Below are 144,179 nucleotides of genomic sequence, written 5' to 3' on the forward strand. Positions count from 1 at the left end.
TGTCACCATGAAGCGCACTTTCAGGCGGCGCCTTCGTGCTGCTTTTGTCACGCTCCCGACGAGTAAGCCTTTGCGAGAAATTCCTGTCTTGTTATATATATATTTCACCACCAGTGAAATCGTTGGTGTCGCCAGGCTTAAATCCTGCAACTTTCTGCTTGCCAAAATATCTGAAGTCACCACCGGTACGGCGCTTTTGCCGGCGGGGGGGAGGGGGGGGGGGTTGTATTGAGATACAACAGACGGTTACGAGACATGGCGCAAAGGAAGACGAAGACGGGCATCTGGGCTTGGCACGAGCTGGTTTTCCATCTTGGTCTTTGTCTCCGCTGCTTTTCTAAATACGAGTATACTGTAATTATATCCTTTGTTTGTTTCTCACCGCACGTAAAAATATACTTCATCTTGCCATCGTCGAGCATCGACGTGATCACACATTTCGACGATTTGCGAGGTCCTCATTAAATAAAATCGTAAAACACCAACTGACCTGCTGGGACCGAGAACGCAATCATCGCTACATGGGAAGCATCGATACTGATGGGCGGCCAATAGCTTAGACAAATCTAACAATAAAACAGTGCCATATGGCAAGGCTGCATACTCGGTTACGAAACCATAGCCTACATTCGTAAGAGCAGATCCCATCCTAAACATTATTGACATATTTGCCAGTTTTGTCTCCGTAAACATCTTTCTTACTTGTCACTGTCGTGGCTAGTATAGTGCCTGTAGATGTTTACAACGTAATCTCTTTAATGTCAGGATTCAAGTGTTGGCCGAAGTAATTTTGATCCTGCAAAACTAGAGAATGGCTTACGAATCAACAGGACAAAGCAGAATATTTTATCGGGCAACATATCGCGTGTAGAACCACACCACAAGCAAACAGGCCGCAATATGCAACTTTCCCCGCCATTGGTGGTTCGTAAAAGATGTAAACAGGCAGATTTATAATACAGCTGCGAGCAAAATAAATGAACTTTTTTTGAGATCGTGGTGAACTGCATGACTGTATTACCAAGCGCTACAACGCACGCTCACCTTGCATTTGTTGCCAGGCTCGAAGTGAAATTGTACCCAGAAGTACGTTCCAATAGCGGGTATCAGATCGCTTCGTTTCACGTTACCGGAGACGTGGTTCACTCTGCTCCTCACGTAGTGTTTTTTACCCTCCTCGTAGTCTCCTATTTCTACGTAATGGGACTTGTTGTAATGGTTGATGCAAAATCGGAACCTGAAAATTTAGAACACTGCTGAGTGCGGTTGATTTTCATGCTACGGTAAGCATAAAAAAAGTAGGAAAGGGGAAAAAGGCCTGGCAACAATATTAGTCAGCAAGCCAGAACAAAAGCACAGTATTCTGAAAGTTGTATCGGGACATTCCCATAGCCACCAGCACCGCTACAGGCAGAGCTTGTTTAGCAGTTCTAAACATCGGAAAACCATCTGATTCCTTCAAGAAGTCCACTTTGTTTTTCATACAGCTGCGACAGTTCGGTCCATTTACTACTGCAGTTAGACCGGACCCTAGGGCCAGTGCTAGTGGGCCACATACAACGTGTATGGAGTCCATTTCGGTAGAATTCACAGCAACTGCAAAGAGCCTAATAGAATTTTAATGCTACTTCCGATGTAGGGGGTCATTTATAATTGCTTCATTGATCTTTAAGGCGGCGTGACGGAGCTTACGTACCAAAAATGGGCGACGGTGCAAAGAGTTAAAAAACGCCATAAAATACTCGTAACTTCGTCAAATTTTTCACGGACGCTCCTGTAAATATTATAAATAATGGATTTAAAAAAGAAACTTCGTAGATTTGGGCCTGGGGTGTAATCGAATCCGCGCCTCCAGGGTGCGTTCATAACCTCGCTGACCTGTTGGTTAGAGAAATTGGGCCGTGCCGCACAGTAGTGTGCCAACAGCACTCATCGGTATACTTTGCACTAATCAATTTACGTGGTGTTCGATTTATTTACCACCAGCATGATTTATGAATATAGTGCCAAATAAAGTTTACCCCCACAGATCCATCTTATTTTTCAAATATGGCTGCGACATTTTTATTGATTAGAATCATTAACCTTTGATTTTCATCTTCACTAGCGAAAGATTCCTGGATAGATTTTGGGGGGTTTTCGGATCGGGCATCGTACGAAGCCTGATAATAAAGAGCAGATTTGATAAGTGTCCTCACATTCGCAGACCGTGCAATTCTGATTTAGTCGTGTTTCTGATATGAGCCATACCACTAAGTAAACGGCTACGCATAAGCGACGTTAGTGCAAAAGAGGTTTGACTTTAATTAGTTCCTAAAGCGCACACGATCATAAGCACAAGGGTGAAGTATACAATTTAAATTTCTGTTGCTGCTGCATGTTATTGTTGAATGTAGCGGCGTTATTACGAAAGTATAAACACATAAAATTGTAATTTGAAGAAGAAAAAGAAGGGAGCGGATGCACCTGACGTCGGATCCGTGTTCTTCATATGATTTCGCAGCGCAAATCATCAAGGATCACCCAAATTTTCGCACCAATCGACTCAGCTGCTCACCCTGGATCTGTGGATACGTGATTCGGAGGTGGGAGACCAGTTTTGTAGATTTTACGGCTGAAACCCACGCCAAGCGGCGTGCGGCTAAGCCTACCGCCAGCCCTATATACCCGCCGTTGTTTCGCGCCGCCTCGGCGGCCGAGCGTGATTCAGGCCTCGGCTTTCTTGAGCGTAGACGGCGATATGTTATCGCGAATGGAGGTTGTTGACAGAAGCGACAACGATATTCGACAGGAGATGGAGGACGATAACGGCTGGACAGTCGTTAGATATAAAAAACGGGCCAAGGAAGAAGCGAAACGTGCCATGCCAAGCGCTAGCCCTAACCGACTTCCCAAGGCCGAGTGGAGCCAAGATCATCTCGCAAGTTAATAGAGCCAGCAAGGTGCCTAAACTACCTATGGGAGACAACAAGATTGTGATCAGACCAAGAGGAGGGCTGCAGCTATCCCAGCTAAGCCTACTACAACCACGACAAGCTTTCTACGAGGCGGCCGGGATCCGTTACGATGAACGGGAGGCGGATACCATCTGCCCCTACAATTTCCAGAACATTCTAGTCGTCAGTAGTCCGAATCAGGACCCTGCGGAGAAGTATCAGTGCATCAAGACAATCAAGTTCAAGGGCAAGGAATATGAAGTTCGAAGCCTACGAAACGGCCCCGGACGTTAAAGCTAAAGGAGTCATTCGAGGTGAGCCTGTCGAAGTTTTCCCGAGATACAATACGGCAGCCATTATTACACCAAGAAATCCGACGGCAATCGCAGCCAAACGACTGGGAAACACCACAACTGTGATCATTTTATTCGACGGTTACGAGGTTCTCTCGTACGTGAATTACGGAGGAGTGCTCACGAGATGCTCGTTATACAGGAAACAAGTGGACTTTTGCAAACAGTGTAATAGACTCGAACACAGAAGTGACGTGTGTCTGAAGCCTGAGGATAAGCTATGTGCGGGATGCGGCAAGACCAACCCGGATCAAGATCACACATGTCAGCCCAGGTGCCAGCTGTGCGGGATGGACAACCCCACGGCCAACAAAACCTATAAAGCCAAGTTCAAGAAACCCTATATAGTCAAGCACGAACTATGGCTTCGCCAAGAACAAGCAATCAAACAACAGGAAGAACAGCAACAGCAGCTTCGCTTCGCGGACGGGCCTACCGAGCGAGGCACATCCAGGTCCAGAGAGAGAGCAACACCTTGTCGGGAACCGAGGGGTCGCAGCGGAGCGCCAGAACAAGAAGACCAGCTCGGCAGGCTTTTAGAACCGACTGGCGCGTGCCGTACTTGCGCCGTTAACACGCGCCGCCCAACTTTATTGTCGTCGTCATTCGCAGCCTGCCCCAAAGTGCTGGCCAAGAGCGCCGACCTAAGCGTCCCCGCTTAGCAGCATCGGTGGGCGCTACAGGGCCCCCGCCCAGACGGGACGGCGAAATGTACTCGTCGACGAGCCAGAGAAGAGGCTGTCGTAGTTGCAAGCATATCGACGGATGCGCCGGCGACGTCCAGGAGGAGCTCCATGGGGGCGTCTCGACGTAGGCCGGTTTGAGGCGGTCTAATGAAACGACCTCTTCGCGACCATTCAAAATGATGGTGGCGGACTTCTGCGTCTTGTGGAGGACACGGTACGGTCCGTCGTAGGATGGTGTAAGAGGCGCCTTTACAGCGTCTCGTCTGAGGAACAGGTGGGACGAAGACGCAAGGTCCGGGTGCACAAAGATGCTGTGGTCTGATGATCGAGGCGGAACGGGGCGCAGTTGCTGAATGCAGTCCTGCAGGCGTTGGAGGTACTGTAGCGGCTGGGGCGAGGGGGTCAAAGGAACGAACAAGTCTCCAGGAAGCCGCAGGGGTGCGCCGTAGACGAGTTCGGCCGCTGAACAGCCAAGCTCACGACGAAGGACGGCACGTAAGCCGAGAAGCACCATAGGAAGGTGGTCGACCCAGTGGTTGCGATCAAGGCGCGCAGTGTGGGCAGCCTTGAGCTGGCGATGGAGCCGCTCAACCATGCCGTTGGCACAGGGATGGTATGCAGTGGTACGGCAGTGCTTAGTGCCAAGCAGGCGGCTGAGCGAAGTGAAGAGTGTGCAGTCAAATTGGCGGTCGCGATCAGCTGTCACAATATTGGGGCAGCCGAAGCGGGAAACCCATGCTGAAACGAAGGCTTTGGCGACCGTTTCCGCAGTGATGTCCGGAATGGGCACGGCTTCGGGCCAACGTGTGAAGCGATCGATCATTGTTAGAATGTAGCGGCAGTCGTGAGAGTGAGGAAGTGGTCCAACCAAATCGAGATGGACGTGGTCAAAGCGGCAGCCAGGTGGCAAGAACGACTGCGTGGGAGTCTTCGTGTGGCGGGTCACTTTGGTGGTCTGCCATGCGAGGCACGAGCGTGCCCACTGGCGAACATCGGTGTTAATGCTTGGCCAGACATACCGCTGTGTAACGAGGCGCTGCGTGGCTCGGATGCTGGGATGACATATGTCATGAAGTGATTGGAACACCGCACGACGGAAGGCAGCCGGAACGAAGGGTCGAGGTGCCGCCGCTGACATGTCGCACCAGAGGGAACCAGGCACAAACGGGTGAGGAACGAGTTGTAGACGGAGGGTACGGGGATGGTCACGCAGCGCTTGAAACTCAGGGTCTGCCATCTGCGCACGAGCTAGACCTTCCCAAACCACAGTCGATGTAGAAGTGCCAAGGGAGGTGATGCGTGAAAGTGCATCAGCTGCCTCGTTGTCGGTGCCTTTGACGTGCCGGATATCCGTTGTGAACTCCGATATATAAGCCAGTTGACGAAGTTCACGTGCGACGTACTTGGAAGAGTTTGTACGGAAGACATACACGAGAGGCTTATGATCCGTGGGAACATAAAATGGCTGGCCCTCCAAGAAGTGTCGGAAGTGCTGGATGGTGGTGTAGATGGCGAGCAGCTCGCGGCCAAAAACGCTGTAGCGAGTCTCGGCAGGTTGGAGCTTTCGAGAGAAAAAAACCCAGTGGGCGCCACTCGGAGTTGATTTTCTGCTGGAGAACAGCGCCGATGGCCACACTGGGAGCATCCACCATGATGCGGGTTGGCACGTTAGTTCTCGGGTGGATGAGAAGTACTGCATCGACGACGGCTTGTTTAGCAGCCCTGAAAGCAGCTTCAGCTTCGGGAGACCAGGAAATTGCGGATGAGGAGCCCTTGGTCGTGCGAAGGTCAGTCAGTGGCTGTAGAAGCTCAGCGCAATGCGGAATAAAACGCCAGGTGAAATTCACTAGGCCGAGAAACTTACGCAGCTGGCGTAGGGTAGTGGGTGCGGGGAAGTCTTTCACGGCCTGGACGTGAGGGCAAAGGACGAATTCCCAGCGCCGAGATGTGGTGTCCAGGAACTCGAGCTCGGAAGACCCAAATACGCATTTCTGGGGGTTTACAACCAGGCCAAATTGTTAAAGGCGTTGAAAGTGTAGCGCCCACCAACGCCGCAGCGCGGAGCGCTATGGTCGGCGCTGTAAAGAAAGAAAAATAAAGAAGCGCAGCGCGTGCTCGGGGCGCAAGCTCGGCACGCGCAGGGTAGTTCCAAAAGCCAGCCACGCTGGTCGTCGCAGCCCCGTCGCTCGGCTCGCCGCCTTCGCCTTCTGAGTAGGGACGACGGCACGGCTCGTACAGCCGCCGTCACGTCCCTTCTACATTGGTGACCCGGGAGAACGCGCGTTCCACCGAGCGACACGCTGCCATGGCTCAATGGCCGGAGCCGCAGTTCGACCCACCACTGCCGCCGTTCTCGTCCAGCTACGTCGGCGCATGGTTCGCTCAGTTTGAGGCGGCTCTGGAGCTTAACCACATCTGGATCCAGGAGTTCAAGCACGCGGTACTCCTCGACGTCATGCCGCTTGCTCTCCAGCTCCACCTTGGCGTTCCATCGCCTGGCCCGCGCCCGTACGACGTACTGCGGCAGCGCGTGCTCGACTTCTTCGGTGCTGTCTACCACCCTCTTCCAGAGGTAGACCGCGCGGTGCGCGAGTCATCTCTGCCGGCGCCCTCACCGCCAGCACCAGACGCGTCTGCTCCTGCGCCCGTTAGCCACCATCAGGCAAACCTTCCTCCCTCGACTTGCCCCGATACCCTCTCGGTGACCACCCGATGCGCTACCGCACAGTCCCCGGCCTCCAGCTCTCTCCAGGGGTCTCTTACGTTCGAGTACGCGCATAATGGCGTCACCGAGGGTATCGACACGGCCGCGATACCGGCCACGTCATCGCCTTGCTCAACTCCAACGATGATACGCGACAGTGGTGCCATCACTGACCCTACGCCGGCTCCTGTGCCTCACGCCATCGGGTCTGGCGCCAACGACGTCGCTCCTGCTATTCGGTCCCCGACCAACGCTTCACCCGAGTTTTCTACGCTGCCGGCTGAGCGAGCCTCCGGGTCAACGCAAGAGCCCTGCCCCGTGCCGTCTCCGCTGCCTCCGACCTTGGCAACTGTCGATACACCGCGGCACCTACAAGCCATCGAGAGCGACGCAGCAGCTGTAACCTTCGGCCCTGCCCTGCGCTGCCCGTCCTCTCATTCGACCGACTTGCCATTGGGCCCTTCTGGCGACCACGCTGCCAAGTCAGACGTTGGGGGCTGCGCACAATCGTCGCGCGACGAGGATAGGGCAGCTAGACTGACACCATCATCCCGCGACGCGAGCCGCGATGCAGTCTCGCGTCCACCGTCTCATCCTGTCCTTCGCGTCGTGCCCACGTTGGATATCTCCAGGCAACATGACACGGCTGCTTCTGCTCCGGCTGTCCCAGATTTTCGACTACCCGCACCGGTGCCATCATCGAGCGTCGTCCGACGACGCCTTCCTGGCTGTCACGAGCGCCAATCCCGTCCAAGGCCGTTGACCGTGGCAAGACTGAGACTCCGGCCCGCGCGTCCCGGACCCTCTTCTCTTGACTCGGGTGGTGTCGCGCGCAGATGTTTGCAGCTTGCGACCTCTACGATGGGTAGGGCAAACCCTGACAAGCGCGTGCTTAAGCCACACCCACCAGAGCTGACGCATCTGCGAGCGCGTGACGACCGCGCTAGCGGCTTGTCGTGCCCACCAATGACTGCGCGCGGTTCCCGTTCGTTCCGCCAGGTCTGCGTGAACTGCTGCAGAGGCGCCTGCCTTCACCCTCTCCGTGCCGGCCTTCTGTGTACCGTGCGTCCGCAACGCCACTCGCAGCCTCGTCCACCGGAAGGACTTGCCAGTTCCATTCGCCTCCAACGGACTCGCTACTTGGACTGACCCCGGACCATTTTGAAGCTTTTTGCTGGCATTTAATGTATCGCCGTTCCGTCTGGGTGGGGGGCCCTGTAGCGCCCACCAACGCCACAGCGCGGAGAGCTATGGTCGGCGCTGTAAAGAAAGAAAAATAAAGAAGCGCAGCGCGTGCTCGGGGCGCAAGCTCGGCACGCGCAGGGTAGTTCCAAAAGCCAGCCACGCTGGTCGTCGCAGCCCCGTCGCTCGGCTCGCCGCCTTCGCCTTCTGAGTAGGGACGACGGCACGGCTCGTACAGCCGCCGTCACGTCCCTTCTACAAAAGAGTTCCCGGAGATGACGCTCGTGATCTTGTGGATTGGGACTCGCAAGGAGGATGTCGTCGATGTAGGCAAATACAGCCGAGAGGCCACGCGTTACTTCGCCGATGAATCGCTGGAACGTTTGAGCGGCGTTGCGTAACCCAAAGGGCATGCGCACATACTCAAACAGGCCGAAGGGTGTAGTAATGGCTGTCTTCGGGATATCGGCAGGCTCAACGGGGATTTGGTGATAGGCCTTGACAAGGTCCACTTTACTAAAGATTTTGCAACCTTCCAAATGGCCTGTGAAATCTTGGATGTGTGGAAGGGGATAGCTATCGTGGACCGTGTGAGCGTTGAGCGCCCGGTAGTCACCGCACGGACGCCAGTCACCCGGTTCTTTCTTGGGCACCAGATGCAGTGGGGAGGCCCAACTGCTGGAGGAAGGGCGAATAATACCTAGTTGGAGCATGTGCTCGAATTCCCGTTTAGCAATGGCCAGATGCTCACCGAAGAGGCGGCGTGGACGAGCTGCGACGGGTGGACCACGCGTGACAATATGGTAGGTGACGCTGTGCTTGGGTGGCTGATTTAAATTGCAGGGCCTCGTCACTTCAGGGAAATCTTCGAGGATTCGAGCGTACGGGCATGAAGGGATCAGCGTGCGGATGCCAGTGGGAGCGACAGCCGACAGAACACCAGCGATGGAGAGGCGCGTCTTGCTGTCAATCACGCGATGGCGGCGCATGCTGACGTCGAGGTCGAAATGGGTCAGGAAGTCGGAGCCGAGGATAGGCTGATGAACGTCGATCACGATGAATACCCACCGGAACGTGCGCCGCAGGCCAAGGTCGAGAGTGAGGGACCGCAGATTATACGTGGCGATGGAGGTAGAGTTTGCCGCGCGGAGCGTAGGTCCAGGTGACTTAGAATCGCGGTCACGCTTGGAGGACGGCAGTACACTGACCTCGGCACCCGTGTCTACAAGGAACCGCAGGCCGGAAATGCGATCCGTGACTATGAAAAGGCGGCCGGGTTGTAAGACGAGGTCACATGCCGCCGTCAGTGATCTCGCGGTGCGTTTCCCGACCATTCGCATGGGGACTTGCACCGACGGGCGCGGTGCTGGAAAGTGCGATGGTACCAGCAGATAGGCGAGCGTCGAGGACTGCGCGAGCGGCGACTGGTCGGGGAAGGGGGATGGCGGCTGGGACATGAGGTAGAGCCGCGCTGGTCATGGGAGGACGTCCGAAGGGCGTCGATGGAAACGGCGAGCTGGTCGATCCGGGACTCTAAGTGGGCTATGATTGAGGACTGTGGCGTTGAAGAGAGGGTGGCGACTGAAGGAGAAGTCGCGTCGTGGACTCGATCAGCGAGCTGGGCGAGGCGGTCGAGGGTCAAGTCCTCTGTAGCAGCCAAGACAAGGCGGGTGGACTGTGGTAAGCGCTGCAAGAAGAGCTCCCTCAACAGAGCACAGTTCGAGTCGACGTTGCTTGTGCCCAGGAGCTGTCGCATGCTGTTGAGCAGCTGGGAAGGGCGGCGATCTCCAAGGTCCTCGGATGTGAGCAGGTGCTGGAGGCGCGCGCTCTCGGACGCCGTGTAGCGTTCTAAAATACTCTGCTTCAGTTGCTGGTACGGGGCATCACTCAAAGGTGCAGCGATAACGTCTGCCACTTCTGGAGCTACCTCAGGAGACAGGTTGCAAAGTAAGTGGCGAAACCGCAAAATCTCCGAGGTGATGTGTTTCAGATCGAAGATGGCTTCGACCTGGGCGAACCAAACCTGCGGGTTCTTGCGGCAGAACGTGGGCAGGTGGAGCTGTAGAGCTGCGACGTCCCGTGGGCGCGAGGTAGCGTCAGGCGGGAGGTTGCCTGAGGGCGGGAGGTTGCTGGGGTCGGTCATCTCTTAGGCCGGAGTCACCACTGTCGGGAACCGAGGGGTCGCAGCGGAGCGCCAGAACAAGGAGACCAGCTCGGCAGGCTTTTAGAACCGACTGGCGCGTGCCGTGCTTGCGCCGTTAACACGCGCCGCCCAACTTTATTGTCGTCGTCATTCGCAGCCTGCCCCAAAGCGCTGGCCAAGAGCGCCGACCTAAACGTCCCCGCTTAGCAGCGTCGGTGGGCGCTACAACCTAAAGCCAGATCCCAATCCAGGTCACTGGCGAGGTCCAGGTCCAGGTCTCGGGGAAGACAGGCAAACCCGGCTAAGACGCCTAAGGTGAGCTGATCAGATGCGGCGAAAGGGCCGCGCCCTGGGACACTAGAGGGGACTCCACATAATTATAATAATGCTAACGAAATAGCTGAGATGAAGAAAGAGAATGCGCAATTGATAGAATTAATTGCACAGGTAACCAAGAAGATTCAGTAGCTTAAGAGGGACAAAAATCAGGCAAACAAACAAACGTGATCCCCCAGCCCCGGGAGACTGGAGGCAATTCAAGAAACTAGAATGAAATACGATAATACTCGACCTCCACCCAAGGGAAGGGCGACCAGGGACACAGCCACGGTTCAAACCCAGAACTTCAACCAGGCAATTTCCGACCTGCAGAAGGCGGCTAAGGAACAGGCAGAGGATACCAGCAATCTTTCGCTGGCAATCTTGATGATCTTGAGCAGGCTAGAAAAAATGGAGGCCAATATGGCCGACATTAATAATAGGATAACAGAACTTATCCTGAGAAGAACCCCATCGCCTCCAATCAACAACACTCCTGTGATCAGTTCGGCAGGGAATCTACAAAATTTACGAGCAGCTGGGAATTTCAGCCCTTCTAACATTGTCTTAAGAGCGCCCTCCATTCTTCCGCCACCTTCCGCGCGTAACAACCCGTAAGATGAGAAAGCGTGAGAATAGACCTTATCATATGGCAGTGGGATTGCAGGACGTACGAAGCCAAAAAGGCGGTCCTGCGACAATACCTTAGAGACGAGCCTAAACCGGACGTTATGATTATTCAGGAAACACATGGACTAGCAAAACAGCCGGGGCATCAAGCTATCGGGCCCCCGAAAGGGAATAACAGAACATTAACTACGCTAGTGAGGAAAGGGCTAGTGGTGATTCGGCATGAAACCAAAATCTCGGACATTGAGCACGTACTAATAGTGCTCCTCCCCAGATGGAGGGAATCCTTAAGTACAATTATTCTGAATTTATATAGTAATCGAACCCTTAAAAGACAGCGCTTCATAACTCTCTTTAGAAAGGCTGTGGTGATGGCAGGGACTAGTCCTCTGATCATATGGGGAGACTTCAATGCCCCGCACGGTGTCGGGGGGTATTGTTTTACAAGAGTAAAAAGAAAAATGCTATGGCAAGACATTCAAGATACAGAGTTAACGCTCGTAAATGAGCCCGCCTCCCATACACGTATATGGAGCGGGATCAACAGAGATACCACACCGGATCTAACAATCGTCAACAAGGTGGCAAAGGTCAAATGGAGAAACACCTTCGAAGACATTGGGAGCGATCTTAGAATTATAGAAATCAAGATGGGAAAACCGTTGATGCCGAAAATAATAGAGCCTGTAAATGGATCGACTGGGACAAGTTTCGCAAAATAAGAGACGACAGAAAGCAAGAGCCACCTTATAGCATATACTCTGGGATTGCGAAAGGGTTCAGAGGAGAATTGCAGTCCCCCCGGATGAACTGAGGGCGCGGTGGAGAGCCGCACTGACTAGCGGTGATCTCCGGGACCAACTTTGGGCCATCCAGCAAGCCTGAGAAGCTACCGAGAGACAGGGTCTCTCTGCTGCCCCCGGCGCGGCCTAGACCCAGGCCATCAATTTACACTATATTCATTAAAGTTGTCTCACGCACAAAATTGTAACTTAAATGTCAAAAACGATTTTTATATTGTGAATGAGTGACGAATTGAGACTTATCCCACAGGTTTAGAAGGAAATTTCATAAAAGTGCGGTTATGACTGCAGCATGTGAGGTAGAAAACTTATAATGGTACGAGATGTGAAAGCCTTTTGTAAGAGGAATTCGTTGAGGTCAAAGACCAAACTTAGTCGTCATACTCCGTCGTTGTGCACGGCGGTAAACATTTGTGAGCAGTATCGGTGTGGAAACCAGTTAATATCTGTTTTTGCTTCAGGAAGACGTTAATTATTGAAATCATTTCAACATGAAGGGCACTACAGGAAGCATTTCGTTACACCGTCGCTTAGAGCACTGCACGGGCTCGGGCTTATCCGAAAGCCCGGGCCTGGTAGGGCAGTTTTTCATGGGCTCGGGCCGGGCTCGGGCATGACATGTGCTTTTTGACCTGGGCCCGGGCCGGGCTCGGGTTTATTGACGCAGGCCCGGGCCAGGCTCGGACTTTCTTGCGGTGTGCATGTAACGTGCTGCGAATTATCCTCGCGCGTCTCGACTCTGACAAGCGCGTTGCCCTTCAAGAGTCATGGGCGCACCAAAGCAACTAAAACATTTAAAAAAAATGTACTGCACAGACGTTCTGCGAGAAAAACTGGGCGTCCGCCAGCGTCCGCGTAGCAAACGCGCGCTCGCTAGCAGACTACGTGCTTGACAACGACAGCAAAATGGAAGACGTCGCGTTGTATAATCCGTGCCTCAAATGTATACGTTTGGCAAAATGGTGTAAACATCAATTTGCAGTTGAAGTAAAGCACGAGCGTACTATGTGCAATCGGCCTCAAGCGCCAGCAGCGAAAGTACGTTGAATGTGCCACGGAGCGCGTCTCCGCTCCAATCCAATTCGCTCCAGTTCGCTCAATGTCTTTTTCGGTCTCATGCCGGGTTCGGGCCGGTTTCGAGTCGGGCTCGGGCCGGGCTCGGCCCTAAGGTGAAGGGGTGTCGGGCCGGGCCGGACGGGTAACGTAGATAACGCAAAATGGCTGTATGTATATGGCGGAGTTCTAATTCTGCTTATTGATTGGCGAGTTTCATAGCAGCCATAAATATGTATTGATATAAGGATGTAGCTGGGTTCGGCGGAAGCCTGCCGCAACGATCAGCGTTCGAACGGCGCATTCACCTGGCAGACGACCATACAGGCAGCTAGGTCGCAGCAGAACAGCCGGCCCGAGCTTGCTGCCCTGCAGGCGTCTATACGCACACGACGCACAAGCAAATTGCGTTGGGGCCTCGCCGTTTTGTGAACGTACGTGCGGTTGTTTATGGAAAATCCTGCTTGGTAGGCAAGGATATTTATAACAAGTCCATCCCTTACAAGACAAGGCAGATTTCTTTCCCATTTTTTCTTGGTGCACACCTCCTGAAAAGAATTAATAAGTATCCAGTAAAGGTCTGCAAGATTATTCAGCTAGGTTACGTAGATCAACGCTAATGTGATTTGCATTGCGTGTTTCTCGACAAAGATAGTAATAGTAGAGGCTGTCTTGGCCGCATATTCTAGGGGAAAAATAATGTTTTCTTTCCGACATTCCCGCACGCGGGGAGTAAATAAGGCAACGAAACTGTTGGTTTCTTTGCATTCACAAGGACAAACGTCGCTGAGGTAACGATGCGTATTGCAAGTCGTCATATAAACAAGAAAAAGAACTTATGATGGGAATGTATATAGAGGTAGCGAAACATAGTGCCTTGATTATAATCGATCAATTTCAATGAAACAGCAATACAGCAGAGATTGATCGTGTGTCTTCCCGAGGAGATAAATATCAATATAAAAGTGGCAGTAACACAAGATATTGGAGCTCATTTTTTAGGCATGAATGTCATTTAGGAACACGATACCTGAGCAGATATATTAAGACCTCTCTACTGCCATTATTACGCGACTCGATCTAAAGAGACCTTTAGTGATTATTTGTGACAAGCGAATCTGGATCAATACAGGATTAAAAAAGAAGGCGTAAAGAAAAAGATACTTGCATCGAATACAACGTGATAGCCCTTCAATGAAAGCAGATATTTCTGGCGATTCACTATATCCATCGGGTAGTTCGCTCCAGTCAACAGCTGAAAAACAAGGAAATGCAGATGAGGTGATTTATTGAATTTGAGAATCCCATCGTAGGTCTTCTGACAATATGACGCGTAGGTATTTATGACCCTTAACTTTAGACAGGGTAGTTGAATTAATGCCATATTTAAAGCCAGACGAATTCTTTTTTCTAGTTATGGTCTTTTAGTCGTTGATATGCATTCGCCAATCTCTGCACCACATTGAAACTGCTTCTAAGACGGTATTTATGGGGATGTGGTCATCATGAGTATTGATTTGTCTGCTCAGAATGCAGTCATCTGCAAACAACCTGCATCCAACATTGACGTGTGTCCGTATATATGTATATATATATATATATATATATATATATATATATATATATATATACACGAGACAAGCACGCTTCCCTGAAGCCATGGCTTCTCCCCGTTTCTGGCTTACTAAGGGTGGGCCTAGTGCGTGCCTGATTGCACACGCCACGTGGTCAGAGCGACACACCCGTGCCACTGCGCTCGCGTTCGTCGTCGTCGTCTTCCACAGCTGGTTCCGATTCCCGCGTTCCCATCCTGCCTCTCCCTCTGCGAAGGCGCTGACGGCACTGGCTCAGTACCAGTAGGTGCGGCGATTTCGGAGAGTTCTGTCGTGTGCTCCGATGGACAGTTGCCACAGTTATTCGTGAATGTATCTTAATCGTGACAAAAAAAAAGGGGGGGGGGGGGCACCAAGTGTGCAATCAGGCATTCGCGTTAACAGTTTATAAACGTGTAGCACTTCCTTAGCTTATTTCCTACGTTTCGGCCGGGGTTCAGTCTTCGTCCCTGACGAAGGCTGGACCCCCGCCGAACCATAGGAAATAAAGCATCGTTATTTCATACATGAGTCCACAACCTTCTTCCTCTTTTTGGGGTTTTACGCGCCCAAACCAGTTCTGATTATGAGGGACGCCGTTGTGGAGGGCTCCGAATTGAGTTCCCTGAATGCGGTCTATGATGCGCCGACAGTAGGAGTCAGCGAGTTGGTGAAATATGAGCGATCCATGGTCACCCGAAGGAATCTTGTCAATAGCGGTTAAGGACAACGCATGCGAGGAAGGGCGGTCTGAAAGCTTGTCGCGGAAGGTAGGAGCGGAACCATGGCATGGCGTCGTAGGAAGCGGGCAGCGAGAAAGCGCATCTGCGTCCTGATGCTTTTTTACCACACTTGTAGATAATAGTGCAGTCGTATTCTTGCAGACGGATAATCCAGCGACCAAGGCGTCCAGACAAGTTCTTGAGGCATGGTGGTCCGTAACGATGGTAAAATGGCGTCCGTGAAGATAAGCTCGAAACTTCTGTATCGACCAAACGACAGCTAGGCACTCCTGCTCAGTGATGGTATAATTCTTTTCGGTGTGCGTCAGTACGCGGCTTGCGTAGGCGACAACCCTCTCACGTAAAGACTCGTCTCGCTGTAGGAGAATACCACCGATGCCATGACCACTAGCGTCCGTATGCAGGAGGGTGGGTGCGGTTTGATCGAAGTGGCGAAGTACTGGTTCAGATGTGAGGGCGTTTTTCAGATAGGTAAGCGCTGATTCGCATTCGGGAGACCACTCAAAGGGAACACCAGAACCGAGTAATTTGTGCAATGGTGCAGCTATTGAGGCGAAGTCACGTATGAAGCGGCGAAAATAAGAAGCGAGGCCAAGGAAACTGCGCAAATATTTGGCCCTTTCGGGACGAGGGAAGTGAAGAACCGCTGAAACCTTATCGGGATCAGGACGAATGCCGTCCTTGCTCACAATGTGACCCAAGACCTTAATTGTCTTGCGGGCAAAATGGCACTGGTTAAGATGTGAGGGCGTTTTTCAGATAGGTAAGCGCTGATTCGCATTCGGGAGACCACTCAAAGGGAACACCCGAACCAAGTAATTTGTGCAATGGTGCAGCTATTGAGGCGAAGTCACGTATGAAGCGGCGAAAATAAGAAGCGAGGCCAAGGAAACTGCGCAAATATTTGGCCCTTTCGGGATGAGGGAAATGAAGAACCGCTGAAACCGTATCGGGATCAGGACAAATGCCGTCCTTGCTCACAATGTGACCCAAGACCTTAATTGCCTTGCGGGCAAAATGGCACTGGTTCAGATGTGAGGGCGTTTTTCAGATAGGTAAGCGCTGATTCGCATTCGGGAGACCACTCAAAGGGAACACCAGAACCGAGTAATTTGTGCAATGGTGCAGCTATTGAGGCGAAGTCACGTATGAAGCGGCGAAAATAAGAAGCGAGGCCAAGGAAACTGCGCAAATATTTGGCCCTTTCGGGACGAGGGAAGTGAAGAACCGCTGAAACCTTATCGGGATCTGGACGAATGCCGTCCTTGCTCACAATGTGACCCAAGACCTTAATTGTCTTGCGGGCAAAATGGCACTTTGTCGCGTTCAGCTGTAGGCCAGCGTTGGCAAGACATGTGAGAACTTTCCACGTGCATATATATATATATATATATATATATATATATATATTGTAAGGAATATGGCGAACGTCGGCGCAAAGTCAGCGGCATCGGCAGCATCAAGAGCGCAGGAGATGCTCGAGCGAGAGGACTGTGCTCGGTTCATCCTAGGACCATCTCTCACTTCGAACCTCAATAAATCTCCTTTATAAGTGGTGGAGGTGCCGAAGAATGTCGCCAGCTGGCCCGCCAATTCACCTCCGACGACCAGAACCGTCAAACATCCGTACACGACGCCCAGAACTCGACTCCTACTTTTCTCCTGGGTGCCCTCGTCAGGTTGTTGGTGCACACCGCACACCTGGTCTCGCTTCAAAACTCCTACCGAAGTACGACGGGCCATACCGCATTCTCGAGAGAACATCACCCGTTAATTACCTGGTTAAGCCGCTCACGCCGCCGTCCGACATGCGACGTCGGAACCGCGAAGTCGTTCACAGTTCAGCGTCTCAAGCCGTATTACATTCTATCGTCCTTCCGGACAACTCAGTCGCCAGTATGGCTCCTTTATATATATATATACAGGGTGTTTCAGCGAACTTTCAGAAATTCTTAAAGGTGTCCTGTGACAGATAGCACAATTCTGGTTCATGAACTGGTCTACTCGAAGAGGCGGACATTGCTTGCACAAGACATCGGAATGCATAATCGAATAATTAACAAAAATTTAGTATTTCAGTTAACTAATTACCTTATGGCCCAAATTGCAATTTACAAATCGTAGCCATGGAGTTCGCAAGGTGGATCCACTTGGAACGAATTCTCGGGATGACACTAGTTTCGAGATATTAATTCCCGAACTTTCCGGAGAAATGCATTGGCGTTCCGGTTAGTTTCTTAACAAAACGTCGCTTTATGCACTGAAACACAAATTTAACTGGAACGCCAATGCATTTATCCGCAAAGTTCGGGAATTAATATCTCAAAACTGGTGTCATCCTGAGAATTAATTCCAAGCGGATCAGCTTTGCGAACTCCACGGCTGCAATTTGTAAATTGCAATATGGACCATCAGGTAATTAGTTAAAAACTTAATTAGTAAGCTTTGTTGATTAGTCGATTATGCGTTTCAATTCTTTGTGCAAGTACTATCCGCCTCTTCGAGTAGACCAGCTCATGCACTAGAATGGGGCTATCTGCCACAGGAAACCTTAAATAAATTTTTAAAGTGTTCACGGAAGCACCCTGTATTTATATATATATATATATATATATATATATATTGTCGCAACGTCAGAAACAGAGGTCGCACAGCCCTGATCAAGAGGAATAGCAGGAGGTCGCCTTTTTTAATACAGCGCGCTGCCGCGACTTCTTCTTCTTCACCACGCCTTGATAGAAACGCGCGTGCCTGCTCGCATATTCCTCCTCTTCATCAGAGTACAGGCGCGGCATTTGCTTCCCTCCGAAGGAAGCATCGTCCCGATGCGTAACTTAAGCATATGAGGGCGGCGTACAAATGGCACAGAGTAAGACACGCCAAAACAAAACCACAAAAAAACAACAGAAAAGAACAAACGAAACTTAGTTCGACGAGATACGGCTTCATCCGCACCACATGCGCCACTTCGGGTAAGTTCTTGCGGCGACTGGAGTTACTGTCACTGTCAGGAACGACCTCGTAGGTCACGTCGCTCAGGCGTCGAATCACTCTGTATGGCCCAAAGTACCGTCTTAGCAGTTTTTCAGAAAGTCCACGACGGCGTATGGGTATCCAAACCCATACTTTATCGCCGGGAGTGTAGATAACGGACCTGTGTCGAAGATCGTACCGTTTTGCATCTTGGCCTTGCTGATAGCAGATACGTACGCGGGCAAGCTGTCTAGCTTCTTCGGCGCGCTGAGTAAATTCGACAACGTCGGTAGGTATGTCGTCACACTCGTGAGGCAGCATGGCATCCAACGTCGTCGTGGCTTCGCGACCGTGGACCAAGCTGAAGGGCGTCATTCGAGTAGTTTCTTGTCGAGCGGTATTGTATGCGAAAGTTACGTAAGGCAAAATCTGATCCCAGTTCTTGTGTTCCACGTCGACGTACATGCATAGCATGTCTGCGAGGGTCTTATTAAGCCGCTCGGTCAGTCCGTTGGTCTGGGGATGATATGCGGTTGTTTTCCGGTGGTTTGTACCACTTAGTGTGAGAACCGAGTCAAGAAGTTCTGCAGTGAAGGCAGTTCCCCTGTCTGTGATGACTACTTTTGGGGCACCGTGCCGAAGGACGACGTTCTCGATGAAAAAATGAGCCGCTTCGGCTGCTGTGCCCCGCTGCGTAGCTTTAGTCTCCGCGTAGCGCGTCAGGTAATCGGTTGCGACAATGATCCATTTGTTGCCGGCTGTAGAAGTTGGAAATGGGCCCAGGAAATCCATTCCAACTTGGGTGAAAGGCTGTCCTGGTACCTCGACAGGATGTAAGAGACCTGCAGGCTTGCCGGGAGGTGCTTTGCGTCTGTGGCAGTCGGCGCATGTTTGTACATGATGTTTCACAGCAGCGGGTAGCTTTGGCCAATAGTACTTGCGTCGGAGTCGGGACAGTGTTCTCGTGTAGCCTAGATGACCTGAGGTGGCTTCATTGTGGCATGCTGTTAGTATTTCTTTGCGAAGTGATATCGGTACGACAAGCAGGTACGTGCTGCCGCTGGCAGAAAAGTTCTTTTTATAGAGAACATCATTTCGCAGACAAAACGACGGCAGTCCCCTGGCATAGAGTCGCGGGACGTCTGTACTTCGGCCTTCCAAGAAATTAATGAGTGGGAGCAGCTCTGGGTCGTGGCGCTGCTCCTGTGAAATGGTGACGGCGTCGACGACTCCCAAAAATGCAGCGTCAACGTCCGCGTCATCGGTACCTGCGGGCTCTACGGGTGACCGCGAAAGGCAGTCGGCGTCGGTGTGCCTTTTCCCTGATTTGTAAATTATGGTCATGTCGAACTCCTGAAGCCTAAGACTCCAGCGCGCCAAACGGCCAGATGGATCTTTCAAGTTAGTCAACCAACAAAGAGAATGATGATCGCTGACAACCTTGAATGAACGGCCGTACAAATATGGGCGAAATTTGGTAACCGCCCACACCACGGCGAGGCATTCCTTCTCGGTAGTCGAGTAGTTTTCCTCCGTACGAGAGAGTGTTCGACTGGCGTAAGCGATTACTTTTCGAAGCCGTCTTGCCACTGCACCAGTACGGCCCCCAGACCAACATTGCTCGCATCGGTGTGAAGTTCTGTAGGGGCTTCCAGGTCAAAGTGCGCAAGAACTGGAGGCGTTTGCAGGCGCTGGCGTAGTTCGTCAAATGCTATTTGCTCATTTTCACCCCACAGAAAGGGAACATCGTCTCGTGTAAGGCGTGTTAACGGGGCAGCAATACGAGAGAAGTTCGCAATGAACCGCCGGTAATAGGCGCACAGCCCCAGGAAGCGCCTCACTGCCTTCTTGTCGGGTGGTGTGGGGAACTTTGCCACAGCGTCTATTTTTTCTGGGTCCGGTCGTACACCCTCGTGACTGACGACGTGGCCGAGGAAGCACAGTTCACTGAAGCCAAAATGACACTGAGCAATGACTCACTGAAGCCAAATGACATATATATATATATATATATATATATATATATATATATATATATATATATATATATATATACACGGTTAAACCTCGGCATAACGACCTTCGATGTAACAAAATTCTCGATATACCGGAGGATTAACCTTTTCACAACCTGTTGTCCATTGCACACAATGTATTTAGAACCGCAAAATAACGGTGTGTGCTTATACGCTATTTCATTATAATGCTAGTTCACTACTGCCGTCAAGGAATACCGAGACAATAAATGGAAAATTCCGTGGACGCAGATGGTTCAAATCACTGAATTACAAGCGGCTGCTTCCGAATGCACCTCTCAAATCGCTCACCGCGCGACACGAGCGACCACCAAAGTGGAGCCACGTTATGTTTCGTGTAAAGTCCAAGTGCTATAGGATCATATCGCTCCCCGCACACTGTGTGCTTCAGGTGCGAGTGAAAGCGTACAAGGGCGAAGCAAGGAAGATGGCGGCTTCACGACTGCCGCCTTCCCGTACGAGCACGAGGAAACGGGGGCAGGGGAGCGACATCGCGGAAACGCGAAGAAGCAGGCGGGGGGGGGGGGGGGGGGGGGGGGGGTCAGTGGCGGGCATGCCTCGTTTTCTCTATGGCGCAGCCACTGGCTGTAATCGCGGCTGAGGGCATACGCAGCCGCACACCCTGCTTTCGAAGTAATCTGCCGCATGTGAAAAGAATGGGCGTGCCAAGACGGCGTGGCATCATGTAAGCTGTTCTTCCCTTGTGTCTATAATACCCAGTGTTGTACGTAACGGCGTTCCTCGCACTAGTTCCTTTTTAGAGGAACGGAGAAACGCCACCGTTCCATTACGGGTCGGTGGAACTGTCGCGGTAACTCGTTAGGTTTACCAAGGAACGGCAGAGGGAATGGCGTTCCTTCTGTAAGCGTTCCACAGCATTGAACAGACACACGCACGTACGCAGCACATCGTGCAGAGCGGATGGGCGTAAAGGTAAAGGCCACGTGAGGCGTAAAGAACTACCGCTTGCCTATCAGCGTGACCATGGTGCATTTTTTGACCAGTTGACTGCCCGCTGTCGCAGATGAAGAACTTCGATGGACTGAACCAACTTTTCCTCAAGTACAACATGGCAGTACCCTCAAGCGCTTCGGTGGAACGGCGCTTCAATACTGCCAACGAAGTGCTGACGAAAGAATGGGTTCGTCTGTCGGACACCGACATCGAGATGCAACTCTTCCTCAGTTCAAACAAGGAACGTTACTAAGTTGCTAATATGTATTCTGGACACTTTTTTTCCAACTCATACAGCGATATTGAATCATCATTCAATAACTGCTCATGTATTGTTCCTTTCGATGCGGTTTCTTGTGCAAGAAAGTTAATTATACGAGTATTGGTGCACGTTAGTACCTTTCTATTTGCGCATCTAAAGCGCAGCATCCTGACTGCGCATTTGAACACTGAATTGGAAAGTGCCATATGTGTTGCACTTGTAATATACGAGCACCAAATTTGCAGTTAGACATGTCCGGAGTATGTACGGTGCTCCCTGCACGAATCCGCCTAGGAGCATTTCTTTGGATTCTTTTTTTATCTACAGGTAATGTGCTGTCGGCGATGTTCAAATTCGTATAATATACGTAGTGCGATGCGACTTTTAAATTGCTGACTTTATTTCGCCCCAGGATTATCCGACACTCTAGTTTAATTTTTAAAACATCTAAAGTTACGGTAATGTAACGACACGTTCCAATGTTCCAAGTGTAACTGGAACGCTTTCCTTTCGCATTAAAGGAACTTGTAGCGGGAACTCGTTTCACAATTGGGAAGGAACGAGGAACGAGCTTTCGTTCCTGTTTTAGAGGAACGTGTGCAACACTGCTAGTATCCTAGGCTGCATAATCTCGAGTTTCGGGGACCCGTCGAAGCGATGGCAGACGACGCATTCGCTACCCGTTGCCGGCGCTTTTTGTGACAGCGTCGTCTACGTGTGGAAGAAGCGGGGGCGGAGTGCAGGCGAAAGCGTGGCTGGCTTCGCTTAATTCGCAACACCGATGTGCAGATATCGTCGACGTGGCATGAAACCGCATCGTTTGTCGCCGACTCCCAAATTCGACAAAATAATTGTTTGCTTAATAAAATTTGTTTTTGTTTTTCGATTGCCCGGTAGTGCGGAAAATTTTTGCTTCCTCTTTCCGCAGGAAACAAAAAAAAAAGCTATCAGCGACTGTACTTATTTTCATAAAAGGTGCTGTTCGCTGCCCCGTGGACTTCTCTCACCTTTCCTCTCGCGACAATACGATATCTGTGTTGTAAAGGTAGGGAAGAACAAATTACTATAGTGAAGCGATTCCGTCGGTGGCATTGTTGCAAGGATAGCTCACTGCACTAAATGTATCTCTCTGCAAATGAACACCGATACTAAATGTTGTGCAATTAAATCAACGCATTCAGCGCGAAGAAGACGACAACATCTGCAAACTGGTTAAATCTTACCGGCATGATGTCCTGATATTAGCGATGCTTGCGGAAGCAGCAACTGGCTGTAAAAGAAAACAAATTTGCTCTTCAGTTTCATTAAATAACGTATATGAATATTCCTATTTACATATCTCACTTCTGCACGTTCCTTAAATTGACACAATCGATTTATTTAAGCTTTCAGTGTTTTCTGTAAGCAATGTGAACGACCGGGCTATTTGGTTTTTGCAAGGCCATTGATCTCGACATTGATGTCTAAATTCCGGCACCGAAATATACGTAGACGGTCACGCAAAGGGCGTCATTCAAGCGTTGTTTTTGGAAATTCGTTTCCTTGTGAAATAAAGTTTGTTTGTCATGCTGCTTACCTAATATAAATGGTCGTTATAGTTATAGAATACAACATTCATTCTTTCTCGTACAAGGTTTAAAACTATGTAGATCAATGATCGCAATATTTGTATTCCTGACTTTTTAATACGTCGCAACTTGTATCGCAGTGTACTTTGTCACTAGCACTTACTGCATCTTTCAAGTGAATTCACTTTAAGTGAACGATAGAGGTGGTACCAAACCTTCAAGCAAACCTAAATAATTTGCTCTTCCTGTGTAATCTAGAAACAGTATTGTCAGGAACTGGTCAATCACTTTCAGTTTGACCAGCTACATTTCAATGGGACATTTCTACAATTTCGCGGTTTTATTTACAAATGTGGACAAATATTCCCGCTCGATGTCTGAAAATCAGGTTTTAAACGATGAACGCAAAAACCTGGAACCGTTTTGCTGAACAACACTTAAGTATGACAACTACGCGAAGGAAACTTTCACAAAATGTTACAAGTGAATGTAACGGATTCCACATTTTCAAAGCTGGCTGGGACGTTTCACGAATTGTGTTATGTTAGCGAACTGTTTTATACAATATAATAATTGTAATTATTAAAACTTTTGCTCATTTGAATGGTTATATCAGCTTCTCCTTGTTTAATTCTGATGCATTCTTACGGCGCCTTCTCGTGGTATTGTAAGTTTTGGGCTTTAGCTGGATTCTAAATTTTCAGCACCATCAATTTAGACAAAACTTTCCGAAAGAAAAACAAACGGAGATCGGAGCTGCGTTTGAAGGAACAAATTTTTTTTATCAATAGACGAGCTCCTTGTGGTTTCGTTTGCTGACGTTTTCGGGGCTCTGTCAACATTGGCACTGTTTCTAAAGATACAAAAGTAGTTTGCGTTCGATACTTTATTACAGCTGCGTCGTCACGGTTTTTTTTTCTCTCTCTCTCCTCTATGGTCTCTCCACTTCTCTCTTTTCCTCTTCTCATTCCATGACATTAGGAACTACCTGGCCAGCTTAACCTTCTGCTCAATTTGACCTTAATTTGGTCTTCTGACTTGGTGTTTGCCATATAATATTAGCCAACGTATAAAAATGTTCGAGTGCACTGTAGGAGGACGCAATTCAAAGCACTTTCTTCACCACTCTATCTGCCGAATTCGATAAATTTTGTACTCCATTTACCTGGCATAATTAGTAAACTTGTTGGCAAGTCGTAACATTATTTAAAAAAAGAAGCTCGCAATGACAGACAGTGGTTTCTTTTCTTTTCAGACGTCCTATTCTGGAATACTTAACTTCTTACCTAATATGAAATCACTTTCTTCGCGTCATGAAAAACAACTGCGATAGATGAAAAACTAACGTGACTCTACCATTAGCAGGCCGCTGTCCCTGTTATTGCAGTCATCGAAATACATTTTGCATTTTCACATCCCAAAATTGAGCAGTGGGTTAGGTTTCCCACCGTGGTGACGCACTCCGGCCTAATTTTGATCACCTCGGGTACTTCAACGACAACCCAAATTCACTTATTATTAGGCCGCTTGCGCGTTACGCTCTGTACAAAAAGAAGTCTTTATAAAAATTTGAAATCATTGGGTAATTATTGACGTACGAATACTTTCGTTACTCCCGCGGCATAAACTTCAGATTGCCTTCATCTTTTTGTGGTGTGATGTTTCTCTAATCAATGTTACTATAGATAGTGTGCAGGTTCCCTGCATTAATCAGCCAAGAATTGATGTTGCAACTTGACTAGGGCAAGGCGCTTCGTGCCGGTACCAATGCTCCTTGAGTGGCCGAGCACAGTAACTTCACTCGTGATTGATGGTTTAAACTTTCTCGTGTCAGAGTCCGTGTGTTGAGCAGCAGATGTTATTTCACGTTTTTGCTCAGGTTACAGTTAAAATCTTCGTTGCTTGACCCACAGGCACATTCCAGCTTTCATGTGGCGGGAGGCGTCAGCTCACATCTATTGTATATTTCATGCTTGGAGTTACGAGCGCGAAACCCTCCACAAGTGCGATCTATGATGATGAGAATGGGATGCCGAAGAAGTTAGGCCTGAAGGCTGTAGAGGCGATTCATTTGTGCAAGCAGGGCAGCGCGTGGCGACAGGCGTCGAAGAATGTCTCAAAAGTGGCATTTTGTGATCTGCCCATGGGCAGAACAAACTACGTCGCCGCTGCTCGGACAACCGAAGTTCTTCTCTGGAAGCAACGCCGCCTCAATTGAAAACAGGCATGTTTTTTTATGTGGTGTTTGTGAATCTAAACAGTGTTTATGTTTAGTTCAACTTTGTCATTCCTGATTTGGTTTGGCTCACTTGGTGGTTCGCGTGCCAAATAAGGGAGAACTCTAAGAGATAACTCTAAGGGGTACTGTCGCGTTTCAGCGCTCGCGGGAGAGAGTTGCGGGTACGGAGAAGGGTGCAACTGTGGCTCGCACGTTCGCTTAATCGTTCGGGTGGTTTGCTTACATTGACCATCATCTTCAGTGGCTTCTGCACATTTTTGACAGCGAAAATGTTTAAGCCAGCCGTAAAAAGGGCGCGTTTCGCGAAATTATCTTCATCAGCACTGACTCGAACGTCGTCGTCTTCTTCCGCAGCTGGCTCGTTGGCGGCCCCCCTCGGTTGGTGCTCGAACTCGTGCTCAGCACGCGCTCGTGCCACTGCTCCCGCGTTCGTCGGTGTCGTCTTCTTCCACAGCTGGCTTCGTGGCCGCTAATCATTCCAGCGTGCAATTTCACTTCTCTTCTGTCATCGTAATGGGGAGGCAAAGCTTACACTAGGTCGTGTAAGGGTACGGCCACGCTAGCGGTAAAAATGCGCGTTTCTGCCGCTAGCATGGCCGTAACCCTAAAGCTCGAGACACAACGAAGCTGGCCGATCTAGTGACCTCCTGGTAGTAGCTAGGTTGAACTTGGCTGTGTCGATGTTGAACTTCGTTGTATCTAGGTTGAACTTGGTAGCAGCTAGGTTCGGCCTTGGCTATGCCTGAGTTGAACTTGGTTATGCCAGGCATCTCTTAGGTTATGACGCAATCGATCGGCCAGCTTCGCTGTGTCTCGAGCTTTGCACGGCCTAGTGCAAGCTTTGCCGTTTGTCTTTTTTTTTTTTCGCTCACACCGCGAGCTCTCTATGATGGTTGCGCCGTGAAAAGTTCAATATCACTGTTTATCAGACATATCTCCCAAAAACGGCACCACTTATGGTCTGAACATTTACCCTCAAACACACGACATGAATTAAGGGTGTCCCGTTGGCGCCAAAAGACATACCAAAATGCTATTTAGCACGGTTCTAGTAACGAGAGAGCTCATGAGGAGGTTGATATGCAACTTTAGTTTGCAGGCACTCTCGAAATTGTCGTACATTACCGCATCATAAAAATGTGTATATCTAAATCCCACGTTGGGGCCAATGTAAAGTGACTAATACAACTAAATTGGCACTAATTTCTAAAAGTTATTAAAATGACCTGTCACCTCACTCAATGTTCACGCACCGGACAAGTCACAACCTCAGCGTCTTGCGATGTTTGTGTTTGTACGCTAACCCTTCACAAGCAACGTTGTAATGCAAATACCACTTCAGGCGGATGCACCCTTTGAGACGCCGATGCGGTGATGTTGCGAAGACATTAGGTATGTTTTATATTTGTTGAGGGAAGAATGGTGAGGCGACGTAATAACGACAATATTTAATATGCCTTGTGTCTCACAGTGTAGACATGTAAGTGCGCCTTATGTTACCATATGTATTATTGCTCAGGGGTATATCCATTCTGGGAGATTGGCCAGAGATGGCCGCATGCGTATAGTCGCGTGTACGCTTACACCTCAACAATGGGAGTCGGCCAAACGTGAGAATGATATACCGAAATCTTTTTCTCAGAAAATTAGGATTTCGGCACTTTTATCCCTTTAAATATGCTCCCCAATAAGTGGCGTGCCCGTATTACACCGTTTCTACCACGCATAAATAGCATAAGCCAAGGCACCATTTGGCATTTGCTTAAAAATTGCCTTCAATCTATTTGTAGTTCTGGTTCCGTATCTTGTTTTTCATTTACATTTTACAATACTCCAGATTATCATCGTACGAGGTACTTACATTGGTCCTGTTGTGAAATATCGATAGCCAGAAAAATGCCAGCACGAAAAGTACTCTTCCTCGGGCCTACAGAAACAGAACTGGCGCATCGGTAGGGGTTTATGCTTCGGAAATGGTATTGTTTCCTCTATTGACCGTTCAGTGAGTGAAATAAGGCGGGCTCTTCCAAGCAGCGCTTTCATGCAAAAAAATTATGGCCCATTTAACGGCTTTGAGAAATCACACCTGTCTACGTACCGAAGGGAGCACTATAAATCGTGTCACTCTGTTAGCTGCACTAGTTCGCAGTAAAGGCTAAATATTGAATATATTACTACGAGGCCCATAACACGATATGGCCTCCAATATTACCAGGAGCTAATAACAAGCTGAATAAAGAAAAGTAGAACCGCATAGACAACACAGATTTTATGCTAATTGAGATTGGCGTTTAAAATGCAGGTATTTGGTCCAAAATTCACTGACATCTTCACTCACACATTTCAATACCCATTCCCTTGAAATTCTGCAAACCTTCTAACAAACTTGAGAAGACGCGTACATATATAAAACAAAAAGAACATGCTAAAGATGGCCGATATCCCATCCGAGAGAGAGAGAGAGAGAAAGACGTTTCTCTTTAAAAAAATGTACGTATATTAAAAGGCAACCCTAGTGGTTTTTTCAGTGAGCCTAGATTAGGTTAATTGTTTCACTCCTCTTAAAGTAGATCAACAAGCTGTCATATAAAGCTTTGCGGTGTTCAGGGGTCCCTCTTGGAAGGATCCAGTCGTTTAGTGTGACGGCTGAGCTCTGTAGCCCAGCAAGCCAGATTCATCGCAGTGAGGATGGGCCGGGACATGTCCATAGCAGACCCCATCCGTAATCAGGCTTATTAAGAGAGCCTATAATCTTAACACATCGCAGGCTGTGCGTAGCATTTCTATTATATTTATAACAGCCTATAATATTATTATATTACAATATTAGTATATTATTTGCAGGCGCAAGTTGGAATCACCTAGCGCAAGACAGGGGTAATTGGAGATCACAGGGAGAGGCCTTCGTTCTGCAGTGGACATAAATATAGGCTGATGATGATGATGAATATTACTCTAAGCTTTGCTTACTGTTGGCCTATCCTCAGTTTATAAACTTTGTCTCTTAAAAAGATTTGTTGAAAATTTACGACATCCTGTCCTTCTTCTGCCCCATTAAGAAAGCTTAGACATTTTTATCTAGCCCCGGCTGAGCATACGTGTTTATGGAAGAGCAAAAAGTTACTGTCGTAAGCGCTACTTACTTTTGGACCTATCGTCACTCCTCCAAAGCGGGAAAAGTGGTTGCGCTAGAGACACTCCTTGGGCCTTCAAAGAAATACTGGAGCAGCTTTATGGATGTGCGTAGGGGTTATGTAAAGAGTATTGTTTCCTCTCTAGTCCGATCAGCGACTGAAATATTGCCGACTGTTTCAAGCAGCGCCTTCCTCAAGAAACCTGCGGCGCATTGAGAGCTTTGACCAATCGCACCTGCCTCCGTTTGAAATCTGTGCAACATATCATGCCACCTAGTATTCTTCGACAATGCTAGTTTATTATTAGCCGCGTCTAAATACTGAATTTTTTTATTACGGTGCCCAATAGCATGTTAGAACCTGCACATTTGGCACAAAATGAACGATATATATCGATTGAAAAATGTAGAACATTGTAAATTTCATTGAACTGAATATAGAAATTAGACACTATTTTACAAACCCAGATATCAGTACGAAAGCATGAACTTCATCACCGGTGATGTTAAAAGCCGTGATATAAGCTTTGAAACTAAAATATTGCAGTCATAATAATAATAACTTCGGTTGAGACATTGAACCTAACCCCCACTACACATGTAAAATTAAGTCACAAACTTCTTCCCAGCTTCAATCCTTTCATGTTATAACATCAAGAAGTGTGTACTATAATAATCGGAAAACGTATGTTCCTGTAAAAACGTATTGTGTACCCTGAGTTTTTTTCAGTTCTGTCACTCCAATAATTGGGGCAGTGTTCTAGTGAGTGAAAGGAGCGCCACAGGAAAAAAAAAAACAATTCAAGCGAATTTCTGGTTTCACAGCATCCAATGTCAAATGGCGCAAAAGCACTTCTTTTCCCGGTGAACGCTTATCATTTGAGCTTCCATATTTCTGCGACTACTTATCACGCCAGCTCAATAGGCAACCACCGTATCCTCTTTGCTCATGCTCACCTTTAATCGATGTTGCTTGTTGACCTATTTCCTCCTCGTCGGGCAGCAGCCACTTATTTTACCGCCATTTTACAAGTTATAGACATTATGCTATTTGGCGTATTGCCTGTCAGTGCCTCGAAATATAAGCTCCGGCGTGATCATTCTCTGAATATCCGAAACGCACTGCGCTGACAAACAAGCACCCCTGTTGCCATTTTAGCATAGCGCATACATTGCACATCCTGTAATGAGGCAGGAAGGTCATGAAATGATGAGCTCCGTCTGAGCGGTTCTCGTGCTTCCAGCAGGGCGTGGTTAAAAATACGTGCTGCACATAATTACCATGATTACCGAGTTCACTGCATAACTTATCAACAGGACTACGTGCTTTATTCACTCATTCCTTGCAAGGTTATGTGAGAGCTTTCTGTGTCGGAGACAACCGCGACTCGCTGGCTAATCTCAGGCCACTCCAGTGCTTAAAGCCATGCTCCCGGGGGGAGGGGGTTGACCCCCCTCCAATTTTTAAGGAGGCGCTCGGCCCCTCCTCGGCAGGTCAATTGTAAGTGCTAATTACTTCCAAACTAAGCTGGGCAGAACACATAATAAAGGTTGCACCAGACGCTTTGAGTTCACTGGGTTTCATCAGAAGGAATCTTTGTCACCACCCTCGTTTAGACAACTGTCCTACCAGACAAACATACGTACGCACAAAGCTTGAATATATTGCGTCTACTTGGAACCCCCCTCAAACTTACCTCATCAACACCATTGAAGCAGTCCAAAACTGCACAGCACGTTTTGTATGTCGTAATTATGACTGCAAGCACAGCATCAGCAAAAAAAACAAAAAAAAAAACATTCAGTCTCTTTTCCAGCATATCCACGCCAAATTGCCCTACTGTGGGTATGCTACACTTTTCCACATTTTCCGCTTTTCTGCGGTCAGCGTCTTTGGGGTTCTACTAACGCTTTTAACAACTAATTTTTGCTTATTGCTATAGCGACATGAAATCATCATCGTCAGCCTATATTTATATCCACTGCAGGACGAAGGCCTCTCCCTGCGATCACTAATTACCCCTGTCTTGCGTTAGCTGACTCCCATTTGTGCCTGCTAATTTCCTAACTTCATCACCCCACCTAGTTTTCTCCCGTCCTCGACTGCGCTTCACTTCTCTTGGTATCCATTCTGTAACTCTAATGGTCCACCGGTTATCCATCCTACGCATTACATGGCCTGCCCAGCTCCATTTTTTCCTCTTAATGTCAACTAGAACATCGGCTATTACCGTTTGCTGTTTGATCCACACCGTTCTCTTCCTGTCTCTGATAATGTTAGGTCAAACATTTTTCGTCCCATCGCTCTTTGTGCGGTCCTAACTTGTTCTCGAGATTCTTTGTTAACCTCCAAGTTTCTGCCCCATATGTTAGCACCGGTAGAATGCAATAAAACATGACATGAAATAAACTACCCGAATTGATCGTCCTTGAACGCCGATCATTTCATAATTAGTTATTTATTATTCACACAACTTACGTAATCTTTGTATTAGCTATACAGCTCACCTTTCTATTTGTTTGTTCAATGATGATTTGTTTTTCAAGATTACTATTTAGTACTAAGTGTTATTGAATTGAGTTTTTCGCTCCACCGTGTGTAGGCTGTGTAATTTTTTTTTTCGTGTATGTCTTTAGTGATACCTGTTTACCCATCTGTATCCAGGAGCTTGTCAGCTGATTTTATTCATTGAATGACTTCTCACGTCCTTCTTCCCACTTTTTATATTGTGTCACTGACCAATTTTATTGTATTCTGTATATGTACTCCTCTCTCCCCTTATGTGATATACCAAGCAGGGGTGTTTAAGGGAATGATGATGATGATAATAATGATGATGATGATTAGCTCAAGCAAGCTCGGGGACTATTTGTCAACGCCCCGTTTCGAAACGGTTGCCAATAAAACCCCATCATCATCATCATCGGCATCAGGTGTGAGGCTGTATGTTGCCACACCCACTGAGAGTATGCCATATGCATTTATCATCATCATCATCATCATCATCATCAACATCAGCATCAACGCTAAACTGATGCTGTGCAGCTACAAACCTACCATGACAATACAGAGCTATCATTTTGTTTAGGAATATTTTATTCAGACGTCCACGCTGCAGCATGTAAGTGCCGGGCATAAAGAAAGAGCAGTGCTGCATGGCGTCGATCAGATTGTAAGCCATTTGTGCAGGCATTCCCAATTATTTATGACGCAGCGGGAGCCCCGTTTGTGAGTTGGCCATGGTGGTCACCCCGGCTTTTTCATCCCCAGCTTCTGAAAGGAGCACCGGTACTCGTAGCACAGCCTCTCCTCGCAGCAGTCCTTGGTACTTAAGCACTGCGACAACAAACGAAAAGCAAAACGGGAGGGGTGACAATACCGCTGCACGTGTTCGCGGACTCATTACTAGCCATGCAAAACGAACTTTTCACACAAAAAAGGAAGACTAATCCTTGACTTTTAACAGCGAAGCTGTTTAAGCCGGCCGTAAGTTGTGCCGCGAGCCGCAAAACATCGCTTAGCGATGAGTCACCTGGGTTGCCTAGCAACCACCTCGCGGAGCGGCGTGTGCTTCGCCTCCTCTCCGTGCCGTGCACATGTTGCCCTGACATGGGAAGTTAAGGAGAGGGAAGGAGAGCGTGCGCATGTCACGTGCAATGCTCGGGAGAGGGAAAGAGAAAATGAGAGCGAGAGAGAGAGAGAGAGAGAAATTGTAGCAGCACCAACGAGGCAACGGGCAGAGCTGCTGCCGACGCCGCCCGCGTTTCCCCATGTCCCCGCCTTCGCGCCGAACGCGCGCGGTGTCCGTGATTGCAGCAGGCGCCTCTGGCGTCGGCTCGGCAGGTTTCGACGAGCCACGCCCCGGCAAGTGTGGAGGCGCAGCTTGGCCGTGATGTCACCGGGGAGATAAAGCTCGGAGCCGCCGCGACGGCGGCAGAACTCTTGTTGACTCTGTGGCGAGTACATGTAGCCTTAACATGGGACGACCAAAGAAGATTGGGATACCCGAAGAAGAAGCCGCTCATCTTGAAGCGCGTCGCGCGGCCAAACGAGAATCTGCGCGTCGGCGGCGAGCCGCGGGATTCGGAATACCGTGCCTAGCACCACTCAGCATTTCCTACCAAAACTTAGCGAAGCCTAGTAAAACCTGGAAGAAAAGCTAGGTCGATCACCAGCTCCACTATTCTTGCACCACTAGTGCAAGATGCCCACGTATTTTTTTTGTATTTTAGACTGACGATTCTTTTCGCGTTGGGTGTGGCAACTTCTATTATAATCATCAGTATTAGTCTATTTCATGTCCACTGCAGGACCGAGCCCTCTCCCACCGAACTCATCTCCTGTCGTGCCTCACCTTACTACCACTGCCACTGCTCGCGGTTATATTGCGGCTGAGCAGCAAAACGACAGACTTAACTAAAGGAAATCCACCAGAAGAACCACAAAGGCTGCCTTCCATTTATTTTTCTTTAATAAGCGTTTTGATCTCTATTTCTCGATCCCCTTCCTAGATTTATTTCACCACCTAGATTAAAATTAAATTCATCAAAATTAGTGTTACTTTTGTATCTTTGCACCACCAGATTCGTGGCCGATCCCCCACAGTGAGTTGCGCCAGGACACTGAGACAAAGCAACATAGTTCTCTCCTGTCCGCGACTACGGGTTTTTTTTTTTTTTTTTTTTTCGCTGGCACCGATTTTGTAACTTATTCCACAATTCTGATTTAGGCAAGGCAACCTCTAAGCATAGAGCTGTATAGTAGCGTTTCGGACAAGCTGGAGCAAATTTTTAGTTGCGAATAATTTAGTAAGCAAATTACATATGTAAGTTATTACTATATTTGTTACAGCTCAAAATAACACTTCCTTGTTTTTCTTGCAGTTGCATTCTGCAATGCTAGAAATAAAACAACTTGTTCCAATATTCCTTACGTAAAAATCTTTAGGCACTAGCGGGTTTTATATCGACGAGAAAAGCAGCTACGCCCGTATGTTATCCAACACATGCCACTGTCTTCTCGTCTCTTACATGGCGCGTTCTTAAGCTCCCAAATTCTATTATGTTCCTCTAAGAAGCGCAGATGGTGTACAGTGAAGGTTGAACACCTTCAAGCCAACAGTGTTAGCGGATGGCACTCCAAGAATAGAAGGAAAAAGGGGCGGAAACTGCGAATAAGCAACTCGCCGAATTAAAGTGCACTTCGATACGTTCGTGATCTCTAGACAATGGGACCACGAACGTGCGTGTCAACGATTAATCGGCTCCATGCAGTAGTGATCCCATAATCTCGTATAACAGATCCGTCCAATGGCTCCTGCAGCTTTCTGGTAGGTGCCTTTACTATTTTCCGCCTATGACTTTATACACCCCCTCCCCCTCAAACTTTCAGCAAACAGGGAAATGGCGGATGTTAACGCGTCCTGCCAGTCCTACTATCGCCGCTTCGTCGTCACTGTTCGGTAGTTGTGTCAGATGGCAACTTTGTAGGAATGTCATTAGTGCAGTGCAAACTAAGGACAACTTTAAAAAACGCAATGGGCGGGGCATTACTAGCGCGCTGCTCTAGTTGGGAACACACGTTCTGTTGAGGAAGAATGGGGAAAGTAAGCATTGTGTTCATTATATCTACACCGTTATAATTTGCGTCTTAACTTCCGGCCTATGATCACGTAGGCGAGCAATTATAGAAAAGATATTGGCAAGACGCCCTAAATAATTTTCTATAACAGTCTTTCTATGAACCAGTTTCGGTTTCGTTTCCCCAGAAGGCCAACGTGTCATGACGCAGAAGCTGGTCTTGCGGGTGCAGAATGTCGTGATGTTTGCTATTCTTTTGTTTTCGGGAAGCTTGCCCGGAGGCAAAGATGCTTCTTTAAGTGAAAGTGTGGAAGCTGTAGGAACGGCGCGCGAGGAAAATACGCGTAACTCGTTTTTTCTGTGTAACCAATCTGCTGGCCGTGTCGTGCACGTGCACACGCCACGAACCATGCATCTTTATTCTCTTCGCCCTCTTATGCTGGATAATTCTGAGTCGCTACAGGGCATCTCGCTTTAGGGAGCCTAAATGCAAGCACCTGCATTTAGGCTCCCTCTCCCGCTTATAGACGAGACGTAGAAACGACACGGCGGTCATGCGATGCCAAGCCGATGGTACATGCGGAGGTGACTGTGGTGACGTCAGTGTCCACGGGTAAGATGTGATGACGCGTCGAGACGTAGAAAAGGACACGGTGGCTAGGCGATGCCAAACTGATGGTACATGTGGAGGTGACTGTGGTGACGTCAGTGTCCACGGGTAAGATGTGATGATGCGTCTCTAGTTAGACCGACTTTGCGCCATTTAGACTGACGACATCACGACCATTCTAAAGAATCGTAATCGACTTGGCTATTCGTCAGATGACAAGAAACGGCCCGTCGTAGGCCGGTGTCAAATGTGGCTTGAGTGCAGCCCATCGGAGGAAGACGCGAGTCGCAGATTCTAGGTCAGGGTGCACAAATGTGGTGTGGCCTGAAATGCGAGGAAGGACAGGGCGCAGAACCTTGGCGCAGTCCTGAAGGCACCGGAAGTAGTGTTATGGTTAGGATGGTGCTTCTTTGAAAGGAAACACGTCACCAGGAAGCCGCAAAGCCGCACCGAAAACAAGGTCGGCCGCGAACAGCCTAGTTCATTGCGATATATTGTGCGCTCGCAGATCAAGCCAAACGATTGGTAAATGGTCAACGCAGTGTTTGCGATCGAGGCGTGTGGTAAGGACAGTCTTCAGCTGGTGATGTTGCCGCTTGACCACGCCGTTTGCCAGCGGCGGTAAGCCATAGTTCGTCAATTATTTGTGCCGTGAACGTGGGCGAGGAACGTAAACAAACCAAATCCAATTTATCTCGTTCGATCTGTTGTTGCAGCTCCGAGACAACCGAAGGGCGAAACCCAAACGGTGACGAAGTCGCAGGGAACAGATTCGGCAGTGATGTCTTGTAATAACAAGCCCACGACCTCAGGCCAACGCGTAAAGTGGTCCTAGATCGTCGGCAGGTACCGGAAACTCTGGGATGAGGGGGAAGCGGTTCAAGCACGTCGATTCGCACATGGTTTAATCGTCGACCGAGGGGCAGGAAACGCTGAGCCGTGGACTTGATGTGACGCGTCACTTTGGCGGGCTGACAGGGCAGGCAAATGGGGGTCCATTGACGTATGTCGGTGGTCATGTGAGGTTAGACGGAGGGCTTCGCCACGAGGCGCTGAGTAGCTCGGATACCATGGTCACAGTTATCTTTCAAAGAGTGAAACAAAGCGTAGAGGTAGGTCACGGGAGCAGAAGCACGAGGGATGGTCACTGATGTGTCACTCCAAAGCTGACGTACACGGGTCAGATAAGAGCGGCGTCGGAGAGAACGAGGGTTAAGATGTAGTCCTTGCAACTCGGGGCCTTCAAATTTAGTTGTTACAGATCTCTCCAAGCCTGTGGCTTGCGTAGGGGAGCTTTTAGCAGCTATCCATATCAGTGCGTCGGCAGTGAATGCGGTTACATAGGCCTGTTGATCAAACTGCCAAGTTGCGTACCTTGAGGAGTTGGTTGAAAACACGTAGACAAGAGAAATGTGGTTTGTGCGAACGTGGAATGTTTTACCTTGAAACAGTGTCGGAAATCTTGGGTGGTCGCGTACGTGGCGAGAAGCGCGTGACCGAAGTCGCTGTAGCATGCCTGAGCAAGCTGAACCTTGCGAGAGAAAATTGTCTGGGTCACTGCGGTAGGAAAGGCACACCCGGATAAGTCATCTGACTCGTCTGTTCTCCGAAGCCAATCTCCTAGCATTTACCTTTGTTCGCTTCTTCCTCTTAGGGTGGCGAATTCTGAACAGCTCCTCAACCGGCCGCAGGAAAATAGTGTAAGAACTTGTCATGCTGGATTTACCGTACCGCGGCTTATTGAACGTGTCGTCCATGACCCAATACCTACAGCTGCCTGACCGATAAGTTCGTTGCTTCACAGCTCTTAGCACCCTTGCTCGAGTAGCCCCCGTTCCCTGGCAAAGTCACAAGTTGCGAATGTCGCTGCAGAAGCTGGAGCAGCACACTTTGGACAGTTCGTTGTGTCTTCGGGTGTTGGACCCCAGCCGCAGGTGACGGAAAGGGATGGAAGGGCTGCTCCAACCTATGCTCTTCCAGGAGAGACTGCTTCTACCTGAGAAAGGTTATGGGGATGTGACCACATAGCCGATGGGACTAAATCACGTGCGCCCTGACGGGCAATGGGGGCTGTAGGAAAGATATCAGATGGTATTTCTGGTACAGACTTAAAGTCCTCACTCTCCTATAGAACACAGTTCTAGCAGAAAATGTTTCTGAACCTGTCCCAGCATCCCGTGTACATAGACGACCAATGGGCATAAACTTCGAAGATTGTGTACGTCTTTGCCAATACGTGTTTTCTTGTTAGCTTACCCGATTCGCCGTAAAACACTGACGATGGCATTTTATCAGTAGACCACGCTAATGGTACGCAACGTTTGGGCCTTTCTGAATACGCCATGGAGGAAGGAAACCCAGGAGAGGACCCGGCCAGCACGGGCGTATTGGAGAAAGTGTGGCGTAAGTCGCGTGCTATTTTTCGCAAAGGAGCCCTAAGACGGGTACCCAAAATTTCAACGTTGCCATAGCAGCCACGCTCCTGAAGCTTTCGCTGCTGCTCTTGGTTTCTGAATAGTGAGGAGGAGGAAACAACTTTATTAAGAGAAATTTCAGGGCGTTGTAGATGGCCGCTTGTCTGCGGCGACATCTTCCGCCCAGGCAATGATTCCTTTTTCGATAAGATTTTTCCGCCGGTGTCTTTCTCGCAGCACCATCCCTTCGCGAGAAAAGCTGACTTTGGAGTGTGGTGTGTAAGCTTGAAAGTTGTGTTTTGGGTCTGTGAGTGTGAGTGTCAGCCAGCAACAGATACACTCAAGCAATCACGGCGCGGGTCTTCGTTGTCGTCTTCAACGTGCCACGGAAAAACACAGGAGCGCGTCTGCTTCACTGAAACTGCTACAAAGTTTCGTAGGCTTTGTTCTGAAGTGCGTTGGCCGCACACACTTCCGGCGGCTCGTAACGGTGCAAATTAAGTTCAAAGCTTGCGCCCATCTGCTCCGGTGAGCTGCAGAACCCCTGATTTGTGGTGCAAAGGGAGATGGCACACCAACACGGCTGCACTTCCGGCTTGGCGCTGAGCCGTGCTCCCTCAAAGGCTGCAGAAGATAGCGCCAACCTTTCCCTTTCCACACGAACCACTTACTACTTCCGGCTTCAAAAACGTGACGTCAGGGCCTCTGCTGTTTTGTTTCTTTCCACCATTGAATACGCCATGCAAGGCCTGAAAATCAAGTGCCAAGTCGTCTGGATTTTCTCTAACTCGCTCAGGCTCGCTCGGTTGGTTGCCTGCTAAGCTGCGACATCGGACCGCGCAACGAATACCAGCACAGAACACGATGGAGCGAGTGCCAAAGCGCCGTGATGTTCCGCTGCCACGTGACCACATTCTACGTCGTCAAACATACACCTCCTGGGAAACGGAGCCGATGTGGGTTCGTAGAACATCTATTGTACTACATTATTGAAATACTTTGGTAAAACGAAATACTTTCGTCCGTGTCTTAACAGGTCGTAATGAGTACCAACTAAGTAGTCCAGCGACAAGCGGTACTACAATATTTAGGCGCTTTGAGGCTCTCTATTCTTTTTACCAGGGTTTAGAAGTCCACGGTGGTCCAATAACGCAAAAAAATGGAAGGTGTTAATTTTCCTCTCAATACTACTTATGGCGTATATCTATAGCAATTGCACTCCTTGTATTTCACAGAGAACGCCACCCGCAGCAAATGCTTCATCCACGACCATCACCTTGAACTATGTACAGCTAATATAATGTTTACCGGCTCTGAGTAATTCTTGCATGGTTTCCAAATGGCTTCCACGGCCTTGCGCCCTCTTGGTATTCGGGGCCCTGGTGTTGTCATCCATCGCTTTAGAAGTATGAGTAAATAAAAAATAAAAAAGAACACAATATGAGCGTCGATTCAAAAAGGATATCTTAGAGGTGATGATATCGGCAACGATCACAACGCAAGTTATAAATTTCAGATACCAGTGTTCACTTTCTTGTTCCTGATAATTAGTATTCTCATTACAGCTGACAGTTCTTGCTTCTTCCAGAGTGATGTGCGTTCATATATTTGTTTTTATTATCTTACTATGCCTTGCAGTAAATCCTCAGAATTTAACAGTGTGTTGAAGACAGGGTATGCGTACACAGAAAAGAAACTCTTGCAATAGAATTGTTCGCAATAAAAGGTGCTGTACGGAAATAAATACTCTATAAAAATTAGTGAACTCTGCGCCAAACGTGCACATGGTAAAAAAAAATTGTCGGTTCATACCACTTCCGCCATTGTGTTCGATGCCCACACGAATAAGAGGCTTCCGGCAACCGTCCACAGCAACGCTGTCATTTGCGGACCTTTTTTATCCTGAAGACACTCTGTGGGCACATCAAAGAGGTCGTTAAAAACGAAACTGCGTTTTACAGATATTTCTCATTTGCATACACCGAACAATTAGCTAAATGTTGACTAATTGGTCAGTTGGTGCATCATGTTGTCTCTTTGAGCGGTATAAGGGTGGAAAGAAGCGATGTTGGCAGGACAGACGCTCATGTGGACAGGACAGAAAACGATGCTGACAGGACAGACGCTCATGTGGACTTGACAGACGCTCTGTCCTGTCCAGATGAGCGTCTGTCCTGTCAGCATCGTTTCTTTCTGCCCTTATTTCGCTCGATGGCACAACAATTAGCTAATCTTTTAGATTTTCTTTTTAAATAAATGAAACACATTTCATCTTCAACTTTATTATCATCTTCAGTCGCATATTGACGTCCGTAGGCTATATACCAGATTAGTTATCTCTTCACAAATCGGCGATATCACTGCCTTGCACTCCGCTGATCAAATAGGTGAGCGTTAGAATTCATGTCTCAGAAAAGCAGCACGAAGCACCACGCGTGATAAAAACATTAACACCAGTAGAACGACAATTTGGGCGTACACATCCTTCTGTTTCTTCTTGTATGCGTGTTCTATTTAAAATTTAATTCTGGGGTTTTACGTGATTAAACCACAATTTACGTGTGAGCCAGATCGTAGTGGAGAGCTCGGAAATAATTTTTGCCACCTGGAATTCCTAAACGCACATGAAATTCACAGTTTTTCTGCATTTCACCCCCATTGGAAAGTTCGTGTCATACCTGTGTTTTTGTACGCCGCTCTTTGTGCAACTTGAATCCCTGCCAGGTGACTCAACTTTCAATTGCTCTATGCTTCGAACACATAGCATAAGGAATATCGCAAAGCCTGCTCATAATGTATGAAGGTCATTCCTTCAGTGTATGCGATAATATATACAACGTTTCTTTTTTTTTTCAAGTTCTAACATGTTATTTTCCCTCGCTTGGCACATAAGGACAATTTAGCCGGTTAAAATCACTTTCTGAAAGAGGCGCCAATTTCTTGCACGAGGAATGATACTTTTGAAGCAGATATAAACTTTCCCTAATTAACGTTTTTTTTTCAATTATTCAGTGTACGAAACAAGTTGCGAATGTGAACGTGAAGCCAATTCGTACAGAAATCATATCTGCTTAGCAAAAATCGTAAGACAAGCCAAATTTACGACATATCTTTCTCGCAAATCTGTTAACATGCATTGGCGCTCAAGTTAACAGCTTTCTTAGCACTTTCTATTCCGAATCTTTCCAATGAACTGAAAAGATTACATTACGTGCAGGGGAACGACAACAGAAAGAATAAATGAATAAATTAATTAATAAATCTAAGCCTCTTCTCAGGGCTCCACCACGACCGAGGCCTCCCGGCAGGAAGTGCCTGGGCGATATCTTGTACAATTGATGTTTTTATGTATAGATATCTCTTTCTCTCTCATTAACCGGCAAGAACTGAAATTGTTGTAAACAGCACGCCTTTCTTCAGACTATACCCAATTCACGATCATACTGGTGTGAATTGTAGCCACAGAAATTATCAAAATAGCTTGTGTAGCCACCCGAGGCAGGGTACAGGCATATTCGGAAGAAAAAAAAAAGCCTGTAAAACGATTCTGCAGGTTATCATAGTTCTTAACCAAGCGTACAATAAAACGCGTTCCATTCGTGTGTCGTATTGCTAACATCGAGAAGAACCTGCAACGTTTGCGTTGAATGAATAACGTTTGGATGCCTAAGAAACGCGTAGTCATTTTCTCGTTAGTCATGGTTCTCAATTGCTTCAAAATGATGTCAAAATGATTGCTTGGCCTACCTGATATTACGATTTAGCGAAATTGTTCGTTGAGCAGCACAATCCCAGAAGGGGTAAAACTGAGCTCGCTTCACTTCATAGTTATTCTAGTCCGAACGACACCCTTAGCAACCACTCTGTAAATGTTTAAGGAAGACAAAAGAAAGCATAAATGATTGTGCGTTACATAGAAGATGTAAAATTAAACAGTCTTAAAACGCATAAAGAAGAGGCCAACGTTTCGAGCGAACGTCGCAGTAAAAGAAAGGTCTGCGATTTTTGGTGGGCGCCTCATCTCGTGCAGCTGTTTTTCGTCTCGCTTTTCTCCGGGCAACTTTTTCAGGCAGCGCTGAACAAAGTGCATCCCAGCTGGGGTCGCCTTCTGAAAACAAGATAATAACTGTTTCCTCTGTGGTTGCGCAGGAGATCCAGCAAGTACGCCGACGCGTAGTAAAGATAACATGCTTTCGAACCAAAATACCAAGTAACGCTGAGAGCATCGTCATGGGTTCGATTTCTGGTCATGTCTTCTGCATTGCGATGGGAGCCCAATGAGAAAAAGGTCATAGAAATATATTTATGCGCTGGTAAGGAATCCGAAGTGGCTTAGAAAATATATATATATATATATATATAAAGCAATTCTTCTTTCGATTCTGTAGTGGGTAAGTTGTCTGAAGCGCAGGCTTACGTACCGTAACAGGCATTTAATTCGATGTTTTGGCCGGCGACCAGCCTTTATCAAGAGTGAGTTGACAAGCACAGAGAGTTCAATTTATATATGATCTCCTGAGGGCTGTTCTTATCGTACAATTTTCGAGCTCAAGGTAGCAGCCTCAAGAGAAAATATATAAAGTTATAACTTGGTACTTTTAATGTCACTACTGATAAAGGCCAGCCGAAAGGTCGAATTCAACGCCTATTCATTTTCTACGTTCCTCTTGTGTGTGCGTGTGTGTGTGCGTGTGTGTGTGTGTGTGTGTGTGTGTGTGTGTGTGTGTGTGTGTGTGTGTGTGTGTGTGTGTGTGTGTGGTGTGTGTGTGTGTGTGTGTGTGTGTGTGTGTGTGTGTGTGTGTGTGTGTGTGTGTGGTTGTGGTGTGGTGTGCGTGTGCGTGTGGTGTGTTCAAATACGGAGTTCATTCTGTAAAGTCGGCAGGGTTTGTGCCAGATATTGCCCTTCGACGAATGTTTACACTTTATTCGTTTATGCTTATTTTATCAGATTTACTCTACCAATCCTGTGTTTAACGAAGAGTTTTTCCTTCGTCCATCTTACATCTTATCTCGCATCCATCGCAAAATGAAGGGCGTGGTTCTCACTTATTCTCACTCTCACGGGTTATATTGCCACAAAATTCTATCACTCAAGTTGTTCATACCAGGTGTTACGTTCTTGACAAAATTCCTCAGAATTTTGAGAATGGCAGCCCACAAACATGTCATGGAACAACCCACCGACAACGCATGCTTTTAATATTAAATTTTCTCAGACCTAAATATAAAAGTGCGAAATATTAACACAGCTCAAACGTAGAAACGATGAGGACAATCAAATACCGCAGCAAATACGCTCCACAGGATGACGCATATGCGTACTTCAAAATAGCCTTGAAGCGACTCGCCAGATCGTACTGAAATACCAAAATACTGACCCTGCGAGCCCCGTCAGGAGTGTCCACCCACTATAAGCGTTGGGTTTCAAAGAAGATGAAAGGATTAACTGGTCAGCACCCGATATAAGTGCGAGACAATTCGAGTATTGGTGGATGAAAAGCATGGAAGAGAATTGATAGAACCGGAGTCATTGCAAGTGTTGGTAATGGTATAGTATAGTGACAGAGGTTTTAAATACGGCAGTTAATGTCGAGAACAGATAGGCAAAAGGCTAGATAGCGATGAATGAAATAAAACCTGATTAACATAAACCTGATTAAGCGACTATTTGTCACCACCCCGTTCCACACGGAATGACCATAAGCATCATCGTCATAAGCTCACTGGCACTAACGGGAAAACTGCAAATGAAGATGTAAAGGGTTACGGGCTAGATAAGGTTTCAATTGAAGAGAGCTCAGTATAAAATTAATTTCAAGGAACTACGCAGGAATACGGAAGAAAGTAAATTGGTTGCGAGAGTGTTCAAATATTTGTACCGTAATAATAATGACTCTCAGTGAAGGAAATTAGCTATGAAGCCTACCAGTAAGTATGCGGTCGGTATAGTAAGCAACATGGCACCAAAGAACGCTTGGCGCAGAGTCAGAATCTCGTGGGGGATGGAAATGGGGAAAAACTGGCTATGAGTAGCTACCTAAGAGATAAAAACGAAATCAGGGAAGAAACAACTTATAATAACTCAAAGGGAAGCTCTTCACTTTTCGAAGAGAGACCTGGGTTAGGGCACTGCACGGGCCGATTTTGCCAGTTCCCGGCCTGGCCCGGGCCCGTTTTAACGTTGGGCTGCCCGCCCGAGCCCAACCAAAAGTTTTATGGCGAGACCCGGGCCCGGCTCGGGCCCGGCAATAATCTACGTTACCCTCCCGGCACCCCTTTACCTTAGGCCCGATCCCGGCCCGAGCCCTGCCCGAGCCCGGCACGAAACCGGCCAGAACCCGGCCAGAATCCGGCCCGAGACCAAAAAAGACATGTTTCTCAGAGTCGATACGCGCGAGGATAACTCGCTGCACGTTACATGCACACCACCAGAAAGTCCGAGCCCGGCCCGGCCCCGCGTCAAAAAACCCGAGCCCGGCCTGGGCCGGGGTTAAAAAGCGCATGCTGTGCCCGAGCCCGGCCCGAGCCCGGCCCGAGCCCGGCCCGAGCCTGGCCCGAGCCCATGAAAAAACTGCCCTATCCGGCCGTGCCGGACCCGGGCTTTCGGGTAAGCCCGAGCCCCTGCAGTGCTCTAATCTGGGTACCTTAGAACGTGTAGCTTAAAGCGAGGTACACCAAGGAATAAGCATGTGCTTGCTGCGGTAAAGCGAAGGAAACGATGCAACATGTACTATTAGAAATGGAAGCTATACCGAGCTGTCGGTTTAGGCTCCGCTGGCCTCGTTGAAGACCTTTGGTTCAGCATAAACATGTCCGCAATAAAGATCAGTAAAAGGTGGTTGGAGGTTTGGTGGCAGAAAAGTAAGGAAACTACAAATAACGCGGCCGTACAAAAGCGAAGTTCCCAATAATGGCTCAGAAAGCTCGTTGCTGGATATTTGTCTCTAAAAAATTATAAGTTTGGTAAAGCATTCGGCGAAATAAGAAAAAAAACCTTGGTGACGCAAATCACCACCTTGTTTCAAAAGAGACACTCGTATCATCCATCCATCCATCCATCCGGTCAGACATAAGTTACAGTTACAAGATACAAGATAGACACATAAGTTATAAGGAAGACAGAAACGGTTGACAAGAGATTAAATACTAGACTGATAAATATCCATAGATTACTTGTTTAGGTCAGCCAGGCTAGGCCACTATTTGTCACCGCCCGGTTTCGAAGGCGATGCCAACAAATCATCATCATGAGTTGAAACACTGGCGCTGCTTAAGCAAGCTATGAGACTATCTGTCGCCACACCCACTCAAATAGTATGGCTTATACAATCATCATTATCACCGCTGAACCTAGGCTCGTACCATGCAAATACGAAGCTAAGACATTGGAGCCCTTAGGATTATTTTATTCAGACGTACGCACTGTACCATAAAACCATCGGTCATGAAGAAAGAGCGGTGGTGCGTGGCATCGGCAAGATTGTAAGCCATTTCCGGTGAGTTGGGAAGGTAGGCCCAATTATTCATGGCGCGGCGGGATCGCCGTTGTGAGTGGGCCTAGTTGGTTACCCCAGCTTTTTAGGTCGGAGCACCGGAACCCGTAGCATGGGTTCTCCTCACAGCAGTCCTTGTAACTAAAGCACTGCGATGAGAAACGAAACGCAAAATGGGAGCAGTGAGAATGCAGCTGCACGTGTTTGACGGGCATATATGGACATATAATTGTCACATCACTCATATAATGCTCGAAACGGTCACTCAAAATGAACTCTTCCAAAGAACTGAAAAATAAGACTCCCTGACTTTTTTAATCTTTTACTCTATTCGCCATGGACGTGGTCAACTTCTATTATCATCATCATTGATCTATTTCATGTTTACTGCAGGGCGGAGGCCTCCGCCAGCGAATCACTTTCCAGTCTTTGCTTCTTAGCCTACTGCATTCTATTCCGGCAAATTTCCCATGGCAATTTTCGTTGAGCTTGTTCCCTCAAAATTCTGATGTAGGCGGGGAATACATTACGCATACTACAGTAGCGTTTCGGACACGCTGGAGCAAATTTTCAGTTGTGAAACGTTCAGTAAACAAATGACAAATTATTAATTACCAGAAGAGTTAGGTTATAGCTCAATTAACAGTTCATTGTTTTTGTTGCAATTCCACTCATCATTGCTAGAAATAAAACGACTTGTTCTCATTTTCTTATGTGAAATTGCTTGGACATTACAGGATTACCTCAACGAGAAAAGCCGGGACGCTCAATTGGTATCCAATTGGGACCACGAATGAGGGGCCACTAATTCGTATCCAAATGGGACCACGAATGTGCGTGTCAAATATTATTCGACTCTATACAATAGCCAGCACGTAATTCCGTATAACAGAACCATCGAATGGCTCCTGCCGCTTTCTAATAGGCAACTTTGTTATGTACCGCCTATGACGTCATACATCCCACCTCCCTCTCTAAACTTTAGGCCAACAGGGAAATGGCGAATGTTAACGCGACCTGCGAGTCCCACTACCGCTGGTTCGCTGCTCTTCGGCAGGTGTGTCAGACGACGGCATTGCGTGATTGCCATTAGTACAGCGCCAACTAAGCACCATAATTTAAAGAACGCAATAAGCGAAGCAGTACTAGTTGAGAACAAATGTTCTGTCGAGGAAGAATGGCGAAAGCAACATTTGTTTTTCTTTATATCTACAACCCTATTATTCAGTTCTTTAGTCGCGCTCGTAATATATATATATATATATATACATATATACATATATACCCCGCACCTCCACCAAATGTCGCGAAGCACTTTGGAAGTAAGCGTTCGCGACTAGCACGATAGAGCAGCGAGAGGTAACGCAGGCGATCGAGCACCGAATCAAGGCTTATCTTCCTCGTCGTCGTTCTCCCTCTTTTAGCCACAGCCCCACTGCTCCTTATTTTACAGTACAATATATATATATATATATATATATATATATATATATATATATATGTGTGTGTGTGTGTGTGTGTGTGTGTGTGTGTGTGTGTGTGTGTGTGTGTGTGTGTGTTTTACGAGCGCGACTAAAGAACTGAATGATACGGTTGTAGATATAAAGAAAAACAAATGTTGCTTTCGCATATATGTATATATATATATATATATATATATATATATATATCGTTTTTGTTGCGCGGCGCCTGTAATGATGATCGTTGGTTTCGCGCCTGATGTGCCCCCTTTCTGTGTGAGCAGCTCAACGAAGCCGTGAGGATACCCCTTCATGACCCGAAAAAAAAAAAACATGCCAGAGGGACTAATGACACAATACTTCGAACTTTTACCTTTTTCACAATATTAAGAATAATATGGAGCGCGCAATTCTAGAAAAATGACAAACCTCATAGTGCCCCAAATACTTTTCAATGACAGCTTTTCTATGAATTAGTTTCCGTTTCGTTTCGCAGAACGTAAATGTGTCCTCACGCAGACATTGGGCCTGTGGGTGCCGAGCGTCGTGACGTTTGGCATTCTTTTCTTTTTCTTGAAGCTTGCCTGGAGGCATAGATGTTTCTTTACGTCAGTGTGGAGGCCATAGGAACGGCACACCGGGAAAATATGCGGATCCCACCTATTGTAGGAATCGATGTAAGCGAAGCTTTGTATGCTGTTTGCTTTGATTAACGATAATTATTGTTAAGCTTGTCACTTCTGGTCGTGATGCTCACGACGCTCGTCTTCTTTCATGGCCGCCACGCGTCGTTACCTTGCCTCACGTCTTCAAGCCAACATACATTCGCGGTCTCTACCACGTTTCGTTGCATAGCGAAGACCCTCCTGTTCCGCGCGGCGCTTCTTTCGGGCCTGGGTTTCCTCGACGCTTTGGACCCATTTTTCTGGCGCGTGTTTACGTGCTCCTTCTGGATACGTGGCCAGCCCGTTGTTGAGACGCCAGCTCCAAGCGCTCTCTTCAGGCTGTGGATGATTGTAATGTTTACACTATCACAGCCCAGCACACGACCTCCGCAGCCCAACACCTTCATTTTTGTCGCATAGGAAAGCAAGCACAGAACGTGTCATACGCATAAACTGTGAAACACCACCGCGGCGGCGCCGGCCGGGATGCGTGGAGGCGAGCGCCATCTGGGGCTGTTGCAAGAAACCGAGCCGCGCGCTCGAGCAAGAACGCAACAGCAGCAGCGCCCGGAAAAAACAGGAGACCTGTCAAAGAAAGCTTCGCTTTAAAAGACGCGTAAGTCGTTTGTTCTCTGGAACCTATCTGCTGGCCGCTTCGTGCTGGTGCTCACGCCATGAGCTATGCATCTTTATTCTCTGGCTAATTCTGAACGCTTTTTTATTCTGTCGGAGGAGGGCGCTACAGGGCCTCCCACTGTAGGAAGCCTACATGAAAGCGCCTGCATTTAGGCTCCCTCCCTCGCTTAGACGAGACGTAGAAATGGACAGGGCGGCCAGGCGATGCGAAGCCGATGCTACATGCGGAGGTGACTGTGGTGACGTCAGTGTACACGGGTAAGTTGTGATGACGCGTCTCTAGGTGGACCGGCTTTGCGCGATTCAGACTGACGACATCGCGACCAGTCTGAGGAATCAGTAGTCGACTTGGCTGTTCATCAAAGGGCACGAAACTGCCTGTCGTAGGCCGGCAGTCAAAACTGCCTGCATTCCACCGGAGGAAGAAGCGAGTGGCAGGCTCGAGGTCAGGGTGCATAAGACGTGTTGTGGCCCGAAGTGCGAGGAACGACATTGCGCAGAACCTTGACGTAGTCCTGAAGCCACCGTACATAGTGTTATGATTAGGGTGGTGCCTCCTTTGAAAGGAAGCACCTTACGAGGAAGCCGCAAAGCCCCACCGACAACGAGGTTGGTAACCAGCAGCCTAGTTCATTGGGATATACCATTCGCAGGTTGAGCAAAACGATGGGTAGATGGTCAACGCAGTGTTTGTGATCGTCGCGTGTGGTGATGTAGCCGCTCAAGCATGCCGTTGGCCCATTGGCGCTAAGCCTAAGTTGCCACAGTGGCACAGTGGCGCTAAGAAAAGGCTGGGCCGTGTGCTTCGTGTGACGCGTCATTTTGCCGTACTGACAAGGCATACAACAGCGGTTCCAGTGACGCATGTCAGTGTTCTTGTGAGGCTAGAGGTAGCACTTCACCACGGGGCACAGCTCGAACACCAGCCTGGCAGATGTCTTGCAAGGAGTGAAGCAAAGCGCAGAGGTAGGTCAAGGGAACGAAAGGAAGGACGAGGGATGGTCACTCATGTGTCACACCAAAGTTATCTTGGCATACGCGGTTAAGGTAGAGAACGAGGGTTAATACGTAGAGCTTGCCACTCAGGGCCTTCAAACTTGGCATTACAGATCTCTCCAAGTCTGAGGCTTGCGTAGGGATGGCGGCTATCCAGGGCCTGTGCACCGTATGTCGTAGTAAATTCGTTCACGTAGGCCAGCTGACGAAGCTACCGAGCGACGTATCTTGAGGAGTTGGTTCGAAACACATAGGCAAGACGGCTGTGGTTTCTGAGAACGTTGAACGCATCACCTTGAAACAGTGTCGGGAATTTTGGGTGGTGGCGTAGGTGGCGAGAAGGTCGCGACCGATGACGCTGTAGCATGTTTGAGCAGTCTGAACCTTGCGAGAGAGAATTATAACTGGGTCACCACTGTAGGAAAGGCACAGCAGGATAAGTAGTCTCAGTCGTTTCTTCTCCGAAGCCAATCTACTAGCCTTTACCTTTGTTCTCTTCTTCCTCGGAGGCTGGCTAATTCTGGACACCTCCTTAACCGGACGGATGAAGGCAGTGCAAGGCCTTCCTATGCTAAAATTGCAGTAGCGCGGCTTATTGAACAAATCTTCCACGCGCTAACACCTATAACAGTCCGACTGATAAATTCGTAGCTTGGCATCTCTTAGCACCCTTGCTCGAGTAGCCCTCGTTCCCTGGCAGATTCACAATTGTCGAATGTCGCTGCAGAAGCGGGAGCAGCACACTTTGTACAGTTCATTTTGTCTTCGGGTGTTAGACCCCAACTCCCGGGGACGGAAAGTGCTAGGGCAGCTCCAGCCTGGGTTCTTTCAGGGGAGACTGCTCCCTGCCAAGAAAGTTTACGGGGATGGGACCACACAGACGATGGGACTAAAGCACGTGCGTCCAGATGGGCCGTGGGGACTGTAGGGAGGAAATCAGATGGTATTTCTGGCACAGATTGACAGCGCTCATTCTCCTCTAGAACAGAGTTCTAGCAGACAATGTTTCTGCCCGTGTCCCAGCACCCAGTGTACAAAGACGACCAATGGGGATCAACTGCGAATATTGCGTACGTATTTCCCCATACGTGGCTTCTTGGTAACTTTCGTGATTCGCTATAAAGCACTGAGGCTGGTATAAAGTACTGAAGCACTGGTATTGTACAAGTAAACCACGCTAACGGTACACAACGCTTGGGCCCCTTTCATTGCGCCATGCAAGGCTGCAACTCTAGTACCAAGGCGTCTGGATTTTCTCTTGCTCGCTCAGGTTCGCTCGGTTGTCTGCTAAGCTGCGACATCGGACGGCGCAGTGAATAGCATAACAGAAGACGACGGAGCGAGTGCCACAGCGTCGTGATGTTCTGCTGCCACGTGACCACAATCTGCGTCATCAAACATACAGCTCCTGGGAAACGGAACCGAAGCAGACTCGTAGAAAATCTACCGTAGTACATTATTATGTGTTAGTACTTTAGTAAAATGAAATACTTTGGTCCGCGTCTTAACAGGTCGTAGTAAGTAAGAACTAACTAGTCCAGCGACAAGTCGTAGCACATTATGTAGGCGCTTTGATGCTAGCTGGTTTTATTACCAGGGTAATTGAAGGTCCAGGGCGGTCGAATAACGCAAAGAAATGGAAGGTGCTCATTTTCCTCTCAGTACTACTTCAGGCATAGCAATTGCACGCCCAGTCTTCCACGGGCAACGCCACCTGCACCAAATGCTCCAGTCACCACCATCACCTTGAACTATGCACAGATAATATAATGCCTACCCATTGTAAGTGAGTCTGGCATGGTTTCCGAGTGACTTCCGCGGCCTTGCGCTCTCTTGGTAGTCGAGACGCCGGTGTCGTCATCCGTCGCTTTAGAAAAGAACGCAATATGAGCGTCACTTCAAAAAAATATATCAGCAATGGACATAATGCAACTTAGAAATTTCAGATACTACTGTTCACCTTCTTGTTCCTACTTATTAGAATCGTCATTAGAGCTGACAGCTTCTTGCATGTTACAGAGCGAAGGGTCCTTATAATACTTTTTTTTGCGTACTACGCCTTGCAGTGACTCCTCAGAATTAAACAGTGTGTTAGAAACAGGGCATGTGTACACAGAAAAATACTCTTAGGTTAGCATTGCTCGTAAAAGGAGGGGCTATTCGGAAAGAACTACTTTACAGAAATTAAAAAATTCGGCTCCAAACGCGCCCAATATGGTGAGAAGAAAAGAAATAGCCGAGTTCATACCGCTTCCGCCATTGTATTCGATGCCCACACGAAGAAGAGGCTGCCCACAACAGTCCACAGCAACACTGTCATTTGCAGACCTTTTTTATCATATGGACACTGTGTGGGCACATCACAAAAAAAGGTCATTAAACACGAAGCAGCATTTTAAATATATTCCTCATTCGCATACACAGAACAGTTAGCTAATCGTTGACTGATTGGTCGGTTGGTGCATCATGTGTCGTTGAGCGGAATAAGGGCGGAAAGAAGCGATGTTGACAGGACGGACGCTCATGTGGACAGGACAGACGCTCTGTCCCGTCCACATGAGCGTGTGTTCTTAGCATCGTTTCTTTCCGCCCTTATTCTGCTACACGACCCAACAATTAGCTAATCTTTTAGATTTTGGTTATAAATAAGTCCACCTCATATTTCAAGTTCAACTGCATTATCACTGGCAGCGCAAAACACACTTAACAAATTTGAAGTTAAACAACGTCTAACATTAGTATGTGATGCCGTGACGTGCCCGCAAATCCCGAGGCCGCACCCCATCCCTACGCCAACTTATGCTCAGGTTGCCTCTCTGGTGCCGCCTTTGCAGCAGCCACCACAGCAGGCACCTGCAATGCACGCGTCTCTGAATTCTATCGCTGCGCGACCCCCACCTCTTGAGTCTTACAACGCATGGAACCCACCTCGACCTGTTTGCTACTATTGCGGTATCCGTGGCCACATTTCAAGGTTTTGCCGACGCCGTCTGCAAGATGAAAGACGTGGCTATGATGGTTTTGTAAGGGGTGAGTTTTCAGGCCCTGCACCACAACGTCGGCGTTCGTACTACAATTATTATCCTCGACGTTCCCCATCTCCGCAGGAATTCAACGCTGCTGGTTCATTGCGCTTCCCGCGTCGTCGCTCTCCATCACCGATGCGGCGCTCCTCTTCCCCTCTTCGACCAGCTACTTCGTGCGCCGATCACCGCGCGGAAAACTAAATAGTGCAGCTTCACGAGGGAAATCAGCATCCTTTGGACAACTTAAAACTCATCCGGGGCGCCCGTCAAATGTACTTTTGGTGTTTCTCGAAGGTTGACGGATCGATTACCTTGCCTTGGTTGACACGGGTGCATCGCTTTCCGTTATTAGTACTTACTTGTGTTATCGCTTGCGAAAATTGAAGACTCCATATAATGGCTCTCCCCTACGTTGCGCTAATGTAGTTCTTATTCAGCCCTCCGGTGTTTGCACTGAGCGTGTTTCCATTGATGGCATATCTCACCACATTAAGTTTGCCGTGATATCTTCGTGTACCTGCGCAATGATTTTGGGATGGGACTTCCTGTCCTCAGCGTCAGCGTTAATATCTTGCCGTCAGTTAACTATTCACTTGACGGACACTGAATCTTCGTCCGCTGTCGATGCTCACAGCCTGCGCTTCGTCGCGTGTACCGACTGTTTCATTCCCCCGGGCATTGAGCGTATTCTAACACTGACTTCCGACACGATTGTAAATGGTGATGTGTTCCTTGCACCGAGCGGTCGCCGCATATCTGATGGGCTTAGCATTGCTCCTAGCCTGGTGCGGTTTCAGGATGGTAGAGCAATGATCGCTGTTCGTATAACCCTACTTTTTCGCCAGTTGTGTTCTCCCAGGGCACCGCTATGACTTGCTTTACTGACACCGAACCTCTTTTGCTAGTTCCCCTTCAAACCTAATCGCCACCTTTGTCTACCACAACTGACGATCATGCGGCGACCGCTGGTTTAACGGCCGCGATAAATCCCGATCTGACTGCTGCGCAGAAAGAAGACCTTATGGCCCTACTGCAAAAACACAGCGCTTTATTTGACGTTTACTCTAAGCTTCTAGGGCGCACTTCCGTCGCTGTGCATCGCATCGAAACCGAAGGCAGTTCGATTGTGCGCTGCCGCCCCTATCGCGTGTCTTCCGCAGAACGAAAAATCATTGCGGACAACGTTGGTGACATGCTCTAAAGAGACATCATTCGGCCATCGTCCAGTTCTTGGTTGTCTCCTGTTCTGTTGGTCCTCAAGAAAGACGGCTCTGTACGATTTTGCGTCGATTATCGAGCACTTAATAAGATCACGCGCAAAGACTTATATCCGATGCCAAGAATCGACGACGCCATTGACTCCCTCCAGGGCGCTGAATATTTCTCAAGTTTAGACCTTCGATCCGGGTACTGGCAAATACCCATGCACAAAGCGGACAAGGACAAGACAGCATTTGCAACACCAGATGGACTTTACGAGTTCAACGTAATGCCCTTCGGTTTATGTAATGCTCCTGCAACATTTGAACGCATGATCGACGCAGTTTTACGCGGCCTTAAGTGGAAGGCCGGTCTGTGTCATTTAGATGACATCGGTTTTTTTTTTTTCTACAACTTTTCGTCAGCATCTCGAGCGTTTGGATTACGTTTTAACATGCATTTCTAACGCTGGACTCCAACTCAAAACAAAGAAATGCCATTTTCTCCGACAGAACATCAAAGTTTTGGGCCACCTTATCAGTAAAGATGACGTTCGACCAGATCCTGACAAGGTTGCTGTCGTGATTCGCTTCCCTCGCCCTGAAAATCAAAAACAATTAAGAAGTTTCTCGGGCCTGGCTTCCTACTTCAGCCGCTTCCTCAGTCATTTTGCTGCTATGGCGTCGCCGATGCACAAGTTGCTGACGTCGGGCACTGCTCTCACTTGGACAGACCACTGCGAACGTTCTTTCCAAGTCCTCAAGCAAGTCTTGACATCCGACCCCGTCATCTGTCACTTCGACGAGAATGCACCATCTTCTTTGCACACCGACGCTAGTGGCCATGGTATCGGTGCTGTCTTTCTACAGCATGATACCACTGCACGAGAGAGAGTTGTTGCTTATGCCAGTCGCGCATTAACGGCTGCTGAACAGAACTACTCGATAACAGAGCAGGAATGCCTCGCAGTAGTTTGAGCCATACAAAAGTTTCGACCATATCTTTATGGGCGCCACTTCACGGTCATAACCGACCATCACGCCTTATGCTGGCTGCCGTCATTGAAAAACTTGTCTGGAGAGAGAGAGAGAGAGAGAGAGAGAGAGAGAATAAACTTTATTGTACGAAGAGTGGTTGGTGTGGTTACTCTCGGGTGGAGCCCTCTTGTAGAGCCCCACTGGTCGCGGCGGCTCGCCTGGCCTGGTCCAGGGTCGCCAGTTGGCTTCCCAGTGCCAGCTCGGAAAGTCGTGCCTCCCAAGACCACGTTGTGAGTGTCTGTGATGAGCTCACCAGCCTGGATACTGCCTCGGCTGGGCGTTCCGTACACTGGTATGTAATGTGTGTCAGTGTGGCTGTGTGGTCGTTGCACCAGGGGCATACACTGGTTGTGTATACCTCTGGAAACATTGCGTGCAACCTTGATATGTGCGGGTAAGTGTTGGTTTGAAGGCGGCGCCAGTCCCTGGCTTGTTGGCTGCTTAACTTGGGATGTGGAGGAGCGTACTTTCGTCTGGTCAGGCGTTGGTCCTCCAAAATCTGCCTGCTCGTGATGGGATCTTCATGGTGGTTTGTGAGGGGCCTCGAAGAGTCTTCTCTGGCTCGGCCAGCAAGTCCGCGAGCTACACAGTCGGCCTCCTCGTTGCCTTCGAGGCCTGTGTGCCCTGGGCACCAGACGATCCCATGGTCCTCAGTCAGCGTGGGGTCCAGGATATCGGTGACGCACCTGGGAAGTGTGCCTCTAATATATAACCGACAGGCGGCCTGTGAATCCGTCAGGATATATGCGGAGCGACCTCTTCGTTCTGCTTCTTTGATTGCGAGGGCTATGGCTGCTGCCTCTGCGGTGGCGCTTGATCTGGTTCGCATAGATGCGCAGGCCACCATTTTCTTTTGGTTTTCTGGATGCCTTGGTCACTAGGTGCTCCGATTACAAGAGTGCGATTTGACATTGTGTACAAGTCTGGAAAAACATCAAGATGCGACGCTCTGTTTCGCTGCCCCTGCCACTATTATCTTCGAGCACGTCTCTTCATTCCGCGCCACTTAATGATGAGACTATGTCTCCACTTACGTTATTACCGCTAGCGGTTACTGAAACGCCATCTTCTAATCGTGGCACTCAGCATCGTATCAACGCTCTGATCCCTACTGCAGCAGCATCATCATCCAACGCCTGTACGGTACTACTTCTGCACCGAATGCCCGATTACGTCGACAACTGCGACTATTTAAGCTCGACAACGATGTGCTGCATCGCTACATTTACAACACTGACGGACACCGCTGGGTACCTTTTCTTCCACGTTCGCTGCGCACACAAATCCTTGAAGCATTTCACGACAACCCATCTGCTGGCCACTTGGGTTTCCACAAAACATACCGCCGCGTTAGAAGCCATTTGTTTTGGCCAGGCATGTCTACCTTTGTGGCCAAGTACGTCGCTTCTTGCGTTCAGTGTCAACGACGGAAACGGCCGACTTCGCCTTCTGCTGGCCTTTTACAGCCCATCCCATGACCCGAGACACCTTTTGCCATCGTTGGGATCAACCTGGTGGGACCTCTTGCCATAACGCCAGCAGGTTATCGATGGATCGTGACAGCTGTCGACTCCCTCACACGGGACGCAGGGACGCTATAGTTCGGCCTCAGACGTTGCCGACTTCTTTCTGAATGCCATTGTGCTGCGTCATGGTGCACCTCGTGTACTGTTGACTGATCGCGGCCAGACTTTCATGTCAACAATGATCGAAGAAGTACTCAGAGCTTGTGGCACAGTTCATAAGACGACATCCGCATACCACCCTCAAACAAATGGCTTAACAGAGCGATTTCATCGCACGCTAACAGATACGATATCAATGTATATCGGGCCAAGCCACGACAACTGGGACAAACTTTTACCTTTTGTGACGTTTGCTCACAACACCGCTATCCAACGAACTACAGGGTACTCACCCTTCTACCTCGTTTACGGCCGTTCGCCGATATTCACCATCGACGCCTCTTTCTTAACTGCCCCAACTAACACCTCGGCCAGTATACCCGAACAGTTTGTCTCGCGACTTGACGAATGTCGTAACCGTGCTCACTTCAACACAGAAGTCAGTCAACTAGACCGCGAGCAATGTTACTTCTCTCGTCGAGACTTCTCCTTTCGTTCTGGAGATGAAGTGCTCCTTTGGACGCCCATTCGTACACCCGGTTTGTGTGAGAAGTTTGAATCGCGCTTCCTTGGCACCTACATTATTAATGAACAAACATCCTCAGTGAACTATCGTGTTACTCCCGTCGAGGTTTCTTCGGACCATCGTTATCGTGGTTAGGGATCTAGATCGCTCACGTTTCCTGTCTCAAACGATTCTTTCGGCGTTTCCCTACTGGCTAGGGTGCCTACATGCAACGCCGTTAAACGGCGTTGCATGTAGGCTCCCTACTCCTGGCTAAGTCGCGGCCTGGCTGGACGCTCGCGCGCACGGGGAAATTAGTCTGAGCATTATTCATACACCCCCCCCCCCTTCATATTCTCATCTGTGCATATTCATCATCACCATTTTGAGCCTGGTGGTGGGGCTCTCGCTTGAGAGAATAAAGAAGAGTCTGACGGCCTAAACGTTGTCTCACACATTTTATATACACCGATTTTGGCGAATCTTGTCCTTTAGATTCGAAATATTGTTAGTCGTCAGATAATATCTGCAAATGTGTAATGCTGAAGCGTAGTTTTGTTTCACTAGAGGTTTCACTAGAAACCGCATCTGACACTAACTACAGCGGTAATATTTGTGAAACTTGTCGAAGTGTTAGAAAAGTCACATATTGACGTTGGCAGGGTATACACCAGATTATTTATCTGTTTCGCTAATCGGCGATGCCACTGCCTTGCACTCCGCTGATGATGTCGATGAGCGTTCCAATTATTGCAGAAAAGCACCACGTGTGACAAACATTTACGTCTGTGGAAGGACGACTCAGACGTACGCGTCGTTGTTTTTTTTCATGCCTGTTTGATTAGAAATTAATTTCTGGGAGTTTTAGGTGCAAAACCACTATATACGTGTTAGTCAGACCATAGTGGGGGACTCGCAAGTGATTTTTACCACCCGAGGCTCTTAAACGCACATGAAATTTTTTAGTGTTTTTTTAGTTTCACAGTTTTGCATTCCACCCACATAGGAATGTGTGTCAAGGCCGGGATCGAACCTATGGAGCTCGTGCTGAGTGTCTCCGTGTTTTTTGCACGCCGCCCTTTGTGCAACTTGAATCCCTGCTAGGTGACTTAACTTTCAGTTGTTCTATATGCTTCGAACACATTGCATAAGGAATATCGTAAATCCTGCGCATAATGTATGAAGCGCCATTGCTTCACTCTATGCATTAATAACTACAATGTTTCTTTTTTCGAGTTCTTACATGTTATTTTTCCTCGCATGGCGCATAAGGACAATTTATACCGTTAAAATCGCTTTCTGAAAGAGGCGCCAATTCTCTGCACGAGGAATCACACTTCTGAAGCAGTTATAAACATTCCCTATTCAACTTCTTTTCAATTATTCACTTTAGGAAAGAAGTTGTGAATGCGAAATTGAAGCCCACTCGTAGTCAAATCACATCTGCTTAGCAGAAATCATAAGACAAGCCCAATTTTCGACATATCCTTCTCGGAAATCTGTTAAAATGCAATGGCGCTCAAGTTAACGGCTCTCTTAACTCTTCCTGGTCCAAATTTTCCAAATGAAATGAAAATGTCATATTGCGTGTAGTGGAACGGCAACAGAAAGATAGAATAAACAAATACAAAATTCCACTGGAGTTTTTCTCAATGAATCTAAGCTTTTTCATATAGCCACAGAAATTATTAAACTAAATTTTATGTGCACCCGACGCAGGGTATATGCATATTCGGGAAGAAAAAATCCTGTAAAAGGATTCTGCAGGTTATGATAGTTCTTACCCACGCGTAGAACAAAACGCGTTCCATTGTGTGTCATATTTCGTCTAAAATCGAGAGGAACCTGCAACGTTTGCGATGAATGAATAACGTTTGGATTCCTAAGAAACGCGTGGTCATTTTCTCGTCATCCATGGTTCTCAGTTACTTCAAATTGATGTCAAAATGATTGCATGGCCTACCTGGTATTACGATTTAGCGAAATTGTCCGCTGAGCTGCACACTCCCAGTAAATGTTAAACTGGGCACGCGTCACTTCATAGTTATTCTAGTCAGAAGGCACCCCTTAAGCAACCGCACCAAAATTTAAACAATTAGGGAAGACAGAACAAAGCCTAAATGAGTGTGCGATACATAGAAGACGTAAAATTAAACAGTCTTGAAATGCATAAAGAAGAGGACAGCGTTTCAAGCGAACGTCGCAGTAAAGAAAGGTCTGCGATTTTTCGTGGGCGCCTCATCTCGCGCAGCTGTTTTTCGTCTCACTTTTCTGCTGGGCAATTTTTGCAGGCAGCACTGAACACAATGCATCCCAGCTGCGGTCGCTCTCTGAAAACAAGATAATAGCCGTGTTTCCTCTGTGGTTTTGCAGTAGATCCAGCAAGTATGCCGACACGTAGTAAAGATAACGTGCTTTCGAACCAAAATACCAGGGTAACTCTGAGGACACAGTCGTGGGATCGATTTCTGGTCGTGTCTGCTGTATTGCAAAGGGAGCCGAATGCGGAAACGCTCACAGAAATATATTTATGCGCTCGTTAGGAATTCGAAGTGGCTAACACCAGTGCCTACTTGGCGGTTAAAACACGTAGCACGGAGCCGCATATTCGACTGCGCTGCTTCTTGCAGGCATTAGGCGATTGCTTGATTGGGAGAGCAACAAATTAATCAGGGCGACCAAGAGACGAGGACAGGGAAAACGAGAGAATAGTGATTATTTTCTGTGTGCTCGTCGTCTGGTCCCGCTGTTTGTTATCATTTTATTGTCGACACTCTCAAGATCCATAGGACACTAGTGAGAGGAGTGGGTCGACATGTAGTTTTGACACACCCAAAATTAGCACCGTAGGTGATAGCAGCGATGGAGACAAAGATGTTGTACCATTCTTTACTGTGCATGGGATCGAAGGAGATTAAGTAGCACTCGACTGCTAAAGGTAACAAGTTAACTTGTTACCATGGCTCACCAACAATTCCAGAGATCAATTTGGTTTATTCGAATGTGCATGCTGTCCGATTTGAATTGGGCCCTAAAAAACTGTAGTTTCCCGTGTGGCGAGCTGTCAGTCGTTCCATGCTGTATGTGGTGGAGGTCCGGCCATGTTTCAACGTTCTCAATTCCCGTACTCATCGTTCCTCCTCGGAAGCTCCCCGAGAGGTTAGCTAAGCAGGCTTGTAGCACTTGAACCACCAATTGCAACGCAAGCCCTCGCAGCAATGTTTGTGTCTTTCGCACTGCGAAGAAAAAGAAAATTTTTTAAATAAACGTTAGTCGAACAAGTGCAGATGAACGCGATTTTTCACAGCCCACACAATGCCACGTTTACATTGTTTCTCGCGAAAGTACCGTCAAAGCGGAGACATAAATTAACGCTTTAATGCATATGTGAACCGCAGTCACCGGTACTTCGCGTTCAGTTCAAGGTCATGTGTACTCGCAAGCACTCGGATGTTTAGAAACTGCACTTATTGGATGTGCGAACTATGTCTTGTGATGTACAATGTTTCAATTTGAACTATCTTGAGAACTTGTGCGTGCGCGAGTTCAGACATTCATTTCGTTTTATTTTCTTCTTGTCTTTATTTAGTTTGTATTTTAGGCAATATTTTTAAGTGCACTGTTTCACTAAACAATAAGGATGGTCGGCTTCAATGGTGATGCCTAATAATAATAACAGTAAGAAGAACAGGAGTAACACAGTAGTATAGCAAAAATGCGAGTCATAAGCACAATCTCGTTATTGCCTGATGTTTTCTGTGTGCGTTCTCTTGTCACTGGCTCATTTGATAAACACCGCTCCGTAACGTGGAGGCGGTAGAAGTCTGCCGGCTTGGGAGGGGCTTCTCATGGCGAACACTGTGGAAGTCCGCCAGGCTGTAACGGAACCACTCCTTCCCTTCTGCGTAAGTAAACGGAGGTTTCGACCAAACGTGGTAGTACTTGGTGTAGCGAATCGATAGAAATTTAGCAATGCAATTTCAGCTTCGACCGAGTTGACACGTGCCTTAATTTATTAGACACATTTGCCTGATTGTGGTTGCGTCCAACAGGATTGTGTCATTGATGCTTTTGCGTGAGAGGACAATATTATCGTGTACGGAGGCAAGACCCCCTTTTCCGCGTCATTCTGCGCGTAGCATAAGGCAATGCACAAAATAGACGTTAACTAGACGATGACGCACTCTTAAATGTATTGTTTTTTGTTCGTGTCTCCAGCACAGAACTATCTGTCGCCAGAGGAAATCTCGGATGAATGAAAGGCTGATTGTGAGATAGATGCAATGTAATTGCCGTCATGCGATTAATTATCTATTCACTGGTGAGCAGTGATGTATCTACAGCCTCACAGTATACATGCGATATTTCACAATATACGAGGGGGAACCCCGAAAATCCGAACTTGTCTCCAAAAAAACAACAAACATATGCTTTTATGTAGGGCAAAAAATACTTGGTTTCGTTCAAAATGATATCTAACTGAAGTCAATACACGTGTCCAATTAATTCTCCCGCTGTTCGAAGCAACTGTGGAGCTTCTCAAGCTTAATGCTGTTGAGCGCCCCCTGCGATGTTATTTTCACGTAGTGCAATCACCGAAAAAGAAGAACTAAAGGAAAGAGGATCATCGTCTCCCCAGAAATGCATTTGTCACATTTCTCTTGTTTTGTTTTTTGTTTTGTTAACAGCGAAGCTGTTTAAGCCAGCCGTAATTTGTGGTGCGTAGCTGTGGTAGCCATGGTAACCCGAAAAAGGAGGAGGGGAGACTGCTTGCGCATGCGCACGCGGTCTCCTCCTCACAGCATTACAATAGCATAACACATCATAGCAATAGCAATAACACAGCATTACAATAACGAAGAGCTCTGTGGAACCAGTTCGCTTTTTTGTGGGGTTCCCTTTCGTACGCAATATTTATTTTTCCTTAAACAGGGAAATAAAAGAACGCCATTGGCCTCTTTGCCTTTCTTTATCTATTTCGCCTAGAAGTGCATTCAGGATGAAGGAATCAATTTATGAAACATATCCCATAATTCGGAAATAAAAAGGTTAAACACCGGCCCTATGCTTTCCATAACACTCCATCGGCGACCCTAGAAACCACTTTTTACCTGCTATACTACTTTATTGACTGAATAACTACCCTGAGAGCCTTCAGGACATGCCCCAGGATGCTCTGTTTCATGAATTGCAACATCATGTTGGCACGCTTCAGGCGCAGGTTGCATATAAACAAGCGTGAGTTATCTTCACAATGCAAACACCATCATCTTGTGACGACTAAGCATTTGCGTGACAGTAGAGAAGAGAACATGATGTAAAATGTGGTGTGCGCACCGGGAATGAAGAGCTTACGCTGTAAACACACTGCATCAGATGGGTGAACCAACGTGATTTCCACGTGCTAGCGGCCGAGTGACGTAGAGCATGTGACGTAGAGTGACCTGCTGCCACAAGCTGCCTTGCGCCTTGGCGACACAAAAAGGCCACCCATGGCATGGTAACGTCAGCAGCATGGTCGTGGAATGACATTATCGCACACAGTGCGCAACAAAACCAGGAATGCGTGATTTTTTTTACGACACGGAGAAAAAGAAATCAGGCAAGTTTGCACTCGGTCGCGCAAAGCTTAGGCACAGTGAAGCTTACTGGCTGCTACTGCTAGGTATGAATTTGGTTGCTGCTAGGTCTTAACTTGGTTTAACTTAACTACGCATGTAGGAAGGTATTCTCGAGCGGTCATTTTCGGAGGTACCTTCCCTTTCGCGACATTTCGCGTGACTAGCGCTGGACGCGTGGGCGCCTACGAGCGACAGCGCTCGTAGGCGCCCACGAGCCACAAACGCAAGAAGGCTAACCAAGTTTGGTACAGTGCCAAGAACGCTGTCGCTTGCCGACGCCGAACGCGTTGGAGGCTAGCCGCTCGATATCGATCGGCCAGCTTCGCTGTGTCTTGAGCTTCGCGCGATCTAGTGCAAGCTTTCGTTTTTTTTTTTTTTTTTTCCTGGCTCAGCGCGCCGCGGAGAGAAGAGAGGCAGCGGTCGGGAAGGCAGGCGAGGAGCAGACCGCGTTCTCCTCCTCCTCTGCGTTGCCATGGCTACCACGGCTGGTTTAGATAGCTTCGCTGTTAAAAAACATGGCTCGTTTTAACCAGCACGATAGGGCAATCTTTCCATCAGCGGGGTTATCTCGATTCATGTTCTGAGCGGTTGTCTATCCCTTTAAGGCGTACTGCTATTTACCATCTGCATGGCGAATCCCGCCACACTGTGTGGTCGTCAATTAATGCTCGCATATTTTGAAGCCACATCCCATTCATCTGTACAGTGTCCATTTTATGCCAGCAGTCACGCAATCGCCGTTCACTACGGGCGTAGCCAGCATTGATCATCCTGACGTTTTTACCTCGAACATGCATGTGTCCTCACAATATCCTCTGTTGCTCATTCCTGCCGTCCGCCTATGCATATGCTTGAAGCCACAAAGACACAGCATGACTAAACAGGGTGTTCAAAATTAAGCTTTACGGAATTTATAAAATCGTCTGTGGCAGGTAGCTTAATTCTTATCGTTGAACTGGGTTATTCGAGGAGGCGGACATTAGTAGCACGAGGAATTGAAACACATGTTCAACTAATTAACAAAGAATTACTAATTAACTTCTTGGTTAATTAATTTACGACACATCGCAATTTACGAATAGTAGCCGCTGAGGTTGCAAGACGCATCCACTTGAAGTGAGTTTCCTGGATGACACCAGTTTCGCGATATTATTCGTCCCAAAGTGTGTGACGAAATACATGGGCGTTCTAGTTACTTTTGTGCTTCTATGTATAAAGCACAATTTTGGTAAAAAAAGTAAGTGGAATAACAGTGCATTTTTACGTCGAGCTTGATGGCGCATATCTGGAAACTGTAGAAGTCATGAGGGAGGTAGTGGCCGAATACTGCACCAGGGAGGCCAATTCCTGTTCTGGTGAGGGAGCGACTTTGTTGAAGCTTAGTGGGTCTTCCTAATTTGGTTGCACCTGGACTAGTATAGCCTCACTAGCTCTCGGCGATAATTTTTTTTTACTTTATATGTTTTTTTTACTCCACTCCAACATTATACTCATCCATAAGAAGGGAGACGTTAAAGAATTGAAGAATTATGGACCCACTAGCTTGCTTTCAGAATTGTATAAAATATTCACCAAGATAATTTCCAATAGAATCAGGGCAACACTCGACTTCAGCCAGGCAAGAGAACAGGCTGTCTTCAGGAAAGCATATTCCATGATGGATCCCATCCATGTCACCAATCAGGTAATCGAGAAATCTGCGGAGTACAATCAACCTCTCCATGTGGCTTTCATAAATTATGAAAAAGCATCTGATTCAGTAGAGATACCAACAGTCATAGAGGCATTGCGTAATCAAGGAGTACAGGAGGCATACGTGAATATCCTGACAAATATCTACAAGGATTCCACAGCTACCTTGGTTCTCCACAAGAAAAGTAGAAAGTTACCTATCAAGAAAGGGGTCCGACAAGGAGACACAATCTCTCCTATGCTATTCACCGCATGCTTATAACAAGTATTCAAGCTCTTAGACTGGAAAGGCTTAGGAGTGAGGATCAAAGACGAATATCTGAGCAACCTTCGATTTGCAGATGGCATTGTCCTATTCAGCAAATTACAGCAAATGATTGGGCACCATAACCGAGAAAGTGTAAGAGTGGGGTTGAAGATTAATATGCAAAAGACAAAGATAATGTTCAATAGCCTGGCAAGGGAACAAGAATTCAGGATCGCCAGTCAGCCTCTAGAGTCGGTAAAGAAGTACGTTTTTCTAGGTCAATTACTCACAGGGGACCCTGATCATGAGAAAGAAATTTACGGAAGAATAAAATTGGGTTGGATTGCATACGGCAGGCATTACCAAATCCTGACTGGGAGCTTACCACTGCCATTGAAAAGAAAAATATACAATCATTGCATTCTACCGGTGCTAACATATGGGGCAGAAATTTCGAGGTTAATAAAGAAGCTCGAGAACAAGTTAAGGACCACACAAAGAGCGATCGAACGAAAAATGTTAAGCCTAACGTTAAGAGGCAGGAAGAAAGCGGTGTGGATCAGAGCGCAAACGTGGATAGCAGATATTATAGTTGACATTAAGAGGGGGAAATGGAGCTGGGCAGGCCATGTAATGCATAGGATCGATAACCGGTGGACCATTAGGGTTACAGAATGGATACCAAGAGAAGGAAAGCGCAGTCGAGGTCGGCAGAAAAGCAGATGGGATGATGAAGTTAGGAAATTTGTAGGCGCAAGTTGGAGTCAGCTAGCATAAGACAGGGGTAATTGGAAATCACAGGGACAGGCCTTCGGCCTGCCATGGGCATAAATATAGGCTGATGATGATGATGATGATGATGATGATGATGATGATGATCTCGAAATTGGTGTCATTTTGGAAATTCATTCCAAGTCGATACGCCTGACAAGCTCACTGGCTACAATTCGTAAATTGTAATATGTGTCGTAAAGTAATTAAATCATAAGTTACTTAGTGACTCCTTGTTAATTAGTTGAATATGTGTTTCGATTTCTCGTGTTAACAATGTCCGCCTCTTCGAATAACCCAGCTAAACGATAAGAACTATGCTACCTGCCACAGGCGATTTTTCAAAATTCCGTAAAGCTAAATTTTGAACGCCCTGTATAGTGACACTCTCACTGAGGCGTTTCTGTGCACTCAGATCCTCAATGAATATTATATTAATGCAGTCTATTGCATAAGATCCCGAACCGATCGAAGAGAATGCGAGATGATGCGGTACAATTGTCTCATTATACGTGGGTATTATTTCTGGTATTTATAAATGTAATTTTATTGTTTGCACTCATATAAACATCACATGGACCGAAAGAGAAGACGGATACCAATTGTCTTTTCAAAAAGACGCCATGTCCGCCCGCTTGAAGAGAACGGAAAGACGGGGGGAATGGAAAGAGGAAGGAAGTTAAACAAGGAGGAGGAGGGGATTGAAGAGGAATGCAACGCCACAAGTCATCACATCCTACACAGAGCGTTACAGATGAAAGTCAGTTTTCGTAGTTTAGAACAATTGGAGTGCAGCTTTGCGTGCCTCACATCGAGTTGAAGGCCGACTTTTTTCGGAAATAACAATTCATTAAGTTCGATCCGGGAGAGATCAAGTTGCTGGAACTTGCGTATCAGCATGCAGAGTTGAACAGCTGATGGAAGTTGGGTGACAGGACAGACGCACCTCAAGTACACGCACGCGCAGTACAAGCTCACCATTTCTCCAACAGTCCTGCACATAAAGCCAGCGCTATTCTCCGTCTTCCGCATCCTTTGCAATGACGAAATTGAAGTTGTCATCGTTTCCTTGGGAGAAGAACGCCGTATAGAGATGCTTTTAAGAAACAGTCGTTATCGCCTATGACTACTGCAAGAACGCTAATTACAATCACACAATGCATATTTGACGATGCGCTGTGACTCGCACCGAAAGCGGTACGAATATCATCATCTAAGCATCGCCTCCGGTGTCATCGCTATTGTTGTGCTTTCGGTCTTAACTCACCTCCGTGTACGTAATTTTTAATACTCTAACTGCTTACGCAATGTCCTGCAAAACGTAGCGTTGTGTGTTAATAATTTCAATTCTTTTTCAGACATACTGCCAATTCCAACGGGGATTTTTGCAGGAAGGGCATGCATATAAGTATGTTACGCAGGTGTAAAAAGGCTGAACATGTCACAAATAAGAATTGGGGAGTAATTAAAAAAAGGGTGTAGTTGCGCGTACAATCGCTTAACAAGCACATAGGATATAGCATGTATAATGAATGAAGCCTTAATACGGGAGTTACAAAAGTGCGCGCCAAGATAAAAAAATGTCACAGTTTCGCCCTAAGGGCGAAGCAATGAATGCGATAGCAACACAGCAATGTCATGCGAAGTAAGGTGAGCGGCTTTGGTAGCAATATGAATTGTAGTAAACATGAGCTGATTAAGTAAGCAGGTGTGCTGCGGCGTAAGTAGACCGACATGAAGAGAGACTCGATGATCACGAGAAGGCGCCTGTGAAACGGTGGTGTTGATGAGAAGCGCTTCCCGTGGGCAGCGCGTGCGGAGGGACACACCTGTAGCGCTGCACTGCCGATCCGGGCAGCATTGCGTGTGTAGCGTGCGTTGGAAAATGTGGCCCGACTATTACGAACTGAATGAACAAGCGTGGTGTGAGCGCGCACAAACACAAAGAGATCACACTGAATGACAGCAGACAACGACTGTCAAAACGCTGGCAGCAAGCATGCGCCGCAGCGGGCGAAGGTACGTGCGGTCTATCGCTTCAACGGAAACTGAGCGGCGAATGCACGCGGCGCATAAAGGTCAGAGCCGTGTGGAGATAAGAGACGGTGCGAGCGAGCGACGAGCGCGGTTGTTGGCAGAGAAGTGCGCCCCCCCCCCCCCCCTTGCTCCCTCCGGCGCTGGCTTCCTGCTTCCTTGCTTGCGCGTGGGAGATTGAGTGCGTTCGCTCTCCGCGATAGCGCGCGTCCCCGCACGCTTCCTCTCGGGCATACGGCGCGCGGCGAAGATTTTATCTATAGGGAACCTCACGGCGACGGCGACGGCGACGACGACGGCGACGACGACGCCGACGGCAGAAATCCGGTTCAAGTGTCCATATAATTGCTATCGCAATAAAACGCTCGTAGTGAATGAATAGGTCGTACAGGATTTAATGAACGTCTTTATACAAAGCAAACGTTATGGTTAGAACGCTACAGATAGTTTATATTTGGGAAACACGTAGGTAGTTTTCAAGTAGTGATAGGAATTTATATTGATTATGACAAGTAGTTGTATAAGTAGGCAGAATATTCCATTCCCTTATCGCCTGCGGAAAAAAGGAAAACTTAAAGCAGTTAGTTTTGAACCGGTATTTCTGAAGAAAATGGGGGTGTTTATGACGTGAGGGTCTAGTTTCTGGGTTAGATAGGTGTTTGGTGCTATCTATACGAAGTGTATTGTGAAAAAGTTGAAACATAATTTTGTGGCGTGAGAGTTTGGCGCGGTTACGGAGGGTTAGTATTCCGGCTTTTTCCATTAGTTCGGTGGGGGAATCAGATATGCGGTATTAGTTAAAAATAAACCTCACCTTTTTTCTTTGCACGCTATCTAGTTTAATAATTAAGTAATTTGTAGATGGGAACCAGACGACGTTAGCGTACTCAAGTACTGGTCTAACAAATGTGTTATCGTCAAGAAGCTTTGTTGGGTGCGGTGCTGAATGGAGGCACCTTTTCAGCAAGAATAGCCGTCGTAATGCAGATGACCTTACATGATTTACGTGTGCCTCCCACCTTAGGTCACCCGATATGATTAGTCCGAGATACTCGTGTTCTTTAACTGGGATTAGTTGGGTGTTACCGAGTGTGGTATGAAAAGTCTGATATAGTGTTTTTCCTGGTTATTCTAAGCAAACCTGATTTACCTATATATTATGTCATTTGCCAATCCATGCACCATTGCGATACTGATTTTAGTTCATTTTCAATGGTCAGGTGGTTGTTGGGACAGGTAATTTCTTTTTACACTATGCAGTCTTCAGCAAAAAGCCTAATGTTAGTCTTAATAGATCCGGGTAGATCATTAATAAAGATAAGAAATAAAATTGGGGCCAGGACCCTACTCTGAGGCACACCTTATGTAACTTGGGTGATTTCAGATTTTTGGTAATTAATTTCGACAAACTGTGTACAGTTTGTTAGGTAAGCGCTGATCCAGTCATTAACTGGTCCTTTACCTAATATTGATTCAGTTTTCATAGTTATCTTTTTATGGAATACTCGATCAAATGCTTTGGAAAAGTCAAGTAAAATGAGATCTATTTGTTTTGGTTGTCAATTAACCGAATTGTATTAATTCGGTTGATTGAGTTACTGCGGCAAGACCTGCGCGGAAACCATGCCGGAATGGTGATAGAATTTTTTTTTCTCGACGTAGGTAGTAATGTGTTTAAGGATCATGTGCTCAAGCAATCTGCATGTTGTACTGGTTAGTGAAATAGGACGGAAATTGGAAGCGTCTGTTTTGTTACCTCCTTTGTGAATTGGGATTACCTTAGCCACTTTCCATTCGCTTGGGAAAGAACATGTCGTTAAAGATTTGTTCAATATTAGGAATGAATATTTGGCCATCCATTCAGCATACCACCTTAAGAATTCATTAGGTATGTCGTCAGGTCCAGCTTTCTTTTTTGTAGTCTCGTTTTAGCAATAAATTAAGGATTCCTGCCTCGTTTAGGGAGATGGTATCTTTTCTATCCGAACTATGTGAGTAAACATGCCATGGGATCGTTTCGTCATTAGTGAAAATTGACTTAAAATAGTTATTCATTAAGTTTCCTCTTTCATTACTTTCTTCTCGAGACATAGTATTGCCATTTTGGCAATACTATGTCTATAATGTACGAATAAATGTAATAAATATTGCAGATGTGTCTCTTGCCGTAAGGCTGTTATGCTGCTTCAGAATATTATGACGCAGAAATAGCTCGGGCGCAGCGGCACGCTGTAGAAGCTACGTAAAGCTTCCGGTGGACGCTTGTGCATATATCAGTATAAGACAGAACGCACCTATTGCAATAAGTATGGCAGTGCTGCACGAATTATAATTGAAGTACATCCTAAACTCGAGGAATGACTTGTATGTGAGGCGGCGTATTCTCACCGCTACACTTTAGCCAGCTCCTTCGCATTGTCCTGTTCCATAGTTTATCAGCGAACCCGCTCTTTCATATTTCCACGTTTATAGTAGGTGCACGACGTTGCAATGCGGGAGATTTAGATATAAAACATAAATTAGAAATCATGTTTTAGAACATAACTATCATCTCATGCGTGTTTTTCTTCATGCACCAGTGAACTTCATCGAGATAGAAAGTAGAAATGCGGATTGTTTTGCTGAAAATGCAAAACCAGTAATTAGTGCCACGATATTTTAGGGAACGTCCCTATAATTTCGTGGTTTCTTCATTGCGTGTACCATGAAAGAATGACTTTCTTGTGCCTGCCGTACTTCTGTTAAGACAGTATCGCGCTGCCGTCAGATATTTTCGCATTCGGACCCAGCTACGCTGACGTTGGTGAAAGTTGGTTCGCAGTGAACTTATAGCGCAACTGATGCAAGAACCCTCGTTTACTTATATTGAGGGGCAAGTTAAACAACTCCAGATTTAACATTAACGGCGTGCTTCATAATCAGATTGCAGTTTCAGCACGCGAAATCGTGAAACCCCAGAATTTAATTTTTAAACAGGCTCCACTGCAAAGATCAACGGCGTGAGAGCGCCACAGATCAGGGTTATTAGTAATAATTGCCTCAGGACCATGCTCGAAGTGCATCAAAGTTGTGTATCGTGGGTGTAAATACCACTAACGTACGTTGCCATTTAAGAGACGAGAAAATTGACTGATGACGAGCATCATTGCGTGCTATAAACCTCAGAGATAGAATACAGTTCGGAATAGTGTTCGTTCGACAGGCACTTTTTGAAGGAGAGCTATGCAATATCACTGAAATCACTGACGGTGACAACGCCCGTTGCGATGGGTATCCACACCAAAAGCAGGCAGCCCAAAAGAATCCACTGGGACTTAGAGAGGTCCATTAGGCTTTTCTTTTCTGGAAAAAAAAAGCAAAGAAATATTAACCAATGCGATCTGCCTGTCAAATTTAAATGTTGCACCGTGTATCCTCGAAAAGACCCAGGCGATTACCGAAACGCCGCCTAAGAGCGATATAAAGACATGATTCAATAAAGAACTGTTTCTAAATAATTACTTTGTGCTCGCGCGTGTGAGCGTGTGCGTAGTGTCTGCGTGAGCTACTACTCGATTCTATGCGCGAATCATTTTCTAATATCATCTGCATTCCGCGTGTCGACTTCCATGGCACTTCCCTTGCCTAAGTTCACATCCATGATATGGCCTCCGCGACTCCACGTCTCCATCCTAATGTTAAATAAATTATCTCCAGAGCGCGCTTTCTTGCTCGTTCGTACCTCATTAGGCCTATCTTGTGACGAACGAGCTCGTGGTTCGTTACGCTATCATAAATGTTCCGAGTGTTCGGAGTTACGCCGGACTTCACTATTTCTGGAACCAGGACACTTATCTGCGCAGTTTCTGAATGGTAAACTCGTAAGAAAACAGCACGAATGTAAATATCTCCCTGAGCTGCATATAACAGACATGAAATGAAACTGTCATGATATTCCTATTTACCGACGAACATCACCGCAGAAAAACAAGTTTGTAGCAAGTTTCGCACTGCTGTTGTGTTGAGTGAGCTTCGCAGGCAGGACTGAAGAAATTCGCTACAGCTGCGGTCTGCTGGCGCCGAAAAGACGCGTGAAAGCAGCTGCGTTATGAGTTAATGGGCCGCACTTAATCGTGCATTTGGTGGGCGTCGGTCACGTTTTCTTTACGAGCCGTTCACATTTGTCGGAAACTGAGAGAAGCGAAGAAAATGTGCTTTCAAGACCTAAGTAATGCTAACAATAGGATGCTAGACCGCATTCGGATGAATAAGTGTGCTAACTCGGTTCTGTTGGTACTAATTAAACTTCCTAGATTTTCTGCTCTTTTTTTTAAAGAAAGCAAAAAAATATCTAGGGACTTTAGTACTGATGACAGCCATATAGTTTATTCGTGTAGTGAAAGGCCACATATATGCGGAATAATCACCAAGCGCCCAAGAGCATGACAGCTTTACATTTCGCAATAAAGATACAACTCTTTCCAGAGTAAATATCTGGAGGGTTCACTGACGCATGTATCACCATGCTCGTGGATAGCAAACGCTTCAAACATCTCGCCCGCTCTTTGTTCTCGTTATATACTTTTTAAGATAACTTTTATCTCTTTGCATATTTGTGCAAGAACACTCGTGCATACAGGGTTGTTTTTTCGAAGACTACCAAAAATGTTAAACTGTCGCCTGTGGAAGATCGCGCAATTCTATAGTCCTTAATTGAGCTAAATTACTTGAAGAGTAGGACATTACTTCACGATTCATCAAAATACCAAATCGACAAAGTAACAACATATCACTAATTAGGTTTTTAACTAAATACATTACGGCACGCATAGTAATTTATTAATTGATCAGAAGTGAAAAATGGGCAAGTTCGTATGGAAGCATGGCGAATGAATTGTAGCCGGCGAGTTTTCCAGACATATTCTGTGAAACAAATTACAAGTATGACCGCATTGTTGAGATATGCACCGTCATATTTCCAGTAAAAATGCTTTGTCGTTCTACTTACTTTTTTACCGGAACGACGTTTCATGCACTGAACCAGAAAAAATGACGAACGCCAATGTATTTCGTCGCACACTTTGGGTGAGAATATCTCGGTTGTGGTGTCCTCCTTAATATTCCTTCAAAGTCGACACGTGTACTCACCAGCCGCAATTCTTAGATTATATATTCCCCTTAAAGTATTTAGTTCAAAGTTTCTTAGTTAAAAATATTTTTCTTTAGTCGATTATGTATTTATATTTTCGTGCCAGTAACGCCTGCCTTGCTGAGTTATGAAGCTCAAGGTCTAGAATTGGGCTATCTTCCACAGGTGACGTTTTGTTTTCCTTTTTTGGTTTTTGCAGAATTCGCAAAAACATCCGATGTAAATGTTGTTACGAGTTGCTCCCATAAAGTAGAGAAAAACAACGACCGGCCAAGCATTGCACAAGCTTCATATTAAATTGGAATAATCCATCCATTTCTTGGCCGATCCCCCGGGGTGAGTAGGAGCCACATACGAGATAGGCAACAATAACAACATTTCTCTCTTCCGCGACATTGGCTTCTTCAGTGTATAAATAAGCTTTGTATATATAAACCTTCTTCTAGATTTACGCAATTGCACCCTCACCAGACGACGGTGCTACGAACGGGTCGCTCCGACGGTGTGACCACCATGACCGTCATGACGGACCAGCCAGCGCCTCCTGCAGCGCCAAAAGCATTAGGGTGGTGTTCTAACCCCGGGCCGTAACCCTGGAATTTTCAGTGTGACCGTTGACGTCGACTGGGAAGACTGGCTGGGTCGGTATGAACGGGCGAGCGGTCAAAATCTTTGGCACTCCGTCGCTAATACTGGCGAACGTCATCTTCTCGCTGAATGGAACAGCGAAAGTTTGGTTTAGCAACCACGAGCATGAACTTGGCAAGCTGGGGCACATGTAGGTGGTGGCTGCGTCACCTGTTGAGTACGCCATTTGGCCGAAAATGGCAGCTAAATATGTTGGCGACCCCCCGCGCAGATGTTGACGGAGTCATACATATTTTGCATTCAGGATGTGCTTACACAGTACTGCAAATATGACGGTGACAAGGTCGAGTCGGGTAAAGTGGAGCTTGTCCTCAAAGAAATAGCGGACGACGCATTTCACTTGATGTGTAGAAATCGCACGACGGTCGATGTCATCCCTAAAGAGCGCCAGCGCCAGCCCAATTTTACCAAAATGTCATCCCGTAATTGACCTAGACAAATGTACTCTAGAATCTGTGCAGGTGTACGCTTAACTACAGTCGACTACTCACAGGGGTCCCGATCATGAGAAAGAAGTTACAGAAGAATGAACAGATTCACCGACGATTACGACACTCCCTAATGCGAAATTTCAGCGCAGCTATATACGTGTTTTCATTTCGCGATATACTGGCTGGCGCGGACAATCTGTCTTGTGCGGCACGTTGCAACCGGAGCGAAGTCTGGCGCTACTGCTTCGCTAATCTGGAGATCGCGAGAGCCACTGCGCGGGTGACGCGTGGGCGAGATTCACAGCAGCCGCCGCAGACAGACCTCCCAAATGACGCGCGCTAATCTGGCGCCATCTCGTAGACATCGTTGCCGCACTACGCTTTTCTTCTCAAGCTTTCGCCATACCCTCCTCCTCCGCTTTCCTACTCGCGTCTTACATCCCCCGCTGCGCTCCGCGTTCGTTCGGTTACGCCGACGCACGCCGCACAAAGCCTAAGAGCTGCGCTATAAAGAGTCACAGGCCTGCGTGGTACACCCAGCCCAGTCACATCGTAAGCTGAAGGAGCGGCTCCAAAGGAGCTCCATTTTCGGCAGCACGCACTAGAGGCTCTTCGCGACGAAGTCTCTTTGCACCGTTTTCATGAGAACGATCTGAACGGTCCGCCCGGCGTCGACGGCGAGCTGCGGCTTGTGCACAGCGGTCTGCTGAGCCCGACGTTCCCTGGTTGTCAACCAGGGAACGTCGTGGTTGTCGTCGTGCGCGTAGCTCTACAATTCGCTCCTTCGGCAGCGGTTCGTTACTTGCGAGGAAGCGCCGTGGAGTGTACCGAAGAGTAAACGAAGGTATCGAGACTGCGCGGCGCACGTGTCACATCCCTTGACCCATGCAACGATACGATACTGTTGATGACGATTAGGATGAAGATGATTTATTGACATCCCCTTAGATACGGGGCGGTGGCAAATAGTCACCTGGCCTGCTTGAGTTACCCATGTCTAGCTACGTGCAACTGCTACATCCAACTGCTACATGGCGTGCCACCTGATGTAATAATATGCAACTGCAATTCAAAGTGCACACGTATCGACGCTACGCGGCGCGCATCTCACATCACGTGACTAGTGGCACGATGCGATGATGATGATGATTTATTGGCATCCCCTTTGGAACGGGGTGGTGACCAACAGTTACCTAGCCTGCTTAATTTAATCAGGTGTGCCATACATGTGTTTGTTTTTTATTCCAGCATTTTGTATACATTTCCTTAATCTTATTTCTCTTCCTCAACTCAATCCAATCATTTATTGGCCAATCTCCCATTGCGGGTAGGAGCCTGGCTATAGTTTCGACGGACACCGGCGGAGGCGGACAACCTCGCCAACCGAAACGGCTATTGGAATCAGCCCATCACAGCTTACGCTGTAAAATGGGTTAAAGTGCATACGCCAGGCATTACCAGGCTTTCGACGTGGTGCATTCGCATGCTGTGGAAATCTTGCAACCCCTTATGCTACCCGAATCTTGCAGTTTGTAAGCCGTAGTAACGATTGAATCACTGCGTAAGGCAGCCAGGGTTGTCAATCGATAACGCGACTTTCATAAGTCTCCAGCTACATTGACGGGCACAAGCACCAACATCAGAGCTACAGCTCACACCTCACGTTATAGTTCAAAGTAGCTTCACCAGGAAAGCGTAGTGTGTGCATTCAAATCACTGACATGAGTGTGTGTGACGTGTTCGCTATCCCAGCCCTACCATCAGTGCTTGAGGCTCCTGCGGGGTTCTGAAAACGTAAAGCCGAACGTGAAAGGGCCATAAAAAGTTGGCGTCAAACTAAACCATATTTTATGACGTTAGTACTGGAGAAGGCGCCGTGTTTACGAGCGAGCTTTACTTGATTGAACAAAAGTCTGCGATGTTTCTGGGCACCTCTTTTCGCATAGACGTATAGGCATTTCGTGCCGCGTTGTATTGCGCACGCGTTACAGTGACGGCCCACCACCGGCTGACTTAGCCAAAGAGTAAAAGCACAAGTATATGCTTTAAAGGCTGAAATAATTTATACGCCTTAAGTACTCATGCATGTTCCCTCTCCTAGTGATTGTTTCAATGTTAATTTTTTTATTCTAATTTGATACTTTTCGACTGTGGAAGAACTTCTCGGTGGTTTAAAAAGCTATCTTCCTGTTTACTGATTATATCACAAAAAATTTTTGAAATAATTATTTTCGCTGGTCAGTATCAGTAAGGCTAGGATGATCTTCTGCGCGCACACGGTGAGTAGGACGTAGTGTGACCAACGAAGTGTCTTCGTATTGGAATGCTTTCAAACACCTACATGTGCTATATCTGCTCGAAGTGCTTACCATTTCTAAGTAAAGCTTGTAGTTCAGGAACGGCACGGGTGGCCAACGGGATTGTGCTCTTAGTCCTTCAAGTATACCCATGCTCGCAGGGGCAGCTTCGGAAGTAAAAGAAGGCGGTTTAAAGCCCCTACATAGCAATTGCCTCAAGTATAACTTCAGAAGAACGGTGGCGAAAATTTAGCATTATGAGTGTGCCACCAACTGAAGTTGTAGAAAACTACGACGAACTGCTTGTGGTTATGTCCATAATAGGGCAATAGTAAGGAATAGATCTAAAGACCCGCGTCTAGCTGAACAGCCGCCAAGGATTGTGTGACTGGCCTAGTAATTTTTCCCTTTGATTGCTTCAAGATTACCTCCACGTCATCATCTCATATTATGTTATGAGCATGCCATCTCGAAGTGTTATTGGTCATCTAAAATGGTGACGTGTAGTTATTCCCCTCTCGCGGTAAGGTAAGAAATTAGGCTAGTTGGAACGAATGGAATGGCGCTGATATTTAGTATGCATTATTCCCCTCTCTTACACGATAGGCAGACTATTCGAAGTAGAGGATTATTAACTAATTAAGTCATTTATCAAAATCGTATGAGGTACACGAGGTCCGAAACAACCTGCGATGCTCAGGGCAGTTTCAGTGCAGCTTTTCATCGTTGACACACCATGATTCTATCACTTCCGTTCTGAGCTTCATTGCAATAAAAAAACACAGTGGAAACAGCCTTCCCCTCTGCGAAAAAAAAAAATATGTTGCATCAGCACGCACAGTATTGGCTATTGTTTTCTTGAATTCAGAGGGCTTATTGCTTATGTGTTTTCTTTGGAAGGGGCAGAAAACCACTGTATAATACTACGCTGGCATGATGCATCATCGCCAGTGGGACAGCATAAAAGCTAATTGACTCGATATGCTTCGAAATGGTTAGTTTCCCACAAAGCCGAAGGACCGTCACACCGAACTGCTATGGCGAATAGCGATAGGTCCCATCCATTCATGCGGCTTTTCTGCTCTTATTCAATACCCGTGTTTCACTCGTCAGATCTCCCAGGTCAGGCATGAAGGACGAACTCCCCGGGTTTCACTTTTTTCACTGACAATGACGCCATTCGAGCCATGGCCCTATGAATATTAGCGCTCTAGAGAACGCTAACCTTCGAACATTTTTATTTATTTTTTTAATGCGGGTATCCAAGTACTGGAATATCGGTTGGCCAAGTGTGATGATAATCGAGGGGAATACGTGGAAAGTAACATGTGATAAGTTACGTCAACTACTTCCTCCCGCTTGAAACCGAAAATGTCTGGACTACCCACATTCTTCTACAGGGTTTGTTGCGTCAAAAATTTTTGGGATTGAAGATAATGTTCATGGTAAGTGAAAATTCGTGCTCTTTCCTACAGCAAGCAAAATGTTAACCTTCAGTTTAGCCTGATTTAACGCCTTTTCAACTCTCTGCACTTCCCTGTCCGGCAGGAGGCAGAGAGAAAATTAGGTTTAGTATGGCTGCTCCAGTCTTAAAAAAAAGTTAGTTAGTCAGTTAGTTAGTTAGTGTTTCAATGGCGCAAAAGCAACTGAGGCTATGATGCACCAACCATAATAAAAAGATGGAAACGCTTGAACTTTGACACACTAAGCATTATACACTTCGCTTTCTGCATCTAAATGCCAGATACATGTATTTTTGAAAAGCTCTTTCGCATTGATTTACTTATTCGATGGATCTATTGATTTCAGGCTGGAAACGCCTGTGAAATGGCAGCTTGCACGTGGATATTTGTGCTGGTGCTTTGCATTTGGATGCCCTTAATAACGTCTGAAGAGGTTTGCACCTTTACGTATTTCGTCTCCGCCATTTTCTCGAACCCCCACTTCAACAACATCGGTCTATGGTACTTTTAAACAACAATCTAGTAGCCAATGCTGTCGTCTGACGTTTCTTGCTACCAGCCACTTTCCTATAGCTATAGTATATGGCACTGCGGAATAGAGCCATTCACCCCGTCGGCCCACCAGCTTCGGCACCGGTCAAGCGAGCCTGAGTGATTACGCATTTCCTCCATGTTTGAGACATGAGCACAGCTTTTCTCAGTGTGCATCTGCGCATCCTGCCGTGCTGAAGATGTATAAGACTTACTCTTTAGGCATTGATGTCACGAAGAGTGACCTTGAGTTCAAGTGCAATCCTCAAAACGACGCGTACTGAGATGACGTATTACAGCACTCTCTCGTCGCCTCCAAAATGCCTGCTCATCAGCCAAACAAAGGGCAGCAAAAGAAATCAGAACGACGTGTCGTGCTGCTTATCGGGTCTTCTCGCTGACGCACAGTCTGGCTGTGGTAAGAGCGCCGTGTTCAAGCCTGTCGCAACACATATCAAGAATGTTTTGGCGGCGTTTATCTCCAGTCAGTGAAAACTGTACATTCAGGGTAAAACTATTATTCTCACTGGCCAAGATCCACATGGCAGTAATGGACGTCAGACACTGTGCTACATTCGGCAATAATCCGCTTAATTACCTGAGTCTATTTATTTGCTGTTTCGGATTATCTGATGGTACATTTTGCAATTGCAGAGTTGAATCAAGTCATTAAGACACGTCGCCTTTCTCTTTTAGATAAAAGGGGATAAATTGCGATATCACTTGTAATGTGTTATTATAAATTCCAAAAGCAACACCAGTTTCTGAGAAATTATTCGCCAGAATTTGCCGCGAATACAGTGGCATACAACATAATATTTCTCCCAAAGTGAGAGAAGGTGTTGCGCCAAGAACTTGGAGGTGATGCTAGGACTCGGTCAATGGGAGCAAAACGCAGCTCAAGACGAATTTTGCGATATAGATCAGATTGATAATTTTTGAAGGTATAGCTACGATGAAATATGACTCAAGAAAGGGGTAACGAGGTCGTTGCCGTCGTCCTGAAAAGTATATAACCATGATAATAATAATTATTATTTTTTCATCAGGCGCTTTCGTCTTTCTATTCACAGCTTCGTATTGTCAACTGCAAGTTTTTCTCGGTATAGATTATCTCTTTCGCCCTGGGGTTTCGTACATTTTCAGCTCGCCTGGCGATATACGTAATGTATCAGCGGCTTTTTAGGCTGCTTTTAGCTCCCGTTGTCGGCGACCTTCAAGTGACCTTGAGCCACAGGCTAGAGCCGTTATCCGGGCATCGTCGCGAGAACAAAACGAGGTCATCCGGGCAACCAGTCAACAGTTAAGAAAATGCGGTCCCTGACCCCCAACCCTTTGTACAGCACCACATTACATACGCTAGATACTGCCCAAACAAGTTTTAAAAAATGTTGCTTCCGAGTTCCTACTAATGTTTGTTCCCAAGATCACTCAAGCTGTAACTTCCACAACGCTGAAGTTTTATTTGTCATTTCCAGTAGCGACGTTCAAAAGGCACACACAGGGCACCATGCACTTGACTGCCATCTTTTGGCGCTGAAACAGGGTTGCCTGTGCTCTGTTGAACGCCAGCGGTCCGTGAGTTCCCGGCGCGGGTTCTGCGTTGCCTCGAGAGATGGCGCCACGCTGCGTGGCGCCTCCTTCAGGCGCTTTTCTTCTTCCAGCGGGGCAGTGCGCTCTGTCTCCCTGGCATCTTTCGCTGTCTGTCGTGCCGCCTTCTGCCGGTTTTCTTCTTCGACGTGGGCAGCGTCCATATGGACCAGTGCACAGTATGGCGTACTGCGGTGTGGTTGGGATTTGCCCGTTGCGAACATGCACTACACACATTTTAAGATTGTGGCTAGTATCATCACCAACCAATCTGCTTTGCCGGTAGCCATTTCATGCTTACATCTACTCTCAATTTGGGAGAGCCAGCAATTTTTTTTTCGTACATGTAATGTTCTTTGTGCACTGCATTTTTTTCTCTTAGTTTGCTTGCTCTCTAGCCTTGTGCTCATTTTAGGTTTACGTTACTCGTGTCGAAAAAAAAGAGCTTGTTTTAGCAACTATACTTGTCCCTTTGTTTTTATGCCAATATTATGACCTAAATGGCTTTTTTGTACATACATCTTTTCCTTTCTTTATCTCACATCCCCATGCCACTGTATCGTTTCTTTAAGCTTCATATTATCTTTTCGTTAGATTACCTGCCCGCCAATATTAAAACCTTATGGTTCAATTTTCTGGGCGTATAATCTAAACTCTTGATTGATATTTTTTTTCCACTCTCACGCATTGTTCGTGTTTTTCTCTGTCTTTTTGTTGTAAATTCACCTTGACCTTCGCTGATTGGAAAGTTTTGGTTTTCATAATTGTCGTTTTCTATTTCATGCTTTTTTTCTGTATTTCTATTTGTATTTATTAAAGTGTTCACCCGTGCGCCAGCACTCCGATCCTTAAGTTGTTCCTGGGCACGGTAAATAAACAATTGATAGATTGATTGATTATTTATAGTATATTATTATTGTTGTCGTCGTCGTCGTTGTCGGGGAAAACCTCTCAAGTCTCTTGTCCTTTCACTCGCCGAGGCGTTATTCAGTCGCCGGTTCGAATCCCACACGGCGCAGCCACATAACGATAGGGACAATTACGACAGCACTCGCGTATGGCGACATTGGGTGCAGGTCAGAGAACGACAGGTGTTCAAAATTATCCGTGAGCTCCCTAAACAGCATCGCGCAGGTACGTGCACCTAATGCGACGCGCCGAATCTCCAGACTGTGGGCTGTGCAATGTGAATGAGACAACAGGTCATGTGCTGTGTGACTGCACATGACCTATTGTCATGACATGTACGTGGAAGAGTGACAAAAGTTTAGCAATAATGTCACGCGCCTCAACAGCCCACCGTTGTTGGAGGACTTTATTTTAAGCCCTTGGCAAGACGTTAAGTCTAGTTTTCAAGTCATACAGGACTTAATTGACTTTAAAAAGTACGGGTCTGTACTGTAGGCTTTGAGTAGACCTAATTTCTTGTTATATGTTTTACATTCTCCTTCTGTCGTCATCATTACCCATCATGCCCCTCTTCTTCCCTCATTCTCTTGCTCTTCCCCTTCCCCAGCGCAGAGTACCTGGCTAGAGGAATGACCTCAGGCCGACCTCTCTACATTTCGTATCATTAAACTTTTTTTCTCTCTCTCTCTCATAACTGCTGGGTTACCTTCAGGACGTTGAACTCCACCAATGAAATGGAATGAACGCCCTCTGTCTTATCTCGTGCGTGTTTTCATTGGTGTGTTCTTGTCATTTGATTGAATACTTAGTCGTAGGGACCATCAGTGTCACGGGCTCTTTTCTGAAAGCACGCAACTTCCGCATTGTTCTTCCCAGGAATTGACGACAACGTCGGGTCGTGAACTGTTGATAATGCGCAAGTCCTTGCGTAGCGCAGGCGAACGATGCAAGACATTTGGACAAGAGGTAGGTCTGACATCGGGACGTAGAAGCAGTTCATATTTACCACCACAGAACGACCCACTGTTAAATGGAACACTAAATTAGTAGTTCGGCAGTGATTGATGCCCACTTTTGTCACAAAGACATCAGCAATAATTTATTGCCATTAGAAGTCCATCTAACCAGTCAGATCAGGCCTTTTTTTTTACCCTGTGAGGATAACGATAGATTAGTAGAATTTTCTGAAACACCTCCTTTCTTCTTTGCAAGTTCACCTGTTTGTCCCACGAGTTTGAGTAGAGCATGAGCCGGCTGAAAAATAGGAATTCATACTACTTGCTCGGCGCACCGATTGGTCTTTTATGACCTATAAACTGGAAGTTGCGTATTTCATTTTTCATACATACATACTGCTAGCCTCCATATTACAGGACATCGGGAAATATATTTTATCAAAATATGAATGTGAAACTGTTATACACTCGGAAGCCAATTCAAAACAAAATAGGGTGTCTGTAGGTGATCTTTAAAATCACCATACATACTGATACATGTTTTTGAAGCATAGGAAGAAAATTGTCAGGTGAGCAAGTTATATCCTTGGGCCATGAATTTCAATCTGTCTGTGGAAGAAAGAATGCGTCAGCGTGGAACATATATTCGACTAAACGTTTATTTCTAGCGTTTAGTTGTTCAGAGAAAGAAACAAATGTACGACTATCTAGATTGTAGCCTCCATTAAGGAGCTAAAATATAAACTTTAGGTGTGTAAATTTAGCACGCTTGCAAATTGTCGGAAGGCAGCCTTTGTTAAGGAACTCTGTCGGGAATCATTAGGGTTGTATTCATTACCAATTTATCTTATGGCGTCTCTCTGTATTGCTTTTAGGCGTTTAAGCAAACAAAGCACTGAAAATGACTTAGAAGATATGTGCAACACGTTTGTGCCCTTCAAATCACGTGGTAGAACAATGCCCACGTATAGTAAGTTAAGTCTGTGACGTCACGTGCAAACTACTGTTAAAAGTGTAACTTATAGCCCGCAACTTAATTTAATGTTGTTGTTGTGTTGTTTTTATTATTTAGTATGTGTCCCCTTGGACTGTGCAACGTAATGTACATTAGATATTGCTAATTATATTGTAACTGTGGCTCTAATTGATCTGGCATTTTGTTCACGGCACCTACCTCGGAACTGGAGAAACAACGATTCATGTGCTGGCAACTGCAGCTTTCTTTGCCGTGTGCTAATAATGCAGCAGGAACACGTCGACTGACGTTAAGTATGCAGTAGAACTCCATAGCCCGTATGCATAGCTTGCTCGTGACGTCACGGACGCAGCTTCTCACCATGCTGGTCCTCTAACATGGTGGCTATCACATTAGTATGGTCTATTCACAGCCACTGGTAACCTGCCTCAATGTCATAGAGCCGTGGTCAGAACGCTACCGGCGTTTGTGCCGGAACCACGGCGGAACCACCGCGGGATACAGCAACTGGCGTAGCCATGCTGATTCTCCAGATGCATTCCCCTGTGTACTGCTGTAATATATCACTGAAAAAATAACAAAAAACAATAAATAAAAACAAAATTTTTCATAGGAACAACCCAAAATCTGTCATTTCAAACGATACCTTCCTTATTTCTGTTTGCGCTGCAAGACGGAATTTTTCTTCACTTTAACGCAACTCGTCCCTCTAGGTGAATAAAGTGAAATTTTTGTCATGAATACTGTTCGCAAAATGACTTTTAAGGCGTAAGCATTCTTTGGCGAGCTCCCCAGCCCTGTCACACAAGAAGTGTAATGACTTGTATCTGCACAAAAATGCGTAATTTGCAAAGTTAAGACATTTCATCGTTATGATAGTGTAAATGTAGATTATTGATAGCTTCTAAGCAACAAGGAAAATTATAAAGCAAGAAAATAAAATAGAGAATACTCATAGGGATACGTAGGGCTCCTTAGAAAATGCATGGGGAAGCCTATAGTAAATGTGGGCCAACTGAAGTTTCGGGTGGGTCAACTTGAAATTTGGGCTTGGGTCAGCTTGAAAGTCGGAGGTGGGGCAACTGAAATTTCGGTGTGGGCCAACTTGAAATGTGGGACGGGCCTACTTAAATTATGGAGTGGGCCTCCAATTAGAATTTCGAGGTGGGCCATCTTAAAATTGGGTAGATTTTGGGGTGGGCCAACTTGAAATTTGAGGGTTTGCCACCTTGAAATCTGGGGTAGGCCACCTTGAAATTTGAGGGTGGCCCGACTTAAATTTGGAAGTGGGCCAACTTGAAATTTGGGGGCGGGCCAAATTTCAAGTTTCAACTTAAATTGGGCCTTACCGAGGAGGCGCAGTTAGAACGCAGGCGAGCGCGTGCGCGGACAAGGAACGGCGCATAACACATTCTTGCGAGAGCGACAGTTATAATAATTATTATTAATTATTATTATCTCCCCTTACCCTGTCTCACGCTCTACTGCCGCAGCTAGTGCACCCTTCCCACCGCTCTGCTCCGCCGAGGCGCGCTCGTGCCCGGCGTTCTGGCTGCAGTGAAGGGGCCGGATGCGGCGAGACAATCTGACAATTGTCTACTAAAGCTTAAGCATTCTTTGCCACCGGAACGGCTACGGGTAGACGCGCGTATGTTAGGAAAAGCGAGCTAGCGAAACTAAGCAAGAACGAAGTTCACAGCCGAGCCAAACAACGCTTAGGCATTAGTGGACAATTATCAGAATTTAGGTAGTTTTTTGTTTGTTTCGTTAATATCCTCGGTTTGACATTCTTGTGCAGCTTGACCACCCACGTAAGTGTGGACAAATAGATCGGAAACTGAGATAGATCTTCTGAAAAACGTATCGCGTGCTCACAAATCTAGCCATGTCACTCTGAACCTGGCTATAAATGCTGGTAGAGTTGACACTTGAGAATGTCTTAGTGCAACGTGTCTTGTCGCTCCTCACGTGTTCTATGTAGTGTGGTTATTCACACTATAGTATGCTTTCTTATAGTCACATTGTTGCATTTGACTTTTTCGTATTCCCTGAAAACTGCAATGAGAAGGCAAGCGAAATTTGGACCGATAATGGAGTGAATTATGCAACTATCTTTTTTTCTTGAATTACGAGAAAAGTGCACAGGAAAAGGGACAAATCCACTGTAAGTGCTAGAAAAACAACAACAAAAGGCAAGAAAGCTGTGTCACCAAGAGGGCAATAATTTGTTTTCCTTTTTCTTTTGTTCTTTCTTTAAGATGTAGAAGCTCAGGTTAGCAAGCTTGCCAAAGCATAGGTCATTCTGTTGGAATAAGGGAGTGATTTAAATCACTCACTGTGAAAAGGTGAAAAAGCATGTACCCCCCCCCCCCCCAAAAAAAAAAAAAAAAAAAAAAAAAACAGGCATTCGCCTCCACCAGCAGCTCCGTTCACTTTGTAACTCATAGGCTTGTCACATAAATGATTAGACCACTTGTTACACATGTCCCCATTTCCAGCGACTAGCTCTAGTAGGACTTATATGTCGTTTCCTATACTGCCTGAGAAAATTATGGAGTGTTCGGCCATGCCGAGTTCTTCTGTAATAAACAAATGTGTTGCGCATGGAGGTTTTATAATGGTTTTAAGTAAATCAACAGGCCTAAAGAACGTAACTGGCGATACAATTCACATTTTGAGCGATCTCCCGTGCGGTCTTGTGCCTCACCATTGAATTACCTTCAGCGAAAAGTGATCTAAGTATTACTTTACCTGATGTGCGCGTTACATACGTTAGCCTGAGCACTCACCACTGCTCCTTTTTTTTTTTTGCTTTATCGGCCCAGTGCAACAAAAATGCAGAATGCTGTACGCATAGGATATGCTACAGATACAAGTGCTCCATTGAATATCCGCGGGTTAGCCGTAGCGCTAACCGGCATGCCAACATCGGTGTATGACGCATAACTGCGCAAGGAACGACGACGCAATAAAAGGCGAACTTACAGTGCGTATGCGTGATTCTTACTTTTTTGTATCTTTGTGTCTACATTTTCCTTAGAAGTGTTTGGATAGTAAAAAAGCCCGAGTCGAATCGAGCATCTGAGAGAAACGACATTAGACATTGAATCAAATATTGCATACATTCGCTCATCCTGTTCTCTCGTTCTTGTCCGTGTTTTCTGGCGCTATGACCACCTCTGATGTATCTAACTAGCCCAAAAGGCCGCACTTGTAGATTATTTACACTGTCTGGAACATGCGTGTAACGCCGCTCGATACTGACCGTCTCATCTACTGCAGAGCTTTTAAATGAGTAACGACTGCATTCAGTTGTATGATGTACCAATGCAATGGCTGTAATGAAACAAGAGAACACCACATACGTCACCATATTGGACGCAAGTTTGTGCTGTTCTTTGGAGACAGTACCAAAGCACTGCCTCGTCGGTTTACATAGATGCAAACGAGACGAGAGTGGCCCAATAAAGAAATGCATCGCCTTAAACAAGAAAACAAATTCGTATATGAGCTGCCTAAATACGAGGCGTTCTTATTGAATGACGGGAAATTAGTGAACAGAAGTCAAATTCCCTGCGTATTCGCTCAATAACTGGTAGTTCTGAGCAACCGCCTCGGCCCTCCTCCAGAATAAACATTCCGGACCATCTCCACTCACATCGCGGGCTTGCTCCCCCCCCCTCCCCCCCCCCCCCATCTAAACGATTCTGGTCCCACCTAAATGCATGATGTGGGACCAGGTGAGGAAGTTTAGAGGAGAGTACTCATACACAATACAACTACTTACAAGACCAGGCCAACTTATTAGGTGAACACTTTTACAACATCTCAAGCTCAGGAATTACTCTAACACATTTTTACACTGTAAATAATTCTCTACTCTGAATTGAAACTAATGGAAAAGGATGTCCTTGTGTAGTGGCATATCCAGAGGAGAATGGATAAAAAAACTGTGGCTCCAATCATTTCTGTGAAGGTGGTTGGACAGCGGAGCTGTAAACGACATCCACAACGATGACCCATTGTGACGTCAGTTGAATTCACACACGTGGCTCTACAAAAAGTGAAACCAGAGGCAAGTGAAATGTACTTAACCACACCCTTTATTACCTTACAATGACATTATATTCACGCTGTTCTTCTGGCATCTTTACTTTCCGTGGTCTACCCATGGTAGCCTGGAATTAACTGAATGAGTTGCTAGACCATGGCGACGTCACTACGTGATTTCTATGCTGTGGGGTACTTTTCCACTCAGAGTAGCTGCCGCAACCGTAATCTTTACCGGGAAACACACGCGGGAGAAGGAACGCTGTAAACGACACCCACAACGATTACGCATTGTGACGTCACTTGAATTCACACACGTGGCTCCACAAAGAGTGAAACCAGAGACACTGGTTTCACGAGGGTTTTGAATGACGTCAACCCCTTTCGAAGCAGCTGCAAACCTCATCTTTACCGGACGCGTCGGAGGGTGATCCCATTGTTCCCACGCGCCTTATCATGCACCATGTGGTATTGATGGTTGTTTTGTGGTTTTTCTTTTGAAAACGAGTGCTGAGCTGTATGCTGTATGCCTGATTTCAAAGGAGATATGCTTTTTGTATTCATTGTTTAGTCTGGCGTTTTTTGCTTACGTCAACGACACGAAAATTTCCTTCGCTAGTAGAGGTATACAGCTTCGCTGTAAAAAGCTACAGAAATTCTCAGAACTGTCTACTAATGCGTAAGCATTGTTTGGCTCACCTGTGACTTCGTTTTTGCTTCATTTTGCTAGCTCCCTTTTCCCAGCATATGCGCGTCTACCCATATGCTCCTTGGAGATGCATATGCTACGCGTTTGCCTTTCCAGCGGTAAAGAATGCTTAGCTGGCAAGTATCAGATTGTCTCACCGCACCCGGCCCCTTCAATGCGATAGTACCAATTGAGCCGCAACGCCCGGGCACAGCGCGCCTCGGCGGAGCAGAGCGGTCCAAATATATATAGTGGTTCAGAGAAAGGAATAAGATGCTATTTTCTGCTACCAAGATGGGAGCACGGCTCAGCATCAAGGTCGAAATGGCGAGAGAGTGATCAGAAGGAAATGACGCTTGATTCTGCTCGAAATGTAACACCAGCTGCCGCAGTAGTGCGTGAGGCGTTGCGTGAGGGGAGAGTGCATCGCCCCCAGGCCATGTCACCCTCACTGTTGCTCTCGCAAGCCTGTGTTGCGCGCGTTCCTTGTCCACCCAAGCTCTCGCCTGCGTTCTGACTGCGCCTCAGTGAGGATCAGTGAAAGCGCGCCAAGCGTCTCAACGCGCTCACTTGCTCGCGAGGTGTTCATAGCTTGAAGGACGTTCCGCAGCGTTCGATTGGACATTGGGCCACCCCAAAATCTCAAGTTGGCCACACCCAAGTTTCAGATTGGCCAACCCCCAAATTTCAGTTGACCCACCCCTCAATTTCACTTTGGTTCACCCCCAAATTCAAGTTGCCCCACCCCTACTACATTTCAACTTGGCCCATTCCCAAATTTAAGTTGGCTCAGCTCCAAATTTCAAGTTGGCCCATCCCCAAATTTCAAGTTGGTACACCCCTATGCATTTCCCCATGCATTTTCTAAGGAGCCCAACATATCTCTGTGGATATTTTGTTTTTATATTATTTTGTTGCTTTAAAATTTTGCTTATCGCTTAAAAGCTACCAATCATCTACCTTTACACTATCATAACGATTAAACATTTTAACTTTGCAAATTACGCATTTTATTGCGATAGCAATTATATGGACACTCCAAAGCAGATTTCTGCCGTCGGCATCACCGTCGCCGTCGCCGTGAGGTTCCGATGACGTCAACGGCGATGAAATCGTCGCCGCGCTCCGTACGCTGTATGTGCGAGTGAAAGGGCGCGAGGTACGCGCGCTTTCACGGGGATCGAACGCACGTCGGAGAGCAAACGCGCGTTCTGCGCCGTGCTCCCTGAAGGGCTGCAGAATTAAGCGTCTCTTTCCTCCTTTCCATATATAGAGAGCAAAGGCAAGTTTTTCCGTCGCGCGAAAGGTTGTGGGGGGACGGGAGGGAGGGAGGGAGGGAGGGGAGGCGACGTTTAGCTGTGGCACCAAATACGTATTTATATAAAAACGCCACGCGCGTTCGGTGCGAACGCGGGCAAAACGCCGACGGCGTCGACAACAGTTCTGCGCGTTGCTGGTGCTGCTGCACGTGCAAGTTTATACAGCTGATAAAACTAATATCCTTACTGCGTATAGCTCTCTACTAATTTGCTATCGCAATTGTTGCTTCGCCTTTCCGGTGAAACTGCGATATTTTTTTTGTGCAGATACGAGGCGTTACACTTTTCGCGTGACAGGGCCGGGGAGCTCGCCAAAGAATGCTTACGCATTACTGTAATCTGATGTTCAGCTATTCAATTCACCTTTAATCAAACTGTCACGGCGCAACCAAGAGTAGCGCCAGACCGAAGAAGACGATTCGACGTGTAGAGGTAGAATCGGTCTCACCAGCCATCTTGTTTATGTATCGTTGCCTCTCTTGTTTAAATTGTAACTACACCTGTATATGTGACTTCCGCAACTTAAAAAATTGGTGGAGGTGTAGGGTACCAACGAGAAACAACAACGGAGCTCCACAGCGGTCGTCACCTCGGACACTACAACATGACGGACGAAACAGGACCCGGAATGGTGCGGCCCGCATCAATGCCTACAACCCCGACGGTTGTACTGGCTGAGCCACGGGATCCAGGAACGTTCTGACACCGACCATGCACCTTGACGTAGAAGACTGGGTCGCCACGTATGAGCGTGTAAATGCCTACAACAAATGGGATCCAACGATTATATTGGCTAACTTGGTCTTCTACCTACAAGGCACGGCGTAGGTGTCGTATGACAACCACGAGGAAGACCTTAACGACTGGTACACGTGAAAACGGAAGCTGAGCGACTTGTTCGGCCGTCCCGCCGGTCGGAAGAGCGCCGCTAAGAAAGAACTAGCGACCCGCGTCCAAAGGTCCACAGAATAATACGTCTCTTACATCCAGGACGTGCTGGCTCTATGCCGTAAGGCCCACATCGATATGTCCGAGTCAGACAAGGTTGGCCATGTACTGAAGGAGATCGCTGACGATGCCTTCAACCTGCTCATGTACAAAAATTGTGAACCGGTACATAAACTTAAAACATAAAACTTAGGGCGAGATACTTTATTACATTCTGATATTCCTTTCAAGCCAGCTCGGATAAGTAGATGTGTAACAGATGTGGGACCATAATTATTGAAAATAAAGCAATATGTAATAAGGATGCCTAGTCGTTTTGTCTGGCAAATAAACAGGTTGCATTTACGTGTGGAACGGCTTGGTCTTTCTGACGGCGGTTACGACATACGGACGACCGAATCAGACGATGTAGAGCACGAGCCGCTACTTAACTCGCTCGGTGTACTTTGTCCAGAGGTCGCCGTAGCACTGCCCACACTTGCACTCGACCTCTACCACCCTCGCGACGAGGAACACCGCTGACATTAGCGCGCTGTAGTAAGGCAGCATGTGTCGGACTGCGGAGGAGATCGTAATGGTCAGAAGCGTGAGTTATAAAAAGAAATGGCTGAGGTTTAACTCTTGTAAACCTAGTTATCACGAGCTGATCAAGGTTATTTGACTTGGTTTTGCTAATCTGGCCTCCCTTTGCTCCAGTGTTTCAGCAGCCAACTTTGCTTTTGCTTGAGATTTCGCAGCCTGCCGCCTAGCTATATGTACTGGATGATTGGTTTCAGCCTGTCGCTTGCGCTGAAGCGCACGCACGGACGGCCCAGCCGGCGCGCCATCCATGGCGAGACTGAGCGACCAAGTGCCGGCGAAGCAGCCGTTAAACCTTCGCCTAGTTACGTGGTACTGCAGCGGCTAGACTCCGAGCGAGCGCAGCTGCAACGCCTCTCCGCAGCGGATCACGTGGCGCGACGTCACACCTGCCACACTTGCGCTCCGGCGGCTCAAGGTCATTGCGACGCCATGATTGACCTTGCGAGACATGGCGCAGTAGAACTTTCGCTCCAATAGCCAGGCCACAACATTACCATTTACAGAGGAATTATTGCCGGAGTGGCAGCGCTGCAGTGGCGATCTCTTGTGGCGGTGTGTTCCACCACGATGTGTTTAAGAACTCTTGCTGTGTTGCATCTCCTGTGTTGTCGTTGGAAAAGAGAGAAAAAGAAACAGATTAATGTGTCATCAAAGTGCAATTATATGCGACCAAGTTAGGACTAACTAAAACCCGTTCTTTTAATACCACTTCGACAGGCCCTGGCAAGATTTCAGCTTGTAAGCTTATATAGTTTAGGACCTACATCATCCTTGGTGTCCTAATATGTTGCAGTTGTGTGATCGCTATATCGCAAATTTACTTATTCATTGTGAATTTGATGTGAATGTGTACTTATGCTTAACATTTCTGATTGATTGATTGATTGATTGATTCATTCATTCATTCATTCATTGAATGAATGAATGAATATTGTACCCCTCGTTCACAAGTACAACAACTCTGAAATAATTGCGTTGACTCATCCTTCCGTCAACAAGCACAAGTTCCAGCGTGCTATTCAAGAAGGACGCTGCTTGGGAGGCTTGCACTGACCAACAGAAGAGCGTATACGTGTTTACAAACCGGCCGTAGCTCCTTGGCCACTGCTGTAGTCCCCAATTCGCGACATCTAATATCGAATTCCCAGCACCCTCATAGTCCCGGGGTCAGGACATAAACATTCAATGTTTATGTGTGTGTGTTCTGCTTCCGTTAATTCGACATTGCTGATTGATTGGGCAGTGTTTGCCCTATTCTAACACGCCCCCGAACAAAGTGCGCGCACGCTTTCTATTAAGGGCGAGGACTTACGGAGTCGCCATCTGTCGGAAGCGCCTCGCTTGCGTAGTATAAGGGAAAACGCGGCGCGCTCCAGATAGGTTTGGCCACGGCCGTGGTTTGACTGTCGGCGCTCAATAAAAACACTACGCGGGAGCCCTCCTGGACATTTCTGTAAGTACTCTCTCAACGAGGGAATTTTTTTTACTGTCAAACTAATAATCCTTGTCAAACAGAAATCACAGAATGGTTTACAGGTGCTATCTCTTTACCCAATACGTACAGTGAACGCCCACTGCGCGCTGTCGCCGCGATGGAGTCCCCCGAACCGGCTTCTAGCGTGACAGGTAGGCAATCACTGAGAGCAAACTATGTGAAATATGTTTTATAGTGGGATGTCTGTATAACCAAATGGATCATAACAGGATGAAGTCTCAATGCAGCGATCGCACGGGTTCGCAGCGACCGAGTGCGCGTCTGCATGCATGTCCGCGCACAATGTTTCGTTTCGTACCGTGAGCGTTAGGCTGCAGCATATGAACATTTGACAGTGCACAAGCAACCATCGTGACGTGGACTACCAGAGCTGTTCAATAATAATTTCGTTATAACTAAGGACTTCGACGCCTACGGCGACTTGTGATGTGCCGTCGCGATGACTAAATCGTTTTTTTTTTACTTATGACTTATGGGACATTTCAATATCATTATTTCTCAAGTTTCGTCACACTGTATGTTTATCGGTCTTCTGATCGAGCAATTTCCCGCTGCTTCTTTTAATCCAGTACATTGACTGCTTAGTGCTAACACAAACATATGAGCATATGCCACGTCTTTTTTTTTTTTTTTTTGATGTCCTTACCGTTCCCTTTCCATTCCAGTGAACTTGCCAATATCTAGCATCAACAAGTTCATAAACCAACAAAGCTCCATGACATAAGCCGGGCCAGCGCGCGCGGGCGAGCGTCTCAGTGCGCGCCTTCTGCTACTCGCCGCGAACATTGCAGCCCCAACGCCGTAGTGGAAATCCACCCGAGTTGTAGCCGATGGCTGCTTGCCGGTTTTAAATTTGGCGATTCAAGCTTCATGCAGCTTTTTGTCCTGCGGGTGCGTATGAAAGCTGACACCGGGCTCCGTTGCGTACGCGTCCGGCACTGCGGCACCTAGCATAGCCTACCATGTTGGACGCCTTAAAAGGCAGCCACTACCTTTATAGTGCTTTCAAGTGTTGTCAAGCCGACACCCGAAGCGGGAAAACATCCCCACTTTATAAGCACCACAGATCAAGAGGGACTTTAAACTTTCGTTTTCAGCTCGCTTCGGCGCTTCCGAAGCAGCCGACGCGGCCGCTGTGTCCACGTGATCCCTCATCACGTCACGCCGACGGCGGCGCCAGCTTTTCCAGTAGTGGAGCTCGCCCCCAATATGTGCAAGGTGGAAAACTAACGCAGGAATCACAAAAGTTCTTAAACAAAGTAGAAATCTAACACGCACCCGATTTCTTAGCAAGAAAATGTGTTGCACAATGGCGGCCGGTTTCCTAAAGTTAGCTTCGCTACCCGGCGTTTTAAAGTCAGCTCCACCGCAATACTCTAGTTAGGCAGTCAAGCATACGGCCGTTGTGAAGGCGGCTTTTGTTTCAAGCTCGATTGCACCGCACAGGCAATTTCCGGCCCAATTTTCTTCAAGAAAAAAAAAAATGCACACGCCGGCTAAATACTGTAATCATACATTGTGAGCTACAGTTATTGCTTGAAAACTTTCCTAGGGCGGTTTTCCATGGAAATTGGCGTTCTTCTTATTCTTTCTGGAGTTTTACGTGACAAAACCAGTTGTGATTATGAGGCACACTGTAGTGGAGTGCTTCGGATTAATTTTGACCACCTGGGGTTTTTTAACGTGCACTACAACGCAAGCACATGGGCGTTTTTGCAAATGCCGCGGCCGGGATTCAATCTCCCTACCTCATGACGAGTGAGGTAGGGAGATCACCGGCGAGTGAAAATTGGCGTTTTCGACAAGAGATGACAAGTGTTCAACGCAATAAAGGGGGCCGCTATCGGGGTCACTAGGGGGTCGAGCGCGTGTGTACTGACTGGTCCATTTCGATTTATACGGCGAAGAGCAATTTTAGGATCGAAATAACGAGTTTGGGCCATTAAAATGCATGGGCACCGGCCGGGACATTCCGTTGGAATCGAATTAATCGGAATAAAATTAATGGAAGCCTACTGCATTCACATACATGCATACATACCTACAAGCATACATGGAATAAGCTCTTGGTAGACTGTGAGAAAATCATTTAGAAAGTGTGCACATAACTACACCGCCCATTTTCAGCGCAGAGAGAGCCCAGCATTGCAATGGCTTCTCACCTACTTCCCGCATCGCCAACAGAACACCGCCCCTCTGTCCATAGAGGAGCATGAGACCACGGTGACCGAGCCTCACGTGTCAGTCACCAGAGCAGCACACATTTGAACCCGCCGTGGTTGCTCAGTGGCTATGGTGTTGGGCTGCTGAGGACGAGGTCGCGGGATCGAATCCCGGCCGCGGCGGCCGCATTTCGATGGGGGCGAAATGCGAAAACACCCGTGTACTTAGATTTAGGTGCACGTTAAAGAACCCCAGGTGGTCTAAATTTCCGGAGTCCCCCACTCAGATCGTGGTTTTGGCACGTAAAACCCCATAATTTCATTTTTTTTAGCACACATTTGAGCGTCTTTGTTTTTGGCATCTTTCGCGCACTTCATGCAGCTGTGAATAAAGATTACCGAGAGGAAACAAAGTAATACAGCGAGAAAGCAACTGCAGTCATTTCAGAATCTGGGGAAAGGAACGCCAAAGTGCAAAAACGTTTCCAGTAGGCGTTGCTGGTTTAGAGGTTGAGTACAGGTGCTAGTGTTGCCAGCGGATGTAGCCTGAAAATGTGAGCAAACAAAGCGAAACATGGAAAAAGGCATTTTTAGGAATTAAAAAACCAAATTAGGCGAGAACACTGAAATAGGCACTTACAGGCACAATTAAACTATGCTTAAAGTGCTTAGAATGGCCTAATTCATGCTTATAGATTGTCGCGACGTCGGAAACCCGAGGGACAAACGAAATGCACTTGTCAGAATGGGCAGTAACAAGAACGGACTTTTTAATACCGTGCGCTAGTGACTGCTTCTTCCCCCCCCCCTTCTTGCTCTCTATATTTTTCACAAGTGCCGATATGTCTGTTACGTCCTCTTTGCCAAACTACAGTCGTGGCATTTGCCTCCCTCCATCGTCCCGATGTGCAGCTTAAGTGTATGTATGTACGAGACACTGAAACGTGAGTCACTTGGAAAAGTACAGCTTCATGCACACCACAAGCACCACTCCGGTGGGTGCTTGTGGCGCCGCGAACAAGTTTCACCATCGGGCACGACCTCGTAATTCACGTCGTTCAGTCGTCGGATAACTGTGTATGGACCAAAATATCACCTTAGCAGAGAGAGAGAGAAAGAAAGGGAAAGAAAGACAAGGAGGTTAGCCAGTGTAAGTACCGGCTGGCTACCCTGTGCTGGAGAAAGGGTTAAAGGAATAAAAGGCGATAGAAGAAACATCGCCTTAGCAGTTTTTCAGAAAGTCCCCTACGCCGAATGGATATCTAAACCCACGCCCACTCGCTGGGTGTGTAGGCGACAAATTTGTGCTGACGATTTTGCCGCATTGCGTCCTGGTCTTGCTGGTAGTGGATGCATACACGTGCAAGCTGTCAGGCTTCTTCGGCATGTTGAGCATGTTCTTCAGCATCCGCATGGATGTCGTCTCACTAGTAGGGCAGCATTGCATCTAAAGTTGTCGTGGCTTCGCGACTGTGTACCAAGCTGAATGGTGTCATACAAGTCATTTCCTGTTGAGCAGTGTTATATGCGAAGGTTACATAATGCAAAATCTCATCCCAGTTTGTTTGGTTCAAGTCGACGTATATGCAAAGCATGTCTGCGAGTGTCTTGTTCAAACGCTCCATTAGTCCATTCGTCTGGGGATGATAGGCTGTCATTTTCCGGTGGGTTGTGCTGCCGAGTTTGAGAACTGCTTCTAAAAGTTTGTCTGTGAACACGGTTCCTCTGTTAGTAATTACGACAGCTGAGGCACCGTGCCTAAGCACGACGTTTCCGATGAAACATCGAGCAGCTGTTTCCCCCTGGGTAGCTTTTGTTTCCACATAACGGGTAAGGTAGTCAGTGGAGAATGAAATTCTCACAGCATGTCAAGATGAGGCCACCTCAGGTCACCTGGGCTACACATGAACATTGTCCTGACTGCGGCGCAAGTATTATTTTCCAAAGCTCCCAGCCGATGTTAAACATCATGTACGCACTTGTCCCGACTGCCAAAGACGCAAAGCGCCACCGACAAGCCAGCTGGTCTCCTACATCCTGGTCTCCAGGTACTGGGAGTGCCATTCACCAAAATTGGCATGGATTTTCTTGGACCATTTCCAACTTCAACTACAGGAACAGGTGGATTATTGTCGCCACTGACTACCTTACCTGTTATGCAGAGACAATATCAAATAGGCACAATGGCAAGGTAAGGAAAGAATAGGTACTTTGCCCAAAGTTCCAGTCTAGCTATCACAATATGTGGATCAGGTGGTGGCCCCCAATGAACCCCCACCTCTGCCTCTGTGTCCAACAGTAGCGGTGCGACCTATGAGTCATGTTACAATGAAAGTGCTTGATGTTTAGCCTGCACCACATGTTTCCTTTTCTTTAATGGCAACCAAATCACAGAACCGAGGAGTCTTTGCATTGCACCGTGACCAAAAGTGCCAGCAAGTTAGCGCCAGCAACTGTCACGGATCTTATGCCCGAGTCACACGAAGCCATTTCAATAGCGATTGGCCCTTTGTGCCAGCTGCATAAGACAGCGAATCCAAATCGAGACACTCGATCCCGATCGCAATCAATCGTGGTCGAAAGTGCCCTTGTGTGACTGGGGCATAGTATCTGTGAATTGCTTCTAGTTGAGAAAAAGTTGTGCACTGCATTGCATGAGATGACAAACAGTATTTCATGATGAACACCACGCAAGACAGCCATGGCACAGCCATAGGAATACTGGCAAGTTTTTGTGGCTTCAAAAAGAAACGGGTAAGTCAGACTGCATTTCCACAATGAACACCTTAGCATACGCTTAAATAAGCACTTCACTCGACACAGACGAAATGAGAAGCGTTCAGTATTTTTTCACGTCCCAACGGGCAAGCACAATCTTCAGAAGTCTGTTTGAAGGCAGCTGGCGCAGCGTCTGAAACATGGCGTCCAGGTTACCGTGCACGCACTTGGACGCGAACGCTGCCTGCAGCACCTGGCCGAGCCTGTTCAAGGCCAGTTCGGCACCCTGAGGCGAGGCCGTGGCTAGGCCCCGCTTCAGCGTCTCGACAACCTGAACGACGTAGTGGCTCGGCAGGAACGGAAACACGATCGGAGCGCGCGGTGTCACCTGGCCCGCGCGAATCAGCATCTCGAGCAGCGCGTAGTGGAGGTACGAGTAGAGCTCGGCGTCGTCCGCGATCGTCCGCGCGTCCGTCTTGCTCAGCGGCGCCAGCACGCACCACGCGACCAGACCGGGGATGAAAGTCTGCAGGCACTGCGTGTAGAGCTGAGGAGGGATGGCCTCCATCGGCGTGAAGCAGAGCAGCGGCTGCGCGCGCACCCAGGAAGCGAGCAGGTCGACGACGTCGCGCGACGGGTTCGTCGGCGTCATGTGCGTCAGCGACGTGGCCAGGCTGGCGCAGAACAGGGGCGAGATGTTGGCCAGCTCCTTGAGCATCTCGGCCGAGCTCGGGATGAGGCTGAGGTAGTCGCCCACGACGTGGCGCACGATGTGAAGCGACGGCTCCGAGGTGCAGCCGCAGACGTGCATCCAGAAGCCGACGCAGTTGAGGACGTTGTGGTTCTTGAGCGCGATCGAGAGGGAGACGAGACGCGAGAGGAGCGGGACACGCACGTCCATGACACTCGGGTCGGCCGAGGGGAACAGGATGAAGAAGACCTTCTGGCACATATCCGACTTGGCGTTCTGAAAGCTGCTCGCTATGATCTCGATGATCTGCAGCTCGCGGATCGCAGGCAGCTTGCGCGTTCGCGGCCGGCGCATCTGCTGCGCCGCGGAGGAGTGCCCTTGAGACGTCATTCGGCGCTGATCGTAGTCTTGGAAAACGAACTCCTCGGCGATCTCCTTGGCGACGTGAGCGTACGTCGGACTGCGGCCCTCGTTGGCCAGCAGCTTTTGAATCTGCCGGAGCGCTTCGTAGACAACGGTTGGAAACTCGATCTTCCGTAGCGAAACCCTAACATCCGTCATCCTGGACTACTTTGACGCCGAAGAATTCCAAGACTCTGTTGCGTTTCTAAACGAGCCGAAACCCATGCGCTGTATTTTTTTCCGCACAAGAAGAAACCGCACTAGTAACCATCACTGCACAAGTCACTTGGACGTCGCCATGTTGTTTTGATTGTCACTGCTGCTGCTTGGGGGCTTGGGCCGGTCAATGAATTCGGCCGGTAGACAGGGCAATCATGGACATGCCGCATCAATGTTTAATATAAATGAGTTTTTTTTTTAAATCATTTGTCAGCATTAAGTAGCGCGCTACTCATTCATGTGTCGTTTAAAAGTGGCAGCCATGGCGTGTCCGGTTTCTTGCCTGCCTGCGATAGGCACTGGCATGGCACAAGTATATGGCCTTCGAGATTTTAAAATGTTGCCTTTAATGGCCTTCGAGATGACAACTTCACGCGCTGTTGCTATGGTTGCTACAACTCAACGTCACAATCTCAAATATTATCAAAACCTGACGCATATTAGGAAATGTGGCGTAGTGCTATGAAGTTGAACAGCACCTAATAACAATAGGATGCTTTTCCTTCCTCCATGCACCTGCGTGAGGAGAGTGGCAGTCGATGGTAGCCGTAATCGCCCGCATAATACGCAGCCAATCCAAGCCAACATAAATTTCGCATTTCTTAAACGGCCTGCGCTTCTCTCCTGCTTTTTGGTGTTTTGAGTGTTTGAGCTACTGTTCGTACGTTGCATCCGCCTTTTGCCTGTGAACGTTACTTGGCTTGTGTGTACCTAGCAGTTGTCAGCCTGTGAACTTTTCCCAAATGTGAACCTGGTTGTAACCGACTTCTGTAAGTACGAGCTGCTCGTCTGTGCCTTTGCGACGCTGCTCTGGTTCGCTCTTCGCACAAGAGAAATAAGTGTTCTCTAGTTGGCCTGACAGGAGTATCAAACCACTTAAATAAACATGAAATTCTGGGAAGCAGCACGCAGTGACCTTGACCACGAAGTTCTCAGCGTGAAGTGTTTCGCGCTACTTAGTGCTTAATGTTCTTTTTTGGTTAACTGTGAGTGAAGTCTGATCCAAACACAGACTGTTATCCAACCCCGGAGTACATGTTTGGTGCTCTACCCGATGCTCTCACTTTTTTTCGCTTATTTGCTTCTAACCGTGATTGTATATTTATCTGTGCGTCGCAGCATGCAGATTTTCGCGATGAGTTACCGCAATTTCTTTTCAAAAGTTCTGGTGTTTTTTTCCCCCCATCAGGGCTCTCGTGTTTAGACAGCATTCGTCGCATATTGCCGATTTGCTGAACAATTTGAACTACGGTAAAATTTTGTTCGTGGCTTTTCTTTTTCGTGTTTTCTGCGACTGCTAGATTCCCTCGAGCTTTTGGATTACTTCTCGCACATAATATCCCTGCCCAACAAAGGCGCGTTCTAATGTGCAAAAAGCGTAATACACTTGTAGTTTTTCACTTCGCGAATGCTGACGTAAGCCGTGTATTTTGCCCGCATTGGTGGTAGAAGTATAGAATCACGTTTCACGCGTTGTTCGCACATAAGCAGCAAAGTACTTTGAACCTCTTACTGACAACATTTCTATGAGACACTTTGATGCATTACTTCAATCGTGTTTTCTTAGCACTGTTCTGAATTTGCATATGAGCACAACAGGTTTAAAGCTTTTGTGAATAACATTGTTTGTTTTTAATTTCCTTGTAATAAATTCGTCAATAATTCGAGTAGCTGTACGAGCACCACAGGTTTAAAGCTTTTGTGAATAACATTGTTTGTTTTTAATTTCCTTGTAATAAATTTGTCAATAATTCGAGTAGCTGTCTCTTTCATTACTTACAGTATAGCTAGCCTACGTGATCTTAACCAATGTCTTCAGCATGGCCTCATCCTATGTTAAACGCTGCACCACTGCAAGACACATTCTCCTTTATTTTTAGGCACCTCGATCTCAACTATTATTGTATTATTCATGTTCCAAGGTGTGGCAAGGTCTTTTTAAAAGTATGTGGGATCTCGGCAGCTGGGAAGTGAAGTCAAATTGTTCTCGTGCCAAGCCCTCCCATTCACCTGGCTTCATTTTGAAGTATAATGCATGATGTGAGGCCTGTTTAGTAAATAAAAATCCAAAGTGCTGTCAAACCACTTTGTGTCAAACGGGGTAAGTCACCTGGCCCTTCTAACTAATGCAAGTGAATGGCAGGAACATACAGGAAGGAACTTGAATGTTCTTGAATTTTTCTTTTCAGAGGCTCGGCTGCACTTGTATGCAGAATTAAGATGGCGGCTGCATGTTCCCCGCCGTGGCACCGCATCGAAGACTCGCCAGATGGCGACTCTGCGGGTAGTCCTTCTGGCTCAAAACTGGGGCCGACCGATGCTACGCCAGAACGACCGTCGAGCCGCAACACCAGCTCCCCGGAAGATAGCTGCGCCATTTGCTTGGGAGCGCCTCAGAACAAATCATTCACCGACAGCTGCTTTCACCAGTTCTGCTTTGCCTGCCTTGCTGAGTGGGCCAAAGTCAAAGCCGAATGTCCCCTCTGCAAGCAGCGGTTCAAGAGCATCATCCACAGCGTGCGCTCGCTCGAAGACTACGACCAGTACTTTGTCAGTGACCTGCAACGTGCCCCGGCGTATTCGATGCAGGTGGTTTTTGAGAGGAGGTTTCGGTTCTCCACCACGATGACCGCCGAGCGGCGGCAGGAACTGGAGGCAATGCGGCAGCGGCAAGAGCGTGAGAGGCAGACTCGGCACTCCTCCGCAACTCGCCGAAATCAGAATCGCTACCTCCCCAGGGGGGCCACAACAAGTGTCGAGAGGTTTCAGCTGTATGCATCAGACTTGTGGGCTGTTCCAAGCTTGGCGCAATACCGTGAAGCATCGCCCGAGTTCTACCGTGAGAACCCGGCTTGCACCCACCGTTTGGTTCCCTGGCTCAACCGTGAGCTTAATGCATTGATGCAGCAGAATCGAAGTCGTATAGTGGCTGCCATGGATCACGTCATGTCGTTAATCCTGAATTTAGACATCAGGCATCCTGACTTTGCTCAGAACATAGAACCTTTCCTCCATGACCATACAGAGCACTTTGTCCACGAGTTCTTTTTATTTGCTACATCAGTGCATGACATGGCTGCATACGACCAACACACAGCGTACACCTCGCGCTCCGAGGCTTGCTCTCGGGCGGACCCTGTCAGTTGGTTCAGACGGTCCTTGCGAGAGTCGGAACGAGCAGCTGCGCTGGAATCGCACGCTGCACCAGTTGCTGAACGGCATGACTCACCTCAACCGGGCCCCAGCGGACTCGCTGTCGCAAGGGAGGTGGTGGTTGCAACATCCGTGGACAGCGATAGTGACTCTGACAGCTCGGACTGCATTGTGGTGAAAGTGGTCAAGCCGGGGGAGAGAACTGTCGTGATTGATCTGGTGTCTTCTGATGAGGACGATGCCTCTGCACGTGGAAGTCGTCAGGCAGGCCCATGCAACCAGGATGCGAGACCGAGCCGTTCAAGTCGGCCATTGGAAGACCGTAAGCCTGTCGAACGTCATGCCGCAAGTGACTCATCGTCGAGCGACACAGATGACAAGTATCCTCTGAGACGGCACTCACAAGGACATGCACAAGAGCATTCAAAGCCAGCGCGCGACAGGCGACGAACTCCAGACAGCCGTGGGTCTTCCTCACGGTCTCGGCAAAGGCGGCAGAGACACGTGCGGCATGCTGCAGACACAGGCCATGGCTCAAACAGCCGGAGTAGTACGACGTCGGACGATGATAGCCAGCACTCTGGTCGGCGGAGAAAGCTGGTCAGCGTTGTTGGTGCTGTGAATATCGCTAGTAAGTCGCGCGACGCATCACACCACGAGCGACATCATTCCCGCCACCATCGCCACGAGCACAGGTCTAGGAAAAAGTCTACGAAAAAACATAAGCACAAGAGGCACAGTTCCTCGCGTGATTTTTAGCTCTATATGTTTATGTATATATGTAAATTAAATCGCAGCTTTTTTTATATATGCCAACTGTGCCTATGTTTTACTGGCTGTCTCTTTGGAGGCAAACGTGCATGTGAGTTATATTCTTTCACCAACTTTGCAAAAATGAAATGATCCAGTAGTGGTTGTTTGTCAGATCGCATTCTACTATGGCAGCCTTCTGATTAAACTTACTGTTGCGAGTGGCAGCTGCCAGATCAATCTCCTGTGGAGTTGTCTAAACACTTGTGCACTGAGATAAGGTGTTCGGTTAACCTAGTGGCAAATATGTAAGATTCTCCACTACATTATTCTCACAGCCCAGCTTGGAGACCTAGAAACTGACCAATAAGCATTACAGGAAGTTCACCAGTCAGCAGGTATATTGAGGCAGAAATATGGTTAAATTGCTGCCTTATCTGCAGTGCTAGGTTTAGCATAAGCTGCTCCTTGTATGATACAACCACTACATTTGTTATCGGATGTTTATTTTGTATTTTGTGACGTTCCCTGCCACCTTTAGCGCTTCCTCTGAACCCCAGAGTGTCATTGTACATAGGGTGGCAGTTTGTAGATTCATAATGGTTAAGCGTAGCAATTTTAATATATGTAGTATAAAAGCAATGGTGGTCATTGTGTCGCAGATTTGGTACCTGGGGTGCAATTCTGGACATTCTCAAATGCCACCATGTCGAATATCAAATGCCACCATATCAAATGGCAGCATTTTGACCCAATCAGAGAGGCCCACAGCAGACTCTCATTGGTTCAGAAGCTGCCATTACCAAATTAGACAACATGGTGGAACTTGACAATGTCCAGAATAATACACCCGTTCTAGGCACTATACTTGGTGTATCTTACCACTGCCCTCATATGGCGCCATAGTCCTGGTAATTTGAAACCAACAATTACTTGGGAGCTAACTGTTCACTGTTCACGCCATTCATGCTTCAAAATTTATGTTGGTGGAACAAACTCGGCTTTATGTGAGCGCTTTAGTACGTGCGCAGCACGTTCCTCTTGTGCGAGGACGACCACTGAAATTGGCAGTACTTCAGAAGCATGTTAAGGAGGAAGTTTTAGTTTGATCCCAACTTAGTTTCCGCCTATGCAAATGCATGTAAAACGCATAAATGCTTTTCTGAGATAACCACTTGGCTGATTTTAAAGAAATGCATTGCATTGGAGAGAGAAAGTTAAATTGTAGTATAACTGTTGGAAGCGGAATTTCGAGTTAATACCTGAATGTATTAAAATGAATTTTCAAAAATTGGTAAGTTCGGAAAGAAATTCAAGCACAAAGCTAAATTTGTAGCTCAGCATCAACAGCAGATATCGCAGTTCTGTAAAATGCATCCGTTAGAGCATCCGCAGCGGACAAACTTGACATATCAATTTATACCTTACGTGAATCTGTTACTTTGTTTACAATTGTTTTTGCAAAAGTTCTACTCACATATTAGTGGTTTATTTGAGTACCATGTATAATACAGGGTGTTTCAGCGAACACTTCCAAAATTTATTTAAGGTTGCCTGTGGCAGATAGCCCAATTCTAGTTAATGAGCTGGTCTACTCGAAGAGGCGGACATTACTTGCACAAAAAATTGAAATGCATAATCGACTAATTAAAAAAATTGCTAATTAAGTTTTTAACTAATTACCTGATGGCCCATATTGCAATTTGCAAATTGTAGCCGTGGAGTCCGCAAGGCGAATCCACTTCGAATGAATTCTCAGGATGACACCAGTTTCGATATATTAATTCCTGAACTTCGTGGAGAAATGCATTGGCGTTCCGGTTAATTTTGTGCTTCAATGCAAAAGCGACGTTTTGTTAGGAACCTAACTGTAATGCCAATGCATTTCTTCGCAAAGTTCGGGAATTAATATCTCGAAAAGTTCGGGAAATAATATCTCGAAACTGGTGTCATCCCGAGAATTGGTTCCAGGTGGACCCGCCTTGCGAACTCCACGGCTACAATTTGTAAATTGCAGTCATCAGGTAATTAGTTAAAAACCTAATTATAATGTGAATTTCTCTTAATTATTCGATTATGCATTTCGATCTTTTGTGCACCTGCACCTTCGCCATGTCCGCCTCTTCGAGTAGACCAGCTCATGAACTAGAATTGTGCTATCTGCCACAGGCAACCTTTAAGAATTTTTGAAAGTGTTCGCTGAAACACCCCGTATATCAATATTGTCCAACTTAGATGTACAATTAGGTTCCATTTACAGAATTGTGATATCTTTGTTTCATGGCCGAGTAAGAGTTGCGAACTTTATAGCTTCATGTTCTGAAAGTTTACTATATTTGCCAGTTTTTATTAAAATATTGACATAAATAAAATTCGCAACCAACAGTCATTAGATTACACTTTTTTTGATCAAATTTGGTGCAGTGGTACCCGAGAAAAACGATTTCTCTCTTCCCGTGTATTTTGATCAATCGTTTTTCTCGGCAGCCACTGCACCTTAGTAGTCGGGTTTTGATAGGTGGTGTCCAAAACCCGACTGAAAATCACCTGTTTCTGGCTCCTTAGACCGCGTTCAACGAGAGTGACATAGCTCAACCAGCAAAAGCATAGCCTTTGAGACCCGTATTTTAAATTCAGAGGGCGCTATCCTATGAGGCCTCATAGGATAGGCCTATCTCTTAGGAGTAAATTTGGACACTACCAGTGGTACCTATGGTTGATATTTATTCTGTTTTCGTTAAATAACATTATAGAGTTAAAAGTCGGCGTCTATCTCGTCGTATATGTCCTTTGTCAGCAATTTTTTGCGCCTTTTATTTGCAGAGGCTAAATTCTGCCACCATCTCAAAAGCGATGCAAAAGTTTCACAATTGAAACACATCAAGGCTTAATTTTGGCGTTTGCTGATAGCTTTCTGCCCTTCCAGCTTGCAAAAACATGGCCTTCGAGATTTGTTTATGTTACTCCGAAATAGCCCTAGCAGCAGCCGCAGTCAAAATTCTACGCTGTATCGACATCGCCATCAACGCTACCTATCTGTTTGTCATGTGTTTATTGTGAAACGGGAACTACTGGAACTGGCTGCTTGACGCCCAACAGCATATGTAAAGGTTGAGTTTACAGCGTCCAAAAATGTCCAATATGAGAAACAGGGTCAGCATTCTCGACAAGCCACTCAACAAGAGCAGAAGTGACGTACGTAAAGTCTATTTAACTAGTGCTTGCGAGCTTGCTCTTCGCCGCGCATGCAGCTTCGTAACGCTGAGCACAACCTCGAGCAGTCGGCGCTCTTCTAATAGACTTTATTTTGTTCGTTTTCTGCAGGTCAGCATCAGCGTGTTCGGCCTCCTGTTCTCGGAAATTGTCAGTACTGTCAAAACAGAGTGTTCACCATACCCGAGCTTCAGACAAAGTGAGTTTGCGAGGGTCCTTTGAGCACGGTATGCTTCCAGTGTTATGCTCGGTGATTCGAGATATCGCTGAATGCTAACTGTTGTTGTACTGTACAGTACTTTTGAAACAACTATGGCGCAGAATAGCATGACGCTTACTTCGTGACAATCGCTTTTACTACGAGGTTGCTTTATTGCGTTTTCTAGCTACAGCGGGCACATAAACCTCCCTTAGCGAGGTTAAAACTATGGGCAGAAGGTCTCGTATTTACCGGAGTGGCGTGGACGAGTTGCTGGTTTGGACCGATATCCTCGTTTAACGACTTAGCGAGGAGCAGTACTTTGAGGAAGGAAACAATAAACACAAGAACATGTTTTTGTTTGGTAATATCATAAGGAGCGCCAGAGCATTTTGTGAACGATAACGCGTTTATTTTGCGGCTCGTTCTGTTGGGTACGGGTGGTATGAAAGAGTTTGAGACTGGCACTATTTTGAAGAAAGTAATTTAGTTATGTGCGTTCAAGCACTGTCACCTTCTAAATAGTCCTCTTGCAAAGCAATGCAGCGCTTTTGAGTGTTCCTGCCACATTACAAACAGTTACTGAAAGTATTCTTTCCTGTACAAGTCAAGCTCCTTCTGGGATTCGTTCTTGATTCAGCAATTGTGTGAAAATGACGATCTTTGAGCTGGGTGTTTTAATTTCGGGAGAGAGCGAAAAAGCGAGACTGAAACCTGATGACCCAGACAACATAGTAACATCTTCAGGATGTTCTGAGTATGTCACCTTCAGGACATTATGATGTCCTCAGGGCGTCTTTTAAAGGTACTGGAATTGCACTAATCCAGTTCCGTTGTCCGGCCTCATAACAATTTCAGGACGTCCTGGAAACAACTTTTCAGGACTTTTTCCGTTCGTTTTGAGTATGATACATTGCAGGGCTGGTTGGGTACTACATTTCATAAAATCATCTGTAATTGCTGCTTATAAGCTGTTTTCAATTTTTTTTCATGCATTAAGGGTCAACGCATTTCCGGGAGCTTTTGTTGAAATAAGCACTGCCCCCCTAGAAATGAATATAGGCACGGCTAGTCAGCTGCTGACACAAACAGAATTAAATGAAGATAATCATTTTGGGTACTACCTGTTTTCAATTTTTTTTTCATGCATTAGGGTCAACGCATTTCCGGGAGCTTTTGTTGAAATAAGCACTGCCCTAGAAATGCACATAGGCATGGCTAGTCAGCTGCTGACACAAACAGAATTAAATGAAGATAATCATTAATTTGTAAGTTATGACATCAATATTGTTGGCGACTTCATTGCCCAGCGCTGTAGCCCTCAAAGGAACCTATAAAAAGAAAGCCAATAATGAGTCAGTACAATGAAGAGTAGAACAAGTGTATATGCTATCCCTGAATTTACGAGATTATGTGTACTACTACTGCAAGCAATTAAATAGGTTTTCCCATCCTTATGGTAAGATGATAACATGTTATGAATAAACACTGCACTGTGTCGGCCATGCCGTGGAACAAACAAAATTCTACCACCATGCCTGCAGCTTGACCCGCAAATGTGAGGCAAAGTTGCGGCAGTGCGATTGATCAGCTGGCACCATGCCATTACTATCGGTCGTCAGCACACAGCTTACACGTTGGCATTGTTCCAGTGAACGCGATGAAGGGTTCGAGCTTATTTGATCAACATCCGGCTATGGAATTTCGCCGTGCATGCTACGAACCCGCCAAGGAGCCCAAGTTGGAAACGTGGCGAAATAAACGAGTGGGAGGACGACACAAGCAGCGAGTAGCAACTGAAGGGTTCATTCTGCACTCAGCAAAATGCAGTGTGATAGAGACAGAGAGCACCCCAAAAAACTCGAGGCAATCATTGTGATCACAAACACCAGCAAAGACGGCATGACACAAACCAACAGACACGCAACAGTCGAAAACGGTGGCATTGCGAGACAAGGGAATGCAAGACAGGCTTGCGCATGAAGGAAGAAGCGAAAAGCAAAGATAAACAAAGCACAAGTGCTGTGGGGGTCTTCCCCAACCCGTAGCGCGTGCAATCGCAGCTACGTAGGGTTCGGGCGAATGAGGCAACAAGCGAAGTCAACTCAATGTTTATTGCTGCAGGCAATAAAGCACACTTGCAGAGGGAAGTCTGCTCTGTATAATAAGTAATAAATAGGCTTTCCTCGTTGCGTGTGGAAGTCACGCAAGCGAGGTCACTGACGGGTTGCAGCGGGTATATCCGTAGGGGCAGGTTCAGTGTAGCGAGGTCAGAGAGGCCCGGGGGTCTCTCGGTCGCGCTCTTTTATACCATTTCGCGAGGGGAATTTCCTCCTCGCCCGTCGGATGCCTTCCCTCTTCCCGCGTGGGTACGCGCGGTGCTAGAGGCGAGCGAGAACGGGGAGAGGGCAAAGTGCCTCTCGTGTCCGCCCAGCTCCTGTTGCACACGCTACGTGCGCATGCGACGAGCGTACGCGGGAGAAAATGGTGGCATGTGCTCCCCGCATCCTCCTCCCCTTAAGAAGGCCCCCGTACGTTGAGGCTGGCACCTAGGGACGTCCGTTTGCTTAAGTACCCGCCAAGGTTGGCGAGGAAGCGTCGGGCTGGTGGTGATGTAGTCCTCAGCTGGCGAACACTTGATGCCGCTCGGAGGCGGCTGGCAGCTGCACTGCTCGGGTTTGCGAGGGGGATTGTTGTCGGGGCTCGAAGGTGGCTCTCAGTGCCGCGCCCAGGTGTCGGCTGCGCTGGAAGGGCGATCGCCTGCCGGCCGCCGGCTAGCAGTTCGTGCGGCTGCAAGGGCGTCAGTTGTTTACTGCAGGCAATTCACACTGGCCGTGTCTCGTCTTGCTGTGGCTCCTGGAATCTGTTATTAGCAAACTGCACCGAGCGGCACTGTGATCAGCAGCATAGTTTGCCGTGTCCGGGAACACCGTCGACGTCTGTTACGAAGGGAATGTCACACGCATCATCACCATTTCGAGTTGCAGCACAAGATAATCACCGCACTGGCCCTCACAGCATTCTTTGGTCAAACTGCACCCCGCATACCCACGCGTCGAACGTTCACGCCACATTCCCGTCGTGGCCTGTGAGGGTACTTGAAGACTGGAGTGACGACTCGTCCATACTCGGTGCTCTGTGGTCACTAGACGTTCGCTTCCCCAGCAGGAATACCAAGGTGCCAGCACGGTGCGGCTGTATGCTCACGCGGTATGCAATGCCACCCAGACTTACGAATGTACCTCACGTCGTCGGGCTACGCAACTAGCAGTCAGTTCACTTCCGCCTGCTACGCAAGTTGTAGCGCAGCTGCAGGCTCGACGTTGGTCTGACTGCTCTCTCTCACGCGATCACGATTGAGCGAGGGCCTGATAGTCATCCCATGCTCATCACGCGGGCACGTAGCGTTTCAGGTCCACATGATTGTAGGTCCGTGATCAGCTTTCGTTCGTTCTAGCCGGTAAACAAGCGACGAAACCTACTCTCACACTTGATGCGGCCCGCTACAACTTTGGGGCCAGCGAGCAGTGAACTGTTTGCTCGCATCGCTGAGACGTGCTGGCGTCAAAGCACCAGATCGCCCATTCGTAGTGGAGTTCCGATGTGAGCGGTCGTACTGCACCTTCTGTTGTGCCCTAGCAGTGCGAAGATTACAGCAGTGCTTTATGTAAGCTTCCGTTATCTTGGCACTTAGATGCATCGCATATTCAGCTCATGCTGACGGCACAACTGGCATTCCGCTGCAATCCACGAGAACCCTATCCATCGGATTCAGCAGCTCTCTCCCCAGGTTGAGAGAAGGCGCATACCCAGTCGAGTGGTTCACTGTCGATCGCAATGCAAACCCGATCTCTGGAAGGTAGGTATCCCAGTCGTTATGCCTTTCAGAGAGCGCAACATGCATGTGCTTGATGTTGCGATTGACTCGTTCAGTAGGTTCGACTGAGCATGGTAGGTTTGTCGTTTTTCTTGTGCTTAATGCCAAGTGCGGCACATGAGTCAACGAACACCTTTGCAGTGAAGTAGGACGCATTGTCTGTTATCAACTGCTCCGGAAAACCAAACCTGGTGAAAACCTCCATCAACTTATCCATGATCACTCGTGCCGTCAGTTTTCGTGGGGGGAAAAGTTCTACCCATTTACTGAAGTTATCCGTGACCACCAGCAAGAATTTGTTCCTGCTCGGTGTGTGGGATAGGTCGCATGACGTCACACGCCGTGATTTGCCAGGGAGTGTGGCTGTCGATAGGCTGCATGAAGCGGGTGGTTGTCCGCCTAGGGGCTTCATGCTTTGGCACACATGACACGAGCGGGCGTAGCGAATCGCGTCCCGTTTCATGTCTGGCCAGGTAGCGAAGCGACACAACTTAACGTAAGTCTTGGCGCCGCTCGCGTGCCCAGCGATGCACGAGTCATGAAAAGTAGCATAGCAGTACTCCTCTCAACGCGTACGGTATCACCACCTTAAACTCACTTGTGTTTCTCGGTAGGAATATACCTCAGCAGGACGCCGTCAGAATTCAGCAGATAGGAATCCAGCGCACACTGCATTACCAGCTGTTCCTGAGCGCTCCGCTCCGACAGCAATACCAAGCTGCCTCCATGTGTGCGGCGGCGTGCTACCCGGCTCCCGGAGCCTGTCGAGCACTTTTCGACAGAACGGGTCCTTGTGCTGAGCCTCTAACAGCTCCTTTCTGCTGAAGACAACTCCTGCGGAACCAACATCTACGTGATTCACGCTTCGCCCAGGATCGACGGTTGTTCCGCGTCCCTTACTTGGGCTACGCCAGGGTTTCTCTCACCTTGGACTGGCGCTCGCGAAAGTGCGTCGCTGAGGCATTGCTTTTTCCTTGCAGGGGGTAGCGCACGGTTAAGTCGTAACTCTGCAGCAGCAGTGCCCAACGCACCAGGCAGCCACTCGGCTCGCTCAAGTGCCTCAACCAAGTGAGAGCCATGTGGTCAGTCTAAATGTGAATGCCACTCCGTCGACATAAGAGTCGAACTTTCGCAGAGCTAAAACTATCGCGAGACACTCCTTCTTTGTCACCGAGTAGTTCCTTTCTGCCGGCGTCAACGAACGGCTCGCGAATGCAACTGGTCGGAGAATGCCTCTGTGCTCCTGAAGCAAAATTGCATCTAGACCCAAGTTGCTTGCATCTGTTTGAATCACAAACTCCCTATTCAAGTCGGGCAGCTGCAACTTTGCCGTGTCTGCGAGCACCTTTGTGAGGCCGCGCGGTGCCGCCTCAGGCTCTTGACCCCAAGTCCAACGCTCGTCTTTGCTCAAGAGCTTCGTTAAAGGCTCTTGCACTGCCGCACTGTCTGGAATGAATTAACGATAAAGTTCACCAATCCCAGAAAGCGTCTCACTTCGCCGATATCTTTCGGCAATGGGTACCTCAGTATAGCCTCTAGCTTATCCTCACTCGGCAGAATGCGGGCCGTTGTCCAGCGTGAAACCCAACAGCGATATTCTGGTCACAGCTATCTGAGCTTTACTCGGGTTCAGCATGATACCCGCGGACCTCAGCCGTCTAGGACGTCTCTCAAGTGGCACAAGTGCTCGTGAATGTTTTCGAATAAACCACTATGTCGTCAGATATGGCGAGAGCATGTTGCACTTGCATCTCCTAGAACTCGGTCCATCAACCTCTGATAAGTAGCGGGAGCTCGACTAAGCCAAAAGACATTCTTCTGAACAGAAAGAGCCCCCTGCGACAAGTGAAAGCCGTTTTCTCTTTGTCACGCTTGTCCATTTCGACCTGAAAATATCCACGACTAGCATCAGAGCGGTCGTAAAGTACTTTGCCCCGCCTAGGCTAGATACTAAGAGGAAATGGAGGGCAAATGTACGCATCCTTCTTCGTAACCTCATTCAGCCTGCGGTAGTCCTACACAAAGGCGATAAGTATCGTCCTTCTTCGGACTAGAACTACCGGGAAGCCCCATGGGCTGTTCGACCTTTCCACAACGCCTGTGTCAGGAGTTCGTCTAAGGCGCTGTCAAGTGCTTTTCGCTTAGTCAAGCTTATCGGCCGAGGATTACATTTCCACGGTGCAGCGGCACCCGTGTCTATCGTGTGCCTGACGAGCGTAGTGCTCCCGATGGTTCGTGAAAATCGCGTCGTATTCGTACAACAGCGATGACAGTCATGCCCCTTTCTCTCTCCGCACGCTGTTGACTTTCTGACAAAAGTGGGTGCCGCTGCCCCTTGCAAACCGCGGCACAATTGTGTGCCACCATCTCTCTGTTGCTTCCTCGCCTTCACTGATTACTGTCGCTCGCTCGGCTGTGGCTGGGTGTGGCCCGCTCGCGCCGCGCCCGAAGGCACGGGCGTTTTTGCGAAACGCTTCAACGCACCCGTTCGGTCTCTCGGTAACTCCGCTGCCGATGTCCATCAAAATACCCCACTTGGTAGAAAGTCTTGACCTAAAATAACAGGCACTGACAGACCGGGAAGATGTACGAGGTGTCGCCTGACGTGTCTCTCCCAGCGGATAACTAGCCTAGCTGCACCGTCGATTGTGCTGTGCCGGAAGCAAGGCGGAAAGTGGTGTCACTATCTCTTAAGCAGGTATTGTTCTCGTGGAGATCATGTAACACTTCGGCACCAAATAAAGAAGCGCTTGCCCCAGTATCCCATAATGCAGCAAACTTCTTTCAGGCCATTGTTAGCTCGATGAATGGCGCTTGCGAGTCCGCGACATCTACGCGACAAGCCAAAGGCGCAAAGTAACCTGCTATCACCTGTTGTGTTTGAGATCGCCGCCCGGGACCCAAGGTGGCCTCGCCCGTTTCCTGAACCACGTGCTCGGCCTCGGCCTGGTGTGCTTGTGCAGCCACAAGCGATGTGCCCCAGTCCGCCACATGGTAGCAATGGCCACCGAAGCCTTGGTGGCGTGGGTGCCCGTTGCTCCAATCCGGCGGGCCGTAGCTTCCATGCTCGGCGGTTGGCATGTGCCGCTCCTCCGGGCTCGCATTAGTCGCAAGTTCCTGCTGCAGCGCATTGTGGGCCGCGTTATGCTGTGCTGTTTTCAGCGCATAGGCATATGGGTCCAAGGGTATAGATTTCCAACCACGCTGAACCCGCTCGTCCGTGAACGATGCTGACGTGTCGATCCTAGGGAAATGTGAAGCGATCCCGCCGCCATTCTACGTGCAGCGAGGCTCGAGTGCCAGCGCGGCGTGTGGGCGGACGGTATGCTCGTGCCACAAGGATGTCCCTTGGATGCGCTTTGCTTCGGCGGCAAGCTCGTCTAGGTCTGAACCTACATCCCCTGAAGTAGGCCACGAAAGTTGGGTGCGCTTGCCATGTGACGCGCTCTACTTTCTTGGCATCGGTGGCGAGAATGCTCGCGAGACAATAAAGTTCGTTCATCGCTCAAACATTCTCCAGCAGGGACTCGTCCGGATGCTGGGTATGCAACTCCAACTCTCTCCTCAAACGCCACTCGTTGGCCGGAAGAAATTCCTCGCGGATGTTCGTGCAGAACTCTTCTACGTGCGGGCTCTGTGTCCGGCCAGTCGGAACCACCAAGCCGCCTGCTCTGTCAGTGACGCAGGGACCACACGCGCGAGAAGTTCGGCGTCTGAAAGCCCTGTTGTAGGCTGATAATACTGTAGGGGTCGAGGTACTCGTTTGTACTAGTGCGATCGTGGTACCTAATAGGTAGGCATGCCTACCTTATTCGTGGTCGCTCGCTCTACGGCGGGGTCTGCATTGTGTTCTGCAGGGCGCGGCTAAGCTCTGCATGACTTGCAGCGCATTCTGCAGCATTATTTTGCTCGACGGAATACTACTGCCCGAAGGTTCGGACGCATCCGCAGCTTGCGTCGAACTCTTTAGCGGCATATGTGCCTGTGTCTGCGGGGGAAGAGGCGCTCGGCGTGTTACGCCTACTTTCGGCCCACAAACCCTGCCAACGTGGCATTTCTGCGATCCTGGCTGTTCTGCGTGAAACACTCAAAATCAAAGCTACTGGCTTGTTTGGAAGCTGCCGCCGCATTAGCGCTAGGTCTCTGATTATCTGCCGCTACATCCGACAACATGAACAATCTGTAAAGTCAGACAAGCCCGTCGCCATTGTTGCTGTAACTTCAGTAATCCCAGCTCAAACAAACAGAAAAAGGCTTGCCGCGTTGCCGAATTCGAACCACGTTGGTAGTGCTAAATGTGGGGGTCTTCCCCAAACCGTAGTGCGTGCAATCGCAGCTACGTAGGGTTCGGGCGAATAAGGCAACAAGCGAATCAACTCAACAACGTTTATTGCTGCGGACAATAAAGCACACTTGCAGAGGGAAGTCCGCTCTGTAGAATAAGTAATAAATAGACTTGCCTCGTTGCCTGTGGAAGTCACGAAAGTGAGGTCACTCACGGGTTGCAGCGGGTATATCCGTAGGGGCAGGTTCGGTGTAGCGAGGTCAGAGTGGCCCGGGGGTCTCTCAGTCGCGCTCTTTTATACCTTTTTACCTTTTCGCGAGAGGAATGTCCTCCTCGCCCGTCGGATACCTTCCCTCTTCCCGCGCGAGTACACGTGTCGCGAGAGGCGAGCGAGAACCGGGAGAGGGCAAAGTGCCTCTCTCTCGTGTCCGCCTGGCTCCCGCTGTGCGCGCTACGTGCTCATGTGACAACGAGCATATGCGGGAGAAGATGGCGGCGTGTGCTCCCCACGGTGCACACGTATGGCGAGTGGGAATCGAGATGAGACAGGAGATTTTCCCAAGTGCAAAATAAACCCCTCAGTTCCCATTTAGTGCTTTCGCCTTCCAATCGCTCGAGCGTCCACATCTCTTGCGCTCCAAATCAACTTTACTGAAGTCGTAACACTGTCAACGTGTTTTGGCGCAGAACACCACTCGGCAAATTCTCGAAATAGAGCTCGTCTATCAGCAATGTCAAGCACCCACAAACATTAAACCTCCTGATGCATAGGAGCTTACTCTTATATCTTTAATACACAAAGAAATATGAGAAGGCTCATCTCCACTCACGCCTCAAATGCATGCTGCCATCTTGATTTCGACAGTCGCTTGGCTTGGCTAGGCTGGCTTGATCCAATACTAGCTGTGACGGATTAGTAAAATGCATAGAGTTTCTCATCATAACACCTAGAGGGTAATCTGGTGCCACCGTCTATGCGAGTTTCCTAAAGGTACAGTACTAAAGGGCGCTGTGCCCTGACGAGTATGACAGGATACGTGTCTGTGAGGCTTGTGTGGCTGGTGTTGAACGAGGCTTTGTCTAAAACGTGGATATGGCTATGCAAATAATGCATTCTTAAAATAAAATCTGCATAAAAAGGCTTTCATTCACCCATATTACATCTCTCAATAAAGTTTACTGACTCTCAATGCAGGATCAAGTGAAGAAAAGCAGGAAACAGACGACACGTTCTAAAGCGAGCGACAGTCTTGTTTGTCCTCCAACTTTAGCAGCCAGCTGATACTTTTTTTGCTTCATGTAATTGTACATCCAACAATATATCCTCAAAATTAAACAAAACATGATTTTGTGTAATAATAAAGTTAAGCAGTTTTTACGAGGTGTTCAGGAGGTAACTAATCAATGTGACAGACAGAATGGCGCTAGCCAGGCGAGTCTTCAAGGCGTCCTCTCAAGAACGATGCCAATCCGAAGTCACAATATATTGGCATTCCCATGCATAGCACAGCGCAGCAGTGCCAGTTTCCCTCTAGGTAATATAGTGAGAAACTCTATGGTAAAATGTTGCTAGCAACGGTTTCCTCTTTCGTTTTGCACTTACGGTCCGGCTGTTTGAGATGGAACACGGGTGCATGAACCGCTTACCCAAGCAGGGCGGAAATAAAAAAAAATTATAAAGAAAGAAATAAAATAAAGAACTTTGGACAATCAAATATCCAATCAGATACCCAATTGGAGGCACGCAAGGCGGTGGGTGCTGCACGAGTACAATGCACCCTGTAACAGAGCACTCTGAATATGCGAGTTTCTCAACTTAAACAACATGGTTGCTCTTCCACATTCACCCTGCTCAATAGATTTGGCGATGTTGGTACTTTGTAGACATTATGTCAAACAGTGCCACTATGATCTTTCGTTAAAAATGTAATGTGTGACTAACGTTAGCATGGTATTGAGAGTACTGTGACACAAAGCTATGCCATTACCTCACACATTCACGGGCAATTTGTGGCAACCACGGAACAGCGCATCAACATGGCGAGCATTTTGGTGCATCCACGGCAACTTCACGGAACGTTTTGAACATCATGGCCTCCAAAATCACAATGCAACACCGCCTGATTGCAGAGGCCATGGGAACACTAGCAACTGTGGTGCACTGACTTCCCCTAATGGCCTGCTGCTATTGGGTGACACCACACGATATCATGGGAGATGAAATAAGAAATTAGAGATACAGTACCTCTATGGAAAGTTTTACGCTTGAAATGCGATTGGGCACTTCACAAAACGCTCGCATACGATGCTTTTTATACCGAAACTAAAAAACACTGCATTACCAGTCGTCGGAAGTGACGTACTTAGGAGACTGTTGCGAACGAGTTCCTGGGGTCTGCTTCAGTGTATCAGCGAACAGTCCTGCACGTCTGCTAGATCCAGAGTTTAGTTTCTTTGCTAGCTGCTTTGTGCGCTGTGCCAACGCCGTTACGTGCCCGCAATGTTCTTTTAATGTGTGTGTTATCTGAGTCGAGCCGTTTTCTCTTCTGGTTGTCTCCGTTCAACAAGCAGAGCATCGATGCGTTCTGCCTCCACTCGTAGAATAACAAATTGGGGGCCAAGCTAATGCTGCATATATCTGATGCGACTCTCGCGTGGCAAGCTTTACACTAAGTCGTCTTGGACTCTCGAGTCTTGGACTTGGACGCTCTAGTCTATGTGGCTGGCGGGGGCATAGAACATGTCCATCGCACGCCGGAGCCGCTGGAACAGTTTAATCGCCCTAGCTTGGCTGAATAGCAGCATCATTGCAGCATGCTGACAATATGCAGTTTCAGGTTCACTGATGCGATCATATAGCCTCCTTGATGCAGCGGGTTGAGTTGTACGTGTTGTTGTGGCTTCGACAACAACGAAGCTCATCTGTGCTTACGCTGCGGCAATAACTGATTGTTGAGCTGCTGCGGGTCATGTTGAAAGTGCAGGATAAAATTTTAGCGATTTTAGAATCTCCGGCTTTGACATATCCGACTTCATCGGCCGCTGCTGGCATGCTGTAAATGCCAGACTCGTCAACCGATCAGGACAACTACCGCCATCGGTAGTAAGGAATGATAAGTAGCTGAGGCTTGGCATGGCCGGCCAAGCATGTCTACCCTCCCAGCAGGGCTGTGGGTTCGGTGCTAAGTGCATGTAAACTCCGGCCAGACCTAAGCTCAGGCCATGATAAAGTTTCGCCAATTCACTCAGGCGGCATTGCATTCTAGCATAACTTGCTGCCGCATCTACACCAAGCCCGCTGCATCGCTTTCTCGTTTGTGACAGATGCAATCTGCAGTTCCTGCTGAGAGCGTTTCTGGCACTGAGTCAGAAAGGCTTTCGTTTGTCTACTTCGACGCTCCGATGTAGAGCGTGCGAAATGACTCGAAGATAATGCACTACCGGAAACGATAGCTCGAGAATATTGCCCCTGAATACAACTTACCTTTGGTTCTTATGCACCATCGCAGCTTATAGTACTTATAGTCATCCCAAGAAAGCGTTTGCCAACAGCATCTTGCATGGGTAAGTAACTGTGCTGTTGAAATGTAGTTTGTGCAGCTTCGTTAACTTCAGTGTACATGAGTTGTGCGTGCTGGCTGGTCCGTGTCGCACTTGCCTGCTGCACGCTTGCACTCTGAAATCTGAGACAGGAAAGATGTGTTCGGCCTTCCTCTACTCAGCGTTGCGTACTGCTCAGTCGTTGCTTGTGTTCGATCGAGTAGGTGTTTGAGCACTTGACGGCCATACAACGCGTTGGCATTCTTGCAACAGCTCAAATCACGAGCTAAAACGACAAAGCACGCCCAGAGACACCCATCAACTTGCGCCTGTTGAGTGAGCGAAGTGCCTACGCGCAATTGAAAGATCGGCAGTCGTGTACGATTCTCCAACGTTCGCCATTTCCGCATTGCTACAGCTTTGCCACCAGTGCATGCGTCATCTGCTTAGGTACTATTTAAAGGCTGCTAATGAGAAAATTTGACAATTACCAGCATTGCGGCTTTGCCAAGGTTACATTGATAGTAAATGCTAAGCATTTATAAGCAATATAGCCCAAGTGAAATTTCGTTGCCATGGACCCAGTGAGTCCACTCCTGTGTCAAAGTGTGCCAAATGGAATTTAGTGCGCCAACCTGATACGATCGCTGAAAATTGCACCTAACTGCGCCAAACAGTCTCGGATATGATGGCGTCTATCGCTGACAATTGGACCACTGGGGAATGAAAATGTGCTTTGTGATGATAGGGCAAGCCTTAGTTGCAACCTTAGTTGCAAACAGGAGGGGAAAGAGCACTCGCGTGTGGTCCCGAATGAGCCACAGCGCCACGCACGGCGTCTGTCTTGCAAGGTGGCTCAACGGCAAGGGCGGTTTCTGCTGAGGCTCGTGGCTTCAAGGTCAATTGGCGATTATCGGTCGACATTACCTACTCCGGAAACACAGCTAGTACAGTAGAACGTTGCTGATACGTTTTTCATGGGACCGTTAAAAAATAAAATGCAAGAGGCAGAGAAAGGAAAAATTGAAAAATGAGAGTAGTGTTGAACTGCACGTAATATATTTTAATTCTTACGTGTGAAAAAAAGTCGTAGTTTCGCCCGAAAGCCAAAGCATCCATGCAATTGCAAATTAGTAGGAAGCTGTACAAAGTAAGTAGTATAGTAGTTTTATCGTCCGTATAAACTTGTAAACATTCGCTCATTCACTATATTAACAAGCATGGTGTCAGCGCGCACAGGCAAACATGAACACATCACACTCAATGAGCGCTGTCAAACGCTGGCGTGAGGATGCGCCGCAGCAGCAGCGAATGAAGTGACCTTCCTACTGGTGTCTATTGCTTCCACGCAAACTGAGCACCGAGAACACAGCACGCACAAAGCTACGAGCCGCCGACACACCTGCACTGCCTGGACTCTGCCCCCGGCCAACGCAGATCGCTTATGGCCCGCTCGACCGCGCGCTGCCGCGCAGTACGCAGTTGATGCCAGAGTACAACGTCACCCACTCTCCCTTCCTCCCCCTCGCTCCCTCGCCGGTGCCTCGAGCGAACGGAAGAAGGTTTTGGTTTGTGTGGGTGAAGCTTCGTAATTCCTTTTGCTCTGTGTTCTATGGCATGCTGAGAATAAATCTAGAGTGAATATGGCGACCTGAAAAAAGAAAGGGGCTTAGGACTGATCCTTAGGGAGACCAGTTGTCACAGAACAGGGGCAGCTTCTCTGACGGAAGCTTACGTCACAAAGCCGTCACCGCTGACGGCTTGAGAAGCTTAGCATGTCCCTGTAGGCAAATCTGGCACCACTGTACGCCGTGTGAGGAGCATGAGTACAATGCTAAACTTTGCTACCACTTTCAGTAGCAGTTTGGCAAAACTGTTCCATTTTATTGTCCCTTCAAAGGAGCGGCTTAGGAGTTATCATTAGGGGGCACCAGTTGTCACAGAACAGGGGCAGCTTCTCTGGCAGATGCTGACGTCACAAAGCCGTCACTGGTGACGGCTTGAGAAGCTTAGCATGTCCCGGTAGGGAAATCTGGCACCGTTGTACGCCGTGTGAGGAGCATGAGCGCAATGCTAAACTTTGCTACCACTTTCAGTTGCAGTTTGGCAAAACTGTTCCATTTTATTGTCCCTTCAAAGGACGGCTTAGGAGTTATCATTAGGGGGCACCAGTTGTCACAGAACAGGGGCAGCTTCTCTGGCAGATGCTGACGTCACAAAGCCGTCACTGGTGACGGCTTGAGAAGCTTAGCATGTCCCGGTAGGGAAATCTGGCACCGTTGTACGCCGTGTGAGGAGCATGAGCGCAATGCTAAACTTTGCTACCACTTTCAGTTGCAGTTTGGCAAAACTGTTCCATTTTATTGTCCCTTCAAAGGAGCGGCTTAGGAGTTATCATTAGGGGGCACCAGTTGTCACAGAACAGGGGCAGCTTCTCTGGCAGATGCTGACGGCACAAAGCCGTCACTGGTGACGGCTTGAGAAGCTTAGCATGTCCCTGTAGGGAAATTTGGCACCGTTGTCCACGCAAGTTTGCAAGCAGCACCTGTGCCGCAATGGGAATGCCAGGGCATTATGGGTGGTTTGACTTGTTCTAAAACATGATCATGGCTGCACAAATATTGGCATTCTTAGAGTAAAATCTTTGTATAAAGTCCTGGTGCAGTTTTAATGCATCTTAATGCTCACGCACATATAGTGCAGCAGGTAAACGGGAGAAGATGGATTCATGCCGTCGGAAATGACCACATAGAGCCAACAGGCAATGAAGCCGAGGAAAGCATAGCGGAAGTTCAAGGAACACAAAGGGGAGAATTGAGTTGAGCTGCTTTAGTAAATCACTCTTTACAGTACCGAGAAAGCCATGCTTACCATGAGAGAAGGCTTGGCAAGCTAGAAACATTCGGGCAGAACTCGGCTACGATGATTATCCACTATGTGTATAGCCAGAATGTGTCATGTAGTGCTGAGGCGCATGCGCTGCAGCCAGGCCCCCCTCTCGTACTTGCCTCTGGATATGCTGTGCCTTCTGTGACCCTGAAATACACGCACACCCAGTGGCAAACGCACTGGGCCCAAAGTAGGCATAAAAGAGGTTCATTCAAGAGCGGCGCATGCCCAGTGGCACATACGCACGCGGGCATCAACAGTAACAGCAATGGGTAAATGCGGTTGAAACATGCGCAGTACTGGACGCGAAGCAAGTACTTCCTTAATAGACTGAAAGCTGTATTCAGTATCCTGGTCCCAGACAAAAGCTTGTCCTTGCCTTGACTTAGAGGTTCTACGACGTCAGCATACTGCGGAATAAATTTTGCATAATATCCCATGAGGTGCAGAAATGAGTGCAAAGCCTTGTCAATTGGCTCTGGAGCCTCTGCAATAGCCTTGATTTTATTTTCTGTCGGCAAAGTGCCATGTGCGGAAATTTTATGGCCGAGGAAAGTTAATTCAGGAACACTGAATACACACTTGTGATTCAACTGCATGCCTGCATTGCTTATTCTAGAAAGGACATTTTGCAAGTTTCTATGTATCACGGTCATGTTGCGTATGACCCCGAACAAGTACATTGTCAAGGTAACATAATGTACCCGGACAGTCTTTTTAACACAGATGACATGATCTGCACAGATAGCAGATCATGCACAATCTGCACAATAAAAGCAGATAGCACAGATACCAAACCGAAACACACTCGCTTAAAGTGAAAAAGATCCTCATGAGGAATAAATGTGGGAAGCTCATGGCTTTTCTCGGATAATAGAACTTGATGATAAGCGGACTATAAGTCCAACTTACTGAACATAGTAGCATCAACCAGTCGATGCAAAAGTTCATCAGTCCTGGGAAGAGGGAAGGCGTCGATGACGATCGCCTTGTTGGGCTCTTGAAGAGTCGAATGGTATTGTCCTTTTTTTTGAACCATGACGGAGCGGAGAGGTCTACTCGGACGCTGACACTCGTTCGATGATGTCAGCTGATTCGAGACGATGCAGTTTGGTGGAGACTTGTTCACGGAGAACCAAAGGTAGCGGACGTAGTTTCGCTGAAACTGGATGAACAGAAGGTCGTAGACAAATGTCATGGATGAAGCCCTTTACAAGTCCTAGTTGACCTGAGAACAGATGAGCGAATTCCGCTGCAGCGTTTTGCGGTAGAGACAAAGACTTGATTTTTCGACACCGATACAGCTTTCTTCCTCTACTCTGGTAGCCTCTGGCCGCCTGCAGAAAAGTGTGCAATGAACGTTTCCACATGAGCCAAGGTATGGCAGGTGTACTTGTAATAGGCAGAAAAGGCGGCGGCGGAGAAGTGAATGCCATGTTTGAAACAGTGGACAAAGGAGAAGTAGACGCAGGCTACGTCGAGTCCATGTTGGCAGCAGAAGTAGAGCTGCGACAGGAGGAGAGAGTCAGTTGTAGCGAAATCGTGTACCTCGTCACCAAGATGTGGTATCAGGCCTGGCACGGTAGACCTACTTGGGGTGGCCTAACGGCCGGGGCGCTGAGCGCCGCAGAGAAAAGAGACTTCTTTCTTTGGGGACCAGGCGATGACAGAGTTTATTCGGAGAGCGGGAAGGGATCAGTGCAAATTCTGATTACAACATTAGGTGCGGCTGGGCACCAGGGGTCAGGATCAATTCGAAACTGAAACAAAGCAGAATACAACACCTGCTCTTCACTCTTTTCTGAATGCTTTATTTCATAATAAAGCGAATTCCCATACACAGCTACTATTGGTCAATAGCTGACATCAATCAGAAGGGTGTTTTGATCAGTGTGCGTCTTCCTGTGTTTACGCAGTTTAATAAACATACTGAAGTAAGCGAAAATGTTTTCAATTTTCGATAATAATTACGTGCTTCCAAAAGAAGCGGACGTCTGTCATCCTTGGTCATGACCACCCACGTAGGAATTAAACTTTGGCCACCAGCTTATTGGTGTCGTAGCCATCGGGTCTCGCTAATTTCGACTAGTTTTGAATGCTCAACTGGCCTTGAACCATGCGAAACTTAAGGTCAGACCACACGCACGCTTGCTAGCGCGCGCTCACTTCTGGCTGCTCCTAGTTAGACGCCTTGGCACGCTTCGCTTTGTAATGAGGTTTTGATAGCGCTTTAAAATGCGCAAGTTGGATGTAGCTACTATCCTTCGGTCAAACTGGTGCAGGACAAAGCCGGTCCGCACCCCGTAGCACAGCGAGAGGGGAGCACGTGTGTGCTAGCGCGTACTCTAGCCAAGTTGTGCACGAAGCAAACGCTGCAGTTGCATGTAGTTGCGGTCTGCTACGTAGCATAGATACCGCGGCCGCCGCTGGGTGCTGCTACGAGTTCACTGGCTTAGGGTGCCTAGATGCGAGGAGGACATGAGGACACCCTAACTTTTTGCGTCAAAGTATTTCTCAGTCTAATATAAGTTCAAATGCATTTCTCGACTTCGATAAAAAGTGGTTCAGGGCTCCTTTAAGTGACTGTCAATTTTAACTTTGTGTAGTACTTAGCTCTTGCACATCAAACCAGTCTAATACACCAACTTTCAATACGACCCTTATTGCACGGTTTATTTTTTGGTCTACCCGCCGGGGTTGCTTAGTGGCTACGGTGTTGGGCTGCTAAGCACGAACGAGGTCACGGGATCAAATTCCGGCTACAATGGCTGCATTTCAATGGGGGCAAAATGCAAAAACACCCGTGTATTCAGATTTAGGTGCACGTTAAGGAACCTCTGGTGGTCCAAATTATTCTGGAGTCACCCACTACGGCATGCCTCATAATCAGATTGTCGTAGTGGCACGTAATACCCCATAATTTAATTTAATTTGATTTATTTTTGGTCTGTTGTGCATCTTCTATTAATTCCATCACTTCAGCATGACCCTATACAGTGCTGCCTTTTTATGCTTTACCCATTATGCCATAACATCCCATAACTTCATCATCAGGCCTAGTTAATGTATTGCCTGCAAGATGGACTGCATTTTATTTTAAATCTAGCCAAAGACAATTTGACAAAGTTTTGTAAACTTCAACTGCACAACAGCAGGCCATAAAATATAAGGGGGGCTTGGCGGGTGCTCGATGTGTTGCATTCCGTCAGCAATATTGAAAAAGTACTTTTTTCTATATTGGTTAAGTGTGCAGCGAATAATTAATGTGCCCTTTGGGTTGGAAATTCAATTCTTCTTTAGGAAAAAATGCAGCCTGACTTACTGAGCAATGATATATTGAATATATTGAGAAATAAAATAAGCAGTATATATATATTGAGCAATAAGATAAGAAATATACTAATTGAGATGACTTGGTTGGTGTATTCACAAAGCATCATCCTACCATCTTGACTAGATTTCTCTTAAGAATGCTCATGTAATTAGGTAGATTTAGGTGCACATTAATGAAATACAGGTGGTATCTCGACCAGGGGTCAGATGATGTGGGAACTTCATGTGCCGTGGAGGAGTAAGGAACGTGGGGCTGGGGCATGACGTCCAGGATGTTCTGAAAGGCACGTTTATGTTTACATTTTATACAAGGATGAGGAGCAATGCAGATAAGATGTTCAAGCTGTAGCTGCCGATTCTTGATCACAGGGCGTCCGTCTTGTCTTTTAACTCCTCTGTCACCCGGTCACGTCATCTTCCCCCAATCCGGTGTCGGGAAAAAGGCAATATCACCCTCGGCCAATCCGGGCGTTTGCAGCCTTTTTCTCCCAGAGAGCTTGGTGCTGGCGTGGCCCAAAACACGCGCACGTCGCTGTTCACAAACATGGAGAGGGAAACACAGTGACCCCGTCTCCAGCACGGATGTGGCAGTTTAGGCTCATCGGTATTCCAGAAGGGCTTCTGCGTCTTGTTCGCTCTTTCTTAGTCGCCCCGATATAAGGGAGGCACCCGGTCTTCGACGGCCAAGAAAGGCACTCCGAGGTCACTTCGAGGAATGTCCGCTTGCAAGTTGCCCGAACTTATTTGGAGGTGTCCAGCTGGGAACTGGCTCCAACTGGCTTTGAACCACCGCATTTGGAACTGACTCTGATGAAGGCGTTAGCTCGTTTACCGTTGTCGTGTCCTCTGTGAGCGACTGGTATCGCAGGTAATGCCCTACCACAACAGTGTCAAGAAGATCTGTAGTCCCCTACTACGCATGCCTCATAATCAGATCGTAGTTTCTGAATGAAGACCCCGGAATAAAATTTTTGGAGGTCTGTCGCAATCTGTGACTGAAAAGAATAGCTATCGGCAGTTTTTATACAAGCGTACCGCCCACAATAGTGGTCTGTTAAATATGAAAGGGGTGTAGTTACTGCTACATGATGGATGCATGCGGCGTTTTGCAGGTTGTCCAGTGTGGGATTCCACGTTCGGCCAGAGAGTGCTGGACCTCCTTTTTTGTTCGCGAAAAGAACTACAAAAGGGAGACCAAGCCTCACCAATTCTGCTCTTCGCAGTCGCTGTGTGGAAGGTAACGTACCAGCCGCTGGCTGTTGCTTCTGCTGCTAAACGTTACTTGTGGGCTCGACTCTCGACCCTGTTGGCTGCTTTATAATGGCGGTGGAATTCACAAAATTGTTGTACTTTGATTTAGGTGCACGTTACAAACTGCCAGTGGTCAGTCAAAAGCAGGTTTGTGTGCATTGTGCATACTCTACTTATTTTACTGTGACTTAATTACTTTCGCTGGTAACATTGTAAGTTGCTAATTTCTTCTTTGAGTCGGAATTACTATAACTTATTACTTTGTCATGGTAAATTCTACACATAAGTAGGTTGCTTGCAAGTTACTTTTCTAAGCTGCTCTCATCTCATTTGCTGGAATTTTTCAGTGACAATTTGGCCCTGAAAAACAAGTGCAAGTTGTCCAATTAGATTCTAAAACTCTCTTTTTGAGGCAAGTGCAGCATTAAGATAAGGCCTAAGTTTCCCCTAGGAATAGAATTTCAAGTTACTTGAAAATTGCTCGCAATTAACTAGTTACGTTTTCCACAGATTGGTATTCTACTCAAGTAGTTTTTAAAATGCAGTAATAATACTTTACTCAGAGACTGTTGTGCCTGATGCTCTGTAACTTAAGTTGAGTACTGTTTTTGAGGGACTTTTGCATGTCTAATAGTAATCTGGGGCTTTCCACTATGGTGTCTGTCTAGCACGCATTCCTTCGCGGGGTTAACTCTTTCCTTACCATGTCACTAGGCATCGATCAACGTGACCGAAGTTTTGAGCGCCTATTTAAAAACCGGTGCGCTCCTGACTCGTAGTGCCATCTCGGTGATTGTATACAAAGTTAAGTTTCCGTTTCTGTGCGGTTCACATTTTTTACCGCGTGGCGGGATTTTTAAAGGGTGCGCGAGCTCAAAGGTTGGGGCGCACTTGAGCGTGTGATGGCGTCGACATCTGGTACCGCGCGTGCTCTAAGAAAGAAGTTTCGCATGATCCCGGCTATCCTAGAAGCGATCTTTTGGACTTTTCGAGCAGTGATGACTCGGACATCGATGTCGCGTCGTAAGAATTTAGTTCGGATGAGGAAACTTGAGCAGATATCAGACAGAACATCAGCTGTTACCCGCCGGCAAGTTTCATTTTCGCCTCCAGTTTTGTTTATCGATGTCTACAGCCAGTTCAATTGCCCTTTTGGTGTCCAAACTATTATTTTGTTTATTTATTTATGTGTCCACTTCATTCGGAAAAGACGTGCTGTCACCAGATTTGGCCCCAGAGAGATTCGGGCATTGACCTCGGGATGACACTCCGTAGGGGTCTGAAGCAGCTGGCGAGAGCTCTCGTTTTTTTTTTTGCTTGTCCATTATGACTGAGGTCGTTCATGCTATATATGTATAAACGCCACAAATAGCATGGACGCATATCCTTGACAAACCAACGTAGAGAATTTTTTTCTCTGAAAATATGAGTGTATCATTAGGAAAGTTTGCTGTGAGTTTCATTATTATGCTTGGTAATTTTTATTACGTGTTTTGTAACTACTGTTCCTTTTCCGAATGTATGTTTAGTACTTGTGTTTTTGTGCTGTAAATTAATCTTTTTCTTGAAAAAAAAATTTTAAGTAGGGCCAACCAGAACTTGAATGAACTTCACTATGCGTCATGTAATTTTTCTTAACACAAAGAGTACTTAATCTATGGTATAATTCTTTGAAGAAATGTTGCCAAGGGATATATCAACAATTTGTATATTTTGGAATTTCTCAAAAAATTTTGCCAGAGATGTTGCTAGTTACCGAAATTTTTTCGTTTTTTTGTTCAAAAATTTTTTTACGCAAATAACATTTTTTGTATTTTTTCAAAATAAATATATTTTGAAAGCCTGTTCATTTACCTTCACTTTTATATGTTGCATGACGCTGTAAACTTATTGGCTGTTGCACAAAAATTTTTATAACTCAACAACAAAAAACCCAGTTTCCCCATGGTAAGGAAAGAGATAAACCCCGTAATTTCTTTAATTTCTGAGTTTCTACCCGCTTTTTTCTGATGAGTAGCAGACCTTACGCCGATTCCGGTGGCAGTTTATTTAGTTATTTGTTGATTGCAGTACCCTCAGGTCCCAAATGGCATTACAAAGGGTACCATGTGCTCATACAAATCACAACGTAAAAAAGAACATTATTATATGTAGTTACCAGCCTGCTTTTCCCCTTATATTTCTCTCTCATTTATGTGCATGTTTTTAAACGGAATAGCTAATATACATAACCGTGCAATTTGATTTGACTAAGTTCAAGTTGGTTGCATTTTCCTGGCATCAGCGTTGCACTTGCGTGGTTCCTGCGTGAATGCTGCATATTGTATTTCCATATATTGTCATACCTGCCAGCTCTCCCTAATTTTTTGTCAACATTACGAATTTGATATATACGATTTCACATATTGCCTCAAGCCTAATGAAAGGAAGTTCTGTATGAAAATGTCTTAGCCCTTTGACTGCCACTCCCGAGTATATTCATTTTGTCATTTCAGCGCATTCCCTGTCTTTCAAGAAGCAACTCATGCAAAATTAACATTTCTTACCTGTTGCAACATCTATAAAGAGTTTGAAAAAAAAAAAAAAAAAAACGCCTAACTCCTAAGTTATATTTCTAGCAGCTGGTGGAGCAAATGTCTCTGTGCTACGCCGCAAACGAGCGTGGCGGGTCTGTCTGCACTTTGACAGTCGAAGGGATTTGTAACTGTTGACGAATTGTTCGTCGGAGAAAGTGACGGCAAAGGAACATTTTCTTTGTAGCACTAAATGTCCACTGACTAGCACGCGAAAAATAAAACACGGCCGTCCAAGTCTTAATGCAGCTGTCGAAAGATATCGGGCAGTGTAAGATTGCAAAAATAATGCATGCAAAAAAGAAATTGTGATATTACTTGGGCCACCCTCTTGTAGCAGCACAGGATGACATATACCATAAGGTACGTGCTTCGAGCAGTTTCTTTAGGCAAGTTTCTGAAGCAGTCTTAATCAGGAACAGCATAGTCACTAGAGGAGTCATTATAATCCAAAAACAGTGTGCTGCTTTACAATTAACGCTGATCCACGTTTGCTGCTGCACGTGTGGTGTCTCTAAAGGTTAATCATCGTTAATAGAGTGCACATGCATCCCAAAAGTACATAGTACTTAAGGCAGACTTTAAAAAAAAATGCAGGCTATTCCCCCTTCCCCTTTCTGGTGTAGTCACAATGGGGTTTTTCTTTTTTCTTCTAATTTTCACGTTCGCAGGTTGGCAGGTGGGGTTAGGCCGTATGAGGTGTGGTGCCACAGGGTGCACTTAGTTCCAACATCGCAGCTTTGTCATTTGTTCTGCTGTAAAGTGGTGCAGTGCAAACGGAAGCACTGCTTTTGACGGGAAGATTGGCATCCTGCCGCTTGCAAAGGTTTCGTGGCAAGCCAATCTAAGCGCTCGTTGTCTCCCCTTTCTCTGCAGACTCTGTTTGGAAAGGAGGCTGACAAGCTCGAGCAGGCCAACGACGATGACAAGACCTGTATCCTTGGCTTTTCTGCGTTATGTTCCGTACACTGTACTTCCCGGTAATCTCTGATACGGCTTCCTGTCTTGTTTGTTACAATTCACATCCATAAAAGGGCTGCAGCTGAAATGTGCTTTGAAGCAAGGAGGATGGATTTCTGTATTCGAAGAAACAATAATTATTCCTTTGCAGAAACATCAAACGCAAAAGTAAGACTTTGTCAGATAAGTTTTTCAGAAAGCCACGAAGTGTAGGAAGTGTCACTAAAGGGAGAAATTGTCATCTGCCCAAGACTAGTGGCGCAAGGGAAACTCGTGCATGTTTCTCAAAGAAAGCTTGCAGTTGAAAAGAAAATTCGTTCTGGTTAAGGGAATTAATATTTGCGTTAATTTCACACTAATAGGCAGATTATCAGAAGAAAAAATGGAGCTCGAAGATCCAGTTGTTGAATTGAGCGCCAAAGCCCCAGCGCATTGGGTACGTCACCGTGACATCGGGGTTTCAAAGTATTCTTGTCATATTTGAGCCATTGTGACTTACTGAATGTTCCTGCAACTTGCTAATATCATTGTTTGGTTTTTCTAAAATACAATACAGTAAATGTTTACCGATAACAAATCAACTAGGCCTTAGCAGACGCTTTCAAAACCCATGAAGTCAAGGTGAACTTGTGTGGAATCTTCAAGGGGACACTGGCCACGCATCTCTCATTTTTCAATATTTTCTGGTCTACCAAGCCTCTTCTAGCATTAAAAGTATATTTTGCAGTATTGTAGAAGGGTATTACTAATACAGCTCAAATAATCTTTTTTCTTTAGTGCCTCTAACTGACCACCAAGCTAGCAGCTGAACTAGCAGAGCGAGGCTGGCCTAATTGGCACTCAAAACCGGAACAGATTAGCAATCAGTACTGGGAAACCAGAGGTTGCCATCTGCTGGCCTTGTGGTTAGCTCGGATGGTAGTGCGACTGCCTTAGCAATTAGTTGGTTCCGGGTTTGCTTCCTGGATCAGGACAATTTGTTTTTCCTCAGTGGCAAAGCCTCCTTTCTGAGAAACCTGTATAGGTTTCATTCGTAGCTGCGCACTAATCTTTTTTTTCTTTCGTGTTGCATACCTGTTGGTTAAACATGCCCCTTTATTTATCAAAAGAAGGGGGATATATTTATCTAAAGCAAAATTTATGCAATCTGGCTATCTCTTCTGTACACCTAGATGCAGGCAAAGTTTTCAGATGATTGATTTAAGCATAATTGATAGAACATCAGCCATTATCAGTCACAGGAGAGCAATTCTGAAAACTGATTTACTGACATTGTGCAAATGGCAGGCGGAAAAGAGCTCCGATGATCATTGGTACAGGGAAACTGTGTGTTTGACTTTGTCGGTGCATGGAGAGTAAGGTGCTAGATTGACTCGTGATACACCTTCAAGTTTCTCTTAAGCATCTGAACTTGGTTGATCGAGTACGTTTACTGCGACGTGGGCCACGTGTTGGTCACAGCAGTTACTCCCCCTGTGCGGCTGTGCAGGGCTTCCCTGCCATGCACAAGTGACATCTTTTGATAAAAATTAACGAGATGGAAAATTCTTGTTGCTCCTGTTCTGACGCATTGTGGTGCCATCTCTCTGCTTCTTGAGCAAGTTTCAAAGAGGCACAACTCCCTGCTGACTCACCGATGGGTCACGATGAACCAGAGAATATGGCAAGTGACCCACCGGTGGGTCATCATGCACAGGAATCGAGCCTTCACAGAGTGCTGCTGCAGTGAATGGGCTAGCAAGAATTGAAAATGCAGCCTAGGAATTTGAGCAATGTGTTCGTGTGCGCTAACGACACCAAAGAAATACAAGTTTAGCTGTATCAGCAATTTATGCTTTTACAGCATCAGAAGAGCTACTAAAGCTATTAGAAAAGGCTTGGGAAAACAGACAGAAATGAAAGAAAGACTGATGGTGAATCCCCATTGAAGTTCCCCGCACCAGCTAGCTATTACTGGAATTTTGATGTCTGCTCCAACCTAGTTTATTGGCAAAAATGGACCATGTATTATAAATGAGCCATTGATTGAAATTAGCATGTTGTTTCACGAAGTTCCACTGTGCCACAATGGACTAAATCCAAGAAAACACTTTGAAATCCACGACTTCATATGGGCACACCGACTGAGGTTTCAGGGTGCAGTTCAAAAAATGAGTTGGGCTTTGATTTCCTTGTCTTGTAATCGACCTCTTATAGCTAAATTAACAAAAGTGAAGCTTTGAAAATATTTTATCAGTAAACTGGATAGCGATTTCGTTTAATGTCCCTTTAACACCCGTTGCTCTTTAAACACTTGTGAGGTGGTCTTGTGCATCGAAGCTCAGCATCTGGCTTGTACATCAGAGGATTGCAGGGGAATCCGTTCAGGACATGGGCTGTCTTGTGGAATTTTTAAAAAGGGGGCAATTTGGTCGCAAAAGGCAGTTATCTTTTCAAAAGTGATTGCTGTGTAATGCTGGCAGGTATGTTTGCCTATTATGATGCCCTTTTGATAATTTTCTCATTGCCCTCTGTTGTTTAAGAAAGAACAAACAATCTGAGAGCCGCCTGAATTCTTTGGAGCAGTTGACCTTACTTTTCACCAGACTACCTGATTGAAAAGGAGCCTCTAGTCACCAAGTTCATCTCTGTCCCAAGGACAGAGGTGAGTGGTGATCAATGAATCATTCAATTTCTTTGTCATACAATGTACAACAGATACATGAATATGCGAGAATAAAAAGGGAGGTCTCATAGCACAAAGCTGTATGGTGCATTAGTGGTATGGCCGAGTCTGCCTTTGCCATTTAGAGCGAGTGCGTGTATATATATATATATATATTTCATTGGCCTCCGTGCCTTCAGAATTTCATATTTAACTGTTACCTTCATTGACCACTATGCCTTAGGACTTTCTTTTGAAGATCCTAGATAATTACTTGCTTGCATGCTCATACACAAACTTCAGCATAACAAACACGAAATTACGAATTATTGGATATAGAGTAACAAAGTAAATATCAGTGTGGCGAATACATGCTTATATGAATATCGGATATAACAAAGGTATTTTTGTGTCAGATTCTACTTATAACGAAAGTCACTGTAGTTACTTCTGAGCTGCTGTTAGTGGCCACATTTTAACTGCATTAAAGGTGTGCTGGAACACCTTTAATGAAAGGTATTGAGTGTTTCTGGTACTCGAAAAAATCTTTTCTTTCTCCGTATTAGTTACTTATGTGTGCTAACTCTATTAAGTGCCCGATCCCAAACAATTAGCATTATACGTGTATTGTTTTTTTTTTTTTTTTTACTTCGAGCACTTCTTTTTTAAAGCCCACAAATGTGACTCGAATCATGTCACTATTGATTAATTATGTGCCCAGGCAGACATCGCTAGCACGAAAAAGCCAAAGCAGTCAATTCACTAATTAGCTGATACATTAATTCACTTAGTTACAGACATTACGGCACAAGTCCATATTGGAAAGTTGAAGGAAATCATTATAAGTCTAGTCCGTGTTTCAATTTCAAAACGATTACAGCCTGCGTGGCTGATGGTCCACTGCAGGACAAAGGCCTTTGCTAGCGATATTCAATTACCCCTGTATTGCACTAGCTGATTCCAACTTGCTCCTGCAGATTTCCTAATTTCATCACTTCACTTAATTTTCTGCCATCCTTGACTGTGCTTCTTTTCCCTCGGAACCCATTTCGGCACCCAGAAGCTGAAATAATTGGCCTCAAATTATTTGTTGAATTTACCTGATTACGCACGCAGCACTGTGAAGCGTGACTTGTGGTGCAACCCTCAGGTGACTTAGCAGGGCTAGGTTGAACAACAGATTCATAGTCAGTACACAACATGGGCCAAGATAAGGCAATAACTCTTTTTCAATGCTATTTCTTCTTGCTGTTCATCAGAATTTCCAAGCGTTATCACCAGGATTCTGGCCGTGAATCATGGATGATGATAAGGGAATAGAATTGGAGGGGGGGAGCCAAAGAAACCCTTACGTTATACTGGCCGTGGTCTCGTGTTGAGCTCGCTTGTATACGGATGATCACACAATGGAATAGAGTTCAGCTAGAGGAATCCTTATGTTACACAGGCTGTGGTTTTATGTCTCTCCTCGCCAGCAATTATTGGAAATGGCAGGCGGACTGTTACATAATGTCGAATGCGAAATGCTGGTGAGCTTTTGTACTAGTGAAACGTTGCTAGAAAATTGAAGTGAGGTCTCTTGATAATTACTGATGAAAATATTGTGACCAGAAAAATTAAGAAAATAATTGTCTCTGAATGGGCAGTCAGACTCAGTATGAGCTGCAACTCAGTGCCCATGGTTAAAGGGTTCATTGGCAAGACTGTACATCGGCGATGATATTAAGAAAAGGAAGAAAATTGGAGATCTAAACACTGTTCCAATTACTGGTATTTATTAAACACATTTCTCCTATGTCGGCACCATTGTGCATACTTGAAGCCCTTTCGACCATTGGTACCTTGTTGCAGCTCATATTGAAAGCGACTGTTTGTTAGCACCTTAGTCTGTGAGCATTAATGCTGCAAAACATGTTGTCCTATTGTTTCGAACTATAATTGTCAGCAATCGATTCTGCTTGACGGTGCCTGTGCATGTGTATTTGGTTCACCTCAATTTCTGCCATCTTTTTTTTTTTGCAGGTAGTCTCAACTGTGCCTCGTTTGTTGCTGGCATCATCGAAGCCATCCTCATCGGCTGCAACTTTGTAAGCACGTTCTCTTCTCTATTGCCTCATCTTGATGTTGCCATCTTTCCATATGCAAGTGGCTGTGGCACCCCCTCAATGCTTGCATGAAAACAAAAGCATGCTGCACTTAGATTGGTTGCAGTGAGATGGGCCTGAAGTTCCCATTTGTAAGTTCAGATGCTGATGTGTTTAAGCCTCACAGGAGCACCACTTAATCTCGAGCAGCATTATATTTAGTGCAGAAGGCATACTAGATAAGTCTTGTGCCTCAGTTCAACTAGGCTTTCATTCTGAATAGTTTTCAAGGCTGGCTGCTGTAAATTTCATTTCACCTAAATTTTCGTGATGTGTGGTGCTTGTCATCAGAGCATTTGGAGTAAAGCGTTAAGGTTGGGTAGTTATTTAGTTGAGTATGTTTAGATAACACTAGCAGGTAAGTCACCGACCAATAATTTGGACATGTTTGATTATTTGGACAGCTCCGCAGCACTGCCACTAGTCCCTTAACTTAATGTATAAGGACGACCAAAATTTTGGACACCTTACAGCGTGCTGTGTTATAATTCATACTCCGAATGCATGGACCATGTGCTCATTTGGCTGCCGAGTCAAGCAGAAATAATATATTCATTTTTGTATGCCGACATCGTCATCGGCCATATCGCCAGTGCCTCCCCGAAACCGAAATCAGTGAAACCTAGTCGATCTAGTAGTTGCTGATGAGAATTCGGTGCATTCAGTGACTAGTTTCGTTAATCTGTAGTGACAGCATTACATGGTTGAGATACGGGCCGCGATTTTGTGTGATCCCTTCTGCTCGGTTCTATGCCACACTTATTATCCACCGGTCATGGCCGTCTGGTTCCATTGATAGTGGGCTTTCTTGATTTTCCACTTCTGGCTACCCGCTGCCAGAGCCACCCAGAGTGCCTTCGTTTTTCTCGGGTTGCTCCGCCCACCGCGTGACGCGCTACCACCGCCGTTCGCTTAACTCGGGCTGGACGCTTCTGGCTACCCGCGGGCTGCCGAACCAGCCAGGACGATTTTGGTCTGGCTGCTCTATGGAAGTTCTCTGGCTAGCAGACGACAAAGAGGCAATGAGCGCTCGCCGCCATGTTTGTGGGGACTTGACGGATTGCAACGCGGGTGCTTGAGGACTTCCTGGCTTGCGTCGAACGCGTGCACCCCCCGGTTGGCATGGTTTTGGGCTTTGTCTCAGAAAGCGCTCGCGTACTTGTCAGCGCGGTGTGTGGATCGCTGGTTGCATTACTTCTAGCGTTCTTACTAGGGTTCGAACGCACCGTTCCGCCTTGCGAGGCAGTGCCATACAAGCGGTGGCGAACCATTTGACGTTTTCTTTTGTTTGTGTCCCGTAAATGCTTCTTCCCGGCCATGAACAGCGCGCTGCGCTCTCAATCATGCTTGCTTTGGTATCTTCGTGTTCCGCGCAAGTTGTCGAAGTTGTAGACGCTCATTCCCGCACATTGCGGTGCCTTTTCGGTTCATGTATTTCTCTAGTGGTATCCGTTTTGCATTGGTCACGTATATGCGGCGATATGTCTTTTTTCTGCAGTTAGTGTAGGCCTCGCAGCTAGCCCGTGTTTGCTCCGTCTCTCCCCTCGTATGCTTGGATGGCAGCTCGAAACCGATGCGTTCTAACTACAGTATAGACCCTTATAACGTAACCGTTTATAGTGAAGGACCGGATATAGTACGGTCTTTTCAAACTCCGTTAATTTTCCCATAGCACTCCATGTATACGCATACCGCTTACAGTGCAGCCGCGTGAGATGAAATACCGGTTATAATGCGGCTTCCCAGGAAGATCTCGCCGACAAGGGCGGCAGCGAGCTTCTCAACAAGGTGCGTGCTCTCGACCGGCGTGTGCATTATTCAATGCAGTCAAACTCTCGTTAATTAGGACTTATTTGGCCGCACATCGGTTAATTCGGACTACTTTCAGAGCTCGGTGAGCGGGGAGCGCCGCAAATGTGCGACGCAAAAGAGCAAGAATGGCGCTAGCGTCCAACCGAAACGAAGCGGCGGAGTCCGCATCACCGCAGCCATCGGTTGAAAACGTACTTGAATGACAGCAACGTCGGAACGCTTCGAGCCTATTTGTGTCTTTAAAGCCTGTATTCTTGCGTTTACCGCTGCGCATAACACCGCGTTGGCCGTGGGCTTTCATAACTGCGTAGTCATCCACGATCGCGTCGATAGCGGCCCGGTTTTCTCTGCCGCGGTTGCAGCGAACAGTAGTTTCGTTTTTACTCGGTACACGCGTCGGCCACGTGCCTAAAAACTGCGTAGTCGCCATCGATGATCGCATAGATAGCGACCGCGGTTTCGACCGCTAGTTGTTGCAGCGAATGGTAGTTAATTCGTCCAGACTTGGTGCGTGCGTCGGGTGCGTGCCTTCAGACCGCAAAGTCGCCGTTCATAATCGCGTCGACAGCGGTCACGTTTTTTTCCTCAGCGGTTGAGGCAAACTGTTGTTTCGTTTTGACTCGGTGCAAAGCTGACGAACTTAAGAGCACCGGCTACATCGAGATAAGTTTTCGCCAGCTCACTGGCGAAAACGCAATCGCAAAGGCTTGAAAATCGTTTTGGTTATGGTGCGGTACCACTTATAGTGCAGATATTCGTGACTCCGGCGACTTACGTTATAAGCGGTCTACACTGTATATATAGGCAGTTGATGTTAAGGAATGCACTAGTTGAGATGAGTAATGACCACACGTACATTAGCTTTATTATTGCTATCGTGATCAGCCAATGCTATTTTTCGTATGAAGCTTTTCGTTACAGGCGGCGTGCATTTTCACGTGCCAGCCTCAGCCCCAGCTCCTTTAGCACAGGAGCAGAATTAAGAGGAGCACCGTCAGCTGAAACAAACTTTCTGAAATCTAATTCAAGCGTGTACTAATTTTATGCATATAAGACGTACCCGATATCCTACTTTTTCGTGTCTTGTCAAATGATGTCGAATGTCGCCAGCGGCCGACGTGATCGCTATACGAGCAGCATCCTCGAGCGATCACTTACGTGCGATTTCACGTCTTGGAATCGGATGCGACGCACGCCGTTTGTTGCGCTGTGCAAAGTGAGCTGCACAGTGCGCGTCCTGTGCCAAGTTGTGCGAAATCTCGCAAAAGTGATCGTATTCCCGAATGCAACTATATATTTTCAAGCTGACAGCACAGAAATGGGCCGACTATGCTGCGCGCGCGCCGCCCACGCCGGTCGCTGCCATGCTGGTAGCATGTTTGCATTTCTTCCGCGGCCAGCGCTGTCCCAGCGTTAAATTTTGCAAACTTGGGGTTGTCTTGGGATCCCATACCACGTGACTTCCTATCAGAACCGGAACTAGCTGGCTGCCATCTGGCTGCCCGGGGCCTGCCTGATTTCCGAAAATTGAAGAAGCCCGGTGTGTGGAGTGTTGCTCTGACTACTGACGAGAGCGTGAGGAAGGATAGCATAAAAGGCATTACTAAAAAAATCGCAGCCACGGAATCTCTAGGCCAAAGGCAAGTGTACGTGCACGCAGCAATGCTTTGACAAACTTGGGCCATATGTTTGGACAATCATTTTTGAATATACTTTCATTTTCGCAATATTCTGTGTTACCTTTTTTTTTTAACAGCACCGGAGGCATCACTGGGCGCCTGTGTTTCAGCTATGTGATAACGAGCTTGGCACTGGGCCAAAAATGCCCTCGCTCTTGCACTGGTCGCATGAAAGATAGCGTGCTTGGCAGTGCGCTAAGGATGCCATTGCCCTTAAAAGTCAGTGCACCTTGCGCTAGTCACGCGAAATTGAATGTGTCCCCTAATGTGACGATCTGAGAATACGGCATGCCTTTTTTTTTTTTCCTTTTTTGCCCCTTGTGGAATAGTCACTGATTTTTGTGCAAATCTGGCAATTTGGACTTCCGATTATTTGGATTTTTTAGCGGTACCCGTTGAGTCTGAATTATCGGTTGCCGAGTGTACAAGCACGTGGCACAGTGCTGTGTGAAGCGAATATAAGATGCAGCTCTCAGGACAGCGTGCACTGCACTCTAGGTGCTACGCGTACGTGGATGCGATGCAGGAAAGCATTGCGGGTGCCACTGACAGCATGTGCGAAGAAATGGACGAACACTCTGCACTGGTTTCAAAGATTCTTAGTTCTGCGGAACTTCCAGCGGGCGATGTTGACGAATCGGTCGTCATCATTTCTTTTGATGCGAAATCGTCAAATGACTTATTGAGCGAAAAATTCTGCGACGTCTATAGCAGCGAAAATACGGCACCTAACTTTCCAATGGCTGCGACACCACATCTCGAGTGCGCCTCGCGCTCGTGACGCTGGCTCGCGCTTGCTGGTTTGGGCCTCAACGGAGCAATGCGTGCGAACAGGAACACCTGCTGTCACTTAATAACTCGGACAGCTCAGTGGCGTTCAATTGGACATTAATGCTTTCGCATTCACTTCTCACAAGAAGTGCTTAGGTGTCCTCTTTTTTTTTTTTCAGTTTTGGTATTGCAAATTTTTGTGACACATTTAGTGGAATACAGTGCAAAATATTGGAGCAACTTCTCTCCCTATCTACGCTATTGGAACAAGGCTCCCTACACAGTAATGTGTCTTTTTGACAAAGCGAGGGTTTTCCAGGTGTATGTTAAGTTGCAGGTGGCTGCTCATTTTTGGCTTAAATTTGTCCTGTTCGTTAGCAGTATTTTGTCTTTGACAATGAATACCCAACTTGCTTGCGCCTATGCTGTTCATAGCCTATAATCACAAGAAAAATCTTGCTCTAGAACTGTTAGTATTAGCCAGCCAACTGTGATAGAAGTATTATCAAAGGCTGCCTGACAGCACTTATGAACAAAGATCTGTGATTTCGGCCCCGGATCTTGCTTAAATTATGTCTAAATTCGGTCTATGTATAGATGATGGGCAATTCAACATTTTTGGGTGAGGGATTTGGGGTGCAGTGTACTTAAATCGGCTGTGATGATCATTTATGGTTGTGTTCCTGAAGTGTAGACATTGTGTATGATGTCCGCAATGTCTGCTTTGCCTGCTAGGCAATTTCGCTTTTCCAAGGCTTCAGTGTTCTTGTTCCATAGCTGTTCTTGGACACTGCAGAACCTTTGAATGACAAAATGCCATATTGAAGGCCTTGAAAAGCCTTAAAATTTTATGGCATGATATATGGATCCTTGAATTTAATTTTGGGGGTAGCCCACTGGATTTTGTTTGGGACATCTGGCTACAAATTTGGTGCAGTCCAAAAGTCAAGCCAGCCCACTCTGGTTAGCGGCTTAGTGCGATGGCGATTGTTGGGGCACACATGGTATTCTTTGGTCTCTAAGCCTTTCTCATGTGCTTTTTATGTGCAATGAAAGAAAGATTCTGCATTGTTAATGATGTGTTTAACGCCGATGAACTCATTTGCAGTTGTGGGGGGCTACTTTGCATAACCACTCTTTGTTGTGGCTCTAATAGGAGAGACAAAATGTGACATAGCGTTCTTTGCATGGGCTGCCTCATGAGCAGTGCATTTGGAGCTAATTTCTAGTATGAACTCGGTAGCCTTCTGTGGTCTACAGTGGTAATTCCTGGGTCTTCCACACCAAATGTTTAATATGGCGTATGGTTCACTGACAAGGAACATATTATTCAGCTGTTCTGCTAGAAACTGGCTCCACGTGTTTGTGCACATGAGCTCCTTCGTGGCAGGTGGCACATCTTTTTCTTTGATCCTAGATGGCATGAGCTCGAATCACAGCAGTGTTTTGTTTTTTATCTCTTATGCATAATATTCCTTTGTCATTGAAAATGCTTGTTGGGGCCTCGGAAGTCCTTCAGAACTCGTACAAGTTCTTCCACAGAAATTGCTATGAACCGTGTGTGTTCCCTGAAATCTCTGACAGTACATAGGCACACCTGCCAACTCTTGAATTTTTTAAAGTTAATGAATTCGGGGCCAGTCTTCAATTTTACCAATGTTGTGCAAAGTTTTCCTAGAAATTGTGCTTGTGAAAAAGGTTCGCCAGTTGATGTCCAGCCACATTCTTGTAAGTTTTCTGATGGTGAAACGACACTAGAGGGATACATGTTTTGAACAAGTTTATTCAGACAAATTTCTATACTGTAGCAAAAAAAAAATAATAAATCCACAACAAAATCTCTAAAAGCCGCTGGGATCGAAAAATGTCCTGCTCGTCTGTCCTTGCTGTTCCGTGTTTGCTACTGCTTGTGTGCTATGGCTAAATGTAAATCATCATTAGTAATGGATGTATGTATCCCACAGAAGGTGTGTGCTCAGGGAAAGCTTTAAAAAATATGCATGCTATTCCATCCTTCCCCTCCTCCGGTGTCGTGTCTGTGAAACCCCAAAATCTAAATTAAATTGTGGGGTTTTTGCATGCCAAAACCTTAATATCATGAGGCATGCCGTAGTGGGGGGCTCTGGATGAATTTTGACCACCTGGTGTTCTTCATGTGCACCTAAATCTAGGCACATGAGCGTTTTCACATTTCACCCCCATTCAAATTGAATGATAGGCAGCAAGCATCATTTGTTGGTTTAAAGCAGGAACGCAGGACGATCTAGAAGATGCTTGGCACGCGACTCGCTTTCTTTTGAAACCACGGTCAGAGGAGACAGACCAATCCAAGATTTCAGGCTGCAGTCATGTCACACATGTATGTACAGCAAATCAATTGTATACCTATGGTTCACATATGAGAGCTGTCTGTACGCATTCCAAACGAAGCCACAAGTAGCTAAGGGTGAAGCTCTCTCTCAGTTTTCTGCCTTGGGTATTGCCCATAATGCTGAAAATGTTCTTGCAAAATGCAATAGAACCTCATTGATTCTATCCTGTTACGTACAGTTTCCCAGCGTCAACATTCATGATTGAGTTACGAAAAAATTTGCCAATACAGTTACGCTTCGTGTTTACTACTTCATATCTTCCCGGAAAGCACTATCTTTCGGCGCCAACATTCAGTACATTGCCGAACTTCAATCGTATGATACGCTTTCCGGCCGCTAGATCCCACGTAAACAAGAAAAGGCACTAGACGTAGGCGATCGAGAACAGTAGCCACCTGCCTCTGCAGCTTCCCCGCAATACTCACCCGCCCGTCTCGCGTGAAACACCAGCGCACACGCAGTTTCCCATTCCACGACACGATCTTATCCCGCGACTTCATATGCCACATTCACAGCTATCGTCACCAACCTTACTGTGATAAGCATCTTTACCTATTTGTTTCGCAGAGTGTGGGTAGTACTGTTAGAAGCATACTGCACACCATAAACCAAACGCGTCGCCCGGAAGTGCGAAGTGAGCATCATGTTTTGCTCTAGTGGCATCATAGGCATCGTATTCTAGTGTCTCCTAGCAGCTCAATTTCGTTTCAGTTACTCATCGCTGCCTTAAATGACTATGCGATAGGAAAACGACAGCGTACACCTCGGCTTCTCGGGCCCCTACCACCAGCAGCTCGCTGTATGTCACCGTATGTCGGCGTCTCGGGTGCCGGAACGATTCGCTTTGAGTGGACACGTCAAAACTTTCCACCAAAATGCCCCTTGCTCAAACAAGCTGCTTACCCAGCCCAAATTCGAGGAGTGCAAACGTAAGCTTGCTGAAGCTGCAAAAAAATGACAATGCACTTCTTGTGTTCCAATGATTCGCGCAACGCTTTGCATTACATAGATGTCAACTACAGTTGAGCCTGTCAAATTTTTAGTGGCAACAAATCGTTAGTTCTCCTGGTTAGTACATTCTCTCTCTCGTATTTTTTTCCAAAACGTATGAATGAGCTTCTACTGCATGTTTTCTTTTCGTTGATTATGCTTATCCTCAATGTGTTTTGTACATTTACAAGGAAAAATTCTTTTCAGGTATTTATATGTGCCATCATTAAAGGTTTAAAGGATCTCTAAAACGGTTTGGACAAATTTTGTAGACGTACAGGGTTCAGCTACAGTAAAACATTCCTGCCACAATTAAAGTGAAGCGTCTCCTATTAAGAGAGCTACGGACGATTACAAGTTACAATCCTCCCTAGCCAAGCTTTTTCTCCACTCGTTCGCCGAGTTATCGAGGCTAAGCTCCGCCTTCACTGGCTGTGCGTCATGATGTGATGTCGTGTCGTCTTCTGGTTCTCTTGGAGCCAGTGTGCGAAGCCTCTCCGACCTCTCCGCGGCCTAGCTATTCAAGCAGCGTGGGTTGCGAGCATTCTGTCGCAGCGTTGAGCGTGTCCGTATTGCGGTAACCACAGGAGCTGGGTGTCTTCACGGATGGGCGGAGGCGTAAACTAAAGCCCCTGCATACTACTACTGACTGCTGTGATGAAGGAGCTTTAGTGTAGACGTACGTGAGCGGCCTGCACGGTCCAGCCACCAGGTGGTGCGGAGCTTAACCAATCAAACACAGAGCTAATAATGGTGTAACCAAGTGTCATACATTTTAAACATTTAAAAAGACAACGTCTTCAAGATTACGCTCCTGCCGAAAATTTACACCAGCAGCAAAGTAGAATACACTTGGTTACTGCTATATTAGCTCTGTGTTTGGTTGAGCTTTGTGCCACCAGGGGTGGGAAGGGGGGGGGGGGGGGCTGCACTGTGTACGCCGGTCACGCTTGCGCCTCTGCCTTGCAGAGAGATATGATGTGGCAGCTTTACATGTCGCCAATTGCTAGATTTGCAGCCCACAATGTAACTAGGGCAATCCATGGTCCTCAGGAAAAGAAAGATCGCGACTAACACAGCTCGCGTCAACACGGAGAACGTTCTAACACAAGCAGGACGGCACTTGCTGTGCGCTTGAAGTGCTTGAGGTGTAGTGATAAATTGTCCTTGTGCATTCTCTTTCTATAACTTTCTTTTATGAAACAAATGAACGAACATTCCAACTATTACGAACAACACTTGTTCACCGTAAAGTTGGAAAAATTATTGACGTGCCCTGGGCAGCCAGTCGGATAGCTCGCCTGCTGATGTCATATGGCCACCACACATCACTTGGTGTAGGGTGGCTGAAAATTCAGGGGAGCGGCGTGCTGCAATCGGCAGTGATGTACGTTTTTAAAACCTTCTAATTACACGCTTTACCCGGAGCACGTAGATGCGTCAGTGATCAGAACGACTAAGTACGCTTGTACAAATGGTCAAAATCACTTCAGGCTCCCTTTAAGGCGGGAGGCAACGCACAGAAAAAGAACTTTTTAGAATCGAAATGCAGGATTTAAATAAATTTTTTTCCTGAATTAGCATGTCTTATTTTAAATTAATCAACTATTTAAAGTGCAAAAGAAATGGTTCACTTTATTTTCTGGCAAGTAATTTTTGTCATAAAAGGGTTAAGAGGGCTAGTTGTGCCAGCAATGATAAGTAATAATGAATTGCTAAATTGAGTAAGACTTTTGGCATTTATGTAGCTAAGTGTGGGACCTATGCAATGAACTAGGATAAATGTAATGCAATAAATATTGAGGAAGTAATGTTTGATAAACTAAGCAAAATGAAAGAAATTGCCCATTTGAACCAAGTTTACTTGTAAAATGAGCTGTAAATTAAAAATATTGCATCATTTTCTTTTGTCTTAGTTCGCTGCACACATCTCTATGTGTGGAATGAGTGTGCAAAATTTTGAAATATTCATTCTGAAAAAGGTTCTTAAAGTTTGCATAACATGAGGTGGAGCAAAATCTTGTTTTGAGAAAAACGTAAACAAATGTTTCAAGCTATGTGAAAGGTGTCAAAAAACACATTGAAGCTTTGTGGCTGTTTTTGGAGATCTTAAAAAATTGCAAAAGCACAACCAAGTACAAAAATGCCTGTAAATGTTTCAGACAAATAAAATGAAAAAAGTGTTTCGAATGGCATTTATATAAAAGAAATCTACTGATGTTCGGAACCAAAGCAATGTGGTTTCAGTTTCGCAATACGAGGGTATGGGTTGGAAAACTAAATTTCTAACCAATGATGATAGGAAGATAATTCCTTTTGCAACATGTTTCTGAATGTTTGGGCATACATAAAATCAACCTTGTGCAGGAAAATTTACTTTTGAATGTGGCCTCGCACCTTAATAGGTAGTTTTTAAAGAAAGCTTGGCACATTCCACGAAAACCATTACATTTTAATTTATGAATATGCTATGGTTAACAATGTCAAAGGATTTCTTTGTCGAGAAACATGCCTAGTACTGTTTTATTATTTAAAGGATAATTAATAAGCTCAGATAAGGTCAAAACAGCTGTATTGGTCGACCTATGTTTTCTGAAACCATGTTGGCAGGGCATAAGAATGTTATCAAGGTCTTGGAAAAAACATGATAACACAGGCAGCACGCGCTCTCCTCCGCGTTCTCCTCCGGCAGCACGCGCCGCGCTGCAGTGAAGCCACATTTCTGGGATTTGTCACTCGTGTGTTAGCTCAGTGCACGTGCGTCGTCACTTTGCGCAGTGTTATCGTCCATTCGATGAACTTCCTTCAGTTTTAGCTCCGTTTAATTCAAGCAAATTTTCAGACCTCTTCGAGTTTGAATTATCCGAGATTCAGCTGTATTACACGCCCTCCCCCCTTCTGTACAAATTTAGTGAAGGCTCCCTCAAGGTAACACAGTTATCTCTAAGGCCATTGTTTGTTGCATACTGCTGTTGCTGGAAGAAAATCATGGCCATCATGTATTGAACATTGCATATTTTGCACAGTTTGGGTTTAAAAAGTGGCTGTAATTCATAGCAACATTCTCCAAAAGTGCATGTGCATGTTCGCTCGCCATGCTGCATGCCGATCACCCGTGCAGTCTATTGTACCAGGTGTCTTTTTGTTTTTAGTCTTACTAGATTCTTTTTATTGTTTGCAGCAGATAGCACAATTCTTGTCCTTGAACTGGGCTGCTGAAGAAGTGGTCATTTTTTGCACAAAAATGAAAATGAATGTTTGACAAATTTATTACAAAATTTTTATAAATCACCTTCATAACTCGTTATAGCAATGTACTATAGCTATATAGCTATATATAGGGCACTATAGCAATGTACGAGTTTTTAAAGGCGCTGTAGTCAAGAAGATGCAAGCCACTGTGCTGGAGCTAGCCACAAGGCTGAAGCTCATGTTCATCGGGATTTGGGCTATTTGGACTGCCTTGTGTTCATCATGGATACCCACAGTGTGTGGAAACCCAGCACCTCCCTCCAAATGTGTTACGCGATTAATTTATGGAAGGCAAATTGGTCCACGGTGAGCACGAGGCAGTCCGAATACCAGTGAGCACGAGCTTCAAGCCGCGCGGCTAGCGCCAGCCCAGTGGTTCGCATCTTCTTCACTATGGTACACACTACTTGGAGCAAATCTTAAAATTAGCACTAGTTTTGAGACGAACGCTGTCAGTGTTGCGGTAAAATACACTCTTGTTCCACTTTTTATGAAAATGTTGTTTATTGCATTGGCATAAGAATAACTGGAACACCAATGTATTTTGTTGCACACTTTAGGAATGAATATATCTAAACCGATGGCATCTTCAGAATTCGTTTCAAGTGGATATGCCTTGGGAACTTACTGGCTGTGATTCATAAATTGCAATCTGCCATAAAATAATTAAATACTTAATTCGTGAAATTTTGTTACTAGTTGATTATGTATTTAAATTTATTGTGCAAGTAATATGCCCTCTGCGATTAGTCCATCTCAAGGACTGGAAGTGGCCTATTTGCCACAGGTGATTAAACAAAAATTCTTGTCAGTTAAAGAAAGCTCAGTATATGGTGGTTGTTGCAGTGTTTTGCTATGCGCATGTGTGTGTTGGCTGCATTCAGTATCATTGTAGCGATTTGCTGTACCTCCCACACATAATAAATGCATTGTATTGTGGGCATTAGCAATTGGGCTTGTAAGGTTATTTCGAAGAGGATTATTATGGCATTGGTAGACGAGGAAACCAGAATAACAGTTGCAGGTATATTTCGACAAAATAATTGTTATCTATTGACTTTGGGAGAATAACCAACCCCATTCAACTCTAGCAGTCTGTCATATTCAGTAATAAGCTTGGTGATTTCAGTGGACATTGAGCGTATGGTAAACCAGTTTCGGTAGAAATGCTCAGTGCATTGACAAAGCTGTTTGAAGGTATTATATTGCTGTGCCTTGTTTATTTGATCTTCATGTGCCTGCACTACAGTAATCACCTGAAAAGCGCAGGTGATCCATATGGTCACTTCCATATGTACCAAGTACTGGAACTAACAAGCATGTTTATTGTCTGTGACTAACTTACACATTTTTCTGGAGTGTTATGTGCAAGGGCGTTTGTTGGTGGACTAAAATGTGTGTTAGTAACTGTTTGCTTGTTTCAGTTTAAAGTGGATTATGATTGGTTTCGTTGCATGTAGTGTGCTTATCTGTAACAAAAGTTCCTGAGCCAAGTGATCTCATGAGACTGGAAATAAAGCTGGCGTTGCTATTTTATTGGCAATGGGCTTATGTAAGGTCTGGAGACGTATAGGCTTCTTTAGACTTCTACGTCCAAATGTTGATCTGTGCGAACAAGCTTATGGAATTGGCAGGTACGTGGCAATGGCCACAAGATATATTGAGGGGGCCAGCCTGGCCATGGGTGGGGTATGTTGTTGACAGATGCGGAATCGCTATGATGGGGACCGTCGGTCGGACGTCGAGCGCGTTCTCCTCTGCTTGGGGCAAACATCGTCCTTGTCACTGCTGCCATCACTAGACAGTAATGCTACAACAGTTGTTGTAATACAGTATTCGAGCTGTATTGCAAAATAACAAGACATGTTAGAACAACTGCTTACTGGTTTGACTTAAGATAGACAGAAAGGGGGGGGGACGGTAATGGATTATGGTATGGTATGGTATGGTATGGATTATGATGGTATGGGATTAGAGTCAGTATGGATTATGAGCAGACAGATGCCACTGGTATTCCAGTTTAAAAGTAAGGGGAAGATGAGTTGGCAGGGTCATTTTATGTGTGGGCGCATAAACTGGCGGTCTGTGTAGTACAGAATGGTGGCCGCGCAAAGGGAAACAAAGTCAAGAACGGCAGGAAGTGGGTGACATGACGAAAATTAAGAAATTTACAGCATAGGGTGGAGTCGCCTGACGTGATGGAGAAATAGTTCGAGACTGCTGGGAGAGGCTTCTGTCTCCCGGCTGACAAAATGCACTGCTGCAGGTGGTGATGAATACGAACGATTGGCTTTTACCGTTTAACCCTGCTTGGCACTAAAGCTAGACTTCAGGCAGCTTTGCACTAAAGCTGAGCTTCTCTATGCAAC

At 46.8% G+C, this 144,179-nt stretch overlaps 3 protein-coding genes and 4 long non-coding RNA genes across 9 annotated transcripts in view; 3 read left to right on the forward strand and 4 right to left on the reverse strand.

The window, feature by feature from the left end:
* Positions 1-13,975: 13,975 nt before the first annotated feature.
* Positions 13,976-27,112, reverse strand: LOC125941626 (uncharacterized). The gene is made up of 3 exons (XR_007464496.1): positions 27,037-27,112; positions 22,592-22,638; positions 13,976-14,063 (listed from the first exon to the last, which is right to left on the reverse strand). It is a non-coding gene; the product is annotated as an uncharacterized LOC125941626 (long non-coding RNA).
* Positions 27,113-31,397: 4,285 nt separating this feature from the next.
* On the reverse strand, positions 31,398-57,588 carry LOC125941482 (uncharacterized). 2 transcript variants are annotated; one of them, XR_007464369.1, is made up of 4 exons: positions 57,519-57,588; positions 38,725-38,825; positions 38,221-38,310; positions 31,398-31,645 (listed from the first exon to the last, which is right to left on the reverse strand). It is a non-coding gene; the product is annotated as an uncharacterized LOC125941482 (long non-coding RNA). The 2 variants fall into 2 exon arrangements; XR_007464368.1 differs by lacking the exon at positions 57,519-57,588 and adding an exon at positions 40,660-40,901.
* Positions 44,312-50,514, reverse strand: LOC125941483 (uncharacterized). Its single transcript, XR_007464370.1, has 3 exons — positions 50,411-50,514; positions 49,940-50,029; positions 44,312-44,554 (listed from the first exon to the last, which is right to left on the reverse strand). It is a non-coding gene; the product is annotated as an uncharacterized LOC125941483 (long non-coding RNA).
* LOC125941481 (uncharacterized) lies at positions 46,467-83,836 on the forward strand. Its single transcript, XM_049658832.1, has 4 exons — positions 46,467-46,542; positions 76,234-76,320; positions 79,794-79,883; positions 83,675-83,836. The coding sequence occupies exons 1-4, from the start codon at positions 46,513-46,515 to the stop codon at positions 83,786-83,788; spliced, it is 321 nt and encodes a 106-aa protein (XP_049514789.1). The 5' UTR covers positions 46,467-46,512; the 3' UTR covers positions 83,789-83,836.
* A 9,702-nt stretch (positions 83,837-93,538) lies between these two features.
* LOC119432385 (integrator complex subunit 15) lies at positions 93,539-96,272 on the reverse strand. The gene has a single exon (XM_037699551.2). It carries the CDS (start codon positions 96,061-96,063, stop codon positions 94,933-94,935), a length of 1,131 nt encoding a protein of 376 aa, XP_037555479.1. The 5' UTR covers positions 96,064-96,272; the 3' UTR covers positions 93,539-94,932.
* A 103-nt stretch (positions 96,273-96,375) lies between these two features.
* LOC119434018 (E3 ubiquitin-protein ligase Topors) lies at positions 96,376-100,086 on the forward strand. The gene is made up of 2 exons (XM_049658489.1): positions 96,376-96,893; positions 98,313-100,086. The coding sequence occupies exon 2, from the start codon at positions 98,344-98,346 to the stop codon at positions 100,033-100,035; it is 1,692 nt and encodes a 563-aa protein (XP_049514446.1). The 5' UTR covers positions 96,376-96,893; positions 98,313-98,343; the 3' UTR covers positions 100,036-100,086.
* A 25,974-nt stretch (positions 100,087-126,060) lies between these two features.
* The window catches only part of LOC119433687 (uncharacterized), a 103,761-nt gene continuing 85,642 nt past the window's right edge, over positions 126,061-144,179 (forward strand). For both annotated transcript variants that reach the window (XR_007464516.1, XR_007464515.1), the window contains exons 1-3: positions 126,061-126,120; positions 128,732-128,790; positions 130,813-130,877. This is a non-coding gene — a long non-coding RNA (uncharacterized LOC119433687). The remainder of the gene's footprint in view (positions 126,121-128,731; positions 128,791-130,812; positions 130,878-144,179) is intronic.

This window comes from Dermacentor silvarum, chromosome 11 (assembly GCF_013339745.2).
Source record: "Dermacentor silvarum isolate Dsil-2018 chromosome 11, BIME_Dsil_1.4, whole genome shotgun sequence".
Lineage (NCBI taxonomy): Eukaryota > Metazoa > Arthropoda > Arachnida > Ixodida > Ixodidae > Dermacentor > Dermacentor silvarum.

Excerpts from the sequence above, each read along its gene's own strand:
- LOC119434018 (XM_049658489.1), top strand. The coding sequence starts at position 98,344 with ATGGCGGCTGCATGTTCCCCGCCGTGGCACCGCATCGAAGACTCGCCA.
- LOC125941481 (XM_049658832.1), top strand. The coding sequence starts at position 46,513 with ATGCGGATCCCACCTATTGTAGGAATCGAT. Across the intron at positions 46,543-76,233 it reads CACCTATTGTAGGAATCGAT|GCTGGAAACGCCTGTGAAAT; the intron begins GTAAGCGAAGCT and ends TATTGATTTCAG. Across the intron at positions 76,321-79,793 it reads CCTTAATAACGTCTGAAGAG|GAATTGACGACAACGTCGGG; the intron begins GTTTGCACCTTT and ends TGTTCTTCCCAG.
- LOC119432385 (XM_037699551.2), bottom strand. The coding sequence starts at position 96,063 with ATGACGGATGTTAGGGTTTCGCTACGGAAGATCGAGTTTCCAACCGTT.